Source organism: Tinamus guttatus, unplaced genomic scaffold (assembly GCF_059628265.1).
Source record: "Tinamus guttatus ecotype Peru unplaced genomic scaffold, ASM5962826v1 Tinamus_guttatus_pri_ptg000498l, whole genome shotgun sequence".
Lineage (NCBI taxonomy): Eukaryota > Metazoa > Chordata > Aves > Tinamiformes > Tinamidae > Tinamus > Tinamus guttatus.
This window is the reverse complement of record NW_028289032.1, coordinates 579,019-723,197: the sequence shown is the minus strand read 5'-3', so window position 1 is coordinate 723,197 and position 144,179 is coordinate 579,019. Positions and strand designations below refer to the sequence as shown.

General features: G+C 44.9%; 2 pseudogenes; one reads left to right on the top strand and one right to left on the bottom strand.

Moving 5' to 3' along the window:
- The first annotated feature begins 25,621 nt into the window (after nucleotides 1-25,621).
- Nucleotides 25,622-91,908, top strand: LOC148592859 (uncharacterized; annotated as a pseudogene).
- LOC148592860 (uncharacterized) lies at nucleotides 76,431-77,743 on the bottom strand (annotated as a pseudogene).
- Nucleotides 91,909-144,179: the final 52,271 nt, after the last annotated feature.

The window sequence follows — 144,179 nt, the reverse complement described above, 5'->3', positions numbered from 1 at the left end:
ACTCTGTAGCCAAGTAGTTAACTGCGAGACCTGTTTAATTGGATGTGGTAACCTGAACATACACACTAAATTTAACAGGTGCTCATAAGAAAAACAGATGCTATAAATATAAGAGCTGAATGGTATCCAGAAGAATTAGATTCTGGATCTATGTTCACAATTGTGAGAGAATTGCTCGAGAAAGGGGAACTTAGAGAAAAACAAGGGTCTAACAGAAGGTATGGCATTACAGAGGCTTGCTTGAGGTGAGAGACAGTTACCACTTCCAGGATGGTTGGTATGTGCGGAACCTACTTCTCCACGATTCCCTTGGCAACACAATCTGCTCTCCGAGCACACGCTGATAAGAATAAATGAGTGGAGCAGAACGGAGACACCATGGCCAAACTTTGTTGGCTTCCCTGCAGAGGGGGTAACTTGATGGTGCCATGCAGCTGATGAGTGAATGGAGGGTGGAGCGGAGTGAAGGCACCGCGGCCAAATGTTGCAGATAGTTAGGGAACGGCGGCCGGAAGATATCGTGCTGTACGGAAAGATAGGGCCCCTAATAGCCAATAGCGTTTAGTTTATGATGTAAGCAGACGGATGTGACGTTGTAAACCTAGCTATATAACACCTTGTTACCCATCAATAAACGCCATTTGCCGTCCACCACATTGGTGTCAACTAGCTGATGGCCCGAGTGGCTTGGGGGTGGTCGCCGTGCCGTCCCTGAACCAGGTCGCTGCGCCGTTTGAACTGCAACAGCCAAACTCTGTTGTACTCCCTGCAGAGGTAGCAGCCTGATCGTACCAGCAGCTGATGAGCCACATAGTATGATAAGATGTCAGGGCCAACAATGGTGGCAGATCGGTCCCTTCCGATGGACTTGGCTCAAACTTATCCTCCTTCTAATCTCGTTATAATACCAACACACAACCCCATCCCAGAAGTTACCCACTTCCAAGGAACGACCACTCCTCACTGAGCATGCTCTCTGGATTTTCGATTAACTCGGGGACTTTTTTAAATCAATGAATAACGAAAGTAAGTATGACTAGAGTCACTCAAGCTCCACCTAAATGTAAAAGAAAATATGTAAAAGGTGAACTAAGGATGGATATAGTAGGAAGTGGGGACGAGGGAAGAAGGAAGTAGAAAGAAGGAATAAGGAAAGAAGAAAGAGGGAAGATTCCATCATAACTTCCGAATCAGTCGACAGGCTGAACCCCTTTCCTCCCCTCGGGTCAGGACACTGCCTGAGGAGACTCCTCGAGCCTGAGCCCTCTCCTATCTTCTGGGTGAGGGATGATTGCGCATTTGTACACTAGGCACTAGCTAAGAACCCCATGCTGTAGTAGAGCATTTCCTGTACTGACATCTGAAACCTGTTCTCTAAATGTTGCATTTGAATAAATCCTGCTGTTTGTGAACCCAACCACTTGTTTTGAAGGCGATTGCGTGAAACAGGTGACAAACTGTTCGTGAACCCGATACTGCCAGAGTCGGACCTATAGCTGATATTCGTGAACTCGACTTGCTGTTTGGAAGGCGATCGAACCTACAGTTGACAGACTGTGAATCCGGTACTGCCAGAGTCAAGCTTATAGTTAATCACACTATTTGGGAACTCGATTAGCTCCTAGGAAGGCGATCAGACCTAGGGTCAACAGACTGTTTGTGAATCCGGTATTGCCAGAGTCAGGCTTATAGTTACCACAGTATTTGGTATCCCTATTAAGAGATGAGTCCAGTTGCCCCCAGTGCCTCTAACCTTTGAGGATTGGCTGGACCGCAAGGGGATTTAGCTCTTACCAAATTTGCCCCCCGCTTCAAACCGCAACAATAATAGAACCCCTGTTACATAAAGAAGATACAATTCATAGAATCATAGAATGCTTAGGGTTGGAAGGGACCTCTAGATATCATCTAGTCCAACTCCCCTGCACACGCAGGGTCACCTACAGCACATGGCACAGGACTGCATCCAAGCGGGTTTTGAAGATCTCCAGAGAAGGAGATTCCACAACCTCTCTGGGCAGCCTGTTCCAGGGCTCTGTCACCCTCACTGTTAAGAAAATTTTCCTTAAGTTCATGTGGAACTTTTGGTGCTTCAGTTTCCGGTCATTTCCTCTAGTCCTATCAGTGGCCACCACTGAAAAGAGACCAGCACCATCCTCTGCACTCCCTCCCTTGAGGTATTTATATACACTGATTAGATCCCCTCTCAGCCTTCTCTTCTCCAGGCTCAACAGGCCCAGCTCCCTCAGCCTCTCCTCATAGGGCAGATGTTCCAGGCCCCTGATCATCCTTGTGGCCCTGCGCTGGACTCTCTCCAGCAGCTCTACATCCCTCTTGTACTGTGGAGCCCAGAACTGGACACAATACTCCAGATGCAGCCTCACTAGGGCTGAGTAGAGGGGCAGAATCACCTCCCTCGACCTGCTGGAAACGCTCTTCTTAATCTACCCCAGGATCCCATTGGCCTTCTTGGCCACAAGAGCACACTGCTGCCTCATGGTCAACTTATCATCCACCATGACACCCAGGTCTTTCTCCGCAGAGCTGCTCTCCAGAAGGTCAGTCCCCAGCCTGTACTGGTGTCTGGGGTTATTCCTCCCCAGGTGCAGAACCTTGTACTTGGCCTTGTTGAATTGCATGAGGTTTTTCACCACCCGGTTGTCCAGTCTGTCCAGGTCCCTCTGGATGGCAGCACAGCCCTCTGGGGTATCGGCTACTCCTCCCAGTTTCGTGTCATCAGCAAACTTGCTGAGGGAGCACTCTGTGCCTTCATGCAGGTCATTGATGAATAAATTGAACAGGACTGGACCAAGGACTGACCCCTGGGGGACCCCGCTAGCTACAGGCCTCCAACTAGACTCTGCACCACTGATCACCACTCTCTGGGCCCTGCCATCCAGCCAGTTCCTAATCCACCTCACTGTCCACTCATCTATCCCACACTTCCGGAACTTGCCCAGGAGGATATTGTGAGGGACAGTGTCAAAAGCCTTGGTGAAGTTGAGATAGACGAGATCCACCACTTTCCCCTCGTCTATCCCGCCGGTCATTTCATCATAGAAGGCTATCAGGTTAGTCAAGCAAGATTTCCCCTTGGTGAATCCATGCTGACTACTCTTGAGCACCTTCTTGTCCTCCATGTGCCTGGAGACAACAGCCAGGATGAGCCATTCCATCACTTTTCTGGGGACAGAGGTGAGGCTCACTGGCCTGTAGTTGCCTGGGTCCTCCTTCTTGCCTTTTCTGAAGACTGGCGTGACATTGGCCTTCTTCCAGTCTTCCGGCACCTCCCCCGTTCTCCAGGATCTTTCAAAGATGATGGAGAGCGGCTTAGCTATGACCTCTGCCAGCTCACGCAGCACTCTGGGGTGCATCCTATCAGGGCCCATGGATTTGTGGGTATTGAGCTTCCTTAGGTGCTCTCTGACCCAATCTTCCTCTACCCAGGGCAAGTCTTCCTCTCCACCCGCTTCTTCTCTTGTCTCTAGGGCCTGGGGCTCTAATGGGCTGCCCTTGGTAAACACCGAAGCAAAGAAGGCATTGAGCAACTCTGCTTTTTCTGTGTTATTTGTAACCAGGGTGCCCATCCCGTCCGCCAGCGGACCCACGTTTTCCCTGATCTTCCTTTTGCTGTTAATGTATTTGAAGAAATTTGTTTTTTGTTATTTTTAACATCCCTTGCCAGATTGCGTTCCAACCGCACCTTAGCTTTCCTTGTGGCATCTCTGCATTCCCTGACTACGTTCCTGTATTTCTCCCAGGGGGCCTGTCCTTTTTTCCACATTCTGTATACCGCTGCCTTCTGCTTGAGCATTGCCACAAGCTCCTTGCTCATCCACGCAGGTCTCCTGCCCCCTCTGCCTGCCTTCCTACACACAGGGATGCACTGTTGCTGGGCGTGGAGGAAGTGCCACTTGAAAACTAACCAGCTCTCTTGGGCCCCTCTGCCTTCTAGAGCTCTAGCCCATGGCATTCTTCCGAGGAGGTCTCTGAAGAGACTAAAGTTGGCCCTCCTGAAGTCCATCGTTGCAAGGCTACTTACAGCCCTGCCTCCTCCTCGTTGAATCCTGAACTCCACCAACTCATGGTCACTGCAGCCGAGGCTACCCCCACCTTAACATCTCCTACTAGGTCCTCCCTATTTGATAGCACGAGGTCCAGTAGCCCACTTCTCCTCGTCGGCTCCTCCACAACCTGCGTCAAAAAGTTATCGTCGACGCTCTGCAGGAACCTCCAGGACTGCTTGTGCCTGGCTGTGTTGTCCTCCCAGTTGATGTCGGGGTAGTTGAAGTCCCCCATGAGAACCAGGGCCTGTGACCATGAGGCAATATCCAGCTGCCTATAGAAGGCCTCATCAACTTCCTCATCCTGGTCAGGTGGCCTGTAGCAGACACCCACCACAGTGTCTCCCACATTAGCCTGCCCTCTAATCCTCACCCACAAGCTCTCAACTCTCTCATCCTCCACTCCCAGGTTGAGCTCCATGCATTCCAGTTGCTCTCTCACATAAAAAGCAACTCCACCACCTCGCCTTCCCAGTCTGTCCTTCCTAAAGAGCACATAGCTCACATGACTGGAGCGCTGCCATGGAAGGCTATCCCACCACGTCTCTGTAATACCGATAAGATCATGACGCTGGGACCGCACACAGATCTCCAGTTCGTCCTGCTTATTGCCCATGCTTCGCGCATTGGTGTACAGGCATTTCAGGGAAGCAACAGAGGCCACAGGTTTCCCAGGAGGGGTGAAAGAGGACCCTCCGTGATCATTTCCTATCCTCACTTCCCCACTAGCATACTCCCACTGGACGCCATCTGACCTAGGCTGTGCGGTACTGCTTGCCGTGTCTGTGTGACACTCCCCTTCCCCCTTCCCACCTAGTTTAAAGCCCTCCTAACCAGGTTGGCCAGCCTTTTGGCAAAGAGACATGTGCCCCTCTTGCTGAGATGGGTCCCATCATTCCCCACTAGCTGGTGGTCATCAAACAGAGTCCCATGGTCATAGAAGCCAAAACCCTGTTGCCAAGCCCAGCGGTGCAGCCAGTTGTTCATCTGCCATATCCGCCTTCTCCTCCTTGAATCCATTCCCCTCGTTGACAGGATAGAGGAGAACACTACCTGGGCTCCCATACCTTTGACAGCCATCCCTAGGGCTCTGAAGTCTTGCTTGACATCCCTCATTTTCCCCATGGCATCATTAGCGCCCACATGAAACAATACTAGAGGATAATAGTCAGACTCCTGAAAAATCCTTGGGAGCCTTTCTGTAACATCCTTTATTTTGGCCCCTGGCAAGCAGCAAACTTCTCTGGATGAGGGGTCCGGTCTACATATCGGTGCCTCCATGCCCTGCAGCAGGGAGTCACCCACGACAATCACCCGCCGCTTCTTCTGGGTGCTCCTTTTCTCTTTAGGGGGAGCAGCCTTGCAGCTTGGACCAGACTGCCTCTCTGTAGACAGCCCCCTAGACGGGCCTTGGTTCAAGGCCTCCTCTATCTGATCCACATGTTCCAGGGCCTCGTACCTGTTGAATGTGGTTACAGGTGGAGGTGAGGTGGGCCGTGGAGGGGATCTTCTGCCACCTCGAGTGGGGACCCGTTTCCATTGTTGATTGTCCCTGGATACTGTTAATTCTGCCCCCTCTGCCCTAGGGCAAGAGGGCACTGGATTTTCTGACTGAATCAGGGGGTTCTCAGGGTGGCTTTCCTGGGAAGACTGCAAGATGCAGCTCCACCAGCCTATTTCTCTTTCACTTTCCCTGATGGCCCTCAGCCTTTCTACCTCCTCCTTCAGCTCCACCACCAGGCTGAGCAGGTCATCCACCTGCTCACACCTAAGGCAGACAGTGTTTTCGCCACTCCCTGGTAACATGGAGAGGCTCAGACATTCCCCACACCCAGAAACCTGGACCACTGCATGTTTCTGTGGCAGTTCAGTCTGGGCTGCCACAGTCTTCCTGGTGGAAGCTCTCTGCCGAGTGGAGACCATGGCTTTACCTGATCTCCCGCTGCTGAAAGAGTCCAGGGAAAAATTCTTTTCCACACCTGGGGGGAGACTCCCTGATCCCTGCCTGCACCAACTGCCACACCACACTCCTGATCACTCACGCTTCCTGGGGGCAGCTTTTGAATTCCCGCCTGCCCTGCCGGCTCCGCCCCCGCTGAGTCAGAGCCGCCTCTGGCCGGGAGCTCAGCACTGCCCGCACGGGGGTCGGCGCTGGGGCTACCTCTCGCTCTGTTGTTCGCCTCTAGACAAGGAGCTCCGGGACGATCGTCCGCTCCAGAGCCCTGCCCTTCGAGATCCAAGCATCTAAATCCAAAGAGTTCATCCTCTAAATGCCTAGTCTGATTCCTCAAGCATATATTGCACTAATGTGCTCTCTAACTGTGGTCTACATGTAGTCACAACTAATCTCACTTTTGCCAGGTTAAGTCAAGTGTCCACCGCAGTTCTCTGGCTAAGTGTTTTCTTGCTTAAGTTAAGCTAAATTGCGTAGTCATTAAAATGCCTTTTCAAGTGACACTGGGAAAAATATTCTTATAATTTATCTTCTGAAGTCTGTCAAATTAAATACTGAGGGAGACTCAGACATCTTTGACCTCGCCTTGTAAGATGGACTTGGCTTTGAAGGCCTTCAGATTTTCTGGAGTCATATTATTACTATAATCTTTTCAGTTAGAGTCCTGCTCTTTAAATACCCTGAAGAGTCATTTTATGCAAATTGGCAAAACAGACCACATATTGCACATATGCAAAAAAAAAAAGGATAACTCATTTTACATAGATATAACAGAAGTTCAAATAATGCTTTTCTTAACTCATATTTTAATTGCATGTACACAAAGCTTTGGAACAAGTCATTTTAGTTTATGGGGGGGGTTAAGTTTAAATATTGAGATATTAACCTTTTTTTTTTCTTTCAAATTCTTCATGATGGATTAAATTTATGGGACATAAGTGATTCTATTTCATATAGATTCCTCTCTAACTTGTTTGGTAATGTAGAAGAACAGGACACTTGCAATCTGCATGCTGTGGGAAACTGAGAAACCATGAGAAACTGTGGGAAGCTGTGGGAACGGTCAAAGTTAGGAGTGAGAAACTGTGAAAGTTAGGAATAACAGATTAGCAGATAGAGAAACCTAAAACACAGGCTGGACGCGCCGGTCTCTGGTTGGTTACCTGTTGGCCGGTAGCAGGATTGGACCCAGATAGCAATAGAGTCAAGGAATTGGCTGGAGGCAGGGGGAGGGAGCGCGTGGACAGCGTATGCTCACGTACTCGGAGATTATATAAGTTTGGTCTGATGCTCAATAAAAGGGCTTCTGGTCCTAAACCTTAAGCCCCTGCTCCTTTCAATGATTCCCACAGCATGCCACTGGCTGAAGCTGAAAACTCCCCTTTTACAGTTTTGCACAACGCTATATAATTATAATTTGTAAACCTATAAACTGTAAACTTACAGTTTATAAAAAAATAATATCCCTTTTCCAACTCCTTCCTTAAAAAGAATTTCAACAACTGTTTTCAAAATCATACCTACAGTCTCACTAGCTTAGCATTAATGCTAATTTGATAGTCATTCACAGATGGAGAAATACAAATAACTCTTCCCTTTGCCCAGTACCTGAAGGCAATCACTAAAGTTACAACAGTAGGTTCTAGTTTTCCAAGAGTAGCCAAATGGTTTGTTGTCAGGTAAGCATTCTCATTTCCTGTCCCTACAAGTAACATCACTAAAAAAACAAAAAGAAGCAAAGTAAAAAATCTTGGAGGTGTTATGAGAAGAGTGATAGGTCAGATGACATCTCACAAAACATCATAGCTTGAGTCTGTAAAGAAAGATTTAACAACCTCTCAGACTCCACATTCACATAAAAAGAAACAAAACTAGTTTTAGTTGTGATTAGATTGAAAACATATGCATGATTTCCTATAAAATTGTTTTAAAATACAATTCAAGTATTTTTTTCTAATAACTAAACATTAATACAATGAAGTTACAATACTTTCTTCATGAAGTTTCTTCATGAAATAAAAGCATCTTCCCATTCCACACTCATAATAAAAAGGTTTCTATAGTGTTTCTAGAGCACAAGAAGTTCTCAAATAGTGAAAGATCAAGATAGCAGAAAATAACCAGTAATATTTCTGTATCAGTAGCCATTTACAGAATGTTTCATGAATCTTAACCCATTAAATGGGTAAAATAAAATGCCATTATCCTGCTCTCACCATACTACAAACCTAAGCAAGCTGCTCTTGCTCTTAAAAAAATCCTTAATTATTTAATATGGTATCTACATTATCTAGAAGGAAAGAAAGGAAGTTTCTGCTTAAGCAATTATTTTAAGTGGAGGGGTAATGCTGGATATAGGGTGTATGCTAAAACCTTTTAAAGATATTTAATAAAAAGTAAAAACAAACTTATCCAAATGAAACCCACCTAGAAACCCCCCAAACACCAGTATTTAAATGTCACCTGCAGTTTAGAAAATATACATCGCTCCCAACACATTAAAGTCCCCCAACCCTGACCTGTGGGCAACCACCCGGCTCCTGCCTGGCCCTGCCCCCACTGTTGTGTCCGATGCCCTGGGGGCCTGGGATGCCCCCAGGACCCTGTTAACTAAAGGTGAGGGGAGGGGCCCTGGTGCCCAGGCCTTTCCTTGCCCTGCCCCACCAGCAGCCCTGACACTGGCACCGGGGGAGCTCCCATGGTACCCAGCTGGGATAGCAGGCATTTTTCAAAGGGACATCTCCCATACTGGTGTCAGTTTTGTTGCCTTGAGATTCTGCTTCCAGCAGCCTCCCATCGGCAACCCCTCTGTGTGCTTCCCAGGGCTCCCCATGCAGTTGGTAGTGCAAGACCTTCATTAATCTGCCCCGTTTAATCCCTCACGAGCTGTGAGTGTCTCTCTCTGATGATATCTGACCCTCTCTGGCTCACCTTGTGGTCACAGAAAATATGCCAAATGCATACATTCCCCCCCGCCCTCGTTCTTTCAGTGTTTTGTAAATTTAAACCTTTTCCAGGTTATGCTACGGGTGGCACTGCAAGCAAGAGCTCATAATAGCATTATGCAGTTTTCTATCAAGGAAAACCTCAGAAAGGAGGCAGGTGCTTTTGCGATGGAGCAGTTGTTCTGTAGGGGCATTTCACATTCACATGGCTGCACGCACTGAATTGTCCAGCTCTCTTGAATTCTCTGTAGCAGCTCCATGGAAATTTTCCAGTCACATGACTGCTTCTGTGAACACCTTGATTTTTATTCAGATTGAGAGTAAAACCCAACCTGAGGTTCAGGAGAGGAGGCCTGAAGTTCAGGAGAGGAGGATGGGACGATGTGGTCGCCTGAGCACCCAACGGCAGCAGGCACATAAGCACAAGGCACACAGAGGTCAAATTAAGGCTCTGCTTCTGCATGGGGGCTCCCCAGTTTCCCGGAAGGAGGAAGAGAACAATGGGGAGATTCCAGGCACCGCTGAGCATTGGTCCATGGTGAGGAGCAATGGAGGGAAGGGGAACCTATGCTCTTATACAGCTACTAAGCGCATGATCATCCCGTGTTACAATTCAATTGGTGCTAATAGCAGGTAAACAGCACGTAAGCATCATGTGGTACAATGTACGATAACAAGCGGAGTCTGTGTGCGTGGTGTACGTGACATGGCCATAAGCCAAGCATGGAATATAGCACAGTCAGGTCAGCGTGTCCCAGAACAGTCTGGCCAGTCCCCATTGCCTATCTCCTCGGTATTCTTCCGCATCCTATTCCTCTACAACTGCTTATCTCCTGAACATGTCTTTCTGTTAGTCCAGTGGATCTCCACTATATCTGTTCTGGGGAAAATATAATGAAGTGCTGCAAACTCCTTGTTAGAGGCATTAAAAAAGACAGCTATTCCATAACTCTATGAAAATCAGCAGCAATTAAAAAATGAACACATTCAAAACCCACAAATCATCACAAGGACTGTCATGAATAGCTTTCATGCTCCCAGACTGTGTTTTCAACAAATAAATGATTTTCTGCAGTTTTTTATAACTCAGTTGTGCATATGTCAGGCTTATGTGGTTGAATTATAAGCAACTTATGCATACAATATATCATCTCATATAGCTTTAATAAATAAAGCACACTATGATGTTGTATAGGAGGTGGGAATCTTTATGATCTATAGGGTCATAAAAATCTCCTGTGGGAAGCAGAATCCAGACCTTGAGAAAGAAGGTGTTTGCCCGCCTGGGCTGAGCGATAAGGAGCACAGAGGCGGCTGCTCAGCCAGGTTCACAGCCGATCTCCTCTAAAAAAACAGTTGAAGGCAGCTTGCTCAAGTGGGCTTGTAGCCAACTTAACCTCAGACGTCCTCTAAACTAGCTTTGGAGGTCAAACACCCGGGAAGGAGGAAGGAGAGGAGGAAGGCAGGACCCTAAGACTGAGGGCTGGGACCCCCTACTGGTATGCACGCCTGCACACCCAGGAGGGAAGGTTATGTGACTGAAGGTGGAGTTTGTCTGCCCCCTGGGCTGCCTCCTGGGTCGTACTGGCCATGCATGCCAGGATGGACCGGGCATAAAGAGAAAATAGACTGCCACACTGCTCCCACTGGATGCATAATTGGGTCATCATAGGCTTCCTTAATCAAATCAGTGTTGCAGTAAACGTTTATTTATTCAGTGCTCTTTAAAAGAGAAGCTGAATGGAATGAGAAAACTCTCACTTTGGGGGCAGGATTAAATAACCCTAGAGTATTCCTCCTCCCATGCCCTTTCAAGGTTTTTTGTTTCTAAATCTACTCAGCAAGAAAAATCGAATTGCTAGAAGCGAGATTAATGAAGGATATTGTCCTTAGAACAATAAGGCTTTATTGCAAGGCTGGTATGGGAGTCCTGCTTCAAAAAAACTACAAAACTCAGACATGTTTGAGCTCTTAATTGCCTACTTCTGATAAACTGGTAGTGAAAAAAAATAAAAGAAAAATCTCATTCAACCATGAATTAGCCTGGATCAAGTCAGTTTTCTAATCAGAGTTTAATGAGGATACTGCTGGCCTTAACATATTCAAAATGTTCAGAACTGTCCTGGCTTCCTGTTTATGCAGCTACTATTTTCTCTTTGCTGTCACTTCTGCACATAGGCCCTCATGAATCTTGAGAGAAGATTATGTTTGGGATGACCATGGTAGGGAGAGCAGGAGTGTTGCAGATAGTTAGGGTCCGGCGGCCGGAAGATATCGTGCTGTACGGAAAGATAGGGCCCCTAATAGCCAATAGTGTTTAGTTTATGATGTAAGCAGACGGATGTGATGTTGTAAACCTAGCTATATAACACCTTGTTACCCATCAATAAACGCCATTTGCCGTCCACCACATTGGTGTCAGTGAGCTGATGGTCCGAGCGGCTTGGGGGTGGTTGCCGTGCCGTCCCTGAACCAGGTTGCCGCGCCGTTTGAACAGCAACAAGTGGTGCCGAAACCCGGGAAGTCATCGCCTGGACGGGTGAACGGCGGCCGGAGCGAGTGGACCAGCCCGGCGGAGAGGACGCTACCAGAGGAACAAGGAGGATGGAAGCCCTCGTGAAGGTTGTATCGCAATTACATAAGTATTGGGGGATTGATTGTAAGCCAAAAGATTTTACTCTCGCTGTTACAAGGCTTTTAAAAATTAAGGTTATAGACCAGCCGGTGGATATTCTGAAGTCCCTGAAGCGTGTCCCTGAAGTGTGGGACAAATGTACTAAGGTGTTAGCCGAGGAGATGATGTCTTCGGGTTGTGGGAAAAACCTTAAGGCTTGGGGAAAAGTTGTACAAGCCTTGCAGAAAGCTAGAAAAGAGCAGGAGACCTGGGTGGCAATAAGGGACTGTTTGTTGGCCACCCCGAAAATGGGAGTCGGGGCAGCCGCACAGACTTTGCACCCCCCAGATGATGGCAATTCTGCTGAGCCTAAAGGTCTGCAAGAGGGTGATACATCCCCTCCATCCCCCAACCCCGTCCCGCTTACAGAGGAGCAGAAACAGCCGAAATCTGTTTGGAGCGAGCTAGCCAAGGAAGCTAGGAACATTGAAAAGAAGTCAGAGCATGGTGACGTCTGGGCCAGGCCACCACCCTATGCCCCTCAAAATGGCACCGAGCCGCAAGGGGTAGGGCGGGGCGAGGGTGCCCCTGGCGCGAGTGAGGCGCCGAGAACCAATGGGAGTGACCGGACAGGTGAGGGACGCGCGAGTGAGGCGCTGAGAACCAATGAGCCTGACCGGACAGCTGAGGGAGGCCCGAGTGAGGGGCGGAGAACTAATCAGAAAAGATGGAGTGAGGGGCCGAGAGGAAGCCCGAGTGAGGGGCGGAGAGCAAGCCCGAGTGAGGGGTGGAGAACTAATCAGAGAAGCCCGAGGGAGGGGCCGAGAACCGATCAGAGCGGTCATTTCAAAAACTTAAGGAAGGAGAAAAAGAAGGTAAACAGAACTAAGAGCCAAAATATTCCCATCCGAATTAAAGAAATACCGGCGGGGGCAGACATGATAAAGCATGTTGCAAAGGAAGAGCATCTGACCCCAATTCAGGTGGCTGTTACCTTCAAAATAAAGCTAATGAAAATTGTGAGTTTCTATTCACAGGACCAGATCATCAGACACCCCCATAACCCGTACGCCCTGGTGACAAGCGTCCCGCCCGAGCCTGTGAGTTCCACACCAACCGAATCCAGAACACAACAAAACAGCCTCTGCAAGAGGAGGCCGCGATGCCTTTGCGTTATCTTAATTTTGCAGCTTGTCACTATAGGACAGGTAGAGTCACACCACCCCTTTAAATGGGGTACTTGAACACATCGAACAATCTTGAGCAATTAGTACAAAAATAACTACAGGGCCACCAGTTTTCAGTGCCATGCCTTGCCAACTAGCACCCATTGAACCCTGTTCCAAACGCAGCTGGTACAAAAATTTGTTCACCGGTTCGCCGTGGTTAACCACCCTGATATCCACCTTGATAGGGCCGATCACAATGATCATGATGACGCTAAACTTTGGACCCTGTATATTGAATAAGCTCATGCCGTTTGTCAAGAATCGGCTAGAGAAGGTTAACATCATGTTAGTAGAACACCTACAACTGCTTTAAGAATATATCCACTCAGTATTACCCCCAAGTTATCCCAAGGTACACCCTATTCCTACACCCCGGTATTACCTGTCATCCCCTACCTTCTACGCGCCTTCTTCTTTGTGCCTTATGTTTTATGTCAAGTTTATGATATGTAATTTTAAGATTGGTATAACTATAAGAATAGAATAAGATAGTAATAAGAATAAGTAAGAATAAGATAGTTGTATTTTAGCTAGTTTTGTCATGCATAGGGAGGGGGGAAGTTGTTGCAGATAGTTAGGGAACGGCGGCCGGAAGATATCGTGCTGTACGGAAAGATAGGGCCCCTAATAGCCAATAGTGTTTAGTTTATGATGTAAGCAGACGGATGTGATGTTGTAAACCTAGCTATATAACACCTTGTTACCCATCAATAAACGCCATTTGCCGTCCACCACATTGGTGTCAGCGAGCTGATGGTCCGAGTGGCTTGGAGGTGGTCGCCGTGCCGTCCCTGAACCAGGTTGCCGCGCCGTTTGAACAGCAACACAGGAGAATATGTACCTCGGAAGGAGGCTGAGAGTTACTCGACTAATTAATTCCCATATAATCCAAATTGTTTACACCTCAGCTGCCAGAATAAATACTTTGATTTGCTCATTGTTAGTCAGACTCAGAGAGCTTGGGTATATAGCAGGGTTTCTAATATTGTATCACAGTCAGCCTTTATCTGCCCTCCCTCTCTGAGGAAAACACAGGGGAGCTCTATGCACCAGCCCTGGGGTTCAAGAATCATGGATCAAACCGCAACTACAGTGGCTGTTTGCTGCTTAAACAACCCCAGAAAAGGACCAGGATCCATACAAAAATAGTGACTATGCCAAAGATCTCAATGTGCAAAATCAATTTTTGTTGGCTATAGTGAAGTCTATAGACGTACCCCACTGTAACAGCTCTGGGGCTTTGTGCATTCAGGGCGGTTGAGGGTGCTGGCAGAAGTCGGCACTGGCAGGTATCATTTGATTCCCATTACCTATTGTCCTTCCCACTGCTCTAAGCTCGATACTATGAAAGTATCAAATAAAAAAAAAAAGTATCTGAACAAAGAACCAGAGCTCAGGGTTTGAATAATTTATGGAGTTGATTCAGCATCTGAGACTACAGAGGCTATAAAAATCTTTATGCATACCTTTATGGACATTCAAAACATTATATGACAACCACATTCTGACAGGCAGAGAGAAAACTATATATATATATATATAAAGAAGAAAGTATCTTCCACTGTTGGCCATCCCAATTAGGGCTGTATGGTTCAGTCAGAGACTGCTGATCAATAAAGAATCTACTGAGAGCAGTTAAGGTGGGGCAGCTACATGTCATCTTATATTCAATGCTTAGTTTATTCACAGTCTACCTCTCAAAGTCTAATGTCTCTAACACATGGATTATGATGTTTTGAACACTGTACACTGCAAAGCATGGGTTACCTGCAGCCTGATTCACCTTACCGTATTTTTTTGCAACACACAAATTTGTTGGAGCAGTTCTTGATTTGCAGCAATGCAAATGAGAGGAAAATCAATTGCAGGAGACCAGAAGTGGCTTTTTAATACTTTTTTTTTTTCCTGAGCATTGCAAAAAAAATGCATTTACCAAACTTCCTGTCTATCTTTGTAGCACAGCTCTTCAAGATGCCTGGGAAAATACGAATTTGCTGCCATGAATAAATCCTGTTGGCATTTTTGTTTAGATGGAATATTTTCATGGCTTTTGCTGGTGTGTAGCCTCACAAATCCAACACTGTTATTGCTTTTAGCATATGTAATAAGTTGAGGCAGGATATTATTTATTCAATGTTGGAATTATGTAGAAAACCCAAACTAAGGACAGCCTTTTCCAGGCTTACTCACATGTAGCATTCATGTCATCCATTATGTAGTTAGAAGATTTCAAGTGCATTTTTGTACTGGTATCACATACAGAGATCAGTCAAATTAAATCTCTCTGTTTTTTCCCTTAAAACTAAAGAAATAATATCAGTCTGGAAGCAAATTAGGATTTTATGGACTTAAAACACTAATATCTGGTGCTAAAGAAGACACTGTTCATATTGAATGTACGAAAAACATTTGAACAACTAAAACTTGCTCAGTAATTAACAATTGCCTTGGTTAAACAATTTTTATAGACATAAACATTTTCCATGAAAAGACACTTTTAATCAAAAGGCCATTCTGAAAAAAAAAAATCTTCAAATCAGTATCTTAATAGATTGTTCTATGAAGGTAGAGCTAGCACTTCTCATGGATAGTTCTTGTTAGGCATTATTGTCTCACAGAAAAAGGCAGACTACTGAAATGAGCATGGGTCAATATGACAGAAATAGAATCCAAATGGAATATAATGTAATATGACCCTATCACAAATAATATTCTGGAGAAATGAGGGAACTGAGAAAGGAAAAGGTGTAAGAGACTGTTTTGGATTGTGTTTGTCTCGACATTGTTGCCATACCATTTACGATTTCTTGACCTTGGCATCCTGTCCCCAGGAGGACTGTGATATCAGCTCAAGGTGTCTTATCTCCATACAATTTACAACTTCTTGGCCTTGGCGTCCTGCCTCTGGGAAGACTGTGATATCAGCTCGAGGTGTTTTATCTACTTCTTGGCCTTGGCATCCTGCCTCTGGGAAGATTGTGAGATCAGCTCGAGACCCAAACAATGCTCAGCAGTGCCTACGGTGTGGCGCTTGCACTCGAGTTGGGTGAAGAGGAGCACCAGAGCATGCAGCACGTATGAAAGTGGGCGGACTCTCCAAGAATGGGGACATAAAAGGACTGCGTATTCCCCCCCCCCTCGGATGTGCGGAACGTCATGTGCACTGAGGTGTGCGTGCAGCTTCTTTTCCCTGAACTCTCTTTCAAGAGATCATCACCTGCAATGAGGCACCAAGGCACCTGCACCTGCATCGAGGTGGAGCCAACAAAACCTAGCTGGACTGGTGGTGGTGGTAACTAATCTTGCTGCATCTCTCCTGCTTGCTTGCTTATCTTTCTTTTTCCCTTCTTCTTCTCTCTGTCCTATTGCAGTTATGAGAATAAAGCTTACAAGGTTTTATGGCATTTGACCCCATTTGTGTCTTAATCTTGCTCTTGGGATCATATTGAAACCTCCCCTGACACTGGATCGGGACATTTTTATTGGTGTCATGGACAGGATCCCTGGAGACAAGAGTGCCATGCTACCTTGTTGTGAAACTTTTATGTTAGTATAAGGTGTGGTCTCCTGGGAGCATATAGGGGAAACTTGGATGTTAAGGTGTGACCCTCTCAGGACGATAACCCCTTTGTAGAAAATGGCTGCTCAGCAGGCAGCCAATGCTTGTGGTTATGTGCCCTCAGGGGTTGAAGGAATTGAGAAATTATATGGTCTTTTAGAGGCGCACCGATCTCGCCCCTCACTCCAGGGACAAGATTGGGCAACGAAAGAACCATTGGTTTCAACCGCAGAGTGTGGTAGATAAGAGTATTGCAGAAGGAAGCAAAGGTTAAGAGGGGGAAGGGAAAAGTTATAATTTGTGCAGTGCTGGGAGCGAGTCGGGCAGCTGCGGTGCACCCACTTAGAAAGTATAGGGTTGACAATTCCCCCTGAGAAAATACAACCCCTTCAAGTGAGGTAAATTTTTTAGGGATCTGGTGGAAGGGAGGGATGACATGTATCCCACCGGATACTCTTTCCTCTCTCGACCACATCAAGATGCCAGAATCAGAGAGAGGTACAACATGCACTAGGGCTGCTTGTCTTCTGGAGGAAACATATTCCTGACTTTTCACTTATTGCCAGACCCCTGTTCGACTTATTGCGAAAAAGAGCTCAGTGGGAATGGACTCAGGTCCATGCCGAGGCTTTACAGCTGTTGGTATTTGAAGCGACTGCCTATCAGGCCCTTGGTCCCATTCACCCAACAGATCTGGTTCAAATTGAATGGGGGTTTGCCAAGATGGGACTGTCAATTCATTTGTGGCAAAAGGGTCCAGAGGGGCCTTTTTGGCCCAGTGGTTTTTATTCTCACAGCTTTAAAGACACTGAAAAAAGATATACAATTTGGGAGAAAGGTCTATTTGTAGTTAGTCTAGCTCTGAGGGAAGCTGAATGGACTATCTAGCAACAAGCTATAGTCCTCAGAGGTCCATTTAAAGTGACTAAAGCAGTTTTGGCAGGAACCCCACCCCCTGATGGGGTGTCTCAGAGAGCCTCCGTGCGAAAATGGTACACACAAATAGAACACTATTGTGAATTTTTTTCCGTATCTGAAGGAACCACAAAAGTGTTAAATATACAAGATGAGGTAGACTTGGATAGAGAAACACCCGGGTTGTTATCTGTAATACAAGTAGCTCTTCTGTTTTCTGAACAATTGCAGAATGTCTGGTTTATGGATGCCTCGTCGAAGCGAGAGGGAAAAATTTGGAAATACCGAGCTGTAGTGCTTCGGACAGATGCTTCGGGACAGATCATTATTGAAGGGGAAGGTAGTGCACAAGTAGGAGAACTAATCGCTGTGTGGAGCGTTTTCCAATATGAGGCTCAATCTGCTTCTGAGTATATCTATACTGACTCTTATGCTGTGTTTAAAGGCTGCACTGAGTGGCTTCCATTCCGGGAACGAAACGGATGGGAGGTCAATAGAATATCTGTATGGCAAAAGGAAAAATGGCAGAATATTCTTATCATTTCCAGACAAGGGAAATTTGCAGTAGCCTGGGTAGCATCTCATCAACGAGATGACACTGCAGTGAGCTAATGGAATGCCAAGGTGGATGAACTAGCCCGGCTGGCTCTCCTACAAAGCACCCAAATAGCAGAAAACTGGGAACATCTGCTGGAATGGCTACATGTAAAATGGAAACATTCAGGAGTTAAGGACCTATTTTGTGAGGTGCAAGCTCGAGGGTGGGTGGTTACTAGGGAGGAATGTAAAACTTGTGTATCTTCTTGTGAACAATGCCATGTCCATCTGGACAGACACCCTCTGGGAGGTGACCTCCTGCACTTGAGAGAGGGAAAAGGCCTGTGGGAGGCCTGACAGGTTGATTACATCGGCCCCTTTCGAAGGTCAGAGGGAAAGCACTATGTACTGGTAGGTGCAGAGATAGTATCTGGATTAGTGCAAGCTAAAGCATGCACTAAGGCAACAGGAGAAAACATGATAAAGGCTCTGAAAGAATGGTTTGGAATCTTCCCCAAACCGCAGTCAATTCAATCAGATAACGGCTCACATTTTACAGCCAAAGTGGTCTAGGAGTGGGCAGCCCAGGAGGAAATTTCATGGGCGTTTCATACTCCGTGTTACCCACAAGCGAATGGAATCGTGGAAAGAACAAATGCTCTATTGAAACGATTCCTCAAACCGCATGAGCCAGGATGGGCTGAGCGGGTGCGGGATGCGGTGACCAGCGTTAACAGCTGCTGGGGAATAAATGGATGTCCAAAGATCACAGCATTTTGTCCAAAAGCTGCAATGATCATACCAGCCCCACATGACCCTGATCACCCCAGAAATCCATCTCATTCCCCAGGACAACCTGTCTTGGTTGAACTCCCCACCGTGGGGGCGGTACCACTGGTGTTGGGCACCCCATTAAACAAATACACCTGGAAGGCAAAAAAACCTATGGGAAAATTCATAAGATTCACACTAAATGGATTGTTCCCTCTTTCTAACCCAAGAAGCGAGTTTGTCTTTTGTTTCATTTCAGGAGGAAGCAAGCGACCCAGACGAGCCCATGGAAGATGTGGAGCAGATGCCGATTTTAATATAATTTGGTTAAAATGCTTATGTTATTTTTAATTATACTATTTTGGGGATTTAGCTATAAGAGTGTAGTCAACACTCCCAAATTCCCCCAATCTATATGATCCATTTAAGGATAATGAATTTGTTTTGTCAGCAAGAGCTGTAAGCCAAACTTTTAATCTGAGTCACTGTTGGGTTTATGGAGGCCCTCTAGGGTTGTCAAGCTGGCCGTGGACCTCTACACCCCTCACTCCAGCACAAAGCATAAGCAATTATAGCGAAACTGATAGCACCACCTGGAATGATAGTGAAACATGGCCAACTCAGTTTCCTGCTGTGGGAAATTATTGCTTGAATCGTACCCAGAAGGGAGGGGTCAATGCGGAGGAAAGCAAATGTCAATGGACACTCACATATAATTTGGGGTACAGAGGGGTGAGGTTAATAACACAAAAGTGAGGGGAAAATGAGTGGCTTCCTGAAAAAATAGTTAAGCATTACGGGCCTGCTACTTGGAACCGCAGTGAACCAATATCAGGGGCAAGAGAACCGATTTACAATTTGAACCCCATAATCCGATTGCAAGCAATTTTGGAAATTATTACCAATAAACCTTCCCTTGCTATAGATCTTTTAATTCAACAATCTCAACAGATGTGCACTGCAATCATTCAACACCGCATGGTTTTGGATTGTTTACTAGCTGAAGAGGGAGGAGTATGTGGGAAAATAAATGCCTCCAATTGTTGCTTGGAAATAGACAATGTAGGCAAAGTAGTTCTTCAACTGACCACGGATATTAGGAAACTAATATTTCCTGGTTGACAACAGGTTAACCATAAGGCAGCAATGGGCCCTCATGGCCAAGAAGGCCAATGGGATCCTGGCCTGCATCAGGAGGAGTGTTGCCAGCAGGTCGAAGGAGGTGATCCTCCCGCTCTGCTCAGCTCTGGGGAGGCCACACCTGGAGTACTGAGTGCAGTTCTGGGCTCCCCAGGACAAGAAGGACATTGAGCTTCTAGAGAGGGTCCAGCGGAGAGCCACGAAGATGATTAAGGGACTGGAGCATCTATCGTATGAGGAAAGACTAAGTGAGCTGGGCCTGTTTAGTCTGGAGAAAAGAAGGCTGAGAGGAGATTTGATTAACATGTTCAAGTACCTGAGGGGTGATTGTAGGGAGGATGGGGCCAGGCTCTTCTCCGTGGTGGCTGGTGACAGGACAAGGGGTAACGGGTGTAAGTTGAAACACAGGCAGTTCCACCTCCATGCGAGGAAGAACTTCTTGACTGTGAGGGTGCCAGAGCCCTGGAACAGGCTGCCCAGAGAGGCTGTGGAGTCTCCTTCTCCTTATCTGGAGATCTTCAAAACCCACCTGGATGCCACCCTGTGTCACGTGCTCTAGGTATCCCTGCTGGAAAAGGGGGATTGGACTAGATGATCTCTGGAGGTCCCTTCCAACCTTAAGCATTCTGTGATTCTGTGAAACTAGCCCATGTTCCCGTTCAATCATGGAACGGTTGGAATGGTGATTTATGGTCTTGATTACTGGGAGCACCATGGGTAAAGCAGCTTTTATGTTATATGTTATGCGCATTTGCCGCCTTAATGTTTTTGCCATGCATCATCCCTTGTTTCATTCAATTAATCCAACATGCTGTATCTAATATGCAATTCATATCTACTGTCTCATCTGATGGTGTGAAGCAGATTCGTGTCGTTCGCCAATCAAAGCTGGCAGCTGTATCAATTGTTTAGTGAGGTATGTACAAAAGTGGGCGGACTCTTCAAGAATGGGGACATAAAAGGACTGCGTATTCCCTCCCCGGGTGTGTGGAACATTATCTGCACCGAGGTATGCATGCGGCTTCTTTTCCCTGAACTCTCCTTCAAGTGATCATCACCTGCAACGAGGCTCTTGCACCTGCACCGAGGCGGAGCCAATGAAACTTAGTTGGACTGGTGGTGGTGGTAACTATAATCTTGCTGCATTTCTCCTGTTTGCTTGCTTATCTTTCTTTTTCCCTTCTTCTTCTCTCTGTCCTATCGTGGTTATTGAGAATACAGCTTACGAGGTTGTATGGCATTTGACCCGCTTTGTGTCTTAATCTCGCTCTTGGGATCGTATCAAAACTTCCCCCAACAGTGGATTGGGACAAAAGGCAAGAAGAATTTATACTGCATTTGTTTACATCTGCATATATTTTATGCTGTGAAGAATAATAGTCTCGGAAATGCTGTGTAAAACTTGTATAAAACCTGGATGGGTCACTGTAAAGCTTTTTTCCTTGCTTTAAACTTTTGTCAGTTTTAATCAATGACATGCTGGAATCCCAGCAAATCTTAAATAGTGTGCATTAGTAAAGAAAAAAAAAGCTACAGCTACATTTTTGAAGTTTTCACATAGTTTATTTCTCAGTTTTGCTTCTTTTGTTTGCCAGCATGCACTCCTTATCTGAGAATTGAAATATAAAAACATTTAGTGACTGGATCTTGAAAGAAATTATTTTAATATAATCTGAATCTAAATGAGACCTTTTTAAAATATTACATGGCCCATGCACCATTTATAAGCAACAGCTTGCTTTCTAGCAAGCAAAATGATTACATTTGATAATGTAGCTTTGATGCAAAAAAAAAAAAAAAAAAAAAAAAGTCTAGGTAAAACCAACAAGTTATGAAGTATTTAGGTTTAAGAGTGCTGAAATGTTCCACCTCTCAGTTCAGGACAAAACCAAATGCTAAAATATCCCTGCACGAAGAAATTCCAATATTGGACCAAGTCTGATTCTCATAATGAACCATATGTAAAGTTGTTTGAGATGTTATGAATCTCCAAGTAACTTTGGTTCAGGTTTGAACTGTAGCTGTAGGTTCAAAACTGTTCTTATTTTATCCAAATTACAAATGGAAAACTTGCCAATAACTTTAAAAGCCCTTTCAAGATATAGAATCCTTTTGTTCCAGAGTGATTTGCCAGAATTGAAAATATATAATAAATCACTAGAAGCTTTAAGGAACAGACATAAAGTAAGATTTATAAGGCAAACTGTTCAGACAGTACAAGGTCATAACGAAACTCAATGCTTGTGTTATAGCTAAAAAGGATTAATAGTATTGGTAGAATGTAGTTCAAGATCTAAAATACTCTCATGCAAGTTCAGTTAAAGGATGTTCGGGCACAAACTTTTCTTTGAGTGTTGAAAAGGCTATACATTTCCCAGTTCAGGCTGGATTTATCTTTCTACAAATACTCCATTGGCCCACATACAGATACATGGGGATGGTGTAAAGGATGCAAAGCTGTCACTAGAGGCTCTGGACCTTACTGCTTATTTACCCCACTACCCATGAGTAACTCACTCTGGAGCCCAGGGGGGCTATCTTCACCTTCCTGCATAAGATCACTCAACTAGATAAGCAGTTAGTTTTGCTGATCATTGTGCTGATATTTTGACTCACATGAGGAAAGATAGGGAAGAGAATTCTAGGACTATGAGGACAGACAAACTGATTCACTTATTTGCTATTATGAAGTGTTTTATACGCTACAGCAGAAAGCACATCCATAACTCCATAGTGATTTTGTTGCTTGCTTTTCCGCTTTGCTGGACAGGCTTTGCTCTCCTCCATAGACAGATGCAGGCAGCTATTCTCAATATCAGTTCTAAAAGACAAACTTTGAAAGAAGTGCAAGGTGCCATCCTTGTACTCTGGACGTGAATTATGAAAAGATTTGTTCGAGGAAAAAAATAAAAAAACAAAGTAAGAAAAACTGGCAGCTGCCTTCTACACATAAGCTATGCAGTCAGCCACTTGGAATGAACTTAAATAGCTTCAGACTAGGTCATATAAGTGCATTCTCTTTTTCAAGTAGAATTAAGCAAAAGCAGATTTCTGTTTCTCTTTCCCTGCTTCCTTGACACCCCAATGCAGTGCTGCGTGTGTGAAGCCAGGCGCAGAATGAGGGTATGTGTAGGACATATGAAACTGGTTTTCCTTAGTGATAAACATGTGACTCTTCTCCTTAGAATTGTCACTATTTTAATAGCTCAGACATAAGTTGGGCACTATAAATGATCAAGGAAGTAATCAAAGGATGGTTCCCAAAATACATTCCATTTCCTAAAAATTACTTATGCACAGAATGCTTTAATTTATGGGGCCCTGTGCAGATGCTTATGAGTCTGCAAGGATGGGGCTTAAATATCCAGCCAAAACTGTCCAAGTTTGCAATGGCACCTATGGGGCAGAAGAAGGATATGGATGGCTTTTCGCAAATGTTTACCCTGGCTACAAGCTTTGGGGCTGGAAGGAGTTGTTCTGCTTGCTTAGTCCTGCCTCCTCACCAAGCCTGGGGCTGACCTCCCAAACAAGTTTGTGCCTTAGCCAGGCTCTATGGATCTAGAGAGCCCAGGTGTGTTTGTGGTTGCCAAGGCCTTCATTTCTCAATGAGTTCAGTGCCAAACATATTTGTGCAGCCTCCTCAGCCTTGGGAAAGCTAAGATAGGATCAAAGACCTCTGCCTGCCATGCCACTGCCTCAGGACTCAGGCTGCTGCTGGACTCTGCCCTCAAGTAGGAGGCAGCCATCCCTACCAAGAGTCTGACTTTGCAAATCTGACCTGGAAGTGTTCTCATTAATAAAGTAGCATTTGAGCATCCCAAAATACACCCTTGCCTGGGTGTCACAAGGAGTCTGTCTACCTTACACAGCAGGTAACTGGTTGTGGGGTAAAAAATGGGCCATTGAGTACTTCAGATCTTGAAGGGAATGGCTCCGGAGAAAAGGCTCACACCAGGCAACCTTTTCCAGAGGAGCTAAATCTGCGGCAAAAGCTGCAAAGCAAAGGCACAAATGCAGAGAGAATGAGGGACACCTAGCCCCAGGTGGCTCTAATGCAGCTTGGGCAGGGTCAGCAGGGAAGGTGGCCCAACCCCCACATATACAAGAATAGCCCCCCCCCCCCGCCCCCCTAGGGAGTAGGAGTGACCAGGAGCACAGTGAACAGAGCAGGCAAACAGGGTGTGGCATGTCAGTTGGGCTGCAGCCTGGCAGTTTATGCAGGTAAGGGTGTGTGTTGCCGTTGGAACGGCGTGGCGACCTGGTTCAGGAACAGCACGGCGACCACCCCCAGGCCGCTTGGGCCATCAGCTCGCTGACACCAATGTGGTGGATGGCAAATGGCGTTTATTGATGAGTAACAAGGTGTTATATAGCTAAGGTTTACAACGTCACATCCGTCTGCTTACATCATAAACTAAATGCTATTGGCTATTAGGGGCCCTATCTTTCCGTACAGTGCGATATCTTCCGGCTGCCAGACCCTAACTATCTGCAACATTTCCCCCCTCCCTATGCATAACAAAACTAGCTAAAATACAACTATCTTATTCTTACTTATTTTTTATCTAATTCTAATTACTTATTCTTATCTTACTCTTACTTATTGTTATTATTACCTTATTCTTATTACTTATTCTTATTATATTGCTCTTACTTATTATTATATTATTCTATTCTTATAGTTTATAACAATCTTAAAATTATGTATCATAAACTTGGCATTAAAAACATAAGGCACAAAGAAGAAGGCACGTAGAAGGTAGGGGATGACAGGCAATATCGGGGTGTAGGAATAGGATGTACCTCGGGATAACTTGGGGATAATACTGAGTGGATATATCTGTTCAAGTACCCATTTAAAGGACTGGTGTGACTCTACTTGTCCTATAGTGACAAGCTCCAGAATTAAGATCACGCAAAGGCATCGCGGCTCCTTCTTGTGGAGGCTGTTTTGTTGTGTTCTGGATTTGGTCAGCGTGGAACTCACAGGCTTAGGTGGGACGCTTGTCACCGGGGCGCACGGGTTACGGGGGCATCCGATGATCCGGTTCTGTGAACAGAAACTCACAATTTTCATTAGTTTTATTTTGAAGGTCTGGTTTAATAGACTTAAGCGGGCACCACTTGACTCTGCCATCTTTCCTGATAGCGGCATACGCTTGCCCTGTCAGAACTAGTTTCCACCCTTGTTCCCATTCTCCCAGCTCATTTCTAATCATAACTAACGGACCTTCTTCTAGTGCTCGAGTGGCCCAGTGTTTTTGGGTGGGACTTTTCGCTTCCTCCCCCCTGGGGAATTGATTCAGTGCTAGCAAGGCAGTTGCTAGTAGGCGTGTTTGGTCTCCCGGGGGAATGGCGTTGCTAAAGCCTTCTGTCTTTGCTAATACCTCTAATTTAAATTTCAGAGTTTGATTTGCTCGTTCTACTATGGCTTGTCCCATGCTATTATACGGGATGCCGTGTGTTAGGGTAATACCCCATCTCAGAGCAAATGCCTGGACTGATTTAGAGACAAAATTCAGACCGTTGTCCATTTTGGTCTGATTAGGGACGCCAAGCCACGCCATGGCTGTCAGCCAATGTTGGATGGTTGCTTTGGACTCAGTTTTAAGGTGTTGAGTGGCTACGATCACTCCACTATATGTGTCTACAGTCACCGCTAGCCACGCTCGAGGTTTCAACAACTGGCAGAGTGTAAAATCCGTTTGCCACACTTCTGCTTACATCATAAACTAAATGCTATTGGCTATTAGGGGCCCTATCTTTCCGTACAGCGCGATATCTTCCGGCCGCCGGACCCTAACTATCTGCAGCAGCTGTGCAGGCCTCTTCCCTCCTCAGGAGGAGGGCTCTCCCCACAGTCATTACCCTCTCAGAAGAATCAGCTGCAGCCATGGTCTCCACTCAGCAGAAAGCCAACACTAGAAAGACTGTGGCAACAGAGACCAAGCTGCCACACGTACATGCAGCGGTCCAGGTCTCCAGTTGCAGGGTGTGTCTGAGCCTCTCAGTGTTATCAGGGGATAGCAGAGACAACATCTGTGTGAGCTGTGAACAGGTTGATGAACTGTTCAGCCTGGTAGAACTGAAAGAGGAGGTAGAAAGGCTAAGGAGCACTAGAGAGAGCAAGAGAGAGAAAGATTGGTGAAGGCATGCCTTGCAAGCCTCTCAAGAAGTGTACCAGGGGAACACTCAAAACCACCTGAAGATCCCCTACCCTCTTTCCATAGGGTAAAAGGGACAGATTTAAGAGATGAGGAGGAATGGAAACAGGTCCCTGCTCAGGGTGGCAGGTGAATCCCCTCCTGGCCCACCGCGCCTCCCCAGGTGACCTTACACAATAGGTATGAGGCCCTGGAACTCGTGTGGAAGGCAAATGAGGACACTGACAAAGGTCCATCCAGAGGGTTGTCTAAAGGGAAGCAGTCAAGGAGTAGTACTCCTGACAAGGAGTAGTCAGCATGGTTTCAGCAAGGGGAACTCGTGTTTGACGAACCTGATAGCCTTCTATGATGAGGTGACTGGCTGGATGGACAATGGGAGAGCCATGGATGTTGTCTGCCTTAATTCAGCAAGGCTTTCTACACAGTCTCCCAAAACATCCTCATAGGAAAAATCCAGAAGTGTGGACTCGACGAGGGGACAGTGAAGTGGATTGAGAACTGGCTGGATGGCAGAGCCCAGAGGGTGGTGATAAATGGGGTTGAGTCTAGTTGGAGGCCTGTGGCCCGTGATGTCCCACAAAGGTCAATACCGGGCCTGGTGCTCTTCAACTTGTTCACCAATGACTTGGACGAGGGCACAGAGGGCACCCTCAGCAAGTATGCAGATGATACCAAACTGGGAGGAGTGGCCGACACTCCCGAGGGCATTCAGAGGGACCTGGACAGGCTGGAGAGTTGGGCAGAGAGGAACCTCATGAGGTTCAACAAGGACAAGTGCAGGGTCCTGCACCAGGGGAGGAGTAACCCCAGGCACCAGGACAGACTAGGGGTTGATCTGCTGGAAAGCAGCTCCGCGGAGAGGGATTTGGGAGCCCTGATTGACAACAGGTTACCCATGAGGCAGCAATGTGCCCTTGTGGCCAAGAAGGCCAAGGGGATCCTGGCCTGTGTCAGGAGGAGTGTTGCCAGGTCGAGGGAGGGGATCCTGCTCCTCTGCTCAGCTCTGGTGCGGCCGCACCTGGAGTATTGGGTGCAGTTCTGGGCTCCCCAGCACAAGAGGGACATGGAGCTTCTAGAGAGGGCTCAGCGTAGGGCCATGAAGATGATTAAGGGAAGGGAGCATCTATCGTATGAGGCCTGTTTAGCCTGGAGAAGAGAAGACTGAGAGGGGATGTGATCAACATGTTCAAGTACCTGAGGGGTGATTGTAGGGAGGATGGGGCCAGGCTCTTCTCCGTGGTGGCTGGTGACAGGACAATGGGTAACAGGTGCAAGTTGAAACATAGGAAGTTTGATCTCCATATGAGGAAGAACATCTTTACTGTGAGGGTGCCAGAGCTCTGGAACAGGCTGCCCAGAGAGGCTGTGGAGGCTCCTTCTCTGGAGATCTTCCAAACCCACCTGGATGCCACCCTGTGCCATGTGCTCTGGGTGTCCCTGCTGCAGCAGGGAGTTGGACTAGATGATCTCTAGAGGTCCCTTCCAACCTCAACCATGCTGTGATTCTGTGATTTGTAAGAATCGGGTTCATTAGTGCGCTTGTGTTCTTGCTGTTTGGTTAGCATATAGACAGGGGATTCAGAGTAACCCTTACCTTTTAAAGATGTTTAATAAAAAGTAAAAACAAACTTATCCAAATGAAACCCACCTAGAAACTCCCTCAAATCGCCATCCCCACCCCCCCAAAAAAAAACCCAAAAAACCCTCAACACCAACAAAAAAAGACAAAGGATTAAGCCATAGAGGAAATAAATTTATGAGAAACTCGGTTGAAGTACATCTTGTGTTTGCATTTTAGCTGGGATTTAACTGATGCTATTGAAATATATTATAAGTTGGGCCTACCTTTCCATCAGTTAAAGCCTGTCCCTCCTGAAGCCTAAAGAACTTTACTCACTTGATCAAAGTCAAGGTTTTATCTTTTTTTTGTTCTAGTGAAAAGATCTTTTCAGGATCAAAAGGAATAAAAGATCTTAAAGGACTAAGCTTAAATACCAGTGCTTCACTGTGCTAAAGGTGCTGATTGTACTTTTTGATTCTGAGAGACTTGTTGCTGTGCTCTTCACTTTTTCCTCTCCAGAGTACATCAAGCAAAAGGGAATCAGCAAATCAGTACCTGCATTTATCTTACCTGAAAAGTCTACCATCCTCTATGATTACCTAAAATAGGTCTAACTTCTTCAGATTTCCTTATCAGGTCTTATATCCCAGTCTCTTTTCTGCTTCATCCTTAAGGAGCTATTTTCAATAGATCTTTTGATTTTTGTATATTCTTTTATCTTTTGTATCATATGAGAGATAGGGAGCAATCCTCAAAACTGCAGAGAAACAGATTATCTTGAACCATTTTTTTCTAATATGCTTTTTTCCCTGCCAAATTATAAGGTAAAACAATCCAAGTCTCATTGGATTCTCACTAAAAGCAATAATCCAATCAGAAAAACCTAAAATGCTTCCTCAAAGTTGCTGAAAACATTGTGGTAGAACACTAAATCCAGTCATGAGATCAAAGCACTGTCAGAAGGTCACTATCAACCAGCAAAGGCACAAAATTTCAAACTACTAGAGAAAGACGTTAGCCACGTATTGGTGGGAGTAGGGTCAAGTACTTTACCACACAATTAGTCTTAAAGATACCAAGCAATAGGAGTGTAAGCCGCTAGGGCATCCAATGAAGTTCAAGATGTAGCACATTCCCTTTTTTACCATATACCACTGTCGTGCTAGCTTGTTAAAGGAGACAGTAAAATAATCCAGAGGGGCAACGACCACTGGGTTTTAGTTAGTTGATTTTATTCACCAGTGCAAGATCTTTGTGATAACAACATCCACTATTGCTACAGGGATGGACTTATCAATTAGTAAATAGTAATTAGCGCAACTAAGTGGAGTACACTGCTTGTCCCAGTAAAATGTTTCAGTGTTTCTTCACCCTGAGTGTATAACGGTCTGTCAAACTTGCAAGGAGTTATGTTGGGGTCAGCCTTGGCAGGTGACGGGGAGTGTCTCCTCGGCAGATGGGGGGCTGAGCAGAAGAGGTGGGAGCTGCAGCCTCGTGGCTCAGCTCATGACCAGGAAGCTCATTGGACGGCCTCAAGTGTGGTTGGCGTGGGATCATCTGGCTGATTGGTTGTATTGCTGGGCTTTGTGTGCTGCCTGGGCAGGGCGGGGGCTGCTCTGGGTCGGAAGCTCTATAAGTGGTGTTTAACCCTAAATAAAGGTCTTTGTTCACCATCTCCAGAGACCCCTGCTCCTCAATACCCCACAAATGGTGCCTGAACAGGGACACAGATAGGCGACAGGGAAGATCCCACGGTGGGGTAAGCTCGACAGGACGGGCGGGGGTGAACGTCTACATGGCCACAACCGTTAAACGGTAAGGAAGCTCTGAACCACTTGGGAGTGGGAGCCTCAGAAGCTCTAGCCACTGGGAAGTGGGAGCCTAGGTGTCGAGGACCATGGGAGGATCCATGACTAAGGAGCACGAAAGGGCGCTGCAGGTTCTGCAGCACATTTTAAATAAGTCTGGAAAAGGGAAGGACATTCAACCAGGGAACCTGATCCAGCTTTTAGAATGGGGTTTGGAAAATTGTAATGCATTAAGCGAGGCAACGGTGTCTGACCTCAGGGCCTGGGATAGTTTTGGAGTAGTGCTGTGGGACTGGGCGACTCGCGGGAACCTGACCGCGTCTTCCTTATTGAGACCATGGTGAATTGTCTATGAGGCTCTAAGGAAGTATGTAGGGACCTCAGCCACCGGGATGGAGGTGACGGCACCCCCGCCACCGCCCAGGGAGGGGAAACCTGTGCCTCTGCGACCCAAGGATTGCTATCCCTGGGTGGAGTGCCGGAGGGAGCCAGGTTTCTGCTCCCCCCCTCCTGATTATCTGAAGGGAGAGGTAGTAGCCGACCCTGTAGATCAAGGCTCAGCGGCATCCTGTTCCTCAGGAAAAGGGATGGAGAACCCCTGGGCCAGGGTGCGGTGGGAGGCACTTCATGCTGGGGATCTACATGTGGGCAAGGTTGCTTCTGTATTATTTGACATGAATACAGGTCCGCAGAACAGACCACTAGAGTATGATATAATTAAGGAAATACGGAAGGCAGTGTCCGAGTATGGGCTAAAGGCGCCGTATACTCAAGCGCTAATTCGGGGAATGTCAGAGAATAACCGGCTAGTCCCTCATGACTTTAAAATGCTGATACGGCTGATCCTTACCCCGGTACAGCAGACGGTCGCTCTTCAATAGGCATGCGAGGCAGCAAATATGAAGGCACTCGATAACATACATGATCAAACAATGCAGGGGCTGAGTGCGAAGATGTTACTGGGGGAGGGGCAGTATAATACAGCTCAAATACAAGCGCACTGCCCACCCGCTGTGCTGATCCAATCATGCAAAGTGTTCCTCGAGACTTTGGCGAATGTCCAAGATGAAAGGGACGCGAAAGTCCTCGAGCCCTTCTCTAAGGTGACTCAGGAGAAGGGGGAACCATACGTCAAATTCTTGGACCGGCTCAAAGTGTCGATGGACAAACAGGTGACTGGGGAAGGTCCCCAGCAATTGATATTTGAACAATTGGCTAAAAAGAATGCAAACAGGGCCTGTCAGGAGGTGATCCGAGGTATGCGGCAAAGAATCGGGGGGGCTCCAACCATCACCGATATGATTAAAGCCTGTCAGGAGATGGAGGATAACTCAGGCTGTTACCGAAAACTGGGAGAAAAAAAAAAAAAAAACTCTTAACACCAACGCAGTATTAAGAAGCAGGCATTCGCTTTATTGCAGCACTGGGTGCACGGGGGATAGCTCCACCTATTGTGCACACCCTAAGGTGTGCTTGCTAAAGCTTTTATTTCTCTATTATCTACATATGCATTAAACTCTAGGACTAATCATGCATATTCATTCTATTTCCCAGAACTAATTACAATCTACCCCACCCTCACGCGCATGCGCCCTCTGTCCCTTTGGTGGTCTCTGGTGGTCTTTTGAGACCTCCTGGTGGTCATCTCGCTGTGTCCACTTGATGACGATCCACAACTCACTTCCATATATGGCCCCATTCTGGCTCAGAGGCCCTGCTTTGGTCCTACCTGCCCAGTTCCAGAGAATTCTTTGAAGATACGGTGGTCCTTATCTTTGTCTTCAACCAGTCTTTGCTGTTTTTGTCCATATTCTCCCATGATGTCCTAGGAACATCTGCTGTTTTGTCTGTATTTTCCAGCGACAACAGCAAAAACGTGTCCTTGGGTGCATTCTCTTCTGGGGTTTCTCATAACAGTTCCCCGCTTTGAGACTTCCAAAGTAAGGTCTCTTTGGGAGTCTCACTTAGACTGCACAGTTCCAGTAATACCTTCTGTTCCTCCTGCAACACCAGCAAGAACAGCACACCATAATTGATGGACAACACTGAACTATTACACAAGCAATAATTATAAGAATTATTAAAATCAAAATAGTCTATAGAAAAAAGGCCAACTATCCATTGAGAAAAATCTCTCCTATTTCCCCTAAAAGTTTATTTAACCATGTTGTTTCCATATCCTTTCTAAGGTCTTGGGCCTGTCGGGCCACCTTTTGAATCTGATCAGCTTATTAAGGTCCTCAGTGACATTAGGAATATGAATGCAACAGTGATCTGAATTTAACTTCAGATACCCACAGACTCCATGTTCTTTAGCTACTAAAAGGTCTAGGGTGAGGCAGTTCTGAAGTGTCATCCTTGTATTCACCTGGATCTGCTTGTCAAGCTGTGAAAACCCTTTCTCCGTTGCTTTTGCTAATGTTTCTACCTGCCATGTAATATTTTCAAGCAGAAGTCTGTTTTCCAAAGCCATAACCCCAGGCATTAAAAGACTTTGTACACTCCAGCCAATTTTAACAGAAGTACTGGGTCCCTGCCAATCATCTTTTTCATTCTCAAAGGCTCTTTTAATTTTTCCCCAATATTGGGGCTTAATAGGTGTTCTTTTCCAAGTTGGGCATAATGTAAGCAATCCCAAAGTTACTGGGATACTTACATTAGTATATGACAGTTGCGTGGTCCATAGCCTAGCTCCAAGGACCCACACACTGTACCCAGGTGCTGGAATGCTGAAATTATCCCATCTTTGAATTTCATTCTTACAAATATGTTGCACTTTAAAAGCCTGCCTAATAGTAAAAGGCAGGCTCTCATTTTCACACTGAGATTGAGTGATATTACATGTAACCTCTTTAGTGTAATTCCATCCTGTTATGTTATTCAATTCTAGGAGATCTATCATACTTATTGGTATTATGCTCCAAGGCAGCGGATCTGCTGCTGAATGAGGTATAGGGAGGCAGGCTGTAACACTTGAAAGCCTGTTCATTCTTCCAAATCCTTTCACTATGCTCATTACCATATTATTCTCCCAATTTATCATTTCTGCTGTTTCTACTCCTCTCTTGTGTCTAGGTATGGGAGAGGAAGCCCTTTGAAGATGGCCAGAGCGATATGTGTAATGAGCATAATGCAGGGGATCTCCTGTATTATTCTGAATCCAATATATGTATTTAGTGCAAGTAGCTTCAATTCTTGGATACCTCACCTTGATGCTGGGCCATACACCATAATCCTTTTATCCCTCTAACGTGAATTTCTAAATGATAATGGTACTTATTGTCTATTCCTCCATCTAAATTAAAGGTAAGATTTCTCCATCCATTACGGCAGCAGTATTCCTCTGACTACCATATCTCAAACCCACTTTGTGCTCCCTTAAATTCTTTACTTATTATGATTATAGTAGCATGATTCCCACTGCTCACTTTTTCCCACATTGTTGTTGTGGATTTAAATTTAACAATCCCTTCAATCCAATTCTGTCCTCCCCCCAACCCCCATAATATAGTCAATATTATTAAACATAACAATATGGCAGTTCCCTTTTCTGGAGATCTCATAGCTTCCCTAGTTTTTTCAGTTTTTAACCCTTCGCAATATCATACGCAAGGGGTCCACAGTACGTTCGCATTGGTATCCTGGGGCCGTTTTTTCCTTGTGTAATGAACCCACGGCTCAATACCCTCTACCTTTACTGCAGTGTGGGCTGTCAAGAGTACTTGGAAAGGTCCTTTCCACTTCTCCTTCAGTGATTCTGAGCTCCAGGCTTTCACGTAGACGAAATCTCCTGGTTGATAAGGATGCACCGGAGTATCGAGAGCAAGGGGTCCCGTCAGGACAATGCGCCGACGAAGAGTTGCCAAAGTCTTTCCTAAAGAGATTAAGTACAACTGCAAGTCTGTCATACCCTTTACATGCATTTCTCCAGGGAGTTCTCGTGCCCGATAAGGCTTTCCATATAGTAATTCATATGGACTAATTTTATTTCTTGCATTAGGTTAGATCCTGATTCTCAAGAGGGCTAATGGTAAAGCCTGTGGCCACTTCAGTGAAGTTTCCTGACATATTTTACTAATTTGTAGTTTAAGAGTTTGATTCATCCTCTCCACCTTCCCCCTTGACTGAGGTCTCCAAGGAGTATGTAGATCCCATTTAATCCCGAGAACCTTCCCAAGTTGTTGTACTATATCAGCCACAAAATGAGGACCTCGGTGAGAGGATATCCCTATTGGAACATCAAACCTGGGTATGATTTCTTTCAATAACACCTTGATTACCTCTCATGCCTTGTTGGTGCGACAAGGAAAGGCTTCTGGCCATCCTGAAAAGGTGTCAATTATCACCAAGAGATACCTGTAACCACTTTGTCTTGGCAGCTCTGAGAAATCGATCTGCCAGTAGTCCCCAGGGGAATTACCCTGTTTAATAATTCCTGGAGGAGGCCTCTTTCTATTCATTGGGTTATTTCTGAGGCATAGGGGGCACTTTGCAGTAACAGACTTTACAATTCCTGTCATTTCCACACTGACAACTGAATTTACTAAACTAGAAACCATAGCCTCACTTCCCCAATGAGTTTCTTTGTGTTTCCTTTCCACAATCTCAGTCATTATTGGCTGAGGGACAATAATTTGTTTCGTTGGGGTCACTAACCATCCTTCATTATTCAATGTTGCATTTAGTGTAGCTGCTAATTTCTTATCTGCCTCACTATATTTAGGCCTTACCTCTGGGAGCTCAATCCTTTTTACCGGTACTAGAGCCAGGATGTCTTGTTCAGCAGCCTCCTTTGCGGCTTTATTAGCCAACCTGTTTCCCACGTGTACTGCTGTCTGGCCAAATTGATGTGCTTTACAATGCATTATGGCCACCTCTCTTGGTCGTTTTATGTCCTGTAGAAGCTGAAGGATTTCTTCCTTATGCTTGATGGGTGATCCTTGAGAAGATAACAGCCCTCTCTCTTTCCAGATGGCTCCGTGAGCGTGGACCACTCCGAACGCATATTTAGAATCAGTCCATATATTTACCTTTTGGTCTTTGGCTATTCTGAGAGCCTGGCTCAATGCCACCAACTCTGCCTTTTGTGCTGATGTATTGGCAGGGAGGGACTCTGCCTTTAACACTTGGGTAGTGGTAAATACTGTGTATCCAGCAATCCGTTTTCCACCTCGTACAAGACTGCTGCCATCTGTGAACAACTCCACATCAGGATTAGTTAATGGCTCATCCCTTAGATCCTGTCTGCTTGAATACACATGTTCAATAGTCTGCAGGCAATCATGATATAGAGGTTCAGAGTCCCCTAATTTGGAATTCAAAAACATTGCTGGGTTAATTGCTGTGGTAGTTTTAAGCTCCACATCATCCTGTTCTAATAGGACAACCTGATATTTCAGCATACGGCTGGGAGACAACCAATGTCCTCCTTTTTGTTCCAGAACAGATATTACCATATGCGGCACATAGACTGTGATCTTCTGTCCAATCGCCAGCTTTCTAGCTTCCTGAATCAAAAGGATGGTTGCAGCTACTGCCTGCAAACATCCTGGCCGTCCCTTACTCACATTGTCCAGCTCTTTGGAGAAGTATCCCACGGCCTTCCTCCATGCCCCCAATTTCTTGGGGGCTGTCCTTAAACCCTTGAGGCAGCACTGTCCAAGTGAGTTGCATTTTACGTCCGGTAGTGGGGCTCTCCCACTCAAAAGCAAATATTGCCTGACTGTTTCTGTCAAGGGGTATGCAGAAGAAGGCATCCTTTAGATCGAGCACAGTGAACCATCCATGGTTCTCCTTTAAATTTGCTAGTAAGGTATATGGGTTAGCCACTACTGGGTGGATATCTTGTTGTAGGGTACGGCGCTCGGAAGATCTCGCGATGTACGGGAAGAATAGGGAACTAAGGCATATGCCATATTAGGTAAAGAGCAACGCTTATTGGCTATATAGGCATGCTTCCGCCTTTGCTACCTTTATAAGATCCAGCCTGCGTATATTAAACGCCATTTGCAGCATCCTCATATTGGTGTCTGTGCTCTTTGGCCCAGGCACGGGTTGGACGTGCCTGGCCGCCTCGGCAGACGGAGTCGATTGCCAATGTCAGGCAACAAGTGGTGACCCCGACGTGATACTCCGAGGCGGCGGACCGCAGGCGGTCGAGGGATCCGCGGATCATGGAAGTGATAATCAAGGTCGTATTATCGTGTGCTCGTGAATGGGGATTTCTATGAAATCGAACGCAGTTAAGAGCTGCTGAGCGGCTCCTTGAAGAAGGGGCGGTTAACAGTGCCGGGGAAGTTTTATTCCCCCAGCACTGGCAGAGATGTACCACCGCGTTAACGGAATATGGTATGTCTAAAGGGAGTGCGAAAGATCTAAGGACATGGGGAGTGATACGGCAGGTCCTCCAGAGAGCAAGGGAGGAGAGGGAGACTTGGAGGGCAGCACGGGAGGCGCTCGGGAAGAGCGAAGCAGTGGGAGTGCAGACAGAGGCTGATGAACAGACCCTCTGCAAGCTTTCGATCTGGTGCAGAGAGAATGGGTTCCAAGCCGAGCCCCACCTAGTATTCAAACCCAATGTGAAAGTCAAAAGCAAAGTGGCCATCGGAGCCACGGCAGCCTTTGCAAGCACTTCAGGACCGGGACCGCCACGCCACTGAAAACCGCTGGTGTTTGGAGATCCATCGCTAACCCCCCCGCCCGTGCCTGCCTCTGTGCCTGCACCTGCGGCGCCTACACTGTCTGTGCCCCTGCTTCCGCTTGTTAGATCGCCTTGAAAAAAGGAGAAAGGGGGGCTGGGGAAGAGAAGACGAATGAGATCAAGGAAACTTATGTTGCTGAAGGCTTGATGAAAGCCAGGAGGGAGGTGCAGAGGAATTTGATCTGTCTTTAAAAGTGGGGGTTGAAGAACTGTAATGCTTTAAGTGAGGACGGAAACCGTTATTAGGGCTATTATTTCTATTTGCTATGTTCATCTCTATTATGTGTTGTGTCCTTTGTATATTGATGCCGACACGAGGTATGGTTGAAAGGCGGAAATTTGTATGATCTGTAGAGTCATAAAACTATTGTGCAAAATAGGATCCAAGACCCTGAGAAAGAAGATGTTTGCCTGCCCAGGCTGAGCGATAAGGAGTGCGGAGGCGGCTGCCCAGCCAGGCTCAGAGCCGACCTCCTCCAAAAGCAGCTGAAGGCGGCTGCTCGACCGGGCTTGTAGCCAACTTAACTGCAAACATCCTCTAAATTAGTTTGAAGGTCAAACACCCGAGAGGGAGGGAGATGAGAAAGGCAAGACCCTCAGACTGACGACTGGGACAATTTACTGACATGTGCACCTGCGCAGCCAGGAGGGAAGGTTATGTGACTGAAGGCAGAGTTTGTCCGCCCCCTGGTCTGCCTGCTGGCACGTACTGGCCCTACGTGGCAGGATGCACCGGGCATAAACAGACAGTGCAGAGAGAAAGGAGGGGTGAGACTCCTAACACTGAGACCCACGTTGTCTCTGCGGGGACGCCCGCTGAGTTGGGAGCCTGTCAGCAACCCTCTCATCTGCCAACTCAAGAGAATGTTCAGTCTCAGTGTCTTGCCGACAAGTATTACCTCACGAGTAATTAGGCATACTTTGCTTCTTTAACGTGCTTTCACCTGAATAGCCGTAGCCACTTTGTTCTGTGTGATTATTGCCGAATCCCAAACCCATTCGCAACCTAATTGGCAGCGAGGATGGGATTAGGCAATTGAAACAGTGGAACTCACTAGTGGAGCGCACAGCTACGTGAGGTCGTGCCACTGGATGGAAATTGTGTTTGCGCTGTTTGTATCTGTGGTTTTTAGATCTTTATTGTGTAATATATATATCAGCAGAGAGGGCTAAATAAGCACAACAAGAAAGTCCAGAATTTGAAAGTGGGAAAGTCAGGAATAACTCAGACTACGGCGTCCCCCCCCACCTCCCCCGCCCACCCACCCCACCGATGGAGGACTGGGAGCCGTACTCTGACTTGTATCCTTGGAAAGAGACTAGGGAAGTACTTCAGCATGGGAAACAAGAATGAAGCGACGGCCAAGCTCCAGTGCAACTGGCACGGAAGGACCTGCAACAGTCCTTACAAATTGTAAAAGCCTCAATGCTACTGGAGCAGGCGCCTCCTTAATATACAGAAATCCCAAGCAATTTCTGGGGAGGAAACCAAATTGAAGCTATGCAAACATAAATAGAAATGGAAATCGAGAACCTTTCAAAATGATTTGGACATCTTAATAATCGATTTAAAAGATTGTTTTTTCACCATACTATTACATCCTGAGGACCATGACATAGTGGAACATATGAACCAAACGCTGAAACGCCAGCTACGAAAAACGAAAAATTGGCAAGAGCAGAATATGTTTTAAAATTTTGAGATTGCCCCAGGATAGCCTAGTCCCTCTGATGGTCAAACACAGGGCTGGGCTAAAGGGAGGCCTGACAGAAGTAAAGTCGGGTCCGTGTAAGGTGATGCTGAGAGACTGGAACACGGGAAACTGGATGGGACCCTTGGGCTTAATAACCTGGGGAAAAGGGTATGCTTGTGTCGTTACAGATACTGGAACCAGATGGGTGCCAGCAAAAATGGGCGAGACCTTGGCTGGAAGCAAACTCGCATACATCAAACGTAGCAGGCAGGCAGCTGGTACCCTAGCTGTGGAAAGTGCGAGCCTGCAGAAGAACAACATGGGAGGAAGAAGTGTTACTGTTATTATTAGCTGTATATTGTGGCTTTTAGGAGGTAATATTACTTTTAACGCTATTATAGAAGCTGATGCTACTTTTAACACTAATGGATATGTTATGCTACTTAGGCGTATTGTTAATTATACCCAAATTAAGAGTTGTTGGCTTTGTGGGACAGCGGATCAATTGATGCACTGGTGTTAGGTATTCCTCAAAGCAACTGGACAGACCTGAATCCATATAGCCTACTCAATACATCATATCAGTGCACACAGGAGAATGTATGGGCGGGCACGCCAATAGCCATCATGCTGGAGGAGGCGCTGCAACAGCGCAGCACCACAGCCTCCATAGTCCATGTGAGAAGTCATGCCAGTATACAGGGATATTATCAGGAAGGCAACAATAAAGCTGATGCAGCAGCCAAGGGTGTATGGACAATAACACAAGCTCGTGCTATACACGAGCACCTCCACATAGGAGCGAGAGCCCTCGCAAAGCATTGCAACATTCCCCTTGCAGCAGCCAGGGATGTGGTAGCCACTTGCCCGTATTGCCAACGATCGACTCTATGGGGTGCTGGGGTGAATCCCCGTGGCCTAAAGGCAAATCAAATCTGGCAGTCAGACTTCACATTATGCCCTTTATTCAAACCACGACCCTGGTTAGCAGTTACAGTGGATACATGCAGTGGACTGATCATAGCCACACAACACCAGAGGGTTACTGCGCGTGCAGCTCACCAGCATTGGATAACGGCTATAGCATGGTTAGGCGTTCCGCGAATAATCAAAACAGATAACGGCTCCTGCTTCACAGCCCAATCTACGCAAGACTGGGCTGACAAATGGGGAATTCAACTGCAGCACGGAATTCCCCACAATAGCCAAGGACAGGCAATTGTAGAGAGAGCAAATCAAACCCTCAAACAAAAAATCAAGATCCTTGGGGAGGGGGAAGGTCATACCCAAAGAATTCCCAGTATGAAGCAACCAGAAATTTTGATGCGAGCGCTATATTCGCTGAATCATTTCATTCGTGGAAATGAGAACAAGGCACCAGTGGATAAGCATTGGGCGGTCGCAGCTATAGAGGATGGGCCCCCAGTTCTGGTCAGGTTCCCAGAGAAAGGGATATGGGAGTCTGGGTGGAACTTGGTAACCCAGGGAAGGGGCTACGCGGCCGTAAGACAGCAGGAGGTAGTGAAATGGGTACCCGCAAGGTGGATAAGACCGAACCTCAAAACTCATGGCAACTATGAGCTTACCCCTACAGGAACGGCTGGTGGGACGACCCCCACAACCCATACACCTCAGTGATGGAGGATTCGACTGGACCCCGACCTACTAAGAAAGCACCTTGTCCGGTTGAAAAGGAAATATTGGAGAATAGCAAAACAAACGATCGACATGGCAAGACGAGGAAAGGGTCTCTTTGCGTTATCCTGCTGATACAGGTTGTATGGAGTCGACCAGGAAACACAGAATCCTAGGCCCGACAATGGGCGAGGGCGAGAGGCGCATCCCATTATTGCCTCCCCACCGGGGTGAAAAAAGGGGAAAGTCCTGATCTCAACCTGTATTGAAAATGTTGCAGTTTGAAAGCCGTAGTGGTAATGGTGGTGGGGGGGGAAGGAGGTATCAAAAAAAAAAAAAAAAAAAAAAGTCCGATTGCCCCCCGCCAAACAAATAGTCGAGTTCACAAACAGTGTGATTTATTCAAGTGCAGCATTTACAAAGCAGGTTTCGGATGTTAGTACAGGAAATTCTCTACTAGAGCATGGGGTTTTTAGCTAGCTCTGATGTACAAATGTGCAATCATCACTCACCCCAGAAAATGGGAGAAGACGCCTAGTCTTGAGTCTCCTCAGGCAGCGTCCCGGCGCAAGGGGAGGGAAGGGGGCTCAGCCTCTCAACTGACCCAGGAGTTACAATGAATTCTTCCCTCCAGACTTTTCATCCTTAGTTCACCTTTTATACTTTTCTTTACATTCAGGTGGAGCTTGAGTGACTAAAGTCATACTTAACCTTGTTGTTGATTGGTGGAAAAGTTTCTCGCTTTCATTTAAAGGTACAGTCAACCGAAAATTTAAAGCGCATGCTCAGTGAGGGGTGGTCGTACCTCGGAGGCGGGTAACTTCTGAGATGGAGGTACGGTTTTCACATTATAATGAGCAAAGTTTAAGCAAAGTTCATCATTTGCCACTTTTGCTGGCTCAGCACCGGACTTGTTATCGTATATCTCTCATTAGACAGCCACTGTGCAGCTTATCAGCAGCCCAGCACAGGGAGTGCAACAGAGTTCGGCCGTGGAGCTTTCACCCCGCTCCATCCTCCGTTACTCCCTGTCGCAGCTGCGAGGAGGGCAGATTGCGTTGCCCAGGGAACCGTGGAGGAGCAGAGTCCGTGCATACCAACCATCCTGGAAGTGGCAACTGTGCAGCACCCCAAGCAGGCCTCTGTAATGCCAGAGCTGTGTGAGGCCCTAGTTTTCCTCTCAGTTCCTGCTTTCAAACAATTCTTCTACAAACGCTCCTTCCACACAATCCACTAACATGCTTTGCTTTTGTAAGTTTTGCGGCTCCGCTAACAGATAACGCTTTATGCAAATTAATGGCACAAAGAGCAGCAAATCTCACAATACTGCCTAGTGGGACAGTGTATGGGGAATCATGGTCACCATATGGGTCATATGTTAATGTGACATACCGCTCCCATCATGTGAATTTCACAGGGTACCTAGAGATAGTCACTCAGAAGGCTCAGAAATGGGAGAGAAAGATTACATCAGACCCCTCTGCCACCTATGAAAGTTATAATACAATAAATATAGGCAGAGGTGTGGGAAGATTTAGTTGCGGGGATGATGAAGGAAACAGGGAGTGGATTATACCCGAAGACTTGTTTAGACACTCAGGTACAAGATGGACGAACGGTACTATAATTCTCCCCACCTGAAACGTTTCCTGCTCTAGCGCGCTATGCTTGCTGGCTGCTGCATACCTACCACCAGACAAAATACCCCCAACCCTTGTAAAATTTTTGCCCCCATGTCACCTGGTGTCTTTTTACCGGGTAATATGAGCGAGGCACCATTCCTCGTCCTGGTGAATGCTAATATTACTTGCCTCGGCCCGATCTTAGGATCAACAGGGCTATACAAAATTCAAAGCTCGACCTGTCACTTGTTGCGGACGAATAAAGCAGTAAACACGTTGTCTCAACAGATAGCGGCAGGTTTTAGGGATGTCAACAAGATACTCAAAGCACATCACGAGGCCATCAACGTAATCTTCGAGATTCTCCAGGTGGGGGGAGGCCGGTCCAGAACATTCAAAAACCTAACATTTTGTTGCCTGACCACAAAAGACTACGAGAAGATCGGCAAGAGGTCGGAGGCCATTCAAAACGTAGGATCAGATCTGCTACAGGTGATAAGACGTAACCCAGGAAACTGGAGATGGCTTGAGAGCATAGGCAACAGTATCTGGACATGATTACTATCCTGGCTCAATTGGATTGATTGTGGAAGCTTGGGTTGATTATCATTATGGTATTGATTGGTGTCTTTTGCGGCATGTCTATTTTGTCATGTATAACCCACTATGTATTGCATCAGCTACGACGCTCACAGAAACAAGGCAGTCACAATGTACGCTATCAGCAGCTTGTTCAAAGTAGTGATATTTAGGATACTTAGATTAACATGGGGAGGGGGAGATGTAGGGTACGGCGCTCGGAAGATCTCGCGATGTACGGGAAGAATAGGGAACTAAGGCATATGCCATATTAGGTAAAGAGCAACGCTTATTGGCTATATAGGCATGCTTCCGCCTTTGCTACCTTTATAAGATCCAGCCTGCGTATATTAAACGCCATTTGCAGCATCCTCATATTGGTGTCTGTGCTCTTTGGCCCAGGCACGGGTTGGACGTGCCTGGCCGCCTCGGCAGACGGAGTCGATTGCCAATGTCAGGCAACATCTTGTACAATTTGATTTATTGCCCTTAAATCTTGAACTAATCTATACTGCCCATTAGGTTTTCTCACTGGTAATATCGGTGTATTATATTCTGATTCGCATTCTATTAACAACCCATACTTCAGAAACTTACTTACTGTACTTTCTAGGCCCTTCCTTGCTTCCAATTTGAGGAGATATTGTCTTGGTCTTGCCGGTTTAGTCCCTGGTTTTAGTGTAACCTTGACTGGGAATTCCGCCCATACCAGGGGAGTCACTGCATCCTCTACTTTGATTGGGATCTTTTCCTCCTGCTTGTCCTGTAACACAAAAGCACTCGCCTCCATGGCTTTTGATTCAGGTATCAATAACTGCACATCCCCATCTTTAAAGATTATTTTCACCTCTAATTTGCTTAATAAGTCCCTACCAATCAAAGGCTTAGGACAGTTGGGCATATATAGAAATTGGTGAGTCATCCATTGTTTCCCTAACTTGAATTTCAGAGGTTTGAAAAAAGGCCGTATTTCCTTGTTCCCTGCGGCACCAACAATGCTTACAGTATCAGAGCTAAAATTTCCTTTACAAGTATGAAGTACAGAATAGGTAGCTCCTGTATCAACCAAAAATTCTATTTCTTCATTCCCCAGTCTTAATGTAACCAGAGGTTCAGCTGGGGTTGAATCCCCCGGTCCCCCGTCAGTAATCTTCATCCAATGTCATCAATTTGACTGCCTTCAGAGCAGGGTCCGACTTTCCTGCTTGTGGACATTCGTTTATCCAGTGTCCCTTTTTCTTGCAGATTGCACACTGATCTGCTGCCAGGTGGGGCCCTTTAAAAGGAGGTGCTTTTCCCTGTCCTCTTCCATTCCTGGATTGCTTCTGTTAACGGCGCCCCCCCCCCCCCCCCCCCCCCGCCCCACACATCTTCCTCTTGGAAAACTTTGTACTTGTACAAAGTACATTGTACTTGAGCATTTGTACTTGAGCGAATGCAGCTGCTGAGACTGCAGCGTTATGCTTGTTCTCTACTTCTTCTCTGTTATTGTATACCTTATATGCAGTCCCTGTTAACTGAGATATTGACATTCCTAGCATACCATCCACTTTCTGAAGTATTTACTCTTTCCATTCCTTAAATCTGATACAGGCATTCCCCTCTGCTCCCACTGCCTATCACAGTGTTCTGCTGTGCTCGGGTCCTGCCTGCAAACTCCATCCTTCACTTCCTTCATCATCAAACCCACCTTTGCCTACAACTGGATTCCATCCTTTACTTCCTTTATCATCAATCCCTCCTTTCCCAAGAGACCAACAATTGCACATCCTCAGACCATCGTCCACTTACAAAGTCATTCAAACATTTTTCTCTACTACTGCAAGCCAACAAAGTTGACACCCCTTCTTTTTGTCCTCCATCATCATTAACACATTCAAATCAGCTTCAAATCAGATATCAGCAATTTACATTTCTTTCTCGTTTCATGATTATCTCTCAGAGAAAAAAACAACAAATCTACATTTCATCCCACTTATCCACTTTTCCTCCCTCCTGCAAAACAGCATGTTACAAAATTGTGTTACATCTTAAATTTCCATTCTTTGGCCTCTTTTCTCGATCTTCCAATGATCCACCAATGATTACAATACTCCACAAGTTGTTTTCCAAGTAAGGGGATCTCCCCCTACTATTTCCCAATGTTTTAAAATATATCCCAGAGGAGATGGTTTTCAAGATCCCTTCCTTCCGGGAACAAATATTACCCATTAGGTTGATGCGTTATGGGTCTGCCCCCCGCTTTCTCGTATAACAGTCACCAAATGCAAAGTTCAGACATGAGCAACCGACACGAGAATACCGATGCCGCTCTGAGTTTTAAAACATCACAATTAACCAATCACCGAATACGAGATCCAGACGAGGAAACCTGATACCGTTCCAAGTTTCAACACCACACTTATCCAGCAATATAGGCCTGATTTTAACCCTTTGATGGAGCTTTAACACATAGGATCCTGATTTCAACCTTTACCCTTTATGCTGCAGCTACCCTGAAGCCCTCCCTGCGAGGCTTTCGCTTCATCTGACGGGCGAGCTTTTCAGCCGACCCCTTCGACCAAACCTGTCCCTTCCCTTAGGTATGTACCTTTGCCCAACCCTGCAAAGCTTTCGCCTTGTCTTATGGGCAGGCAACCTTTTTAAGGATCCCTTTATAAAGAAAGATCCTTTATAAGGATCCTTTATAAAGAAAGGAATGCCTTTACCTTCCCAGGGGTCTTGCTCAGAGCTCTTTGGTCCGGGGATCGGAGGTTCTCCTCAAGAATCCCTTGGTGCCGGTGGGAGGTCCTGCGATCCCACGGATCCGTTGAGATTCAGAAGCAGTGTCCCATATGGGTCACCAGAAACTGTCACCGAAAACCAGGAGAAAAAAAAAAACTCTTAACACCAACGCAATATTAAGAAGCAGGCATTCACTTTATTGCAGCACTGGGTGCACGGGGGATAGCTCCACCTATTGTGCACACCCTAAGGTGTGGTTGCTAAAGCTTTTATTTCTCTATTATCTACATATGCATTAAATTCTTGGAATGATCATACATATTCATGCTATTTCCCAGAACTAGTTATAATACACCCCACCCTTGTGCGCCTGCACCCTCTGTCCCTTTGGTGGTCTCTGGTGGTTGTTTGAGACCCCCTGGTGGTCATCTCGCTGTGTCCACTTGATGACGATCCACAACTCACTTCCATATATGGCCCCATTCTGGCTCAGAGGCCCTGTTTTGGTCCTACTGCCCAGTTCCAGACAGTTCTTTGCAGATACAGCAGTCCTTATCTTTGTCTTCAACCGGTCTTTGCTGTTTTTGTCCATATTCTCCCATGATGTCCCAGGAACATCTGCTGTTTTGTCTGTATTTTCCGGCGACAACAGCGAAAACATGTCCTTGGGTGCATTCTCTTCTGGGGTTTCTCATAACAAGAGGGGCTGGGACTATCTTTGATGGGTGGCAGTTGTTGGTGCAGCTGCAGTTAGGCTGAGGGCTGGTGATGGTTGTGGTGGCAGGTGGGATGGCAATAGTTCGGGTAGTGGTTGGGGGGTGCGATGGATGTGCACCTGCTCCTGCCCAACCTGACTTTTCACAAGTAGCCTTAGCCCTGCCCTATTCTAGTGTTAATCACCAGCGACATTATCTGATCCTGGTGGTTGCCTTCCTGATCTTTTCCCCCATTCAGACAATAACCATCAATAACAGTCCCGATGGCTGCATTCTGATGGGGAGATAAGGGCTAATTGAGCATATACCAGCCAAAATTTGGCTGAAATGAAAGAATGCCTATGAGTCAATCATCTTATCCCATAAATATGGGACAGCCCGAGAGCCCTCCTTGCATGGCAGTGGGCTGCATGCCAGGATCTCCCCTTGAGCAGGGATGCCTCTCAAGGACACTCCTCAGGGTTAAGAGATCCTTGCCAAAACAGATCCATAGTTAGTGACTATAGCACGCTCTCTGAACTTATAAACTTTACTGAATTGTATATGTAACTGTGCACAGAATTCTTTAGTTAGAAACTGTTGATCGGGTCTGGGACTAGGATTGGATCCAGCCACACCCAGACTCCTCTCAGAAGGAGTTTGGAAAGCAAGAGGATCCAATCTGAACCCTGTGACTCAACGGGAGGGTGTCCTTGGTAATTCTGTCTGTATCTTGAACCTCAATGCAGTAAATAAGTGACCTTGCCATAGAATCTCGTTAAACCATTGTCACTATCAATAAAATCTATTCCTATTTCTTTCCCATGAGCGAAGTGCATTGTGTCACTCACTCCCACCACCACTTGTTCCCTGGCAGTTACTGAGAGCCATTGCCAGTGATTTGGCCCCTATTGACAGCATTCGCATGTCCTGAAAGACGTGTGGAAGAATGTGTGGAGTGACCTGGCACCACATCAAAGCTCCCCCACCCCCGGAATCTACTGCTAGGGATGTTGTGACCAACATGGTGTCGGGGATCCAAACCACCAGCATAGGCATTTCTCTGACAGCTCAGGCTCTGGGATCCCAAGCGCTACTGCTGGAGCAGTTGCGCCTGGCATGGGGATTGGGTTACCGAGAATCATTGCCAGTGATTTTGCCCCTACTGGCGGTATTGCCAGGTCCTGAAAGACATGTGGAAGCTTACATTGCAAGGGTGCCCAAGCAGTTCCTGAGAGCAGGTCTGGGGGGAAGGTGCCCGGTGCCTCATTAAAACCTCCTGATAACTACCAATGGGGATTTTGCAGCCAACATGGTGTTGGGGATCTCTAGATGAAAGATAGGATAATAATTTTAAAAGTTTTGAACCTGGCTAACCTTATACCCCATTCTGTAAAATGCACAGAATGCCTTTTAAATGTATATCTTTAAACTTTCATCATCCTCCCATAATAATTCTTGATTTTCATTTTACTTCTTCAGTCTAAAACTCTACAGTTCTTGATTATCTAACCTCCTTATGTCAAAACTTACTGAATGACTTCAGATTAGTGTTTTACTTTTGTTCCTTTGTTAAGCTATATGCTTCAGGTCAGTAAATGACAGTAAAAAAAAAAAAAAAAGACTTTTATCATAGAAAAGCTACCTAGCAGCAGAAATGGAGAAAATTGTATCAGAACACACTAAACATGTAGGAGAAAAGAGTATTCATCACTAGTAAATCCATAGCAGTAAGGAGTGCTGCATGAGCTCATCTTTGTCTTGGCACAGCTAGACTACTAGCTTGCTTTGGTGTTTATATGTTGAAGCTACTTGTGTTCGGTGCAGTTTTCAGTTAAGAGGAAGTTATTCTTTTTGTTTATTTCTTATCAACAGATAAGGAACAAAGCACGAAAAAGAAGAAAACTGCAACCACATGGCTGGCACATGATTAAGAAGCTTATTAGATAATCTTGACATAATTCTTTAGACTATTGGCTTATTTAGCAACTGTGCTTCATGTGCTATTTGCAAATAAGGAATTGTATCCGGTTTAGTACAGTATATAAGTTTTATCTGATACTTAATAAAATGTCTCTGGTTCATTATACCGGAGTCCATGCGCATCATACGCTGAAAATGGCACCCAGTGTGGGGCACAAATATTGAGAAGGCTCACGAAGTCCGAACCCAGCAGCGCAGCCCAGCCGAACCATAAACTGAGCATGAACTCGGGTGCGCGCCCATCGCCTAATTACAGGTGAGCGGCTTGGGAACCATGGGAGGCGGAATGTCTCAAAAGCAGAACCAGGAAGTCTCCGGAAAAGACTTAGTAATTCTGTTAGAATGGATCCGGGAAAAGGTGCCTGCCTTTCCGAAAGAAGGCACATTCCAGCGAGAGGTGTGGGAAGATCTCGGAAAGCGCCTTGAGGAGGCGATGGAAGATGGTGATGCAGCCGCAGTAAAACATGTAACCACCTGGAGGCAGATTATGCTTACCCTGAAGGTGGCGGGGGTCCCTCCAAATGATAAGACTGACCAGAAAGAAACACCACCACCGTCGGCACCACCGTATGAGGGGATGTCTGACCCCCCCCCGAGTGATGATCCATTTAACCTCAGCCCTTTGGACCTGGAGAAGGAACCTGATCTGCATCCATCAAACCTGGGTCATGGAGACGTAAGAGGGAATTGGGGGTCAGATCGTTGGGAAATGTTTAAGAGAGAGGCAGTGCGGTGGGGGGATTTAGAGATATTAATGGCCATGCCGGTTGTGTACCGGCCGAGCATGCTGCCACAGTGGGAACCGCTGCTGTATGAGGCTGTAAAAGAGTTGTGGGAAATGGCCATGGGTGTAGTGAGCACTCTGAAACTATATCAAAGTTGTACATATGTCTAAACCTTTTAAAATGAAAAGGCGCTCTAGTGTTCTCCTAACTCTGTGCACTTTGCTGTTAGTGTAACAAAGCATTAAAAAATGTTCCAAGCATTCTTTTAATTTGTAAGGTGGTGTTACTATATGGTTATTGGCTAGAAAATCCTGGGTTATAAACTGTACGTATCTACAGTTTGCAAAAACTAGACAGATTCTTGTGGTACATGCTTAGAGTTATGATGCCCTTAAGGTGAGCGATGTTTGCTTTGATACCAAGGAGGGCGTGTGCCATTTTGAGATCAATCTGCAGAGTAGTAATCAAACAAATTTTAACAGCAAAAGGAAGATCAGGGAAAACGTGGGTCTGCTGGAGGACGGGATGGGCACCGTGGTTACAAATAACACAGAAAAAGCAGAGTTGCTCAATGCCTTCTTTGCTTCGGTGTTTACCAAGGGCAGCCCTTTAGAGCCCCAGGCCCTAGAGACAAGAGAAGAAGCTGGTGGAGAGGAAGACTTGCCCTGGGTAGAGGAAGATTGGGTCAGAGAGCACCTAAGGAACCTCGATACCCACAAATCCATGGGCCCTGATGGGATGCACCCCAGAGTGCTGCGGGAGCTGGCAGATGCCATAGCTAAGCCGCTCTCCATCATCTTTGAAAGATCCTGGAGAACGGGGGAGGTGCCGGAAGACTGGAAGAAGGCCAATGTCACGCCAGTCTTCAAAAAAGGCAAGAAGGAGGACCCAGGCAACTACAGGCCAGTCAGCCTCACCTCCGTCCCCGGAAAAGTGATGGAACGGCTCATACTGGCCGTTGTCTCCAGGCACATGGAGGACAAGAAGGTGCTCAAGAGTAGTCAGCATGGATTCACCAAGGGGAAATCTTGCTTGACTAACCTGATAGCCTTCTATGATGAAATGACCGGCTGGATAGACGAGGGGAGAGCGGTGGATGTCGTCTATCTCGACTTCACCAAGACTTTTGACACCGTCCCTCACAACATCCTCCTGGGCAAGCTCCGGAAGTGTGGGATAGATGAGTGGACAGTGAGATGGATTAGGAACTGGCTGGATGGCAGGGCCCAGAGAGTGGTGATCAGCGGTGCAGAATCTAGCTGGAGGCCTGTGGCTAGTGGGGTCCCCCAGGGGTCAGTCCTTGGTCCAGTCCTGTTCAATTTATTCATCAATGACCTGGATGAAGGCACAGAGTGCTCCCTCAGCAAGTTTGCTGATGACACGAAACTGGGAGGAGTAGCCGATACCCCAGAGGGCTGTGCTGCCATCCAGAGGGACCTGGACAGACTGGACAACTGGGCGGTGAAAAACCTCATGCAATTCAACAAGGCCAAGTGCAAGGTCCTGCACCTGGGGAGGAATAACTCCAGACACCAGTACAGGCTGGGGACCGACCTTCTGGAGAGCAGCTCTGCAGAGAAAGACCTGGGTGTCATGGTGGATGATAAGTTGACCATGAGGCAGCAGTGTGCCCTCGTGGCCAAAAAGGCCAATGGAATCCTGGGCTGCATTAAGAAGAGCATCTCTAGCAGGTCGAGGGAGGTGATCCTGCCCCTCTACTCAGCCCTGGTGAGGCCGCATCTGGAGTACTGTGTCCAGTTCTGGGCTCCACAGTACAAGAGAGATGTGGAGCTGCTGGAGAGAGTCCAGCGCAGGGCTACAAGGATGATCAGGGGCCTGGAACATCTGCCCTATGAGGAGAGGCTGAGGGAGCTGGGCCTGTTCAGCCTGGAGAAGAGAAGGCTGAGAGGGGATCTAATCAGTGTATATAAATACCTCAAGGGAGGGAGTGCAGAGGACGGGGATGGTCTCTTTTCAGTGGTGGCCACTGATAGGACTAGAGGAAATGGCCGGAAACTGAAACATCAAAAATTCCATAGGAACTTAAGGAAAAATTTCTTAACAGTGAGGGTGACAGAGCACTGGAACAGGCTGCCCAGAGAGGTTGTGGAGTCTCCTTCTCTGGAGATCTTCAAAACCCACTTGGATGCAGTCCTGTGCCACGTGCTCTAGGTGTCCCTGCGTATGCAGGGGGGTTGGACTAGATGATCTCTAGAGGTCCCTTCCAACCCTAAGCATTCTATGATTCTATGATTCTATGAACTGCATTAGCTTATGTAGGGAAAGAATGTGTGTGTTTTAGAACAATGTGTAAATACATGCTAAGTAATGAAATTTATAACCAGACTGTGTTTAATACGTGTGCTTGCAATGTAGTTACGATTAGAGGCTGCGATTTTGTGTATAAGCCACCTGTGTTTACCAGTCAATTGTTAATTAGGAACTATACCCCATATCATGGCATACACCCAGCCCCAATCGGTATGGGTTTGTCACATGTAAAAGAGATGTTAGAGCATGCAAAGTTACAACAGCAGCTCAGCTGGCGTGCAGACACGCCGTATGGGTCGACCAGTGGCCCCTGCGTAAAGAGCGGCTGCAGCAGCTACAGCTGCTGGTGGAAGAGCAATTAGCAGTGGGACATTTACAACCAACTGATAGCCCCTGGCACACTCCTGTTTTTGTTATTCCAAAGAAAAATGGTAAATGGAGAATGCTCCATGACTTACAGGCAATTAACGCAGTTATAGAGCCTATGGGTGCCTTACAACCTGGATTGGATTACCCCCACCGGCTATGTTGCCAGCAGGATGGCCTTTGATTGTCATAGACTGGAAGGATTGTTTCTTTACTATACCATTACATCCCCAGGATGCCCCTCGATTCGCATTTTCTGTGCCTTCTCTTAACCATTGCGAGCCCATGCGCAGGTATCATTGGACTGTATTGCCACAAGGGATGGTTAATAGTCCCACAATTTGTCCGATGACAGTGGCAAGAATGTTGCAGGTGATTGGTCAGAGAAATCCAGACATTTTAATCTATCCTTATATGGATGGCATTTTAATTAGTGGATCGTCACTGAAAGCAGTCAAGCAAGTTTCTGAACAAATACAGTCTGCAGTAATTGTAGCTGGATTGCAAATTGCAAAAGAAAAAATACAGCAAGTAAGCCTCTGGAATTATTTAGGATGGAGGAAAAGAGATGGTGAAATTCAACCTCAGCGAGTAAAAATTGGAACTGGGCCAATAAGAACACTCAATGATTTACAAAGGCTATTAGGAGCCATAAATTGGATTCGGACAGTGATTGGTCTCACAAATGAGGAATTACGACCCCTCTTCTTGCAGTTTCAAGGGGATCCGGATTTAAACTCCCCACGGCAACTGATGGAGGAAAGTCAGCAGGCCTTAGCAGAGGTAGCACATGCAATTGAGAAAAGACAAAGTTATAGAATCCGGGAGGAACTAGAAATTGACATTATTATTATACCTAACAGTTACCAGCCGTTTGCTGCCTTGATGCCATGGGATGTATCGATGGCAGACCCACTTCGAGTACTGGAATGGATCTTTTTGCCTCATGGGCAATCAAAAAACAGTTATCACCATAGCAGAGCAGTATGCGCATTTAACCCAAAGAGGCAGAGCCCGCCTTCGAACGTTGAATGGTAGTGACCCGAGAGCCATTTACCTCCCTCCGACAAAGGAGAACCTGCAGTGGCTATTATCTGAACATTTGCCTATGCAAGTAGCTTTAGCAGATTTTGCAGTACAGATAGATAAACATTCACTATCCTCCACACAGGATGTGGTCCGAGCTTCCAAACATTCCCTTACTGTCAAGATCTCTTTGGGAACAGACTCCCATATCGGGTATTACTGTCTTTACAGATGGATCTGGCCGAACTAACAAGGCAGTTATTGCCTGGAAAATCTCAGCAGGTAAGGAATGGCAGACATAGGTGCAAATGGAGGTACTGGGTTCGACACCCGGTGTGCAGGGAGGTTGGACTAGATGACCTCTAGAGGTCCCTTCCAACCTTAAGCATTCTATGATTCTATGATTCTATGACACAGGTGGTGGAGCTAGTAGCTGTAATCATGGTGTTTCAAAAATTTGTAACGGTAAACCTTAACATTGTGACTGACTCTCTATATGTTGCAGGCATAGTAAAGCGCCTGGAGGAGGCTACACTCTGAGAAGTTGCCAACCCCCTGCTAATGGCCCGGCTGCAACACCTACGGACATTATTAAATCGACAAACTAATCCTTATTTTATCACTCACATACGGTCACATACCACTATGCCAGGACCGTTAGCCAAAGGAAACAGAAAAGTAGATCAATGTGCTATGGTAGCAGAAGTTGCGCCTGACTTATTTCAACAAGCCAGGCTGTCACATGATTTCTTTCACCAGAATGTGTGAGCTTTAATGAAGCAATTCCAATTAACTAAGAATCAGGCACATCAGATTGTTCAAGCATGTCCTAATTGTCCACGTGTAAGTGCAATGCCATCACAAGAAGGTGTTAATCCTCGAGGCCTTGTGGCTTGTGAACTATGGCAATCAGATGTAACTCACATAGGAGAATTTGGACGGCTGAAATACGTCCACGTTACTGTCGATACACATTCGGGATATTTAATGGCAACTGCACATACTGGGGAAAAATGTCGAGATGTTTGCAAGCATCGGTTAAAATGTTTTGCAGTTATAGGTGTCCCAAAAACGATAAAAACAGATAATGGGCCCGCGTATGCTGCTATACGGACCCAGGAGTTTATTAAGCAATGGGGCATTGAACACATCTTTGGCATTCCACATTCCCCTACGGGACAGGCGATTATTGAACGTGCTCATCAGACTTTGAAAGCTGAATTTCTCAGCATTTTGGTTAACGGTTAGATATCTTTCAACTGAGGCCCCGAGTGACAATAAAAGACCTAGTCACAGGTAAATGGGAAGGCCCTAAGGACCTAATAACCTGGTGTATTGGAGATGGAAATTTCTGTGATCTGTAGAGTCACAAAAATCCCCTGTGAGAAGCAGAGGCCAGACCTTGCTAAAGAAGATGTTTGCCTGTCTGGGCTGAGCGATAAGGAGCACGGAGGCAGCTGCTCAGCCCGGTTCACAGGCAGCCACCTCCGAAAACCTGTTGAAGGCGGCCGCTCGGCCAGGCTTGTAGCCAACTTAACCGCAGATGTCCTCCAAACTAGCTTTGGAGGCCAAACACCCGGAAATGAGGAAGAAGAGGAGGAAGGCAGGACCCTCGAATTGAGGGCTGGGACCCCCGACTGGCATGCGCGTCTACGCACCCAGAGGGGAGAGTTGCGCAACTAGAGGCGGAGTTTGTCCGCCCCCGGGCCTGCCTCCTGGGTCGGACTGACCCTATGTGCCAGGATGCACCGAGCATAGAGAGGACAGTGACAAGAGAGTGGGGGAAAGGAGAAACTCCTCACTCTGAGGCCTACGCTGTTTCCGCGGGAGCCGGTCAGCAACTCTCTCTCTCTGCTCTGCCAGCACGAGAGGATGTTTGGGTCCAGTATCCCGGTGGCAGGTATCACCTCGTGAGTAGTTATCCATACTTTGCTTCTTTTATGTGCGTTCACCTGAATAAAGGCTCAATCTAGTCACCTTGTTCTGGCGTGATTATTGCCGAATCCCGAGCCCATCTGGAACAGGGTCCAGGAGAATTGGCGAATATTCAAGCACCACTTTCTCCAAGCTCAGGATCAAGTGTCTTTGAATATTTCTCTTCTCACAGGACAAATTCTAGTCTTCCATTAATTCAAAGAACTATATCCATGGCAAGCCTAGCTTCCATTTAGGTACAATGTGACTCTATGTGATGTGGCGATAATACTCAACTTTGAACTGCTGCATTTCAAGATACATTCCAAGATACATTCCAAGTAACTTTGGGCAGTCTACTTCCTAACTTCAAAATTTCTTGTGTGTGCAGGCAGCCTTGGCTTGTTCTTTGAATGCAATGAACTTGGTGTGTTAATCTCTGAAAAACTAGTATGGAACACTTGGAAACTGCTTTTGTACCTAGAAAAAATTGCTAAACAAAATGTAAGCTCTTGTAAAGCTAAATTCAAACCTTTCCAAAACTGCACTCAGAGATACTAATAAACATATTCTAGACATTTCTCTAGCAATTTTTGCTTCATGTTAATTATACTTGAGGAAGTGGGTAACTTTCCCCCCTCGGACAAAGGAATAAAAAGAGCTGTTGACCAACTAACCCATATCCTTTGTTCATTGTTATCCCACAAGGAGTAGGAAATGGAAATAGCTGACAGTTTCCTTTCTGTGCATCTCACTTTGTTTCTCTGCAATGAAGGAATGCTTGGTGCAATAATTCTTATATTATATACTGACACACAACAACTGGTTCTCTGCTTATTATTATTATTACACACACACACACACACATATATTCTTTTCCCCCTCTAAACAGTCAAGTTCTTCATCTCCAGAGCTGGCAAACCTCCCTGCAGAAGACCTCAGCACAAACTCTAATGGTCCAAAGCCAGCTGAAATCAAGATAGATGATGATAGAGAAGACCTTTTTGCTGGTAACTGCTCTTTTCTTTTGAATGTGTCTAAATATATTACTTTCCCTTAGACATAAAGGGGTGTGCTTTTGTGGGGAGGCGGAGTAGCAGTAGCCTTTGCAAATCATTCTCATTGGGTTTAGCCATCAAGTGTACAAGGATATCGCTAGGGTAAGAAGGAAAATAGAAAGGCGAAAGCTCAGATGGAACTCAATCTGGCCACTGTTGTAATAGATAACACCAAATGTTTCTACAAATACATTAACAAGAAAGGGAGGGCCGAGGAGAACCTCCATCCTTTATTGGATGCGTCAGGGAACATTGTCACCAAGGATGAGGATCAGGCTGAGGTACTTAATGCCTTCTTTGCCGCAGTCTTTAACGCCCAGATCAGTTATCCTCAAGGTACTTGGCCCCCTGAGCTCGAAGACACCTATGGAGAGCAGAAGAAACCCCCCATAATCTAGGAGGAAACAGTCAGTGACCTGCTACTCCACTTGGACACCCACAAGGCTATGGGGCCAGATGGGATCCACCCGAGGGTCCTGAGGGAGCTGGCGGAAGTGCTCGCCAAACTGCTCTCCATCATCTACCAGCGGTCCTGGTCAACAGGGGAGGTCCCGGACAACTGGAGACTTGCCACTGTGACACCCATCTACAAGAAGGGTCGGATGGAGGAACCAAGGAACTACAGGCCTGTCAGCCTGGCCTCGGTATTGGGGAAAGTTATGGAGCAGATCATCTTGAGGGCGATCACACAGCATGTGTGTGACAACCAGGGGATCAGGCCCAGCCAACATGGGTTCCTGAAAGGCAGGTCCTGCCTGACCAACCTGATCTCTTTCTGTGACCAGGCGACCCGCCTAGTGGATGAGGGAAAGGCTGTGGACGTGGTCTACTTAGCCTTCAGAAAGGCCTTGGACACTGTCTCCCACTGCCTTCTCCTGGAGAAGCTGGCAGCTCACGGCTTAGACAGGTGGACTATTCGCTGGGTGAAGAACTGGCTGGATGGCCAGGCCCAGGGAGTGGTGGTGAATGGGGTTAAATCCAGCTAGCGACCAGTCATGAGTGGTGTTCCCCAGGGATCAGTGTTGGGGCCAGGCCTCTTTAATATCTTTATCGATGACCTGGATGAGGGGACTGAGTACCCCCTCAGCAAATTTGCAGACAACACCAAGGTGGGAGGAAGAGCAGATCTGCTCGAGGGTAGGAAGGCTCTGCAGAGGGATCTGGACAGGCTGGATTGATGGGCTGACACCAACTGTATGAGGTTCTACAAGGCCAAGTGCCGGGACCTGCACTTTGGTCACAACAGCCCCATGCAGCGCTACAGGCTTGGGGCAGAGTGGCTGGAGAGCTGCACGGCAGAAAAGGATGTGGGGGTGCTGGTCGAGAGCCGGCTGAACACGAGCCAGCAGTGTTCTCAGGTGGCCAACAAATAAATCTGAGAGTTGGAAGCTCTAAATCTGCTTCCAAAAACTAATTGGCAGTTTTATCACTTAATCGCTTTCTGGACTAGTGATTAACTTTAGCAGGAAGGCAAGTTACTAGCATTACAAATATTTATCTTCATTTTCAAGTTGGAAATGTTAGAGAATATCACTGTTTTTCAACTCTTTAGATCAGATATAGCAATATGAAGCAAGCAACAATTTGTAATTAATACTTCATGTAAGTTGACACACTAATTGGAGGCCAAAGGAAATTAGCATACTTAAAATATTTACATGTATATATATATATATATAAATATTACTTCTGGCCCAAATATAAACTTATGCCCTCTTCTCTCATGAACATATGTTCAGGTAAATTATCCATGCATGAATTCATGCACTGAATGCAAAAGTTTTCTGAGGAAAGACAGGCCTCAGAACAGTCAGAAGCTTCTGGGAAGAGCTGATAAAAATCACAGAATCACAGAATGGTTGAGGTTGGAAGGGACCTCTAGAGATCATCTAGCCCAATCCCCCTGCACAAGCAGGGACACCCAGAGCACGTGGCACAGGGTGGCATCCAGGCGGGTTTGGAAGATCTCCAGAGAAGGAGACTCCACGACCTCGCTGGGCAGCCTGTTCCAGGGCTCTGGCACCCTCACAGGAAAGAAGTTCTTCCTCATGTGGAGATGGAACTGCCTGGGTTTCAATTTGTACCCATTACCCTTTGTCCTGTCACTGGCCACCACCGAGAAGAGTTTGGCACCATTTACCCTTCATTCTTCCCTCGGGTACTTGTACATGTTGATCAGATTCCCCTCTCAGCCTTCTCTTCTCCAGACTCAACAGGCCCAGTTCGCTCAGTCTTTCCTCATACGATAGATGCTCCAGTCCGTTAATGATCTTCGTGGCCCTACGCTGGACCCTCTCTAGAAGCTCCACGTCCCTCTTGTCCTGGGGAGCCCAGAACTGCACCCAATACTCCAGGTGTGGCCTCCCCAGAGCTGAGTAGAGGGGCAGGATCCCCTCCCTCAACCTGCTGGAAACGCTCCTCCTGACGCAGCCAGGATCCCATTGACCTTCTTGGCCACGAGGGCACATTGCTGCCTCATGGTTAACCTGTTGTCAACCACGACTCCCAAATCCCTCTCTGTGGAGCTGCTTTCCAGCAGGTCAACCCCTAATCTGTACTGGTGCCTGGGGTTACTCCTACCCAGGTGCAGGACCCTGCACTTGTCCTTGTTGAACCTCATGAGGTTCCTCTCTGCCCAACTCTTCATCCTGTCTAGGTCTCTGTGGGCACATTGAGGAGCAGGGTCTCTGTGATGGTGAGCCAAAGACCTTTATTTAGGGTTAAACACAACTTACATAGTTTCTGATCCCGGAGCAGGCCCTGCCCTGCCCGGCAGCGCGCAGAGCCCAGCAACCCAACCAGCCAATCAGGCAGGTGATCATGCACCGACCACACGCGAGGCCGCCCAATGAGCTGCCTGGTCACGCGCTGGCCGTGTGGCTGCAGCTCCCACCTCTCCTGCTCATCTCCCCCATCTGCCGAGGAGACACTGTGTTCCGGATGGGCTCGGGATTCGGCAATAATCACGCCAGAATGAGGTGACTACATCAAGCATTTATTCAGGTGAAAGCACATAAAAGAAGCAAAGTATGGATAACTACTCACGAGGTGATACCTGCCGGAGGGATACTGGACCCAAACATCCTCTCGAGCTGGCAGAGCAGAGAGTTGCTGACCGGCTCCCGCGGAAACAGCGTAGACCTCAGAGTCAGGAGTTTCTCCTTTCCCCCACTCTCTTGTCACTGTCCTCTCTATGCTCGGTGCATCCTGGCACATAGGGTCAGTCCGACCCAGGAGGCAGGCCCGGGGGCGGACAAACTCCGCCTCTAGTTGCGCAACTCTCCCCTCTGGGTGCGTAGACGCGCATGCCAGTCGGGGGTCCCAGCCCTCAATTCGAGGGTCCTGCCTTCCTCCTCTTCTTCCTCATTTCCGGGTGTTTGGCCTCCAAAGCTAGTTTGGAGGACATCTGCGGTTAAGTTGGCTACAAGCCTGGCCGAGCGGCCGCCTTCAACAGGTTTTCGGAGGTGGCTGCCTGTGAACCGGGCTGAGCAGCTGCCTCCGTGCTCCTTATCGCTCAGCCCAGACAGGCAAACATCTTCTTTAGCAAGGTCTGGCCTCTGCTTCTCACAGGGGATTTTTGTGACTCTACAGATCACAGAAATTTCCATCTCCAATACATGCCACCCCGTGATCTGTAGAGATCATGAACAGTCATAAAGGTTCTCACCTCCTATACATACCACCCTGCGATCTGTAGAGGTCAATCTATCTTGCCCTTGACTATGGTATGAGGCTCTCAGACTTCAGCTGGTCATCAAGGTAGTGTCTCGCCTCATGCAGTAGCAAGCCGCTATTATGGCAACGCACAACAGATTCTCATTAAACATGGATAACATACACAAAATCACAGCCTCTAATAATAACTACATTGTGAGCACACGTATTAGAGTCATTGAACACAGTCTGATTATAACTTTCATTACTTAGCACACGTATTTACAAGTTGTTCTAGAACACACACATTCTTTCCCTACATAAGCTAACGTGGTTTTATTATTACTCTGTGGATTAATCCCAAAATGGCATATGCCCTCTTTGGTATAAAAGGAAATATTGCTCGCCTTAAGGGCATCATCTTTGGGCGTGGGGGTGGGTAGAGCACAGATAAACCTTCTCAATGGTGACATCCGCCAGGGTCAGTACATAGGTGATGACTGCGTGGAGATCCTGGTCATGGGTGAAGTTCACAGGTCTCCATCACGCTTGAAGCTGTTGCTCTTTCTCTGTAGTCGCGTCCCACACAATTTTTTCAGGTCTCAATGGGGAGGACTCTGTTGTCTCTGTCTCTCAATATACCTGCAACGACACTCTGCACCCATGTCTGGGCCTGGGTGCAACTAAGAACAAGGGACACATTATTTTGTTCAATTGCCAGTGCTTGCAGCACACCTAATGATCTCTACATGGGGTTGCTGGCCCTTCCGTGCCCCTCATACTGGAGCTTGGCTGTCGCTTCATTCTTGTATTCTATACTGGAGTTATGTCCCTAGTCTCTCTGCAAGGATACAAGTCAGAGTATGGCTCTCAATCCTCCTCCTCCCCCCAGAACATCTGGTCCATTTGTGGGGAAAGGCGGGGGCGGAGGAAAAGTGTTGCGGGGGGGGGCAGGTTTTGCCTTAATTTTCGAGAAGTCCTCCCCCGGGATCCCATTCAAGTATTCCTCTATGGTTTAATACCAACCCTTCCCTAGCAGGGAAGATACTAGAGTTCACTCCAGATTCATATGCTACAGTCAAGGTGGCTACCGCACGATTCACACGGGGTATCCCTCTCATCAGGGTAAGGGGCGTCCACTCTTTGGTCAACCCTCTATTGTCGAGCACCCTCATTGACTGAATCATCTGGACCTTCCCTGGTTGTAGCACCCCAGCAGCTTCAAGTGTCTGGGGTATGGCTTGATGGCAGTCAGTCACAAGTTTCCCCTTGACAGGCTGGTCACTTAAACCCCAAACAGGGATTACTTCCCCCTTGCACTTTTCTGGGTTCCCGTGCACTACTGTGGCCTCCTCTCCCGTGTCCACCAAGGCACGAACCATTTGTCTATTTTGTTCCAAGCAATAAATGGCATGTGTAACGAACGGTCGATCGTCTCGGTGAGCGATGTTACATTGGAACCCTTCGGACACTGGAGCTTGGCCACCCCCCTATTCTTGTTTCAGGCGTCCAAGCCCCTTCTGAGGGGGAGAAACTGTCTCCAGCTTCTCCTTCGGTCTGAATCTCAACACTGTCTGCTCTAAATCCTCCCACGGGTGCAACACCTGTGATCTATCAGCCTTGGACATTATTCCTGAGTGCTGCTTCGCAGCCTGGACCACACGGGCATTATATCGGCGTGCTAGCTGGCGTAATACTTCTGCTGGTTTCCCATCAATTTCCTGTCTATCAACGCCCTTCTTTAAAGGAAGACAGCAGAGCCGAGCTCGCTCCCCAGATTCCGACCCCGCGTTCCCACTCGGCCCTCTTTTCTCACTGTCGCCTTTTTCATCCACCTCTAACACCAATCCTGAAAGGTCCCCTATCTGTTGCAAGTTTTCAATTACGTTCTCAATAGGGTTTCCTTGTTCTGACATCAGAACTGGGATTAGATAGGGGCGCCACGCTCCTGGGCAGCCCTCCAACAACTTATTTCGTATCCTGGGTAACAACTGCTGTTGTAGATATAGCTCTGGACTTCCCAATTCTATAGCAATCTTCATGGCCTCTGCCTTAAGCATCTGGCATGCTTGTCTTGTAGTTACCCAGGAGGAGCTGGATGGGGGCCAATTGCTGTCATTAGTGTGGCGGTAAGCGAGACCCTCGGCTACCACAGCAATAAGACTCTTGACGCTTCCGTCCACTCTTCGCAGGGCGGACTGTACATACATGTCATTAGTTAACCCCCAAAACCTTGAGGCATCGACATTATCAATTATCACCGAATCAGCCCCTTCTTCCATTAATCTTACCAACCAGGACTGTGGTTTTTTCCCTGGGTTGTTGTTTATATTTTGCTAGCAGATTCTTAATATCTTCGGGGGCAAAATCAGTTAGTTCATCCTGTCGCAACCCTTGTCCTAGCCTTGGCAGCACAGCTTTCCTTTGTATTACCGGGGTGGCTCGCCTTTTTGGTTTGTCCTACAATGGGCCCTTCTCCTCTGGTGTGGGGACTTCCTCGTCTGATTCCCAAATATCCCCATCTCAAGTTTCTGGGTCCCTGTCAGGGTTGCTGATAATAGTCCGCACCTGGCTCCCCTTCTGCCCTGCTTTTCTCCCTCTCCTGTTCTTTACCACACGTATTGCGTAATGTGTCGCCAATTTAGCACATTTCTCCTCCAGGAGCTCCCTCTGATCATTGACCTCCAGCAGAGTCTGCCTCTGCACCACTTGGGTGGCTCAGACTGCCTATAACTGCTCTTGGAGGAGCTGATTCCTCTCCTGTTCCTCCTTTAACTGCCCTGCTAAAATCTTATATGCACACAGCAGAGCACCTCCCATCCGACCAGCGTGTTCCAGTCGGACCGAGTTCTTAGTACGGTCAGTCTCCCCAAACTGACCCCAATACTGTAAAACCGCCATGGGGTCCTTCTGCGTCCATGGTTCTGGAGATACCCAGGTGCAGGTCTCCCATTGGTTCCACAGAGTATTCCATGGTTCTGGCCCCCATTCAGGACACTCCCTCGGAGGCGCAGCCTCCCTGCAGTCGCCAGTGCTGCCTGCAGCTCTCCTGAAAAAGAACCACCGCATGTCGCACACACAATAAAGACCACAAACACAAATAGCACAAACATGATTTCTATCAAGTAGCACGACCTCACCTAGCTATGCACCCTACTAGTGAGTTCCACTATTTCAACAGCCAATAAAGACCACAGACACAAACAGCACGAACGCAATTTCTATCCAGTGGCACAACCTCACGTAGCTGTGCACTGCACTAGTGAGTTCCACTGTTTCAATAGCACAAACAATTTCTATCCAGTGGCATGACCTCACCTAGCTATGCACTCCACTAGCGAGTTCCACTGTTTAATTGCCGAATCCCATCCTCATCGCCAATTATGTTCCGGATGGGCTCGGGATTCGGCAATAATCACGCCAGAACAAGGTGACTACATCAAGCATTTATTCAGGTGAAAGCACCTAAAAGCAGCAAAGTATGGATAACTACTCATGAGGTGATACCTGCCGATCTGGACCTGAAGATCCTCTCGAGATGGCAGACCAGAGAGAGAGAGTTGCTGACCAGCTCCCAGGGAGACAGCGTAGGCCTCAAAGTCAGGAGTTTCTTCTCTCTCCACCCCGCTCTCTCCGCACTGTCCACTTTTATGCCCGGTGCATCCTGGCACATAGGGTCAGTACGACCCAGGAGGCAGGCCGAGGGGCGGACAAACTCCGCCTCTAGTTGTGGAGGAACATGTTAGAATATGGCATTAGAATTTCTTTAAAGAATATTTATTTATATTTCTGTAGAGAAAAAGAATTTTTACCTTTTTCTTTTCTGGTAAGACTTTATTTGGCCCAAAGATCTTTGATTTTTAGGAGGGCTTTAAACTAGGCAAGAAGGGGGAAGGGGAGTGGCACACTGACGCGGCAAGCATTACCGCACAGCCCAGGTCAGATGGCGTCCAGCGGGAGTATGGTAGTGGGGAAGTGAGGGTAGGAAATGATCACAGAGGGTCCTCTTTCACCCCTCCTGGGAAACCTGTGGCCTCTGTTGCTTCCCTGAAATGCCTGTATACCAATGCGCGAAGCATGGGGAATAAGCAGGATGAACTGGAGATCTGTGTGCGGTCCCAGCGTCATGATCTCATCGGAATCACAGAGACGTGGTGGGATAGCTCGCACGACTGGAGCGCTGCCATGGAAGGCTATGTGCTCTTTAGGAAGGACAGGCTGGGAAGGCGAGGTGGTGGAGTTGCTCTTTATGTGAGAGAGCAACTGGAATGCATGGAGCTCAACCTGGGAGTGGAGGATGAGCGAGTTGAGAGCTTGTGGGTAAGGATTAGAGGGCAGGCTAATGTGGGAGACACTGTGGTGGGTGTCTGCTACCGACCACCTGACCAGGACGAGGAGGTTGATGAGGCCTTCTATAGGCAGCTGGATGTTGCCTCACGGTCACAGGCCCTGGTTCTCATGGGGGACTTCAACTACCCCGACATCAACTGGGAGGACAACACAGCCAGGCATAAGCAGTCCTGGAGGTTCCTGCAGAGCGTCGACGATAACTTTTTGACGCAGGTTGTGGAGGAGCCGACGAGGAGAGGTGGGCTACTGGACCTCGTGCTATCAAATAGGGAGGGCCTAGTAGGAGATGTTAAGGTGGGGGGTAGCCTCGGCTGCAGTGACCATGAGTTGGTGGAGTTCAGGATCCAACGAGGAGGAGGCAGGGCTGTAAGTAGCCTTGCGACGATGGACTTCAGGAGGGCCAACTTTAGCCTCTTCAGAGACCTCCTCGGTAGAATCCCATGGGCTAGTGCTCTAGAAGGCAGGGGGGCCCAAGAGAGCTGGTTAGTTTTCAAGCGGCACTTCCTCCACGTCCAGCAACAGTGCATCCCTGTGTGTAGGAAGGGAGGCAGAGGGGGCAGGCGACCTGCGTGGATGAGCCGGGAGCTTGTGGCAATGCTCAAGCAGAAGGCAGCGGTATACAGAATGTGGAAAAAAGGACAGGCCCCCTGGGAGAAATACAGGAACATAGTCAGGGAGTGCAGAGATGCGACAAGGAAAGCTAAGGCACATCTGGAAGGCAAGCTGGCAAGGGACGTTAAAAATAACAAAAAAAAATTCTTCAAATACATTAACAGCAAAAGGAAGATCAGGGAGAACGTGGGTCCGCTGGAGGACGGGATGGGCACCTTGGTTACAAATAACACAGAAAAAGCAGAGTTGCTCAATGCCTTCTTTGCTTCGGTGTTTACCAAGGGCAGCCCTTTAGAGCCCCAGGCCCTAGAGGCAAGAGAAGAAGCGGGTGGAGAGGAAGACTTGCCCTGGGTAGAGGAAGATTGGGTCAGAGAGCACCTAAGGAACCTCGATACCCACAAATCCATGGGCCCTGATGGGATGCACCCCAGAGTGCTGCGGGAGCTGGCAGATGCCATAGCTAAGCCGCTCTCCATCATCTTTGAAAGATCCTGGAGAACGGGGGAGGTGCCGGAAGACTGGAAGAAGGCCAATGTCACGCCAGTCTTCAAAAAAGGCAAGAAGGAGGACCCAGGCAACTACAGGCCAGTCAGCCTCACCTCCGTCCCCGGAAAAGTGATGGAACGGCTCATACTGGCTGTTGTCTCCAGGCACATGGAGGACAAGAAGGTGCTCAAGAGTAGTCAGCATGGATTCACCAAGGGGAAATCTTGCCTGACTAACCTGATAGCCTTCTATGATGAAATGACCGGCTGGATAGACGAGGGGAGAGCGGTGGATGTCGTCTATCTCGACTTCACCAAGGCTTTTGACACCGTCCCTCACAACATCCTCCTGGGCAAGCTCCGGAAGTGTGGGATAGATGAGTGCACAGTGAGATGGATTAGGAACTGGCTGGATGGCAGGGCCCAGAGAGTGGTGATCAGCGGTGCAGAGTCTAGTTGGAGGCCTGTGGCTAGTGGGGTCCCCCAGGGGTCAGTCCTTGGTCCAGTCCTGTTCAATTTATTCATCAATGACCTGGATGAAGGGATGGAGTGCTCCCTCAGCAAGTTTGCTGATGATACCAAACTGGGAGGAGTAGCCGATACCCCAGAGGGCTGTGCTGCCATCCAGAGGGACCTGGACAGACTGGACAACTGGGCGGTGAAAAACCTCATGCAATTCAACAAGGCCAAGTGCAAGGTTCTGCACCTGGGGAGGAATAACCCCAGACACCAGTACAGGCTGGGGACCGAGCTTGTGGAGAGCAGCTCTGCGGAGAAAGACCTGGGTGTCATGGTGGACGACAAGTTGACCATGAGGCAGCAGTGTGCCCTCGTGGCCAAAAAGGCCAATGGGATCCTGGGGTGCATTAAGAAGAGCGTCTCCAGCAGGTCGAGGGAGGTGATCCTGCCCCTCTACTCAGCCCTGGTGAGGCCGCATCTGGAGTACTGTGTCCAGTTCTGGGCCCCACAATGCAAGAGGGATGTGGAGCTGCTGGAGAGAGTCCAGCGCAGGGCTACAAGGATGATCAGGGGCCTGGAACATCTGCCCTATGAGGAGAGGCTGAGGGAGCTGGGCCTGTTCAGCCTGGAGAAGAGAAGGCTGAGAGGGGATCTAATCAGTGTATATAAATACCTCAAGGGAGGGAGTGCAGAGGACGGTCATGGTCTCTTTTCAGTGGTGGCCACTGATAGGACTAGAGGAAATGGCCGGAAACTGAAACATCAAAAATTCCATAGGAACTTAAGGAAAAATTTCTTAACAGTGAGGGTGACAGAGCACTGGAACAGGCTGCCCAGAGAGGTTGTGGAGTCTCCTTCTCTGGAGATCTTCAAAACCCGCTTGGATGCAGTCCTGTGCCACGTGCTTTAGGTGTCCCTGTGTATGCAGGGGGGTTGGACTAGATGATCTCTAGAGGTCCCTTCCAACCCTAAGCATTCTATGATTCTATGATTCTATGATTCTATGATTCTATGATTCTATGATTTCCAGCACTTATGTTTCTGTTTGTCTGCTTTGCCTAAGTAAGGGGGGAAAAATCAAGAACCAATTACTTTAATACTGTTGCTCTTTGTACCGTATATTCTGGTATAAAATGAAAGAAAAATATATTGAGGAGGATAGATTGTTGTTTGTTTTTTTTTGTTTTATTTTGGTTTTGCCAAAATATTAAACTGTTTAACTTAAATGTTTGGCTAAAATATTAACGCACAAAGCCTGTTTCCATAAGTAGTTTGAGTTGCTTTTCCCGACCTATGTCAAAGCTTGAGAAAGCATCATAAACATTTAATTTGTAAATTAGATGCAAGCCTGAGTTACTTGAATGCAAATGGTGTACTTTTTTGCTAAAATATATCATAGAATCATGGAATCATAGAATCATAGAATGCTTAAGGTTGGAAGGGACCTCTAGAGGTCATCTAGTCCAACCCCCCTGCACACGCAGGGTCACCTAGAGCACGTGGCACAGGACTGCATCCAAGCGGGTTTTGAAGATCTCCAGAGAAGGAGACTCCACAACCTCTCTGGGCAGCCTGTTCCAGTGCTCTGTCACCCTCACTGTCAAGAAATTTTTCCTTAAGTTCCTGTGGAACTTTTGATGCTTCAGTTTGTGGCCATTACCTCTAGTTCTGTTGGTGGCCACCACTGAAAAGAGACCAGCACCATCCTCCTCACTCCCTCCCTTGAGGTACTTATAGACACTGATTAGATCCCCTCTCAGCCTTCTCTTCTCCAGGCTGAACAGGCCCAGCTCCCTCAGCCTCTCCTCATAGGGCAGATGTTCCAGGCCCCTGATCATCCTTGTAGCCCTGTGCTGGACTCTCTCCAGCAGCTCCACATCCCTCTTGTACTGGGGAGTCCAGAACTGGACACAATACTCCAGATGCAGCCTCACCAGGGCTGAGAAAGAAAATATTTGTGAAATATTTTGTGAAATATAACATCAAGATATTAAATGTAAAAAAAATAAAGTCAGATTAGGGGTTGAGGGGATAAATAAAGCATAGTAGAAATGAAGGGCTTGTAAAGGCTTGTAAAATGAACTTTATAACATTCTTTTTTATAACATGCTTTCACCTTAAGAATATAAAATTGTTTTAAAATATTATGTAAATTTTATTAAGGTCCTTTTAAATGTATGGTTCGCAAGTCACAGTGCAAATACTAAGGTTTTTATGGACATTACTTGAACTTTCAAATTGTGCAATAAACCGTGTCAGTAGTTTGCCTTGAAGAAATATGTGGCAGCATTTTTAAATGGATACAGCTGTTCAGTTTTAATTGTTCTTCCACAACATTTATTAATAATTGAAATCAAAGTTGGTATTAAAGCAGTTTTAAGTGCAGTGATGGAACAGAAAAGAGACTAAAAGTAGCACCATCTTTCAGAGAAGACTTGTCCAATACATACCTTTTATCTGCTTGGTGACTGAGTTTCTTCCTCTTTATTCCTGTTAAAGAAGCAAAACAATGTCATTAGGAGTAACACTAACAGAATCCCCCAAATCCCTGACTTTGTAGTTGCTTATGTACATGCATTAGTTTTATGAATCCATTGAATTAATAGAAGCTACATTCAGAAAAAGAAAATGTACAAAATCGTGAGAACATTGTATAATGATGTCCTTGAAGTTCTGTCTTTAAGTATATATTATATATATAGTTCATGTTAATATTTCAAGTTCAGCTTATTGTACTGGCACTTGCAAAGTAAATGTTTTTTCATCTGTAAACTGAGCAGATTTTGTGTGGGATTTGCCAATACATAGAAAGTTGACAATTTTCTGAGTAGAACTGCACTTTGAATATCCATTCCTTCCTTTACCTGGCAAACTCATGCTTATACCAGAAAAGTAATAACTGGAAGCAGGCATTTTCAATAATGTTTGCAGTTACCATAAGCTACTCTCAAAACTCAGTTATGTAATATCACAATGTATTTGACACATCATAATCTTTCAAATAAATCCTTGCGAGACTCAAGCTCCTATAATTCCATGTTGCTGCTACTTCATTTATAAAACAGATGTTTGTATAATGCTCACTGATGTTTAACAAATATGTTAAATCATTTTACTGATAGCTTTCTTAAAATGAAAGAATCTAAAATGAGTCAACTTCTGTTGTATCTAAAACTTATTAAAGGGACACTGTCAACTTAGTATTGTATATACTCTCTAGTATTTGGGGAAAAGCTGAATTCAAAGCTGTTCCAGCTGCTGCCCACAACACCTTCTACTGATTTTTGTCTGTTGCTGTTTGTCACTGAAAATGTTAATTCTGGCTACCCAGTGGTATATGTATTTAGTAAGCATATGTACAAATTGAACTTTAAAATTATATTTGCCAGTGTTTAATGAGTAATAACTCCATGTCCAGAAAAAATAACTAACTGTAATTGATAAGGTCCCTATTAAATATCACAGATTAGAATTTGTGGCTTGCATTAGTCTATGGAGTAATACATAATACAATTAGATTTACATTCTTCTGTTACTGATGGATTTAGTTACCTCAAACAGGGTACTTACTTAAACTGTCTTGATGCTTAAGTGATAAATGGATGTTTTGCTGATGTTGCAAAATGTTTATGGAAAAAGATGGTGCATGGAGCATACTTAGATTTTATGCCTGGTGTGGCTATAAAGTGAATGAGTATGTTCCATTTTGGAAGCCTCTGCTACCAGTTACAGGAACCAAACTGCTGTGATTTCCTACACAGGTACTGCTCCTTTCCTTTCAGCAGCAGTAAGTCTTGATTAGATACTGTTAGTATGTGTATGGCGAGTGGGGAAGCACTTCTGATGAGGAGGAAATGAGCTTGAGGACTGTATCTGTTCCCCAAGATAATTTTTCTTCCAATGTTTACTTTTAATTAAATAGCAATAGCACCTCTCGGGGCAGATTCAGCTTGATAAACATTTAATTTGTAAATTAAATGCAGAAAATAAAGTAGTGGGTTTAAAGTAATTGATCTTTCTGCTTTCCTTTTTATAGTTTAGCTTTTTAAAATGTGGGTTGGGGTAATGGTCTTTTGAAATTCAGCATGTTCCTTAGCTGTCACTTGTATTCAGTGCTTAGGGGTATCAAGCTTTTTGCTATCTTCCTCAGTAACTTGTTTTTAAGTCCTGCCTCGTTTCCTCCCAAAAGGACAATTTGTGAAAGCACGAACTGCCTAACTTTTCACACTTATGAAACAGCCCCAACTGCTGCCACCGCCATTAAAGGTAGCACCAACACGACTGCTGTATTAGTTCCGGTACTGATTGCTGCTGGAGCAGAACCCCATGCCTGTACAAGGGCCAGGCACATCCTGTTGCTGCCACTGCTCCTCCTTCCCCCTTCCCGGGGTGGTGCAACGCGTCTGTGCCCTGCCTCACCCTCTTCGGCGCGGGCAGCTTTGTTTCGCTCGGCCTTAGGGCGCCCCGCTACGTTTCGCTCCTGCTGTGTCCCTTTCTGTGCATGCAGCAAGTGCCGTCGCCATTCTGCGTCCCGAAGGAGGTGGTAAGGGCAGTTGCATCGCGCTGGAGTGAGACTCCTGCCTTCACCCCGCTGGGATCGGCCGTCACTCCACTGTGCTCTTTGCACTGTAGTGCTTCTCTGTACTGTTGCCATGGGGCTTGGTGGTGTGCTCCCATCTTTGCTAGGTGGAAGCCTTCTTTCTCTGCCTTCCCTTCCCTGGGGGGTGTGCAGCAGGGGGCATTGAGCCAGCTGGTTGGCCATCCTTTAGCAACAGGTGGTGGTTGCAGCCCTGAGGGGAGTCTGGGAGCTGCTCCGTGACTGGCTTTGGTCCTGAGGTGCGAGCATAGCCTTTGTGTTTGTGGAACCTGAGCTGGTGCCTGATGTGTGTGCGTGAGCGCAAGGCTGGGCCCCCTGAAGCTGAGTTTTAGATAGGAGGGACGAGCAGTGGTGGCAAGGGTGATACTTGCTTGGGAAACTCCCTGCTGCAGCTCGAATGTGGCCTCTGCCTGTACTGTGTCTCCAGTCTCCTAAAGCTGCACAAGTCCAGTCATTTAAAAGTATATTTTGAGAAAAAGCTTTGAGGTGGGAAGTATCTATAGAGCTGTTTGTATTGAGTGTTTTGTTATGCAACAGCATGTTTAAAAGTTTTAGTTTTTGAGGAAACACAACTGCTTATCTTTTTGTTGCTCTTGCCTAGACAAAGAGTCTCTGTGGTGCTTTCAAAAGTATTTCTGTCTGCCTTCTTCCAGAATTACTTTTGTATTTGAAAGCATTTATCTTTATCCAGACTTACTTAAAAACACATTTGTAGTTTGTAGTTCTGTACACTTTTATACATGCATGTTGTCAATTCAAATGGAACACATGCACATGCTGGTCAAGTAAAATGCAGCCTAAGTGACATTTTGGTCTGCACATGTGCTGTTTCAGATATGCTTCTTTGCAAAAAAAATTTGCATAACTGACTACTGCAAATATTCAGATTATAAACTGCTCAGTCAAAAACTGAGTAGTCTGATACTGTTGGATTAACAGTCGCCAGTCTCACTTATCAGCACTTGATCAGAAATCTGCTTTGAAGCTTTTCAAAAGTGCCTCTGAGAGCAGTCTCCCTGCTGAGAGTTGACTGGCGTTCGAGCTGCCGCAGGCCTAGGTTCGAGCAGGATGCGGGTTCAGTGGGGAATGACCTTCCCTCTTTTGAGCCTGATCACTGGTGGGCATCGCTGCAATGCTTCGACTTGTTCTTCCTCATTAGTAAACCTGAAGTATGTATGGCATGTCAGGTTGTAGGGTATTTAGAAAGATGCATGAGAAAACTGGCATTGAGTCTAGGTAAACTCCTGTTTTTGCCCACTTTTGCTGCCTCTTTCTTGGGGGAACAGCATCCATGGATGTTGTTTTAAAACTTGAAAAAGTCATTGATGCTTCCTACATGCTGTTTATAGTTCTTCCATTTAACACATTTTTCATGGGAATCTGTATTTCTCTGTGGTTTAAGATTCTCCTTATTTTTAACTTACAATGATTAATGAGCCTTTTAGTAAACTTTGGAGACAATGCAACTGTGAGCTATTATAGCTTGAGATTTAGTTTAATGCACTCTGTTCCTGCATATGCAATTTGTATTTTTACTTTTTGTTGCTGGGTACTATTTGTACCCAGTAATGTCATGTGTGCCTGGGCCTGTTTAGCCTGGAGAAAAGAAGGCTGAGAGGAGATTTGATTAACATGTTCAAGTACCTGAGGGGTAACTGCTAGAAAGCAGCTCCGCAGAGAGCGATTTGGGAGTCCTGGTTGACAAGAAGTTAACCATGAGTCAGCAATGTGCTCTTGTGGCCAAGAAGGCCAAAGGGATCCTGGCCTGTATGAGGAGGAGCATTGCCAGCAGGTTGAGGGAGGGGATCCTCCCCCTCTGCTCAGCTCTGGGGAGGCCGCACCTGGAGTGCAGTTCTGGGCTCCCCAGGACAAGAAGGACATTGAGCTTCTAGAGAGGGTCCAGCGGCGAGCCACCAAGATGATTAAGGGACTGGAGCATTTGTCATATGAGGAAAGACTAAGCGAGCAGGGCCTGTTTAGCCTGGAGAAGAGAAGGCTGAGAGGAGACTTGATTAACGTGCTCAAGTACCTGAGGGGTGATTGTAGGGAGGATGGGGCCAGGCTCTTCTCTGTGGTGGCTGGTGACAGAACGAGGGGTAACGGGTGTAAGTTGAAACACATCCTTGTAGCCCTGCGCTGGGCTCTCTCCAGCAGCTCCACATCCCTCTTGTATTGTGGGGCCCAGAACTGGACACAATACTCCAGATGTGGCCTCACCAGGGCTGAGTAGAGGGGCAGGATCAGCTCCCTCGACCTGCTGGAAACGCTCTTCTTAATGCACCCGAGGATCCCATTGGCCTTCTTGGCCACGAGGGCACACTGCTGCCTCATGGTGGATGACAAATTGACCATGACGCTAAGGTCCCTCTCTGCAGAGCTGCTCTCCAGAAGGTCGGTCCCCAGCCTGTACTGGTGTCTGGGGTTATTCCTCCCCAGGTGCAGGACCTTGCACTTGGCCTTGTTGAATTTCATGAGGTTTTTCACCGCCCAGTTGTCCAGTCCGTCCAGGTCCCTCTGGATGGCAGCGCAGCCCTCTGGGGTATCAGCTACTCCTCCCAGTTTGGTATCATCAGCAAACTTGCTGAGGGAGCACTCTGTACCTTCATCCAGGTCATTGATGAATAAATTGAACAAGCCTGGACCGAGGACTGACCCCTGGGGGACCCCGCTAGCTACAGGCCTCCAACTAGACTCTGCACCGCTGATCACAACCCTCTGGGCCCTGCCATCCAGCCAGTTCCTAATCCACCTCACTGTCCACTCATCTATCCCACACTTGTGGAGCTTGCCCAGGAGGATGTTGTGAGGGACGGTGTCAAAAGCCTTGGTGAAGTCGAGATAGACGACATCCACCGCTCTCCCCTCGTCTATCCAGCCGGTCATTTCATCATAGAAGGCTATCAAGTTAGTCAAGCATGATTTCCCCTTGATGAATCCATGCTGACTACTCTTGAGCACCTTCTTGTCCTCCATGTGCCTGGAGACAATGGCCAGTATGAGCCGTTCCATCACTTTTCCGGGGACGGAGGTGAGGCTGACTGGCCTGTAGTTGCCTGGGTCCTCCTTCTCGCCTTTTTTGAAGACTGGCGTGACATTGGCCTTCTTCCAGTCTTCCGGCACCTCCCCCGTTCTCCAGGATCTTTCAAAGATGATGGAGAGTGGCTTAGCTATGACATCCGCCAGCTCACGCAGCACTCTGGGGTGCCTCCCATCAGGGCCCATGGATTTGTGGGTATCGAGGTTCCTTAAGTGCTCTCTGACCCAATCTTCCTCTACCCAGGGCAAGTCTTCCTCTCTCCAGGCTTCCTCTCTTGTCCCTAGGGCCTGGGACTCTAAAGGGCTGCCCCTGGTAAACACTGAAGCAAAGAAGGCATTCAGCAACTCTGCTTTTTCTGTGTTATTCGTAACCAGGGTGCCCACTCCATTCACCAGCGGACCCATGTTTTCCCTGATCTTCCTTTTGCTGTTCATATATTTGAAGGCATAGAAGGCAACGGGGTTTTGGCTTCTATGACCATGGGACTCTGTTTGATGACCACCAACTAGTGGGGAATGATGGGAACCACCTCAGCAAGAGGGGCACACGTCTCTGCCAAAAGGCTGGTCAACCTGGTTAGGAGGGCTTTAAACTAGGCGAGTAGGGGGAAGGGGAGTGTCACACAGAGAGGGCAATCAGTACCACACAACCAAAGTCAGATGGCATTCAGCAGAAGTTTTTGTTCTGTTTAGCTGAAAATTTTCTCCTTAGAAAGAATCTACGGTATATTTGAATAAATGTCAATATATATTTCTGAGATGTATTCAAAATTTAAGGTTAAATTAGAAGCTGATATTAAACACATAGACAATAATGTATAATTATAACTGTCAACTTTGTAATTTTGATTGGGTTTGAGTGATTATTTTTTCATTAATCATTGAAATTGTCCTTTAAACTGTCCTTTAGCCCATTTTTTGCGGTTAGACTCTTCTCCGTGGTGGCCAGTGACAGGACAAGGGGTAATGGATACAAGTTGAAACACAGGCAGTTCTACCTTCATGTGAGGAAGAGCTTCTTTCCTGTGAGGTGCCAGAGCCCTGGAACAGGCTGCCCAGAGAGGTCATGGAGGCTCCTTCTCTGGAGATCTTCCAAACCTGCTTGGATGCGACTCTGTGCCACGTGCTCTGGGTGTCCCTGCTGGAGCAGGGGGGTTGGACTAGATGATCTCTAGAGGTCCCTTCTGACCTCAACTGTTCTAGGATTCCGTGAAACCAAAATGTCTCTTTTGTCTGTATTTCTCAATGGTAATACCTGGTATTTCCACAGTGGTCTTGAATTTAATAAGACAAGCCTTGCTGTCCAAGGTGAATGTGAGGTGGGATATCAAACAAATATATACTATTAAATTATGTGCATTAAAGCTATTGTTTAGTTTCTATTTTGATTTTGTTTGCAAACTCAAATGGTTGAAAAGTAAGTCTTGGATCTTAAACATACCTTAGAATGACTTCAGAGTTGTTACAGTGACTTCATAGTTATCTGCCTTGCAGATTATAAATCCCCCAATTGGCATTGGTAAAGTATTAAAATGCACATTGAGAATTAAGTATAGAAGATATCTGTACCAAAATCTGCATTATTTTCAAGGTTCTCGGTAGAGTTGCTCATTTATTAGGAAATATAATTTCATTTAGTGAACTTCAGTGTTAAATATGATTGGCTTAATCTAAGATCTCCTGTTTATTCCAAAAATAAGGTAGATATGTTGATTATTTTTAGTTTTTTAATATTGAGCTTTGAAGTTCAATTCCTAATGTAGAATTAACAAAACTTACAACTCTTATGACTTGCTCAAATTAGAATGACGTTGGCCATATTAAATATATGCCATACATGTTAAAACTTTTTTTTCGTTTTATGAAATAATGAAGAATACAACAGTATTATCCTAAAGAAATCAGGTTGTTGAAATAGTTTTTAATGATAGTTTAGATACATTTTTGAGCGTGAGTGATAGTTGTTAGTCATCTGGAGGTTTGTGTGAGCAATAGGCTGTGTTTTTTTTAATTCCACATCCATCGTGGAATATATAGCACGTTTAGCCTCTATGTCTAGAGGCCCTGAAATTCAGCACAAGCTGGTAGAAATGAATTGTTGTATGAATTCTGTGTTTACTCTCTGGATCAGTAGGGTGGTTTGTATCGTGCGGTGATTTTTTTAAGATAGTTCATTTTAAATGAATACTGACTGTTGTATCTATATTGTTATGCCAGATGCATAAGTGACGATAGCCTGGCAAAGCTTATCTTTGAATGCAAGATAGAGCAGATCTGTGGCCCATTATGTACTGGATTTCTACTTCTTGTCTGTTATTCCCTCCTAATTAGCAATGAAAATAAACTGTTGCTATTTTGTCCAGTTTCTTTAAAGAGTTGGGTTATAGAATTCATCCATATTATCTCTGAGTATGATAAATGGAAAAATATTGGACTCGTACCCATTTTTTCTTAAATAAAGGCTTTGTTATAATTTAATGTTTGCTTTAATATCACAACTTGATGGGTGCATGTCTAAGCAGTGTGCTCAATTTAAAGTGATCAGTTTTCCATGGCTCATGGTTTTGTATGTCTTTAGTGTCTTTATTTGATATCTATAAGTTAACTTTCTGCTAATCAAACATTGTTGTAGAAACAACATAGGTTTTCTTATTTGGTATTTTGTTTGAAAACATTCCTGGGGCTCAAATATTTTCATTTTTTTGTGTCCTAAATAGCTGAACTGAAACCATAACTGTAGTGCAGGTCCTCCATGCAGGGGAAAAAAAATGTGAAAGAATACATTAAGCTAGAAAAAGCTAGAAGGTTCTTCAGGAATGCACAGGAAAACAACATTTAAGCTGAGAAAGTATACTTGCATGTGACCGTTTTCAAACATACTTACTAGTACTGGATTTTCAAGCCCTCTGTCCTGTCCAACGTATGTGCATGACACAAGATTTAGTGCCTTCTCCACAGCCCCCCATTCAGTGCTGTAAAAGAAGTAAACTTTATAGCTAGAGTGTGTAAGAAAATTAAGTTGAGAACCATTTCTTTGTATAACACCTTTTTCAGAATTAGCTGTTAATAGGTAGTAAAGGACATCATTTAAAAAAAGTTTATTCTGATTTCATTCAGCATTATACAGTTAGCTGTTATTATGACTAGCTAAAGTATACTGCTTCTAGTGCCTCAGTGTCAGGGAAGGATGCTGAGAAGAACAGGAAAAGCCACCTGCTCAGCACATGGCTAAGAGGCTGGTGTCAGCAGTTGAATTTTGGGTTTTTTGACTATGGGGCAGTCTATAGAGCACTGGGCCTCCTGGCAAGAGACGCGGTTCACCTGTCTTGCAGTGTGAAAAGAATCCTAGCCCGGGAGTGGGTGAGGCTCATGGAGAGGGCTTTAAACTAGGCATGAAGGGAGAGGGGGATAAAACTGGGATCGCCGGGGATGAGCCTAGGGGCAGCATGCCAGTGTTGGGGGAGAGCTCAGTAGCCCAGCTGAAGTGCATGTACACCAATGCACACAGCATGGGCAACAAACAGGAGGAGCTAGAGGCCATGGTGTGTCAGGAAAACTATGGCATAGTTGCCATCACTGAATCGTGGTGGGACCACTGTCATGACTGGAGTGCTGCAGTGGATGGCTACAGGCCCTTCAGAAAGGACAGGCAAGGAAGGAAAGGAGGTGGGGTAGCGCTGCATGTTAGGGAGAGCTTCAGTTGCATGGAGTTCCAAGTGGGTGATGGAAAAGCCGAGTGCTTATGGGTCAGGATCAGGGGGAAGCCCAACAAGGCTGATACCCTGGTAGGAGTTTGCTATAGACCACCCACCCAGGATGAAGAGACGGATGAGACATTCTACAGGCAGCTGGCAGAAGTCTCACGATCGGCAGCCCTTGTTCTAGTGGGGGACTTGAACCTACCAGATGTTTGTTGGGACTGCCATACAGCAGAGAGGAAACAATCTCAGAGGTTCGTGGACTGCATGGAAGAACTTCCTGTCACAGATGGTAAGTGAGCCTACAAGGGGAAGAGCCCAGCTGGACCTGCTCTTTGCCAACAGAGAAGGACTGGCATGTGGTGGCCGGAGGCCAACTTGGGCATAGTAACCACAAAATGATACGGTTTTCAATTCTCAGTGAAGTCAGGAGGGGCGTCAGCAAAACCACTACTTTGGACATCCGGAGGGTAGACTTTGGACTGTTTAGGACATTGGTTGGGAGAGTCCCTTGGGAGACAGTCCTGAAGAGCAAAGGGGTCCAGGAAGGCTGGACTTTCCAGAAGAAGGAAATCTTAAAGGCGCAGGAGCAGGACGTCCCCATGTCCCGAAGGATGAGCCGGCGGGGAAGAACACTGACCCAACGGAATAGGGTCCTATCGTTGAGACTCTGTGGAAAAAAGAGAGTTTACCACCTCTGGAAGAGGGCAGGCAATGCAGGAAGAGTACGAGGATGTCACTAGGGTGTGTAGAGAGGAAAATAGAAAGGCGAAAGCTCACATGGAACTCAATCTGGCCACTGTTGTAATAGATAACAACAAATGTTTCTACAAATACATTAACAAGAAGAGGAGGGCCAAGGAGAACCTCCATCCTTTATTGGATGCGTCGGGGAACCTTATCACCAAGGATGAGGATCAGGCTGAGGTACTTAATGCCTTCTTTGCCGCAGTCTTTAACGCCCAGATCAGTTATCCTCAAGGTACTTAGGCCTATAGGTACTATAGGTATAGGTACTTCCAAGTACCTATAGGCCCAAGTACCTATAGGTACTGGGAAGACACCTATGGAGAGCAGAAGAAACCCCCCATAATCTAGGAGGAAACAGTCAGTGACCTGCTACTCCACTTGGACACCCACAAGGCTATGGGGCCAGATGGGATCCACCCGAGGGTCCTGAGGGAGCTGGCGGAAGTGCTTGCCACGCTGCTCTCCATCATCTATCAGCGGTCCTGGTCAACAGGGGAGATCCCAGACAACTGGAGACTTGCCACTGTGACACCCATCTACAAGAAGGGTCGGATGGAGCATCCAGGGAACTACAGGCTTGTCAGCCTGGCCTTGGTATTGGGGAAAGTTATGGAGCAGATCATCTTGAGGGTGATCACACAGCATGTGTGTGACAACCAGGGGATCAGGCCCAGCCAACATGGGTTCCTGAAAGGCAGGTCCTGCCTGACCAACCAGAGCTCCTAGTGGATGAGGAAAAGACTGTGGATGTGGTCTACTTAGCCTTCAGAAAGGCCTTGGACACTGTCTCCCACTGCTTTCTCCTGGAGAAGCTGACAGCTCACGGCTTAGACAGGTGGATTCTTCGCTGGGTGAAGAACTGGCTGGCTGGCCGGGTCCAGGGAGTGGTGGTGAATGGGGTTAAATCCAGCTAGCGACCAGTCACGAGTGGTGTTCCCCAGGGATCAGTGTTGGGGCCAGGCCTCTCTAATATCTTTATCGATGACCTGGATGAGGGGAGTGAGTGCCCTCTCAGCAAATTTGCAGACAACACCAAGGTGGGAGGAAGAGCAGATCTGCTCGAGGGTAGGAAGGCTCTGCAGAGGGATCTGGACAGGCTGGATTGATGGGCTGACACCAACTGCATACAGTTCCACAGGTTCCACAAGGCCAAGTGCCGGGACCTGCACTTTGGTCACAACAGCCCCATGCAGCGCTACAGGCTTGGGGCAGAGTGGCTGGAGAGCTGCATGGCAAAAAAGGATCTGGGGGTGCTGGTCGAGAGCCAGCTGAACATGAGCCAGCAGTGTGCCAAGGAGGCCAAGGGCCTCCTGGCTGGTATCAGGAACAGTGGAGCCATCGGGAGCATCAGCGCTGGTGAGAGTGCCCCTCGAATACTGTGTTCAGCTTTGGGCCCCTCAGTACGTGAAGGATGTGGAGCTGCTGGAGCATGCCCAAAGGAGGGCAACGAAGCTGGTGAAGGGGCTGGAGCACAGACCTTATGAGGAGCGGCTGAGGGAGCTAGGGTTATTTAGTGTGGAGAAGAGGAGGCTCAGGAGAGACCTTATCTGTCTCTACAACTACCTGACAGGAGGGTGAAGTGAGGCGGAGGGCGATCTCTTCTCCAGTATAACTACCAAAAATCGGATAAGAGGAAATGGCCTCAGGTTGTGCCAGGGGAGGTTCAGGTTAGACATTAGGAAAAATTTCTACATGCAAAGAGTGGTCAAGCATTGGGACAGGCTTCCCAGGGAAGTGGTGGAGTCATCATCCCTGGCAGTGTTCAAGAAACGTGTAGATGAGGCACTTGGGGACATGGTTTAGTAGGTATGGTAATGATGGATTTACCATTGCACTCGATCTTGAACATCGTTTCCAAGCACAATGATTCTATGATTCTACGTTTCTTGTGTGCGTTATCCTTCCATAGATCAGTTGTACAAAATTCTCCTTTCTTTTGCTGCTGTTCTTCATTAAGTCTCTTAATGGTGTTTGAGTAGTATAAAATGAAAGCAGCCCAAAATGACCCAATAGGAAGTAATTGGCATAAAAGGAACGTGGGTTTGGCTTTATACACTGTATCTTTTATTGACAGTGGAAGTGTGTGGCTAGTTCTGTGGTCCCAAGTAAAGAGGTTTACGGATGTTGTAGTAGTGTCTATTTTGAACCAATATAAACCAAGCTGAAAGCAGTTCGGTGCAGGAAAACTCAATGTTTGAAGTGTTAAACTTTTACCTAATGTGAGTGAAAGAATTTAGCTTCTGTATTTGAATAAATCTCTTTCACCTTGCAAATAAGAATACTTTTTTGTGTGTGTGTTTTGCATTAATTTAAGTGTGTGTGTGTGGGGGGGTCTTTAGCCACTGGTAATACTAGGCTATGGGTAAAATTTTACATAATATTTCTTATGTAATGCGCATTCATCTTTATGTGGTGTTTTAGCTTATCATGTTTTAAAAAAAGTTCTTATCAACAGAAACTTTTCTTATAGTAGACACCTGGTTTTAATATCTGTTTATTGAATGCATTTATTAAATGAAAGCTGCTCTAAAAGTTTTGTTTGCTGTGATTCATATCTGTTCTTATAATTGAGTGCTAAATCCAGATAAATTCTCCAAAATTACCAATAGCAACTGCATGTATTTATAGTACACTAAGCATAATATGCTTGAGCAATGTTCTCCTAAATTAATAATATACAGATTTTTAGAACTAAATCTTTTCGGTGTTTAAAACCTAAAATTGAGTTGTTTCTTAAAGTAATTCTCTTCCTTTAATGTATTATTATAGGGCTGAAGGTGGGGAAGATATCCAAATTATGCATTTTCATTCTTGTCTCATTTTAAATTGTTTTTCAGTGAGAATTTCACCTTGAAAAATGTTTAGCATAGATATAACTGGAACATCCTGTTTGCTGAACTACGCATTCCCAGTTTCATCTCAGTGTAGCCGTGGTGAGAATTTCCCTATTTACCGTTTAGGTATAAAATATAAGTCCAAAGACAGTATTATTTTGGCATATTTTTAATACCTGGAAATACAAAATGTTAACTTCAGGTCTTAAATTTTTGCTATTGGGGTCAGAAACAGAGCTCTGTGGTTGTTTAAGCTGTTTTCATAGCTGCTTTATTTTCATGAAGGAAGTACAAAGCAGCTAGTTTGTATTTTCTAATTTTCCATATTTTTATTATGTTTTAAATTCTCTTGTTTGAACGTGCCCTTATTTACACATTTGACCTCTAACTTGTGCAGTTTAAGAAGTTACAGGTGAGCAATGGCTGGTACTGAAAGAAAAAGTCTCTTCAAAGAATATCACTAGTTGCTTTGTTTTAAAATCCCTACTCGTATATTTTCAGGAAAAGCCTTAATGGCCTTAATCCTATGGAAACAATGAAAGTAAAATGAAGACAGTTACGTCATTTAACTGTGGCAGATAACCACCTCAGTGCCCCTAAGAGCAGTGGGACAGAGTTAGAATTTTTGGAAGGAGTTGGTTATAGGAGTGGGTTTTCCCCCATTTGAAATTACATACCCAGACCTGGAGTAGTATCCCTTTTTCAAAAGAACATATTTCTAGCTATTTCAAGAGAAGATGCAAATTCCATGAGGTTTAATACATTTAACACTTAACTATTACATTTCCAGGCTTTTTTTTAATCCCATGAGTTATAATCTGAGTTTTGACTTCTGATATCACATAACTGTTCAAAAGTTTGTAATTTTGTGGGGAAAAAAAATCTACATGTGATTACTGGAAACTTTAAATAGAAGAATATCATCTATTAAGATACTTTAAGAGATAGAAACAGTTAATTGCAGAATATTTTGGTTTTAGATCAATTGTTTTTCAATTTATATTCTGATAATGCATTCTCGGATCAGTTCTGCAGGTATTTAGAGGTATTACTTATTCTGGTGTTTTTTAATACATTCTCTGTTTATATGTAAAACACAGGTTAACTTGTCGAAACTCAGGCATTAACTCCCTAAGTATACTGGTGGCAGGTCCAAATTTATGCATTACAGTGTTTATAGGAAGGTCCCACTTCAGTGAATGCAACTCTCCTGACTTGAGAAAATCTTTTCCGTTGATCAGCCATGGGAAGTGAGAGCTTTCAGCCCCTTCATACTTGCTTGCATATATAGATTAAGAACCTGTTTTTTCAGAGCTAAAATTTGGGGAATTTGCAATCCTACTGATAAACTATTTAAATAGCCTAGATTGAAATTTTAACAGTAATTCAGAATAGCAATTAAAGCACCTCCTTATGCTAACTAAAGTAGTTGGCATAGGATAGTTGTAAGAAAGGATACTTTGTCAATAGCCATACAATTATGACATTTTTAGAGTTTTTGCATGTTAATGCATGTCTGCTTATACATGTTAATACCAGTGCAAGCTTTTCCATTCATAGACTAAAACCAACTCTTATGCTGTCGTCATCTTTCAAAATACCACCAGTAGAAGAGAGTCATTTTTCAAGCTTCTATCCTCAAAGAATAAGCTAAACTTCTGTTGTTTGAAGCCTATTAAGACTTTTTTTAATACAGACAAAATAGTAAAGTCTTTATGACTTTACTGAACACTGTTTTTGTAGGAAGATAAATTTAAAAGAAATGCAACTTAAAAAGTGATATTCATAACATCAAGTGAATGTGGATTAGAATCGAAGTAATGATGGGAAGTCTTGTTGGTTTCTCTGGCTGTGCATTTTTTTTTAATTGTATTTCTGGATATAAGATTCTACTGCTGCTTTTTTTTCAAATAATGTCAAAGACTGTCCATTCTGATTAATAGAAAATGTTTTCTAATGTTTTACCACTAACTGCCATGGGATACACACTAAATTATTTTTTGCTAATGTTAATGCAGTTGATCTGAAATCAGCTGATGCATTCCACCATTTTTGCTTTTAATTATTAAGATACTTTTGCAATGGAAGAAATGGAAAAATCCAAAGAAATTACAGGTTTCATATGTACAATTTATATAAACCTTGAAAAAATTCAAGTATACCTTTTGAACAAACACAAGCTTCTTTACATATTCCCATCTTTTAAATAAATGATTCCCACATTTTGTGTATTGAACTTGATTTTATGACAAGTGAAAGAGCAAAGAAATGGATCTAGTGTCTACTGAGTCTCCTAGTAACTTAGCCTCTAGGACCAATTCTTCTCCCTAATTATTTTTCATTAGATAAGAAATCCTTTCTTAGAAATCTTATTTTGCCCAGATCCTGTATAAATTCATATCAATTTTGTTTGACTGGTGATGGCTATGATTTAAGATGTGTTTTTTAAGAAGCCTGCTATTCATGTTCATCAGACTGAAGGGCTTGATCATGAGATGGGTTAGTCTTTTATCTCTTTCAGCTATTTTTTTTTATGGGGATCAGTTTCCACATCCAGTTCATCATAGAGCTAAACAAATCCTCATGCTGTCTGCAGAGGGTGGGAGGAGGAGGCAGCGGCAGCAGAGTTGGAACATGGCCCAGGGCAGGGAAGGGTGCAGCTGCCTCATTTGGAGGCAGTGCTTAAAGTATGCATACAAACAACTATCTTGGTCTGACTTTGTACTTAGGAATACGAATATGAATCCCATTTCACTAAAATTGATCCTGCTCAAATATGTCCACTTTTTCCTGTATGATTTCTTTCTGTGTGTCTTTCTGTGTTAAGGATGCTTCTCTGTTTCGTGGGAAGCATGACACAAACTCTTGCATTCTTTTGTGCCAAGATTTATTACTATAGTGCTATCAAGTAGAACAAATGCTAAAACTTTTCAAATTCTGGGCTTAGAATTATGAAATATATGATCAACCCAAGCCCACTTTTGATTCCCTGCTCCTGTTTTTTGAAATTTCTGGAGTATAGCTCAAATCCAGAATGAGAGAAGAGGATGAAAAGTTTAATGTTTTGTCTTTCAAAGACAGTATTTTCTGCAGAAAACTAAAGGAGAAGGACAGAAGGCATGATGGATGATGCAGAGGTTTTATTATTCTGAAATATGCTTTTCCTTTGTATTTGGAGTGCAAATCCAAAGGTGGAACCTGTGTTAGGAACCTACTGGACATCTGCACATATGGCTGTTGAATATGTTGTAAGGTTTGGCCTTGCCTAAACTCTAGAAGTAACATTCTTTTAGCCTGATATTTACCCTTTGTGTTACTATTTCTACTTTAGTAAGTAAGTCCATTGTCCAGCAATACACTAATTGTCATCTAATGTTCACTCATAGCATGTCTGCACTAGATTTTTAGAAAATTACTTACCTCGTTGGAGTATGATATTTGGTTATTTTCACGTGACCTACTTTTGAGGTAATCATTTCTGTTTCATTAACCTCGGTATCTTTGCTTATTTTCTTTAAAAAGTCTTCTATAACTTTGAATGCTACCATAAACTAACATGCCTGTAGATGCTCAGGTCACCTTTTTTTCTTTTTTTCTATCCTCTTTCTTTGTTTGACAGTTTGCTTAACAGGTGTATTTTATTTAGCCTTCCATTGGGGGGAGAAATTAACATCTGTTTCCAGGATTTTTTCAGAAAATGTTGTAGACTGGGTTCTGAAATTGTCTTAGGAAAGGTTCTGTTTATTTCTCTTTAACTCAGATTTTTTAAGTTTTTTTTTTTTTTTGAGCATTGATTATTTGACTACAGCTTGCCTTTGTTTTTTTAAATGTAAACTTGCCAATCGGAGAAAAGCTGCCCTTGAGTAATAGTCATGATCCATAAAGTGCATGCTGTCACAGGAAAGTGACTGATTTACTGTGGAATGCATGGCATTTGATCTAGGAATGTCTAAGTAACCTAGTAGCAAAATAGATGCATGTGAAGCAGTGTGCTAGATCCTGAGCTTTCATTAATATTAGCCTTTCTTAGGCTATCTCCTGTGCTCTAACTCCTCTTACGAATATCTACAGTATGCAGGAGTGTCAGCAATGGCAGTGTTATATTGCAGAACGTATATGAGAAGGGCCAAAATAACACCTGCCGTCCACACTTGTTTATTTTACAGGAATATATTGTGTTTTAGACAAATGTTTTGGTGTATAATCATTGCAATAAATCTCTAGCTGACAAACATATGAATGCAAAAATATTCTTACATTTATACTAGTAAAAGTGCAGATGCTTTAAAATAGGCTTTTTTAGCAGTTGTTTAAATGATTGTGGCTTTTTTTTTTCTTTTGCTTAGCTGTTTCTTCTCTTAATTGTATAGCTTTGCTTTGCAAGTGGCAAGTCAGTATGCACAAAGGATGCACTGGGATTTTAAAATATTTTAAATGTGAAAATGAATGAAAAGTAGACAGTACTTAATCTTGATCTGCTATCTCTTTATCGAAATATGTGAAAAAAGTTAAAATTATATTAATTCTTAAACTGGGTAGACTAATTTCTGATCTATTTGCTGCAGTTCTTATTTCTTGTTTCTCTGAAAGCTGTAATATCTAAGGTCACTTAAAAATATTGTTAGCTGTAACAGAGATACTTGAACAGATCGAGACAACTCACAGAAGCCAAGATGCTATGACTTGCTTCCCTACTACAATTGTATTTTATTATCTGCTGAACTAGAGTGTTGAAGGTCTTGTAGACACAGATGTCTGGTCTTGTTTAGGATTTTCTCTCACTTCTTTGAGATGATTGAAAATGTAGAAATCACAATAAAGAACATATTCTTTAGGGATTTGTAAAATCTGTTTCTTGAGCAAGGTAAGCTATTTTTTGATAAAAGTCTTTCCTTCTGTTCACTCCCCTGAGAGTAAAATAAGGTAAATCTTAATAGGTTTACTCTAAGTCACTATGTTACTCCTGAAAAATCTAAATATTCTGCAAAGTTCTGATAAAGACAGCACCTGTCTGTATAAGACATGTATTTTAATTCGCAAAGTGGGAATTAAATTTTAATTTCCAAAGCAGACCTGTCTGGAATTTATTGTCAATTATCTTTTAATTCCCCATGAACTCAAACCTCCCTTCTGAAGGCTCATTAAATAAAAGCTGTGATGAATAAAGCATCTGAACGGTCTTTTTACCAATTAGACTTTCCAATTATTTGCTCATTAGTTTATGGTTTTTGAGAAGAAATTTTGGAAATGTAAATCAAAGTTAGCATTTTCTAAATTACCATTAAGCTTGACTTTCTTTATTTTAAATTCTTCTTCAAAAATTCAGTACATTCCCAATCTCTTTAATCTATTGCTGTTTCTGTGGATAAGCTCTCTGACATCGCATTCTACTAAGAGCTTGAATGCTTATCATTCATTACATAATACGCTGTACTGCTTTGTATACAGCAGCAAATGTCTGTTTTAAAATCAAAACCAGATGTAATTATTTTCAATTAATCACAACATCTTTTCTTTTAAAAGGAAAAGTGTGCAACACGAACAATTTTAGTTTGAAAACTTGCTTGGTTGTGGGCTTTCACCAAATTAAGGTAACTGTTGTAATTAAATGCACATATATCGTATATTTATATCTTAAAAAAACAAGATCTGTAATCTGTTCAAATAATTTCTTCATGCATTGTGGATTTAGGAAATGAGGATGAAATACAGGTCATTTGGTATAATACATCTAGTACTACAGTGACTGTGGTGTAAAAGCAGAATAATAATGTCTTCTTTCACAAAGAAAATTAGAGTGTTTCTTTAATTAAAAAAGACAATAAATAAATAAACTCAATGGTATCCTAAATCTTTTCCTGGATTATGAAAACTTTTTTTAGGTTGCCTCAATTCAAAGAAAATGTAAGTGAAACAATGAAGAACTTTGTGAATCAGATCTGATCATACCAATCCCCTAGATAAGTTTATTGTGAAGGAATTGGGCATATTTACATAGATTCATATGTAAACAAACGAGCATGTGCCATCCTCCAAGTTGATAATATGTGAGCCAGGTTTGTGATACAAAAGTTTGAATTAACAAGCCTTTTGAGATCTGTCCTGAAATAGTACAGGCAGATTTTTCACAAGCTGTTTAGAGTTTTTTGTGATTAACATTTGTTCCTTATGAATGGAATGTTTTGTTCATATGGCTTATATATAGGAAGTTGAAAGATTTTAAACTGTTCAACAAGTTTTGGTATTTTAAAAATTAAGGCTCTGACAGGATTCTTGCATATTTAACTGTGACAGCTTGTGTTACCTTTGGCCTCTTGGAGAGTCTTTACCCCCGTTCTGCAGAAGTTTTGGTATAAAACATGAAAGGGTGGTAAACTGTAAATATACTGATATCTTGTCTACTCCATGTGACACCTCAGGATCTTTGTGCAAATCCAGCTTTATTAGTGGCTGACACTAATACCTGTGAAGAGGGACAGCTGTGGCACAATTGTATATCCTGCTGTTTATGCTAGAGGCACAGTACCTCCAGTAGAGGGACAGTAAACCAGCACAGCTCAGTGTATGAGGGTATAGTTTGAAATCTTTGGTCACAAGTGTGCTATCTGAAGCACAGTGATTCATGTTCAGAAGAAATCTGTTAGTTTGCATGCTGTCTAACAAGAAACTTCTCACAAGGAAGCTTCCTGAATGCATATTAGTCAGTGAAATTGTTTTGCTTGTCATCTTAGCAACTGAAGGTTTTGTTGGGGAATCTGTACAGGACAGAGGAGGATGGGCGGCCATCTACACACCTGTTCGAGGGATTCCAAAAGTTCTTTTGAGATTCTAGAAGAATTGTAGAAACTCGAGGAAGTACATCCAAGCAGAATATGTCCAGGTTCATTTATCAAGAATGGTTGTTGGAGCTTTTCAAAGTATTTGCAAGATAAATGTGCTGAGGTTGTGGAGATCCAGGGTACTTCATCCACATTTAGGAGAGAGAGGCAGGTACATTTGCAGCACAGTCCTGGGACAAGCTGAGTTAATATATAACATGATGATAGTTTGTGCAGTTTATGGACCAGTTCTCTTTAAAATTAAAGAACAGACAAGAACACAGTATTTTTGATAGCTTCCTTTTTTTTTTAACGTAAATGCATAAAAATAGTTCTTTTGAATGCCTTACAAATTAATATATTAATATAACTTTTTTGTTCTAATTTTGGATTTATTTTTACAGTTTAACAAGTAACTTCTATATTTTAGGGTCCATGACTATAATAAACTAAAAAACATCATGAAATGCCTCTTCATGAAGCATAACTTTGAAGCTAGTACTATAATGCATATTTCTGTTGAATTTCATAAGGAGCGTTATTTAAGAAAGGCAGACAGATTGATATTGGGCATGGATCCAGCAAATATTTTATAATTTTAATATATTAAAATAGTTGCACTGATATTTCGTAGTAGTTTGTATGTAAATCCTTTATGTAAATGTCATAATTCTTATGGATCAATATGACATTGTATCCTGTTATCTAGACATTAATTATACAAGCTAAAAATTTTAACCTTATGAGTTATTAAATGTATTTCCTAAGTTACAGATTAATGAAGTCATAAATGTTTTCCTGTTTATATTTTTCATTTTTATGTACTATATTATTTCTCATTAATGCTTGCTCAGATTCTGTTCTGTTTGGTGTGATTATCTATAAACCACTTCTGCCTCAGTTGGTTTCTGAGCTGCAGATTGTTGGGAGAGTGCTTGGTGGCAGTGTTACCATATATCTTGTGCTCTTCCTGCTCTTAGCCATTGTTGAAGGTAGAGTGCTGGGCCAAATAGACCTTTGTTCTGATCTGATGCAGTGGTTCTTAAGTGATTATTTAAAGCTATGCAAGCTTGCAGCATTTGCATTGAAATGTAATTCTTCTCAAAGGTGACCTTTAAAAACATGTTAAGCTCCCAGTGGTAAAAGCTGCTAGTTATTGCTAATTATATGTTTCCCTAGTTATCATTTTTCAGTCACCCAGCTAACCCCTTCCATTTGAAACTGAGGTTTCTAGTTCTATGAGCTGATATGTCCCAATGTGTTCTGAGGTTTAAACGTAGAGTAAGAAAGGGTGCCAATGAAAGACTTCCTCTTGGCAGTTCTTTCCCCGGTGTCAGACAGATGCCAACTTTGGATCCTTCACTATCATGGGAAGGGGAAAAAAAAAAGTCTGTATTATGTCCTTTTTTCTTCTTCTTTTTTTTTCTTTTCTTTTTTTTTTTTCTTTTCTTTTTTTTTTTTTCTTTTTCCTTCTCCCCAAAGGGTGAATCAGGTTTAGTCAGAAAGCTGGATACTCTGGGCTATCCTATCTCTCAAACTATAGCAAGAGATCTCTGCAAATCCTGGCAATTCCACAGATAATTTGTGAAGAAGGGAACTACTTGAGAAAATGTAAAGAAAAAATGTGTTCAGCCAAAGGTCCCTGAGGTCCTGAGTAACCTCAGTATTTAGCATTTTGATTATTGTAATAATAGTGGAGTCAACCCTGACACAATGTCATGCTACAAGTGAGCTTAGAATTTCATCCTCCATCAATGAGGATTGTTCTCAGAAACTGAGACCTTGGCTATTCAAGCATCAACACAAAAAAAATCTCAGAAAATATTTGGGTCTCCTTGGTGACACTTTCAAACAGTGCATACAGCATTCAGTACTACCAGTTCTAGATGATCCCTATTCATGTACATCAATCCCAGTCTATCAACATCCATTTGTTCCTTGATGTCAAGCTGTTCTACAGTATACATTATTTGTATTTGTGCCATCTCAAAATACTTCTTTTTGCACAGGGATAAGAAAGGATGTAACCATGCTCTTGATCTCCATCTACTACAGTACAGTGGCATCTCAAGTAGCATCCTCCCTGCTGCCTCAGTTAAGTCTCAGTTAAGCATACTCTTTCAGTGTCTGCTACTACCATGAAAGATCTGAGGGCCTTTCCCAAGTTCCTGAAGTATATAGTGACAAGTCTGCAGAATCTGATGGAGGTTCTGAGGGTTTCTCCTGGTATCCTGTTGCTACATCAATTGGAGTAGGCTTCTGAATGTCACCTTATTCTACTTATATCAAATACTTAGGAAGCACAAGTTTCATGCCACTTTCTTCCTTAATTTAGTGACTTCCTCTTTATCTGTCTTGAACTGATTTCCCTCATTACTGTTTAACTATGAAGAATAATAGCTTAACTTGGTGCTTGTAATAAAACTTGTATTTCTAAGCTACTCTTCAGACTAGCACAGTAAATTGATATTCTTTTTCTCTCGGTACTAACAGCTTATATTCAGAAGACTAAATGCTTAATTTGATTCTCAATGCTTAGAGGTGCTGGAGTCAACAGTAAGGGCTTATAGTGCTTCTGTTTTCTTTAGAGAAATTTCTTGATGGTAGAGCTCTTTATTTCCCTAAAACAAACACACTGTAATTAAAAAAAAAAATCTTCAATTTGCGAACTAGAGATTTATTTCACATTTGTTCCTTTATGAAGCCAAGGACTTGTAAGATAGTTGGGAGGTTTTCTGCACAGTCATTGAAAGAAGCTAAGACAGAATTTATTCTTTTCTAGAACCACAAACTTTGCCTCTGTTATTTAACATTACAACCAGTCATACCCATCCAGCTATTTGGAAAAGAAAGTGGTGCTGTTGCTGATGTGGACCTCATGTGTTTGCCTCACATTCAAATATGTTGCAGTGAGATAGAATTGATGTCAAGCTGTGAGCTTCTCATTTTTTTTTCCTCTTCCATGTTTGGACACAGATTGTAGATTTTCCATTTCACTTGGAACTGTATGATCTCGACCATCACTTTTAATGGTTGCAACATCCTGTCTAGTAGCTATTAGTGGAACATGTGATGGCATCAGCTGACATAACATCTCATGCCATGCTCCACATAAATTGTTGCAAAGTTGTCTATAATCCCTTGTAATACCTGTGATCACAACCCTGCCAAGGATTTTAAATTCCCTTTAAGGAGTGCAATGCAATACAGTGGGTTTTTTTTTTTGTTTGTTTGTTTTTTTTTGGGGGGGGGGTGGAAAATATCCACCCAGCTTCAGATAACATGTAGCTGTCTCCTCAGCTTGGGAGCATGCTAGGTTGCTTAAGGTACAACATTTCCATATGCCTCTGTGCAGGAGCTAAAAACTATGCATAGTCATGTCCTGTCTTTCTTTTCTTCATTGTATCAAAAACTTTCATGCTTCAATGTTGACAGTTAACAACTATTTAGATCTTTCTCCTGTGTAAAAGTCATTGACCTTTGAGCAGGTATCTTACAATAATTGGTTAAGGATCTGGACTGTGAGAGAGAGGTCAAGAAACCAGGTTGAAGGTAGAACATTGGAATCTATTATTTTTATTTTTTAGCTATTCTATTTCCCAGACAATTGGTTACCAGCATCACAATTGGATGCTTTCCTTCTCCCTCAGACTGAGGTCTCCCTTTTATCTATGCAAGTGATAAACTGTCTTCCTATCAGGCCTCAGTTATGTTCCTTAGCATTTTCTTTTCATCAGAAATACCGTTCCACAGGGTGCCTTAGTCAGGCAATGATATCTCTTATAAGGGAGGCTTTTAAGCCTACAGATGAATATTCTGCTGATCTTCCTGGGAAGCAAATTATGGTGAATATGAACATGCACTCCTTTGAAGGAGAAAGGGAGGCTGTTTAATAGTCACTGGAGGTGACTCTGATTGCATTTTCCATAGTCATGTTCATAGTTCTTTATCTTTCTGCCTCAAATCCCTTCTCACGAGAGACATCATTGCCTGATCTGGAGAGCAATATTATGCTGAAGTGTGGATGAAGCATGGCTGTTTTTGGAAGATTTCTGAACTGTGTATCAGGCTGTTGTCTAATACTGCTGTCCCATTTTATAATGGAGTGTTGTAGTTTATACAGACTATAATGATAGCACAGGCTTGAGGCAGGATGTTGAATATATTCACTGTGTCAACATTGAAAACAAACATTTTTCCATAAAAATAGCTGTCTTAATTTTCATAATGAAACTGCTCAGCAGCAACTTTATAATTGCTAAAATGTGTGTAAAAATAGAAATACATATTTAATTTTGGAGGAATACTGGATATCACAAATTCACTTCAACATGAGTCTTATAAGTGTCTTCTCACATGCTAACTGTTTTTTTCAGTCATTACCTAGCTTTTATCTTTCACATGATCACTACCCTTGTTTTTCGATGATGATTTATCAGAGACTTTGATCTCTGGTTCAGTGCAGAAAGAGATACTTTTTATTTGTTGAGGGTTGGCAGACTTGCTCAGGATACACGTGGTTTCATTTGTCTTATTTAGTCAAAATAACATTTATGTCTTGTTTGAATTTTGGTATAAAAGACCTGTGAATAATTAACTGCTATGTAAAGTTAATTTTAGAATGGGTATTTGTAATATCAGTGTCTACCATGTTTTTACTATACTGATACAGTGTGAAATCAGTTCTGTTAATTTATATCTTTAAGGAGGATTTTTGAATATCTACAGGAAATTGGAGAAGAAAATGCTACTAATGCACCTAGGGATGCCTGCACATAGCCCTGATGTCAGATGCCTGAACCCCTGCAGAGACTTGTCCAGTTTAGATGGCATTCACAACCGCCAGTGTGTTAAGGCAGGGTTTGCCTGAGCTTCAGTAGGAAATAGTGGTGTGCAGGAGGTCTCAGTGACTCTCTCAATGAGGCCGCTTACTCTGAAGAGAAAGTCACTGCCTGCTTCACTCCAGAATTTGTTGCCTGGGAGTTTCACTTCTGCAATGAAGTCTTTGGGTAGTGGTTGTTCAAAAAGAATATTGATAATTTTTTTTCTGATAATGATAAAGATGAAATGATGTGGAGGTGCTAATAGATAAATTCATACTAGAAATAGATTGTGTATTTCTTATACTGAGTTAGAGCTAAAAAATTTTCAAAACATCAAATTTTAGCCCATGTTGAGTATCTAAAAGCCAGATTGATTTTTGATTTCATTTAGGAGACATCTGGTGAAAAGCTATAACTGGTGTTTTTTTAGAGATCAGATAAGATGAATAATAAATCTCCGTGGTCTTAAAATACATTACAAAATATAATGCATTACAAAAGTAATCATTTAGGTTTTTTTCTGACCTTCATAGCCCAAACATTATTAAGTATGAGCTATTTCTGTATTCTCTTGTGCACATTGATCCATGTACCTCTATAGCTTTGCAAAGAACTTTTAGGCTGTATTTAAAACACATAAAAGAGATAACATTTATATGTAACACTTCTTGGAAGGTCAGTGCAGATCGATACCATATTTCATATCTCAAAGGAACTGGAAAACCAAATGGACAATTGATACCATGCAGTCTCTCTTTTTTTTTTTTTTTTTTTTTTTTTTTTTGTGCGTGTATTGTCAGTGGAGAGGCTACAGAGGAACCTTGTGGTCTGGGGTGATATGGTGTCATACTGACATTTACTGTACCTTGACTTTACCATACTAGCCAATAGATACGAGGCCCTGCAGGAGAAAGGGCACTCAGTAGATAGGGTAGGCAAGAATCCCTCTCCTCCAAAAATAGTAATACAATCAGAAAGACAAATCCCACGTATTGTGACCACAGGCATGGGGGAGAAAAGGTGGGTTATAGTCGTGGGGGATTCCTCAATTCAGGGTACAGAGGGTCCGATATGTAGGCGCAACCCTCCCCTAAGAGAGGTCTGCTGCCTTCCTGGGGCCCGGGTTAAGGATGTCGCCAGGAAACTTCCCAGCCTGGTTAGACCCACTGACTATTATCCATTGATGGGCCTACATGTGGGAGGAGGAGAAGCGGCAATGCGCAGCCTGAGGATGATCAAAAGGGACTTTAGGGAATTGGGGCAGACAATCAGGAACTCAAGCGTGCAGGTCACTTTCTTTTCCATTCTTCCCGGTGCTGGCAGCAACATAGAAAGAAACAGGAGGATACAGTCCATCAACACGTGGCTCCGTGGCTGGTGTCATTGCCATAACTTTGGATTCTTCAGCAACAGGAAGCCTTACATGGCACCAGGCATGATGGAATCTAATGGGATCCATCTTTCTCAAAGGGGGAAGAGGGTCCTGGGTCATGAGCTAGCAGGGCTCATCGAGAGGGCTTTAAACTAGATTCGAGGTGGGTGGGGAAGTATCATCGAGGAAGCAGGTTACGGGCTAGGTGATGGCCTGTCATGCCACTCGCAGCAGCCTAACTCCAGAGCCTGTGAAGGGCGCCCTAAGCCTGAAGAGGCTAGATGGGAAAATAAGAGAACTTCTGAAGGCCCACTCAGGCAAGGTGCAGCTGCCCCAGCTAGAATGGGAAGCACATTGGGAGCCCAACTTCAATGACTCTATATAAATTCACGCAGCATGGGGATTAAACCAGGGGAACTGGAGATGCGTGTGCGATTGCAGGGCCATGATCTCATCGCAATTACTGAGACATGGTGGGATGTCGGTGATTGCGGCTGGTCTGCCGGTGGGCTCGGGGGCTGGCGCCCCCGGAGGCGGCCATGACCTCTGCGGGGCGGAGCGCATGCCCGGAGCCCTGCGCAGACCGCCCCCTCTCTCCAGGCGGGTACACAAGATGGCAGCAGGCAGCCAGTAGCTGTGGCCCGCCTGGATGGCAGCGGCGGAAGAGCCTGCAGCACCGGCCGGGCCTCCCCCCACGGCAGCCCGGCGGTACCAGCGGCAGAGGCAGGGGCTGGCCAGGGGCAGGGGCTGGCCAGGGCAGCAACCATCTACTGCATGACCGAGGCAGAGTTGGTGGACGTGGCACTGGGGGTTCTGGCCGAGGTCAGAAGCTGCAGCGCGAGGAAGCGCAGGAGAAGACCTGCAGCGCAGCCAGCATGGAGGAGCGCAGCAACTGCGACAGTGGGACAGCTCTCATGACTGGAACGTGGCCATGGATGGCTTTAGGCTCTTCAGGAAGGACAGGCCAGGAAGGCGAGGTGGTGGAGTTGCTCTTTACAGAATCACAGAATGGTTAAGGTTGGAAGGGACCTTTAGAGATCATCTAGTCCAACCCCCCCCCTGCTCCAGCAAGGACACCCAGAGCACATGGCACATGATGGCATCCAGGCGGCTTTGGAAGATCTACAGAGAAGGAGACTCCACAGCCTCTCTGGGCAGCCTGTTCCAGAGCTCTGGCACACTCACAGTAAAAAAAGTTCTTCCTCACATGGAGGTGGAACTTCCCGCGTTTCAACTTACACCCATTACCCCTTGTCCTGTCACCGGCCACCACGGAGAAGAGTCTGGCCCCATTCTCCCTACAATCACCCCTCAGGTACTTGAGCACGTTAATCAAGTCTCCTCTCAGCCTTCTCTTCTCCAGGCTAAACAGGCCCTGCTCGCTTAGTCTTTCCTCATATGACAAATGCTCCAGTCCCTTAATCATCTTGGTGGCTCGCCGCTGGACCCTCTCTAGAAGCTCAATGTCCTTCTTGTCCTGGGGAGCCCAGAACTGCACCCAATACTCCAGGTGCGGCCTCCCCAGAGCTGAGCAGAGGGGGAGGATCACCTCCCTCAACCTGCTGGCAATGCTCCTCCTCATACAGGCCAGGATCCCTTTGGCCTTCTTGGCCAGGAGGGCACATTGCTGACTCATGGGTAACTTCTTGTCAACCAGGACTCCCAAATCGCTCTCTGCGGAGCTGCTTTCTAGCAGTTACCCCTCAGGTACTTGAACATGTTAATCAAATCTCCTCTCAGCCTTCTTTTCTCCAGGCTAAACAGGCCCTGCTCGCTTAGTCTTTCCTCATTATTTGCAGGAATATTAAGAGAAATATCTCTTAATAAGGTCTGTCTCAGTTCTTAAAGTAAAAGCACTTTTGTACCTATAATGCCAAGCGGTGGATAATTCAAAGTGTTTCCAAGCTATTTTTGAAACAAGCTACTTACCTAACAGCTGCCGATCTCAAATGTGTGTTAGAACTGGGACTGTGAAAAGCTGACACATAGCAAAGCAAAAACCCATGTAAGTTCAGAAGTTGCCCCTTCAGGGAACAAGTCATCCTGGCACTTGGTGAGTGGGGCTGCATTGCCTGAGCTATGGGCACAGCCAAGGAGAATGTGTCAAATGGGACCAAGGAAGCATATGAACCCTGCCTCCCTCATCACTTCTGCCTGTAGCAGTGATGTTTTAGATGATGTGATGGCAAAAGGATGCAAGAGATATGTCAGGGAGAGAAAATGTCTTTCCTTGCAGCAGTTTGTCCTTGTTGTCAAGCCAGCACAAATTCTGAAGGGAGAGGCCTAACTAAAGGTAGTGCTGCCCTTGGCAACCTTGCCTCCCTGATCTCTGTGCAGCAGCAGCACACCCGCAAGATGCATGCATACACAGCACATGCAACCAGGATACATGTGTGCAGCAGCAGCTGAGGGGCAGGCAGTGAGATGCAGCTGGGAGACACCTGGTAGGTTGGCCTCTGTCCCCCTGGGATGGGGCAGTGCCACTGGAGGCAGCAGCCCAGTGCTGGGCCTTTTCAGCATGCCCTAGGGAGACACAAAAGTACATCTACTAACAGAAACTAATAGTGAAAGGCTAGAAAAGACAAATTTCTCCCATTTTATTAAATCTGTGCATCTTGAAACTTTGTGCAGTTATGGGCTTCTTGTCTGAAAATTTGTAATGATCCTGGAGAAAGATACAGAGAAGGACTAATGTGACAAGTCAGGCAAATTTATATGTTGTCTTTGAGGTTTACTCAATCGGTAACTTGTACAGAAAGAGGAGAGTTTACTACAGAGTAGAGATTATACTACAGTTAATTCCCTGATGGTGTGTCAAGGCTTTTGAATTTAACCGTTTGCCTTTTTTTTTTTTCCCCCAAACATTTGTCTAAAGACTTATGCTATTTTTCTGAGGTATTACAAATGCTTTGTTGTTATTCTGATAGGGTTCCATGTTTGAAACTTCCGGAGATGTATGCAGAACACATCTAATGCATTTATTTCTGCTTGGAAAACCTTGGATCAAAATATAGCAGTCTTTCATCTCATTCCCTTTCAAAACATCAATTTGAGAAAAACTCAAGTATTCGAGAATTATGAAATTATGAAATACAGTTAGTGACAAATGTGTCACAATGTCATTGTTTGGCAACTGAAGTTTATATAATAGGATGTGTGACCGCTTTAGGTCAGTGTTGTGTGGAAAATCTTGCTGTCAAGAACTGAATGTCCAAAAAGGAGACAGAGGAGTCCTAAAACTTTATTCAAATAAAGGGAGAGTTCGCCAGGCATATCCCTGTGGGGTCTCTCCAATTGCTGGGGGACGCAGCCCCCCTTTTATCCTAATTTCCCGACCGAGGGACGCCCTCTCCTTTTCCCAATTGGCCAAGGGACTCAGAAGTTACAGCCTTCCCGGCCCGCCTACACGGAACTCCCTGCCTCCTGCCATCTGTTCTCACCTAAGGTCCCCTGACTCCTTTGTCCCCCTTGCTGAAGAATGTGGGGGAATTCCCTTATTTCCCTCCTTTGTAAAGGCCCCCACCCCTTGGCAGATGTTCTTTTGTCCCACTCGCTCATGGCTCAGCTCAGTCTCCCCCCTCCCTTTGTCCTGCTCTTCAGCCAGACTGTGGGGAAATCCCCTTATTGGTGAATACACAAACTTGAGCATTCCGCTCAGTGTCCAATGTCCTTATCCTATTGGAAATTTGTTTTGAAGTGAGGTATTAAGGTAGGTGCTACCTCCCTCATTTTCATGCTTGTAATCCACTCCTCTTCAAGAGTACCAGAAGTTGAAAATGGCTCTACAAATAACTCTTGAAACAGGTACAGATGTTGGGGTTAGGGGGAAGAGAAGGTTTGGTGGTAAACTTCCTTTTATGCTATCATGATTGCTAAATTGCTAAATATTAAGCAATTCCTAGGTTATATGCATGCAAGCGTGGTATCTTTCTTGAGCAGTGAAAACAGCTGTGTACTTGCTTGCGGGCGCATTGAGGAGCAGGGTCCTTGCGAGGGTGAGCCACAGAACTTTATTTAGGGTTAAATGCCACTTATAGAGCTTCCACAGGGAGCAGCCTCCGCCCTGCCCGGCAGCATGTGGAGCCCAGCAACCCAACCAGCCAATCAGGCAGGTGATCCCGCTCCGACCGCGCGCGAGGCCGCCCAATGAGCTGCCTGGTCACGCGCTGGCTGAGTGGCTGCAGCTCCCGCCTCTCCTGCTCAGGGCCCTGTCTGCTGAGGAGACACTTGAGCGGAATGCTCAAGTTTATGTATTCATCAGTAAGGGGATTTCTCCACAGTTTGGCTGAAGAGCAGGACAAAGGGAGGGGAGACTGAGTGGAGCCATGAGCGAGTGGGACAAAAAGAGCCATCTGCAAGGAGATGGGGGCCTTTACAAAGGAGGGAAATAGGGGAATTCCCCCACATTCTTCAGCAAGGGGGACAAAGGAGTCAGGGGACCTTAGGTGAGAACAGATGGCAGGAGGCAGGAGTTCGGTGTAGGCAGGCTGGGAAGGCTGTAACTTCTGAGTACCTTGGCCAATGGGGAAAAGGAGAGGGCGTCCCTCGGTCGGGAAATTAGGATAAAAGGGGGGCTGCGTCCCCCAGCAATTGGAGAGACCCCACAGGGATATGCCCGGTGGACTCTCCCTTTATTCGAATAAAGTTTTAGGACTCCTCTGTCTCCTTTTTGGACATTCAGTTCTTGACAGCGAGATTTTCCGCACAATTGGGGGCTCGTCCGGGATCCTTCCACCTTCTGGGAACGGCAGACGGCGATGAGAGTCAACAGTGCGCCTCACCAAAGCTTTTGATGATTGACTCCCTTCGACGGCAGCCTGCACCGGACGACTGATTGGGTTCCCGAGACTGTCCGGAGACAGACGAGAAGCGGATCAGGGGGATCCGCAGGTAGGACCGGGAGGGGGTCCTCAAGGGGTGTGACGGAAGGGACTAGGTCTGATGGAAGGGACTAGGTCTGAAGGAAAAGACCTCCAGGTAGCGCTAAGTCTGACGGAAAGGACTAGGTCTGACAGAAAGGACCTCCGGGTAGCGCTAAAGTCCGACGGAAAGGACCAGGTTTGACGGAAAGGACCATTGAAATCTCACTGGTGAGTACTATCGGACAGTGGGGAACAAAAGGGGTGACGACCCCGATATGGACATCCAGGGAGGGCAGCAAAGAGAAGCCAAAAGAGGATACTGGGAAAAGGAATGATGACCTCGACTTATCCCCATATAGTCCCTTGGGGAGACTTTTGAGGGTTTGGGATAACTTGTGCATTCCCCCAGAAATAACCAAGGAACTAATGATAAAATATTGTTTTGTTTGGCCAGAATATAAGTTACCAGGGGGATTTAGGTGGCCCCCTGTAGGGTCGGATGACAATCCTAGTCTTTGTCAGGTTTTGTGCCAGTATCTCAGTGATACTGAGAAGGGTCTCATCGAGAAGGAATGTGCGTCAATATGGTTAAGGGCAACATGTAGAGGAATCTATATAACAAAAGAGAGAGGCAATCTGCTGAGGGGTTGGAGTTGATGGCTGGATTGGGAATGTCAATTGATATTGTGGGGGATGATAAAGAAGTTAGCACTACTGTAACTTTGTGCAAAGTGTCTGATAAAGCTAGGCTGAAGTGAACTCAGAAGTGTGGGCAGTTCCAGGAAAAATGATAAAACAGCAATTGACATGGACAGTCCTCCTGCAAGGATACACCAAGGCACCGGTCCTATTTGGACAAGCCTTGCAGAAAATACTGAAGGAATTTATCCCCGCCCAGGAGCCAGGTTATTGCAGTATTGTCGCAGTCGTGGCGGCCAAAAACACAAACAACTGGGGTAGATGCAACGCAAACTATGCTTTATTGTTTTTTAGGTACATTATTTATACCCAGCTCTCCTCGTCGTGGCTGCTGCTTATTGGTGAGGGCTACAAAGGACAGTAGCTAGTAACAGATTTATGATTGGATGATCCAAGGGGTATTCCAAGGACTGTGAGAGGGTTCAATGTGCCCAGTCACAAGCTGTTCTGACACCAATTCTTGCAGGGCTTGCAACTTTTCCTCTGCTAGGGGCCACTGATCCACCCACACAGGCCTGTCAGTTAACCAGGTTAAAGCAAGTGTGGGTCGATGAACACCCTGCAACACAGTGGCCCCCGTCAAAAAATCCGTCGTAATCCTAACGCCCCATTGTCCTAAACAATCTCTTCCCCACAAGTTCAGGGGTGCAGAGGTTATGTATGGTTTGATCGTTGCTATTTGCCCTTCAGGATTGGTGATCAGCACAGGTACAAGAGACATGGCCCCTTGAGTGGATCCCCCCAGCCCTACTACACCCATCCCAGTGTTCACAATGGGCCAAGATGACGGCCAGGAATGTTGAGAGAAAATAGTTACATCAGCCCCAGTGTCCAACAAACCCATAATCTTCAACACTGATGGTGAATAGCCTTTGTTGGAGACGGTACACGTCATTTGTGGCCTCTGTGCTGATACAGTTTGCGACCAGAAAACTTGAGGTGGACCTGTAGAACCGAAGCCTCCTTCTAGTCATTCATCCATGCCTGCTGATCCACGGGTTTTCTCTGTGAGATGGTCGCAGAGGGATAAGCCATCGGAGGTGCTCTCATGCATGGAATCGCTGTGTGAGGTACTTGTGTCCCCGCGCGCCTCCTCGCGCTTGCTTCCTCGTTTCCCGTCAAAGAATAGCCATTAATATGGAATTTAGATCGACAGTGTCTGGCAAAATGCCCTATCTGACCACATCAATTACAAGTATTGTCCGCAGGCTTGGCAAAATGCCTTGCCGCTTTGCCTTTTCGCTTAGCAGCTGCATTCTGAAACGGGCAAGCAGCCTTGATATGCCCCTCCTGACCGCACCCGAAGCACTTGGGATTGGGACGAAGAGCTGCAGCTAGAGCAGTCATTTTATGTGTTATTGTTCCCACTCTTGAGCAAGCTGTTACCATATCAGGAATAGTTGGATTCCCTGGCATTGCTTCAATTATTTTCTGACAATCGTCGTTAGCATTATCTTTAGCTAGCTGAGTGCACAGTCTCTCTCTCAAATCATCATCCTCTACTTGTTTTTCTAATGATGTAGCAATCCGTTCAACAAATTGTAAGAATGGCTCTTTAACCCCTTGCTTGATTGTTGTATATCTAGGACGGGGCGAGGCCAGCTCCATAGTTCGTGTCAGAGCTGACATACCTAAACGTTGTGCCTGTGCAAGAATACTAGGGTACCATTGAGCCTGAAGATCAGGGTTAGCAAAAAGACCCGTTCCCATCAAAGCGTCAACCCCAACTCCCTGCCGCGGATCTCCTTGCGGCAATCGCATGTTGTCTAGTGCAGCCCGCTCAGCTAATCTCCTCCAGTGTGCCATAAACACTTGATTCTCTACAGGCTGGAACAGAATCTGAGCAAGATGAGTTATATCATACGGGGCTAAAAGATCCGCATTAATAATTCGAATCAGCCGCATTACCTCTGAAGAGTTAATACCATATTTTGATGTACATGTCTGCAGGTCTTGCACTACTTTCCAGGCAATCGTGCTATGTTCATCCCTTCTTCCAGAGTCGGGGGCCACCTTAAACACAGGAAAAGCTTCCAAACCACAGCCGACAACTTGAGTGGAGGCCTCTGAGGGGTAACCGATCTCATCTAACAAATCCCATTGCCCCATTTCGGCTGCCTATTTTTCTAACCTGATCCCAGAATTTGCCAGGCTGCCGCGGCAACACAGTCACCGTGACGGGCGGGAGAGTCCAGGGTTCAGCTGCTAATCTCAAGGTCCGACATTGAGAACTCCCTATAGTCTCTTTCACAGAAGGACGAACAGCAGAAACCGCCTCCTCCTCCTCATCCGAGGAGTCATGGGGGAGGGGGGGTGGGAAACGTTTTTTACTGCGGATTTCTTCATCATTTTCTTTCTCCCCCTCTCCAGGAGGAGCAGAGGGAAGCACAGGTTTATTTAAAGCCTTCCACTCGGCCAACTGTTGCGCAGGTGTCTTATAGAGGGGGGGCAAAAACTCACTGGGAGACTTCCCCCGTCGCCGCATCTTAACCAGCTCATCAGGCCAGGGGTACTTACGACTCAAGTTGGTTTCATGTTTCAATGACCCAGAGGCGCCCGTGGAGCACTGCAAAGCGTCCATTTGCTCCGTCACAGACTCTATAGGAGAAGGATGCTTCTCCTGGTCCTCTCTGTCTTCCCCCAATAGAGGGGTACTTTCCAGCATCACAGGAATGCTCTCCTGGTTGTGCTCCGCTGCCCAATCCTCCAAAGTGTCCTGCAGCAGTCGCCAAGTAGTAGGTAAACCCTCTACCTCTTTAGAGCCTCTAGAAAGGTCATCCCACAGCTTATCACCGACCTTCTGCCAAGCGCTCACACTAAATGCAACAGCTGAAGTGGCTTCAAACCTCTGTCCTCGGCACCAGAGCAACAGGCGGCGTAACTCATAGTCAGTAACTTTAATACCTCTCTGAGTAAGTAAGGTCTTCCATGTAGATAAAACTAGGGCTTCCTGCTTTGTCAGGTTTTGCCCCATATCTGTGTATTTCCGCTCTCTGCAGCGCACCTTCGAGAGGTGACAGTCCCGCTCGCACCTTCGAGAGGTGTCAGTCCCGTTTGCACCTTCAAGAGGTGACAGTCCCGTTCGCACCTTCAAGAGGTGACAGTCCCACTCGCACCTTCAAGAGGTGTCAATCCCGTTCCCGGCGGCTCACCTTCACAAGGAGTCAAATCACAGGTCCAGACCACGCAGCTTCCCTGCTGCTCTCAAGTTCCGCCGGGCTCCACCACCACCGCCAGTCGCCAGGCGGTCCACTTATTATTATCACGTCGGGGTCACCAGTTGTCGCAGTCGTGGCGGCCAAAAACACAAACAACTGGGGTAGATGCAATGCAAACTATGCTTTATTCTTTTTTAGGTACATTATTTATACCCAGCTCTCCTCGTCATGGCTGCTGCTTATTGGTGAGGGCTACAAAGGACAGTAGCTAGTAACAGATTTATGATTGGATGATTCTTAGCTTGGCCAGTTTCTGCTCCGTGGCCAAACCTCCTTAAACTTGTTAATAACTGTCTGCTGTCTTGGTGTGAACTCCCTATCTCATAGATACATTCTAATCTTCTCAAGGTTAACATTCTCTGCTAAGGGAGCCAGGGATTTCACAGACCAGCTGCAATCCCTGACACAGTATGACTTGCCCCTATCAGGTGAACAAGAGAGGGTGGTGAAGGCAACTGCTGTGAAGTTACTCAATTTCTTGGCCCAAAAAGGGTTTAGGGTGTCGGGGGAAATATATATATATATATATATATATATATATGTATATTATATATATATTTGGAGCATATTTTGGCTGGAGGTTTAACCCAAAACAGCCCCAATGTTGTGGTATGGACATGAGAAGGAGAACAGAGCTTTAGAAAATTAGAAGATAAATTGACCAAGTCTTTGGCTTTAGCTCTTCGGGACACAGAGAAAGAATTTGAATTATATGTGGATGTCAAACAGAGCCATGGCAAGGGAATTTTAGTGCAAAAGCATTGAGGCATGCGAATACCAATAGCTTATTTTTCCAAAATGTTAGACCCAGTGGCTAAGGAGTGGCCTTATTGTCTGCAGAATTGCGCAGGTACAGCCCTAATGGTAACTGAGGTCTGAAAACTGACCACAGGGGGATCCCATGTTGTCAAGGTCCCATACCTGGTTGGGGCATTGCTACCTGAAGGGGCTTCTGAATGGATGACGAGATTTAAAATTAAGAAGCGGGGGAGGGTTTAACCCAGCTTCTTGCCTGACTGGCCCCAAGGGAGAAGCACGGAGGGTGGCGGATCTCCAGACTTGACCTAGGGAAGATTTGAGAGATATTTCTTGGCCAGATGGGGACAATGTGTTTATTGATGGATCTTCAAGAGTAATAGAAGGGAAACGGGCTACAGGATATGCTATCATTAAGGGGAGGAAGCTGCTAGGAGGCGGAAAGCTGCCGTCTGCCTGGTCAGCCCAAACCGCAGAATTGTATTAACGATCTGATTGCTCGCCTGTTGGAGGTGATGAACTTCCCCAAGAAGGTCTCACTAATTCATATCAGGGGACATCAGACAGGACACTCAGAGCAGGAGGTAGGCAATCGATTGGCTGATGAAGAAGCTCAAAAAGCAGCACTCCTACCAGAAGTATCTAAGATCCTCCCTCTCCTACCGATAGTCCAGCCATTACCAGAAAAGATGTCTTTTCCACCAGAAGAATTAAGTATCTTCTGGTAATAGTATGTCAGTTGACGGGATGGCCTGAGGCATTTCCAACTGCCTCAGCAACAACTGGATCTGTAATTAAGGTGTTCTTAGAACAAATAATTCCAAGATATGGGTTGGTAGAGGCAATAGATTCAGAGGCACTCATTTTACAGGAAAGGTCCTTCAAGGTGTCATGACTGCCCTAGGGATTCAATGGGACTTGCATACCCCTTGGCATCCTCAGAGTTCTGGTAGAGTGGAAAGGATGAATGGGAACATTAAAAAGCATCTTTTGAAATTGGTGTTAGAAACTAAGATGCCATGGACACGACTTCTACCATTAGCTTTAGCAAGAATAAGAGCAAAACCAAGGGGAGACATTCAACTGTCCCCCTTTGAAATAATGTTTGGGATTCCCTATCCTGCTAACACCCAACCTGGCAAGGAGGTGGAGATAAGTGATATATATTTAAAGCAATATGTGGCCAGAATACATTCTCTTGTGAAGTCTCTCCGACAGGTGTCGACGCGGGGGTCTCGGACACCACAGACACGATCAATGTGATCAAGCAGTGCCAGTTTATTCAGGGTTCCAATTGCGCTTATATGCAAGACTTCCCCGTACACGCGAGCGCTTCTTTACAACGATTGGTTAAGACCCCGTGTCTACGCATCTAACTATACAGTGTGATAGGCTAACTAGCAGTGTCCACGTGTCCTTACATTTAACGACCGTCTCCCTCTACCTGTTTGTCTCAACTCTTTGACTCCTTATCTGATTGTCGGCCAAATTCCTTATATTTTATTCAACAGTCTTTTCATCCTTTTCAGCTGGGTCCGGCACCCTGGTGCCCCTCTGGCGCCCATCTGCCCTTTTATCTAGGTCTGACACCTATCTGCCCTTTTATCTAGGTTTGGCGCCTGCCTGGCTTGCTCACAGCATGACCACTGGCCTTCAGAAATCCCACAACTCCCCCTTCTTGTTTTTGAGCAAGCCAGAATTCTTGATGGTTCACCCAAAATATGTCTTTGATCGCCTTGTCCACCGTCTGTCTCAGACACTTAATCAGGCAGGGAACGACAACCAAAATCCACAAGAAAATTAGCAGAATCATCAAACCCGTTTTGATCAGTGATTGTAGCCAGCCAAACCTTCTTTACAGTATTCTCAATCATCTTGGATACACATTTCAATAAGCAAGGCACGACTAGTAGAATGCAATATAGAATCAACAACACCATCCCAACATTTCTAATTAATGAGAGAAATCATCCCGAAATTCCTCATCCACGTAATAAATTGTAATTAACAATCCGCCTAAGAAGCATAACATACCCATTAGCACTAAAAGCAGCATTAACCCCTATAATAGCGTTAAAAGCAATACTACCTCCTAAAAGCTACAATATACAACTAATAACAACGGTAACACTTCTTCCTCCCATGTTGTTGTTCTGCAGGCTCACATTTTCCACAGCTAGGGTACCAGTTGCTTGCCTGCTACGTCTGATCTATGCGAGTTTGCTTCCAGCCAAGGTCTCACCCATTTTGCTGGCACCCATCTGGTTCCAGTATTTGTAATGACACAAGCATACCCTTTCCCCCAGGTTATCAAGTCCAAAGGTCCCGTCCATTTTCCCGTGTTCCAGTCTCTCAACATCACCTTACACGGACCCGACTTTACTTCTGTCAGGACTCCCTTTAGTCCAGCCCCATGTTTGACCATCGGAGGGACTAGGCTGTCCTGGGGTAATCCCCAAAATTTAAAACATATACTGCTTTTGCCAATCTCTCTGCAGGCATAATTCCCAATTCTCCCCCTTTTTGTTTTTGTAGCTGGCATTTCAGCGTTTGGTTCATACGTTCCACTATGTCATGGTCCTCAGGATGCAATAGTATGGTGAAAAATCAGTCTTTTAAATCGATTATTAAGATGTCCCAATCATTTTGGAAGGTTCTCTATTTCCATTTCTATTTATGTTTGCATAGCTTCAATTTGGTTTCTTCCTCAGAAATTGCTTGGGATTTCCATATATTAAGGAGGCCTCCGCTCCAGTAGCAATTGAGGCTTTTACAATTTGTAAGGACTGTTGCAGGTCCTTCCGTGTCAGTCACACTGGAGCTTGGCCGTCGCTTCATTCCTGTTTCCTATGCTGAAGTATTTCCCTAGTCTCTTTCCAAGGATACAAGTCAGAGTACGGCTCCCAGTCCTCCACTGGTGGGGGGGACGCCATAGTCTGAGTTATTCCTGGCTTTCCCGCTTTCAAATTCTGCACTTTCTTGTTGTGCTTAGTCAGCCCTCTCTGCTGATATATATTACACAATAAAGATCTAAAGACCACACACACAAACAGCACAAACACAGTTTCTATCCAGTGGCACGACCTCACGTAGCTGTGTACTGCACTAGTGAGTTCCACTGTTTCAATTGCCAAAGCCCATCCTCGTTGCCAATTAGGTTGCGAATGGGCTTGGGATTTGGCAATAATCACACAAAAGAAGGTGGCTACAGCGAGCCTCTATTCAGGTGAAAGCACATTAAAGAAGCAAAGTATGAATAATTACTCTTGAGGTAATACTTGCCAGCAGGATACTGAGACTGAACATTCTCTTGAGTTGGCAGATTAAAGGGTTGCTGACAGGCTCCTAACTTGGCGGGCGTCCCCGCGGAGACAACGTAGGCTTCGGTGTTAGGAGTCTCACCCCCCGCCTCTCTGCACTGTCTGTTTATGCCCAGTGCATCCTGCCATGTAGGGCCAGTACGTGCCAGCAGGCAGACCGAGGGGCGGACAAACTCCACCTTCAGTCACATAACTTTCCCTCCTGGGTGCGCAGGTGCGCATACCAGTAAGTGGTCTCAGCTGTCAGTCTGGCATAATTCCCAATGACAGGAAGCCCAGCTCGCACAGACCCTCCCCTTGGATTTTGCAGTCCATGATATCCAACCAGGGGATTGGGTCTTGGTCAAAGAATGGAAAGATGCACCACTGCTAGCAAAGTGGCGTGGACCTTATCAGGTATTACTAACCACAGACACATCAATCAAGACATCTGAGCACGGATGGACTCATCATACCAGAGTTAAGATTTCCAAGACTCCAGAAGTCTGGACTTCTCAGTTGAAGGAAGAGGATGGAAAGCCCTGGCTAACTCTCCGTAGATCTGTACCGCTGGCTGGGAGTGGGTCTGGAAAATAAACGCTGGGTTGCTGGGTCCGTGGGAGTCCAGGAGGATATGAAGACTACCCATGGGTACTAGACCTACTGAATGCAGGTTGTTAGTGAATAACCTATGCAGAGTCCGTTATGCTTCTAGAGATGGGCATAGGGGTTTGTAAAAACAAATATTGTCCAAAGGAGCAAAAAAAAAAAAAAAAAAAAAAAGAGGAGGGATTGAGCGGAATGCTCAAGTTTATGTATTCATCAGTAAGGGGATTTCTCCACAGTTTGGCTGAAGAGCAGGACAAAGGGAGGGGAGACTGAGTGGAGCCATGAGCCCAGAAGGACAAAAAGAGCCATCTGCAAGGAGATGGGGGCCTTTACAAAGGAGGGAAATAGGGGAATTCCCCCACATTCTTCAGCAAGGGGGACAAAGGAGTCAGGGGACCTTAGGTGAGAACAGATGGCAGGAGGCAGGAGTTCGGTGTAGGCAGGCTGGGAAGGCTGTAACTTCTGAGTACCTTGGCCAATGGGGAAAAGGAGAGGGCGTCCCTCGGTCGGGAAATTAGGATAAAAGGGGGGCTGCGTCCCCCAGCAATTGGAGAGACCCCACAGGGATATGCCCGGTGGACTCTCCCTTTATTCGAATAAAGTTTTAGGACTCCTCTGTCTCCTTTTTGGACATTCAGTTCTTGACAGCGAGATTTTCCGCACGCACTGGTCTCAGGCTGACCCCAACACTTGCTACTTTTTCAGCTCTCTAGTCCTATATGGGACAGTTTAGTGCAAAGCTTTACTCATATAGCACCCTTAATTTATGGAAAATAAAATGTCTGTGGCATGGCTAATTGGCATAGCATAAAGAAATGACAATTGCAGTTATGAGTACCAACTCTCTTATTGCACTTGTGCATTTTTTTCTTTTATCACAGCTGAGAGTGAGGCTAGAAAACGCAGATTTCCTCTACCACAATTGAAGTGCTGTCATGTGGCTTCAGATAGTTCAGTATAGTTGTAGCCAGCGAGAGACATGCAGTTGGCTTATAAAGACAAAATATGATTGGTGCCTATAGCAGGGAGTTAAATTTGGACATGTACCTTATTTTTATTTTTTAGAAGTTTGCAGACAACTTTGACTATGTTAACCAAAGAAGAGCAAATTTGTTCTTGCTTCCATGGCAGCTGCTACCTCTTTAAAGATTCTTCCTGATCATTTTCATGTAGTAGGGCCGCTTCCATTTTTCTGTAAACCAAAACATTATTGTCTGTTTTGATATTTAATATTAAGTTTCAGTGTCATCTTGGCAGGCATCACAGGACTCTTTTGGACCTTCTATAATTTTCATTTTAAAAATGATAAAAGCTATAGTAAGATTGGATGCCTATTTCTTTATTAAGAAAATGCATATGTACACAGAGGTGAATAAGTGTGCTCTGAGAAACAAAACATGAGCGAGATTTTAAGCTTAGCAGGGGAGGTACTTCCACAGCTACCCTTACTTCAAGAATCCCCTATATATTGCCATGGTAAGCTAAGGCCTGGCTACTATCTGTTCATTGTGCGGTGTTCTGGAATTAGTGTTAGATAGGGACTTCTTACAACAGTTTTTTTTTTTTAATTATTATTATTTAAGGAAAGAGTGTGTGTGTGTGTTTCTTTTTAAGTGTGTAAAAGACTAAAAGACAACATTTTGCTTTACCCTCCTTGTTCTATCCAGCATCATAGTTTCTAAACTTTTAACTACTGAAAGTTAGCGTGTAACACAATTTTTGTGTGTTCCAATTTTCTTATGAGTATTTTGATTTTTGCTCTGAAATAGTGTCTGCCCAAATGGGAGAACATATGGTGGATTTTAAACCCTTCATTTTAGTCAGTTATTCCTTCTCCCCCCTCTCCTCGCCACCCCCTCCCCCAAGAAAATCTGTGCTATGTAATTTATTTTTGCGTACAGACTCTGGTTTTAGAGTTTTGCCATTCTTTGTTTTGTCCTTCTCATACCATAGCTCATTCGGAGTTTACTATTAAAAGGCTTTGCTGGTGGTGTGGTGTGTGTTGTTTTTTGTTGTGGTTGTTGTTGTTTGTTTTGTTTTTGTTGTTTTAAAAAAAGCTTCCAGGCTTACCGCAGTGTTGTTCCTTGCCTGTGCAAGGGAATCATCCGCTGAGCGTCTGTTTAATCTTTACCTTATTATGTTACTTTTACTGGAGTTTGAAGGCTGTTCATCAGGTGGAGACTCTGAGGATGATAATGCCGTCGCACCTTGTGAAGGAACGGACTCCAGTATAATGAACCAAAGACCCTTTATAAAGCATCAGATACAACTTATATATCGTACTGTCCCGGATACAATCCTTATTTGCCTAAAAGCATGAAAAGCACAGTTACTAAATGAACCAATAGTCTAAAGGATTACGTCGAGACTATCCAATCAGCATCTTGATCACGCGCCAGCTGTGCGGTTGCAGTTTTCTTCTTTTTCTTGCTGTGTTCCTTATCTGTTGATAAGACATTCTGCACTGCTGTCCTTGAGGTTAATTATCTACTAACAAGGCATCCCGTACTACTGTCCTTGAAGCGGGCCTCCACAATGCCCCGATAAGCTTTTGTTATTTAAGTCACATTTATTTCAAGACTGATAAATTACCTACCTAAACTGTCTTCAGGTTGCTTGGAGTCCTTTCAGCTGACAGATATGTTTTTAAGATGTGTAACAACTAAAATAAAAATATTTAATAAAAAAAGTGTCTAAAGTCTGAATTGCAACCCTGTACACAAAAGGAACAGAGCTGGCTAAGGAGATGCAATCTGGACTCTATAGAGAAGAAACAAATCAGAATAATCAGATTTTTCTCATCTGTCTTCAGTCTGGGGGATTTTAGGAAACTAAAATCACAAAACATCCTGAGATTTAACTACAAGGCTCATTGTCTCTCCTTGCTGTCATCTATAATAGGAGAAAGATGTGTATTGTGTAAGTCCTATTTATGGAAAGCTCTTGATAGATTACATTCTGGACATTTTATTCCCATACAAACACTGCCTTTAATCAAGGAACCCCAAAGGCTATTACAGTTAACTTTGGCTATGTGGTTTTTTGGTTGTTTGTGGTTTGTTTGTTTGTGAGTGGTTTCATTCTGCTATTTTTTTTCTGGAGTGGGTTTTGTTTTTTGTTTGTTTTTTCTTGCTAGCTTGAAAACACAAATTCTTTAGCTCGTCTGGTGTTGTAGTTATTTTTCTTTTGTGATATAATTTACATTAATATTCCCTTTCAGTCTCTGTGCTTTGAAGGACACAACTGCTATACTTTGCCACCCTGTGCTAGGTAGTAAGGCCTGTGGAAGACAGCTAGCTGTCAGGGATTGCAGCTGGTCTGTGAAATCCCTGGCTCCCTTAGCAGAGAATGTTAACCTTGAAAAGATTAGAATGTATCTATGAGATAGGGAGTTCACACGAAGACAGCAGACAGTTATTAACAAGTTTAAGGAGGTTTGGCCACGGAGCAGAAACTGGCCAAGCTAAGAATCATCCAATCATAAATCTGTTACTAGCTACTGTCCTTTGTAGCCCTCACCAATAAGCAGCAGCCACGACGAGGAGAGCTGGGTATAAATAAGGTACCTAAAAAACAATAAAGCGTAGTTTGCGTTGCATCTACCCCAGTTGTTTGTGTTTTTGGCCGCCATGACTGCGACACCTAGCTTCTTGAAGAGTGTCTCCAAGAGACCTCTCTCCAAGAGACCTATGGAGTCTGTTTATTGCAGATAAAAATATTTCAGCATCACCAAGAGGCTTCAACTGAAATGAGATATGACTTTCTTACGCACAGCACAGACACAAGTACATTGTAAAAGGCCACCCCTATCCTGAATAAAAGCACTCAAAGCAAGACAAAAGTTACTCATGGTCTGAAATATTATTTACCTTGATTTCCAAAGCAAACTTGCCCTGGTTCAAGAATTCATACCACCTTTCCTGACTCCATGCCTTTTACCTATGAAAACATCTTTCTTACCCACAATGTAAGCTTTATGCTACTTATACTTTAATGGATCTGGCTGAATTTTACAGTCAGAAGTGTGCGAAGTTTTGTGAATGCACACTAAATTTGTGACTGGAGCTTTGCTGCTTTCTGATTTCATCTTGAAATACACTTATTTCCCCTTGCCTTAGACTCCAGTAATGCAGTCACTAATTGGTTGTTGTGTTACTTGCCCAAAGACTCTGCAGCCCCTTCAGGGGTGTGTGCTTAACCCTGTTAGCTGGGACCAACCAGGAGGAATCCTGCTCCTATGGAGCAGCTGATTGCATGCCCGTCCTGGCAGTGCAGTCGGTGCTTCTCTTGAGAGCTCACGCCTCTGCTTCTGTGACTAACACCATTTCCATGGAGGCTTTGTTCTGCTCGCTGTACTAAAAATATAATAAAGCAATAAATAGGAAAAGATATTTCCTACCTGATCTGGGATTTTACTGAAGACTGCCAATCAGAAAATAGGCTTCCAAATAATTCCCATTGCTTTTGTACTGAAGGCATATGTCCTGTTCATAACATCTGCTGTGTGAGTAGTTAGGGGCATGCTGTAAAACATGACCATTCTCTTGCTGTGTTGTGAAACTATCTTGTATAATACAAAATTTAAAAATGATATTTTTATTAATATATGTGGGGGTCTATAACACAAAGGAATCTCTCCCCCCCCCCCCGCCAAGAATCAGAGACCAGTTGCTGTTTTCAGAGTAGATAGCACCGTGTTGAACATGGTAAAGGAAAAAGTAAAAGTTTTTTAGCTTAAGCTACCTAAAAGAAGGCTGCTGCTTTTCATCCTTCGAGCATTTATTTAGTCATCCTGTATTAATCAGTACAATTGCAGATGTTACAGAACTAATTCTAAATAGCATGTAGTGTTGAAATGTATAGTTTAAGTTAAAAAAAAATTAAAATAAATTTTACTGCAGGATATCAGAGCCCAATCTGTTGGTCACTGCAATCAGACACTGTTCTATGCTGAGGATTTTTTTTGGTCTCGTCCGCTTGTTTTCTCCTACCACGTTGGCAAGCCGTAACTAGTAAAACTCCACCCTCTCTACAGACCGCAACTGCTGGCAAGGATAAGGAGAGTTTCTCTTAAGGTGCTGTTTTTCCAGACAGTTGCTTGTATGCAATTCAGAAGGGGGCACGCAGCTGGGTCCTTCTCACGCAGCTGAGCTGTGATCATTTACTGTTTCTCGAGTGAAATGTGTGGAGCAGCTAGAAGTGCTTCAACAAAAATACAGTTTTCATTGGCAGTTTTTTTTTGGGGGGGGAGGGGGGGGTTGTGTTTTGTGCTAGTCAGGGAGGTGGATAGTAGGGAGTGTATTGGGGAAGAAGAGGGTAATTTCCTAAAAGTGTGTATGTACAACAAAAGCCCCTTTATACAGAAGAGAAAAGGGCAATAGTGGGGTTATAAATTGGATTTCTTAGAACAGAATAGATATTTCATGGTTATGAATAGCCCCCTAGGGAGACTCAACCTTACAGAGCTTCAGTATGGCACAGAAAAAAATAGATTAGCAAGTAGCAGGGAAAGCCAAGCATTTTGCATTTGGTGAAAACAAGATATTTTCAGAATATTTCAGATGGCTTTCCCCTCAAGTTCTTACAGCTTTCCCAACTTGAAGAATGACATTACTATAGGTATGTATCTATTGGCAGAAAAGAGTATATTGTTGATCTTAAAAACAACTTAAAACTTAAAAACAAAGCACAATAGCCTGTGTTTTGATAAGAGTTATAAAGATGCTCCCTGTCTGTTTCTTTTTCCTCTCTTATTGAATGAACGGATAAGCCAAAATGCAGCTTTTTCTCCCAAGAGAATTCTGTAGGACTGATTTATTGAAAAGCAGAATTGAAAAAAATATTTCTCTATAGAAACTCTTTGAAAAAGAAAATGACTAAGAGTATGGCAACATGAACATTCTCCCACAGTTGTATGGCGGGAGAGATCAGCATGCATACCATAGCATGACAGGTCCTCTGGTTTATATACAGGAAGTTCCAGACAATTTTATAAAGTTGGCTATATTTGAAAAGTAAATTTATTTCTTTAAAGAAATCTCTTACCTTCTTAGCTGACTCAGATTCTCAGAATTAACTGAAAAGACCTTTGCCTTTCTGTGCAAATTATTTTGTTTCTTCTGATATAATTTGGGATGCTGGTGTTAGTCCGTAATCTCAATAATCACCCGCACACTCAACCTGGTGGATTGAAAAGCAAACTTTTAGTAGCCAGCCAGCAGCGGATCTCTTACAGTTTGCCTGAGATCCACACCATCTTGGGAAAAGTTCGTGTTTTTATAGACAGCTGCAACTCCTTCATACATTATTTGCAGTTACCAGTTCTTCACGGCTGATATCTTATCTCATGGTTGCAGCAAGAGCAGGGTGACTCAGCATAAGTAGCAAGCTATGTTCACAGAAGCAAATAGCGAAATTACGTACCTAATCACCTCAACCTTATTAACCTCTTACATGGCCTCACTTTGCACAGGGTCCTAGACTGGGATCTTCATGCCAAAAAATGCATTTGGAGCAGGTGGCTGAGAGAGAAAAGATGGGCTAACTTTTTGGTTTGCTTATTTTTTAGCTGGGAAAAATAACTAGTTTTTGCTGCACTGTGATTTTAATAGATTTGAGGGGGAAATAAAAACAGTCACCATTATGGGAAGATGATCTACAGGTATCACTGAGAAAGTTTTTCTGTAAATGCATTCGTGATTATATGCTCACATTTGTAGAGTTATAATTTATAAAATGCATAGAAAAGGAGATTTAGTATATATGAAGAAAGATGGGGATTAACAGGTGAATATCTAGAACTGCAGCTTTATGCTACTTTAACTAGTCTGGTTCGACATTGAAAGAAGGATCATTGATCTAAATGGCTTAGAGAATGTGGCAGAAATTAAGTATTCAGAATTTTTCAATTAATCAGATTAGCTTCATCAAGAATAGGGCTGTGCGCTTTTTGCATAAGGAAAATAGCTGCTTCACATATTCAAACTGGATTTTGAGGCTCAGGCTTTTAATATTGAGGACAGACAATGTCTTCCGCAGTTTACCAAAGTTGGTGGTTGATTTTTTTTCCTTTTAGTGCAAGAGTGATCATCCCTCTAAATAGGTGTTCTGATTCAGCTGCAAATGATGAGGATCATCCAGGGAATTACTAGGTAGAGCTTAATGACTAGTCATACAGGGGGCAGAGGGTACATTTAGATGATTTGTAAAATATTTATTTTGCTAAATATCATACATCTCAAGCCCAAAGGTAGTGATGGAAATACAGTAGTTAATCTGCAATGTCCTGAAGAGTGAAAGCAGGAAAAAAAAAACTACAGGGAAATTATTATTGGAATGTTGTTTGTAAGATGAAAAACAAAGGCAGAATATTTCCATTTTGCTTAAAACAGCTGCTGAGGTGGTTGATACCTGCACCATTGGGCAGGGGCCAGTGAAGGGATATATGAAACATTCTGAAATGTAGCTGCAACTTCCAGGCTTCATTCTAGGACCACATGATAGAAGATCAACTGGAATAGGAAGGAAGATTGAGGGTGATTGTCAGAATACACATGATGCACCCTCAATTATCTGTTACTGAAGTGAACAATACTCCATTTTAAGCTATTTATAGAAGTGAATTGCAGTATTTAGAGAATATTAGAATGTCTGTAAAAGTGGATTTAATAGGTTAATATGGATTTTCATATTAAATCTGCAAAACAAGATCAAAGCCCACAAGTTTTACTGCTATAAAAATAAATTATACTCATTGTTATAATGAAACCTAAAAGTACAGCTCAGTTTTGAATTATGAACTCCCCGAGATTTTTCTCCCTTTTTTATATATATTTAACTGAACAAATATCTATTCTTTTACTCCAGGTCTAATTTCATTTATCAGTAGAAATTGGGAGTAAAACACATTGTTAGAAGTTAATCTGACCTAACTGTATTTTGTGCTAATTGTTGGATATGGGGTATGCAGTAATGTATCTCGGCTTTTCAGCTTCTGTCTTTAATTTCTGCATGGTCCATATTAGAGTGCTGATGTCAACCATGTTGTTATTATTTCTCTCAGTCAAATAACTGCTGAGTAACTTTTAAATAATCTTTATATTCATCTGTATACCACAATGCTGTTACTTATGTATGCTATTACTATATGAACAGTGATAATGTAGATACATGGCATCAGTCTGCATTACATATATAGATTCCGACATCTGCCATTCTATAAATAAACCCGGCACATTTTCCTGTAGTTACGCTTGTACTGGGTGAAACAAAGAGCATGGCGAAATCAAGAAACAGGCTGTAAGATAATACTACATGGTGTACTTGGAATCTTGTGTTGTCATGTACCAAGGAAAGCATACTAAAAATTCAGAAGCTGAGAGCGCCTGTTGAATCCTTTTAATATTTAAAATCCCATATTTCATGGGAGAGACCTCTGCATTTCTAACAGTGCTCAGAGCTTTATATAAACACAACTAACGTGGGTTTTTTTTTTTTTTTGGGGGGGGGGTTAATTTAAATGAGATTATTAAGGAAGAGATCACCTGTGTTTTTTTTTTTTTTTTCTCCTTTTAGAACTCAGAATAGATGCACAAATGTTAAAAAAATCATGGAGTACTGTTTTAAGAAGTAAATATCACAGAATCCCAGAATGGTTGAGGTTGGAAGGGACCTCTAGAGATCATCTAGTCCAACCTCCTGCTCCAGCAGCAGGGACACCTAGAGCACGTGGCACAGGGTGGCATCCAGGCAGGTTTGGAAGGGTTTGGCCCCATTCTCCCTACATTCTCCCCTCAGGTACTTGTACATGTTGATCAGATCCCCTCTCAATCTTCTCTTCCCCAGGCTAAACAGGCCCAGCTCGCTTAGTCTTTCCTCATACGATAGATGCTCCAGTCCCTTAATTATCTTCATTGCTCTACGCTGGACCCTCTCTAGAAGTTCCCTGTCCCTCCTATACTGGGGAGCCCAGAACTGCACCCAATACTCCACCTTCGGAAGAAGGGGCAGGCAACTCGGGAAGAGTACAAGGATGTCGCTAGGGTATGTAGAGAGGAAATTAGAGAGGAGAAAGCTCGGATGGAACTCAATCTAGCCACTGTTGTAATAGATAACAACAAATGTTTCTACAAATACATTAACAAGAAAGGGAGGGCCGAGGAGAACCTCCATCCTTTATTGGATGCGTCAGGGAACATTGTCACCAAGGATGAGAATAAGGCTGAGGTACTTAATGCGTTCTTTGCTGCAGTCTTTAATGCCCAGATCAGTTATCCTCAAGGTACTTGGCCCCCTGAGCTGGAAGACACCTATGGAGAGCAGAAGAACCCCCCCATAATCTAGGAGGAAACAGTCAGTGACCTGCTACTCCACTTGGACACCCACAAGGCTATGGGGCCAGATGGGATCCACCCGAGGGTCCTGAGGGAGCTGGCGGAAGTGCTCGCCAAGCTGCTCTCCATCATCTACCAGCGGTCCTGGTCAACAGGGGAGGTCCCAGGCAACTGGAGACTTGCCACTGTGACACCCATCTACAAGAAGGGTCGGATGGAGGATCCAAGGAACTCCAGTGTCAGCGATTGCAGCTGGTCTGTGAGATCCCTGACTCCCTTAGCAGAGAATGTTAACCTTGAGAAGATTAGAATGTATCTGTGAGATACGGAGTTCACACCAAGACAGCAGACAGTTGTTAACAAGTTTAAGGAGGTTTGGCCACGGAGCAGAAACTGGCCAAGCTAAGAATCATCCAATCATAAATCTGTTACTAGCTACTGTCCTTTGTAGTCCTCACCAATAAGCAGCAGCCACGACGAGGAGAGCTCAGTATAAATAATGTACTTGGAAAACAATAAAGCGTAGTTTGCGTTGCATCTACCCTAGTTGTTTGTGTTTTTGGCCGTCACAACTGCGACACTCCAGGCCTGTCAGCCTGGCCTCGGTATTGGGGAAAGTTATGGAGCAGATCATCTTGAGGGCGATCACACAGCATGTGTGTGACAACCAGGGGATCAGGCCCAGCCAACATGGGTTCCTGAAAGGCAGGTCCTGCCTGACCAACCTGATCTCCTTCTGTGACCAGGCGACCTGCCTAATGGATGAGGGAAAGGCTGTGGATGTGGTCTACTTAGCCTTCAGTAAGGCCTTGGACACTGTCTCCCACCGCCTTCTCCTGGAGAAGCTGGCAGCTCACGGCTTAGACAGGTGGACTCTTCGCTGGGAGAAGAACTGGCTGGATGGCTGGGCCCAGGGAGTGGTGGTGAATGGGGTTAAATCCAGCTGGCGACCGGTCACGAGCAGTGTTCCCCAGGGTCAGTGTTGGGGCCGGTCCTCTTTAATATCTTTATCACTATGTGAAGGACGTGGAGATGCTGGAGCATGTCCAAAGAAGGGCAACTAAGCTGCTGAAGGGACTGGAGCACAGACCTCAGAGCACAAACTGGAGCGGCCGAGGGACCTGGGATTATTTAGTCTGGATAAGAAGAGGCTCAAGGTGACCTTATCGCTCTCTACAACTACCTGAAAGGAGGTTGTAGCGAGGCAGGGCTTGATCTCTTCTCCAGAATAACTCCCGCTAGTACAAGAGGAAATGGCCTCAAGCTGTGCCAGAGGAGGTTCAGGTTAGACATTAGGAACAATTTCTACATGGAAAGAGCGGTCAAGCATTGGGACAGCCTGCCCGGGGAAGTGGTGGAGTCACCATCCCTGGCAGTGTTCAAGAAATGTGTGGATGAGGCACTTCTTAGGGACATGGCAGGCATGATGTTGAAGGGCTTGCAGTTGGACTTGATCTTGAAGGTATAATCCAACCTGTTGCCGTTCTAACAGCGCAGCCACCCGGTTCAAGACCACCCCCAAGCCATTCGGTCCATTAACTAGTTGACACCAATGCGATGGACGACAAAATGACCTTTATTGTTGGGTAACAAGGTATTATATAGCCAAGGTTTACAACGTCACATCCGTCTGCTTACATCATAAACTAACACTATTGGCTATTAGGGGCTCTATCTTTCCGTACAGCACGACATCTTCCGGCCGCCGGACCTAACTACCTGCAACATTTCCCCCCCCCCCCCATGCATAACAAAATTAGCTAAAATATAACTATCTTATTCTTACTTATTTTCTTATCTAATTCTAATTTTAATTACTTGTTCTTATTTTATTCTTACTTACTGTTATTATTACTACCTTATTTTTACTATACTATTCTTATTATTATATTATTCTATCCTTATAACAATGTTAAAATTATGTATCATAACTTTGGCATTAAAAAGCATAAGGCACAAAGAAGAAGGTATGGTGGATATCCACTGAGTGGATATATCTGTTCAAATATCTATTTGAAGGACTGGTGTGACTTTACTTGTCTTATAACTTCCGGAATTAAGATGACGCAAAGACATCGCAGACCCCTCTTGCGGAGGGTGTTTTGTTGTTTTCTGGATTCAGTCAGCGTGGAACTCACAGTCTCCGGTGGGATGTATGTCACTGGGGCGCACGGGTTACTTGGGGCGCCCGATGATCTGGTTCTGTGAACAGAAACTCACAATTTTCATTAGTTTTATTTTGAAGGTCTGGTTTAATAGACTTAAGCGGACACCACTTGACTCTGCCATCTTTCCTGACGGCGGCATACCCTCGCCCTGTTAGAACTAGTTTCCACCCTTGTTCCCATTCTCCCAGTTCATTTCTAATCATAACTGGTGGGCCTTCTTCTAGTGCTCGAGTGGCCCAGTGTTTTTGGGTGGGACTTTTCACTTCCTCCCCCCTGGGAAATTGATTTAGTGCTAACAAGGCAGTCGCTAGTAGACGTGTTTGGTCTCCTGTGGGAATGGCGTTGCTAAAGCCCTCTGCATTTGCTAATACCTCTAATTTAGACTTCAGAGTTTGGTTTGCTCGTTCTACTATGGCTTGTCCTGTGCTATTATATGGGATGCCATGTGTTAGGGTAATACCCCATCTCAGGGCAAATGCTTGGACTGATTTAGATACAAAATTTGGACCGTTGTCTGTTTTGATCTGATTAGGAACACCAAGCCACGCCATGGCTGTTAGCCAATGTTGAATGGTTGCTTTGGAGTCAGTTTTAAGGTGTTGAGTGGCTACGATCACTCCACTATATGTGTCTACAGTCACCGCTAGCCACGCTCGAGGTTTCAACAACTGGCAGAGTGTAAAATCTGTTTGCCACACTTCGGAAGGTTTAAGACCTCTGGGGTTTACCCCGCTAGACCACAGTGGTGCTTTCTGACAGTGGGGGCACGTAGCTATTATATGTTTCGCGTCAGTGATTGAAATCTCGCATCTTTTTGCCAACGCTTTGGCTCCGATATGGAGAGACTCATGTAGCTGTCGAGCGTCTCTTAGCGTCCATAGTCTTTTTGCAGCGGCGTCTGCTTTATTATTACCGATTTGGAAAAATCCTTTAATTGGGCTGTGGCTATTGACGTGGATGACTGATATGGTGCCCTTTCGAGAAAAAAGTGCTTCTTCCAGCATTAGGGCCGTCGTGGATGTTGACACGCCAGGCCCCAACATGGCCAAGCAAAGCTTGGCCACAAACATTGAATCAGTTACTATGTTGAGGTGTTCTGTTGGGAATAGCCCACACGCTAATACGACGGCCATCGCTTCTAACTGTTGGGCTGAAAGCGTGCGATCGATCACTTTAATGCAATGCCATTCTCCTCCCGATTGCCATACTGCCGCTGCTGTTGAAGTCGCTGAGGATGCGTCTGTAAAGACCGTTGGTCCTTGTTGGGGCCGGTCCATGATTTTCTGTGGGAGGTCCATGTTGACAATTGTCAGCATCTGGGTCCAGGGAGGTTTTGCGGCGTACCGGATTTCTCCACCAAATCCGACGAGAGCTACAGCCAGATATTCTGACATCGCTACTGATTGCGTTGGGAGCTGTTTGTGGAAGGGCAGGTATATCCTGGTAGGTTCGATGCCTAGGTGTCTTAAGGCGAGTTTTCTGCCTTTCATGATGAGATTGCCAAGACACTCGACTCCCGGAGAAAATGCACGTGACGGTTTTCCTAGGACTATCCATTGTATTGGCTGAGCTTTTTCAGGAGGGCCCTGCGCTAGTGCTCCTACCCCTCCTCCTTCCGTAAAGTGTACGTATAGATCAAGTGGTAAATTTGGGTTCCACCTGGCAAGCGTGCTGGATGATACTTGCTGTTCAATGAAGTCGAGAGAATCCATTGCCTCTGCTGTTAAAGTTTTTTGTTCCCATGGGCTCTTTCCTTTTAAAAGATCGTGCAGGGGGGTCATGATTTCAGGAGGGATTAGGACAATATTGCGGAGCCACTGTAAAGATCCGACTAACTGCTGCATATCATGGAGTGTTTTAATGTTTCGATGGATTTTTATTTTGGGGGGGGTTATATAAGAACTTGTGATCCCTACTCCCAAAAAACTTACACATGGTCCCTTTTTGATTTTCGCACTTGCAATTTCGAATCCGTTCGTTTTCAGGGTTTCTGAAACTACTAACACCAATTGGTCCACTTGACTTCCTGATGGTGCAGCGATTAAAATATCGTCCATGTATTGAATAATAGTCACAGTCGGATTATTGCGTCGGACTGGTGCCAATGCCCGATCCACCGTAATCTGACAGATAGTGGGTGAATTGATCATTCCTTGAGGCAACACTTTCCACTGGAAACGTAGGTTGGGGCGCTGACTGTTTGGAAACACAATAGAAAAGGCAAACCGCTCCCTGTCTTCCTCATGCAGAGGTATTGAGAAGAAACAGTCTTTGATATCAAGGACAGCACAGGGTTGTCCTTCCGGTATCATAGAGTTCATAGGCAATAACGTTTGAACAGGACCCATGGGTTGGATTCTCTTGTTGACTTCGCGTAGATCATGGAGGAGACGGAACTCTTTGCCATTTCGTTTGTGTATTACAAAAACTGGGGTGTTCCACGGGCTGGTGGAGGGTTCTATATGACCTCGCTGTAATTCGCGGTCGATTATCTCTAGAAGATTATCTCTAGATTATCTCTACCTGCAACACCAACCATAATGATTCTATGATTTCTATCTTTCAATGTCAAACTGAAACATAGATTTCCCCTCTTTCTACACAAAGAACACTGGCTGACCTTTCATTATTAATCTGTATAGTTATAACTATTGATGCTGAATTCAGGAGATAATGAAAATATCTCCAAATTAGTTCATACATTGCGCATCTGTTCCTCTGCATTGTTTTTGCAGAAAGAGACCTGTGGTGAAAGTTTCAATCCCAAGCTCCCCAAATTCAGTCAGCTATAAATTGCAGGGGCACATGTTCTCTACTTTTTATTGTTACCCAAACACCAGAAATCAGCAACAAAACCAAATTGTGGCAGGGAATCAAATGAAGAAGGAAAAAAATAAATCCTGGTCAGTAGTCATTGCAGAGATGTATCCACAAAAAATAAAAAGCACACATACAATGATGAGGATGGAATAATGGGCCATAAGAGCACAACAGCAGGCACTTTAATATTTAAATGAGCAAGACTTGATCCTAAAAAACTCTTAGACAAAGCTAAAGAGATCAAAGACCTGCCTGAGAAAGAAGCGTCTGCAAAGAAAAGTTCGGGACTACTTACAGGAGGGAATATTTTGATCATCAATGAGGGCACAGAGGGCACCCTCAGCAAGTTTGCAGATGATACCAAACTGGGTGGAGCGGCCAACACTCCCGAGGGCTGCGCAGCCATTCAGAGGGACCTAGACAGGATGGAGAGTTGGGCAGAGAGGAACCTCATGAGATTCAACAAGGGCAATTGCAGGGTCCTGCACCTGAGGAGGAGTAACCCCAGGCACCAGTACAGACTAGGGGTTGACCTGCTGGAAAGCAGCTCCGCGGAGAGAGAGGTGGGAGTCCTGTTTGACACCAAGTTAACCATGAGGCAGCAATGTGCCCTCGTGGCCGGGAAGGCCAATGGGCTCCTGGCTGCATCAGGAGGAGCATTGCCAGCAGGTTGAGGGAGGGGATCCTGCTTCTCTGCTCAGCTCTGGTGAGGCCGCACCTGGAGTATTGGGTGCAGTTCTGGGCTCCCCAGGACAAGAGGGACGTGGAACTTCTAGAGAGGGTCCAGCATAGAGCCACAAAGATCATTAAGGCACTAGAGCATCTATCATATGAGGAAAGACTGAGCGAACTGGGCCTGTTTAGTCTGGAGAAGAGAAGGCTGGGAGGAGATTTGATCAATATGTATAAGTACCTGAGGGGAGAATGTAAAGAGGATGGTGCCAAACTCTTCTCGGTGGTGGCCAGTGACAGGACAAGGGGTAATGGGTACAAATTGAAACCCAGGCAGTTCCATCTCCATGTGAGGAAGAACTTCTTTCCTGTGAGGGTGCCAGAGCCCTGGAACAGGCTGCCCAGAGAAGTTGTGGCATCTCCTACTCTGGAGATCTTCCAAACCCGCCTGGATGCCACCCTGTGCCACGTGCTCTGGGTGTCCTTGCTTGTGCAGGGGGATTGGACAAGATGATCTCTAGAGGTCCCTTCCAATCTAAACCATTCTGGGATTCTGTGATATGGAAAGAGGTAAAAAGCTTTTTTTTTTTTCTTATTAAAGCTGTAGTGTTATTTTAAAAAATGCATAAACTTGAGGAAAAGGGCCGTTAAGAAGGCTTTTTATGTTCGAGAGTGAAAGCTGTCAGAGCTGTCTGCTTTACCATGTCTCGTACAAGCTTCATGAGCTTTTGAAAAGCTATTGCCTGAAGAAACACTCACAATTGCAAAGACTAACTAATTTTCTGACATGGCCATTTGGGGACCGCTGCATTTTTGGAGTAACTAACTTTTACATTCCAAGGATTTTATTTGTGCTTTTAAAAAGTTACATTTAACATGCCTTTAAAGAAAGAAAGCTCTAAAACACTTCAGTACAGATGAGAATCAAAGTACCAAGTCCTTTGAAGACTTGAGCCAGGGCCCTAGAAGGAAAGGGGGTCTAGGAGAGTTGGCGAATATTCAAGCACCACTTCCTCCAAGCTCAGGATCAGTGCATTCCTATAAGAAAGAAGTCGAGCAAGGCGGGCAGGAGACCTGTGTGGATGGGCAAGGAGCTGTTGGGTAAATTCAATGAGAAAAAGAGCACGTATATAATGTGGAAGGACCAGGCCACATGGGAAGACTATAGGAACATTGTCAGAGAATGCAGGGATGCAACGAGGAAGGCCAAGGCCCGTCTGGAATTAGAGTTAGCGAGAGATGTCGAGGTAACAGGAAAGGCTTCTATAAATACATCAGCAGCAAGAGGAAGACTAGGGAAAATGTTAGTCTGCTGCTGAGTGGGGAGGGTGCCTTGGTGGCAGAGGATGCAGAGAAGGCAGAGTTACTAAATGCCTTCTTTGTCTCAGTCTTTACTGCTGAGGCCAGTCCCCATGAACTACAGCGCCCGGAGACAAGAGAGAGAACCAGGAGAGAGGAGGACTTTCCGCTGGTCGAGGAGGATTGGGTTAGGGATTACTTGGGCAAACTGGACACCCATAAATCTATGGGCCCGGATGGTATGCACCCGTGGGTGCTGAGGGAACTGGTGGGGGTTATTGCTCAGCCGCTCTCCATCATCTTCGAGAGGTCATGGAGGGTGGGGGAGGAGCCAGGGGACTGGAAGAAACCAACGCCACTCCAGTCTTCAAAAAGGGCAAGAGGGAGGAGCTGGGAAACTACAGGCCGGTCAGCCTCACCTCCGTCCCTGGAAATGTAATGGAGCAGCTCATCTCTAGGTATGTGAAGGAAAAGGTGATCAGGAGTAGTCGGCATGGATTCAGCAAGGGGAAGTCGTGCTTGACGAACCTGATAGCCTTCTACGATGAGGTGACCGGCTGGATGGACGATGGGAGCGCCGTGGATGTTGTCTGCCTTGACTTCAGCAAGGCTTTTGACACTATCTCCCATAACATCTTCATGGGGAAGGTCATGAAGTGTGAACATGGACAGTGGAGTGAATTGAGAACTGGCTGGATGGCAGAGCCCAGAGGGTGGTGATAAATGGGGCCGAGTCTGGTTGGAGGCCTGTGGCCAGTGGTGTCCCCCAGAGGTCAGTACTGGGCCTGGTGCTCTTCAACTTGTTCATCAGTGACTTGGACGAGGGCACAGAGGGCACCCTCAGCAAGTTTGCAGATGACACTAAACTGGGTGGAGTGGCCGACACTCCAGAGGGCTGTGCTGCCATTCAGAGGGACCTGGACAGGATGGAGAGTTGGGCAGAGAGGAACCTCATGAGATTCAACAAGGGCAAGTGCAGGGTCCTGCACGTGGGGAGGAATAACCCCAGGCACCAGTACAGACTAGGGGTTGACCTGCTGGAAAGCAGCTCTGCAGAGAGCGATTTGGGAGTCCTGGTTGACAAGAAGTTACCCATGAGTCAACAATGTGCCAAGAAGGCCAAGGCCAATGGGATCCTGGCCTGCATCAGGAAGAGTGTCTCCCGCAGGTTGAGGGAATGGCTGTGATGCTCATTCTTCCTGGCATGAAAGCCAGTACACTTCCCTACTTATTGTAGCAAATGCCTATTGCCAAATTTCCTATTTCTCAACTACATTTAAACTAAAATAGATGTATTTGAAAAAATAAACAATTAGATGATTTCAAGACCCCAAACCAAGGCAGAATGCTTTTGATCCCCCCCAACAAGGTAACAATCAGTGGTACAATCAATAGTACATACAGTCAAGTTTGTGTATTCAATTTAATATATATTGATAAAACTGTTATTGAGTATTTTTAGGCTTGTAATAAAGACACACCTGAAGGAAAAACAGCCAGTAAAAACTTCCAGTGAACCACGTTAAATTCTATGGACAACTTGAGAGTTGATTTTTCTCATGCAGGTTCAATTTCTGGTGTATGTATTCATAATACTTTAATATAACAGCCTTGGCTGAAGAGGAAATTTGACTGTGAAGCCATTAATGAAACATTGCAATGAGAGACTGAGCTCTAATTTTAATGATTGACATACCACATACTAACGGTCACTAGTACCTAGAGAGTAAGCTTGCCCAGTGTAGAGTACAAAATCCAAAAAGGAAAGGAAATTTCGGGAGAGGCTACAAAGAATACAAACAGAGGATTAGGAGAAAATATCTAGCACCAACTGAACACTTTGTGCATGATTTAAAAGACCGTATCACAGAGTTTTGAGAAATGTGGCAAAACGTGGTAACTGAGATCTTCAAAACCCGCTTGGACGCAGTCCTGTACCACATGCTCTAGGTGACCCTGCGTGTGCAGGGGGATTGAACTAGATGACCTCCTCTAGAGGTCCCTTCCAACCTTAAGCATTCTATGATTCTCTGCCTTCCTGGGTGGATACGTGTGTTTGTATAAACTATGAGGTAAAGCTAAAGCTGCAAGTCTGTGCACATGCTAGGGATCTCATGTTCAGTCACACTTGTGGAGTGAGAGAGTGAGCATAATTCCCTCAGAGGGAGGCAAATGGAAACCGTGGGATCAACAATACTCATTTCCAAGTATTTGTGACCATGAGTCGTGCCATTCCAAAACTATGAGAGCACCTGAAAATCAAGAGATTAGAAAATTACTGAATTTTGATATCTTCTTGCACTCTCCATTTTCTGGGTCTTTACAGGGCTACAATTGTTTTCAAGGATAAAGGCTAGAAATATTAAAAAAATAAATAAATACACTGACTTCATGTATATAAATACATGACTTTGGTAAGGTAAAGATCAAACCATGATAAACCGCAAGAGCTAGCAGCAGGGAAGGGACAACTCCCTTAGTACATAACAAGCAGAAATTGACTCATAAACCTGTGGTACTAGCAGAGCTGTTACAATTATAACAGCGAATTATTTACAAAAAGAAAAGATTTTTAAAATGAGTGGTAGAACATAGACTATACATTATTCAGATATAAATAAACAACACATTTTTCTAACTGCCACCATGGTTCGTAGCTTCTTGTTGATCACTATCTGATGGAATGAGTCACATTTTTCATTATTTTTTTAGTCCCCAGACTAAACAGGCCCTGCTCGCTTAGTCTTTCCTCATACTATGGATGCTCCAGTCCCTTAATGATCTTCGTGGCCCTACGCTGGGCCCTCTTGTCCTGGGGATACTCTAGGTGCGGCCTCCCCGGAGCTGAGCAGAGAAGCAGGATCCCCTCCCTCAACCTGTGGGAGACACTCTTCCTGATGCAGGCCAGGATCCCATTGGCCTTGGCCTTCTTGGCACATTGTTGACTCATGGGTAACTTCTTGTCAACCAGGACTCCCAAATCGCTCTCTGCAGAGCTGCTTTCCAGCAGGTCAACCCCTAGTCTGTACTGGTGCCTGGGGTTATTCCTCCCCACGTGCAGGACCCTGCACTTGCCCTTGTTGAATCTCATGAGGTTCCTCTCTGCCCAACTCTCCATCCTGTCCAGGTCCCTCTGAATGGCAGCACAGCCCTCTGGAGTGTCGGCCACTCCACCCAGTTTAGTGTCATCTGCAAACTTGCTGAGGGTGCCCTCTGTGCCCTCATTGATGATCAAAATATTCCCTCCTGTAAGTAGTCCCGAACTTTTCTTTGCAGACGCTTCTTTCTCAGGCAGGTCTTTGATCTCTTTAGCTTTGTCTAAGAGTTTTTTAGGATCAAGTCTTGCTCATTTAAATATTAAAGTGTCTGCTGTTGTGCTCTTATGGCCCATTATTCCATCCTCATCATTGTATGTGTGCTTTTTATCTTTTGTGGATACATCTCTGCAATGACTACTGACCAGGATTTATTTTTTTCCTTCTTCATTTGATTCCCTGCCACAATTTGGTTTTGTTGCTGATTTCTGGTGTTTGGGTAACAATAAAAAGTAGAGAACATGTGCCCCTGCAATTTATAGCTGACTGAATTTGGGGAGCTTGGGATTGAAACTTTCACCACAGGTCTCTTTCTGCAAAAACAATGCAGAGGAACAGATGCGCAATGTATGAACTAATTTGGAGATATTTTCATTATCTCCTGAATTCAGCATCAATAGTTATAACTATACAGATTAATAATGAAAGGTCAGCCAGTGTTCTTTGTGTAGAAAGAGGGGAAATCTATGTTTCAGTTTGACATTGAAAGATAGAAATCATAGAATCATTATGGTTGGATTATACCTTCAAGATCAAGTCCAACTGCAAGCCCTTCAACATCATGCCTGCCATGTCCCTAAGAAGTGCCTCATCCACACATTTCTTGAACACTGCCAGGGATGGTGACTCCACCACTTCCCCGGGCAGGCTGTCCCAATGCTTGACCGCTCTTTCCATGTAGAAATTGTTCCTAATGTCTAACCTGAACCTCCTCTGGCACAGCTTGAGGCCATTTCCTCTTGTACTAGCGGGAGTTATTCTGGAGAAGAGATCAAGCCCTGCCTCGCTACAACCTCCTTTCAGGTAGTTGTAGAGAGCGATAAGGTCACCTTGAGCCTCTTCTTATCCAGACTAAATAATCCCAGGTCCCTCGGCCGCTCCAGTTTGTGCTCTGAGGTCTGTGCTCCAGTCCCTTCAGCAGCTTAGTTGCCCTTCTTTGGACATGCTCCAGCATCTCCACGTCCTTCACATAGTGATAAAGATATTAAAGAGGACCGGCCCCAACACTGACCCTGGGGAACACTGCTCGTGACCGGTCGCCAGCTGGATTTAACCCCATTCACCACCACTCCCTGGGCCTGGCCATCCAGCCAGTTCTTCACCCAGCGAAGAGTCCACCTGTCTAAGCCGTGAGCTGCCAGCTTCTCCAGGAGAAGGCAGTGGGAGACAGTGTCCAAGGCCTTTCTGAAGGCTAAGTAGACCACGTCCACAGCCTTTCCCTCATCCACTAGGCGGGTCACCTGGTCGCAGAAGGAGATCAGGTTGGTCAGGCAGGACCTGCCTTTCAGGAACCCATGTTGGCTGGGCCTGATCCCCTGGTTGTCACACACATGCTGTGTGATCGCCCTCAAGATGATCTGCTCCATAACTTTCCCCAATACTGAGGCCAGGCTGACAGGCCTGGAGCTCCCTGGATCCTCCATCCGACCCTTCTTGTAGATGGGTGTCACAGTGGCAAGTCTCCAGTTGCCTGGGACCTCCCCTGTTGACCAGGACCGCTGGTAGATGATGGAGAGCAGTTTGGCGAGCACTTCCGCCAGCTCCCTCAGGACCCTCGGGTGGATCCCATCTGGCCCCATAGCCTTGTGGGTGTCCAAGTGGAGTAGCAGGTCACTGACTGTTTCCTCCTAGATTATGGGGGGTTTCTTCTGCTCTCCATAGGTGTCTTCCAGCTCAGGGGGCCAAGTACCTTGAGGATAACTGATCTGGGCATTAAAGACTGCAGCAAAGAACGCATTAAGTACCTCAGCCTTATTCTCATCCTTGGTGACAATGTTCCCTGACGCATCCAATAAAGGATGGAGGTTCTCCTCGGCCCTCCCTTTCTTGTTAATGTATTTGTAGAAACATTTGTTGTTATCTATTACAACAGTGGCTAGATTGAGTTCCATCCGAGCTTTCTCCTCTCTAATTTCCTCTCTACATACCCTAGCGACATCCTTGTACTCTTCCCGAGTTGCCTGCCCCTTCTTCCGAAGGTGGAGTATTGGGTGCAGTTCTGGGCTCCCCAGTATAGGAGGGACAGGGAACTTCTAGAGAGGGTCCAGCGTAGAGCAATGAAGATAATTAAGGGACTGGAGCATCTATCGTATGAGGAAAGACTAAGCGAGCTGGGCCTGTTTAGCCTGGGGAAGAGAAGATTGAGAGGGGATCTGATCAACATGTACAAGTACCTGAGGGGAGAATGTAGGGAGAATGGGGCCAAACCCTTCCAAACCTGCCTGGATGCCACCCTGTGCCACGTGCTCTAGGTGTCCCTGCTGCTGGAGCAGGAGGTTGGACTAGATGATCTCTAGAGGTCCCTTCCAACCTCAACCATTCTGGGATTCTGTGATATTTACTTCTTAAAACAGTACTCCATGATTTTTTTAACATTTGTGCATCTATTCTGAGTTCTAAAAGGAGAAAAAAAAAAAAAAAACACAGGTGATCTCTTCCTTAATAATCTCATTTAAATTAACCCCCCCCCCAAAAAAAAAAAAAAACCCACGTTAGTTGTGTTTATATAAAGCTCTGAGCACTGTTAGAAATGCAGAGGTCTCTCCCATGAAATATGGGATTTTAAATATTAAAAGGATTCAACAGGCGCTCTCAGCTTCTGAATTTTTAGTATGCTTTCCTTGGTACATGACAACACAAGATTCCAAGTACACCATGTAGTATTATCTTACAGCCTGTTTCTTGATTTCGCCATGCTCTTTGTTTCACCCAGTACAAGCGTAACTACAGGAAAATGTGCCGGGTTTATTTATAGAATGGCAGATGTCGGAATCTATATATGTAATGCAGACTGATGCCATGTATCTACATTATCACTGTTCATATAGTAATAGCATACATAAGTAACAGCATTGTGGTATACAGATGAATATAAAGATTATTTAAAAGTTACTCAGCAGTTATTTGACTGAGAGAAATAATAACAACATGGTTGACATCAGCACTCTAATATGGACCATGCAGAAATTAAAGACAGAAGCTGAAAAGCCGAGATACATTACTGCATACCCCATATCCAACAATTAGCACAAAATACAGTTAGGTCAGATTAACTTCTAACAATGTGTTTTACTCCCAATTTCTACTGATAAATGAAATTAGACCTGGAGTAAAAGAATAGATATTTGTTCAGTTAAATATATATAAAAAAGAGAGAAAAATCTCGGGGAGTTCATAATTCAAAACTGAGCTGTACTTTTAGGTTTCATTATAACAATGAGTATAATTTATTTTTATAGCAGTAAAACTTGTGGGCTTTGATCTTGTTTTGCAGATTTAATATGAAAATCCATATTAACCTATTAAATCCACTTTTACAGACATTCTAATATTCTCTAAATACTGCAATTCACTTCTATAAATAGCTTAAAATGGAGTATTGTTCACTTCAGTAACAGATAATTGAGGGTGCATCATGTGTATTCTGACAATCACCCTCAATCTTCCTTCCTATTCCAGTTGATCTTCTATCATGTGGTCCTAGAATGAAGCCTGGAAGTTGCAGCTACATTTCAGAATGTTTCATATATCCCTTCACTGGCCCCTGCCCAATGGTGCAGGTATCAACCACCTCAGCAGCTGTTTTAAGCAAAATGGAAATATTCTGCCTTTGTTTTTCATCTTACAAACAACATTCCAATAATAATTTCCCTGTAGTTTTTTTTTTCCTGCTTTCACTCTTCAGGACATTGCAGATTAACTACTGTATTTCCATCACTACCTTTGGGCTTGAGATGTATGATATTTAGCAAAATAAATATTTTACAAATCATCTAAATGTACCCTCTGCCCCCTGTATGACTAGTCATTAAGCTCTACCTAGTAATTCCCTGGATGATCCTCATCATTTGCAGCTGAATCAGAACACCTATTTAGAGGGATGATCACTCTTGCACTAAAAGGAAAAAAAATCAACCACCAACTTTGGTAAACTGCGGAAGACATTGTCTGTCCTCAATATTAAAAGCCTGAGCCTCAAAATCCAGTTTGAATATGTGAAGCAGCTATTTTCCTTATGCAAAAAGCGCACAGCCCTATTCTTGATGAAGCTAATCTGATTAATTGAAAAATTCTGAATACTTAATTTCTGCCACATTCTCTAAGCCATTTAGATCAATGATCCTTCTTTCAATGTCGAACCAGACTAGTTAAAGTAGCATAAAGCTGCAGTTCTAGATATTCACCTGTTAATCCCCATCTTTCTTCATATATACTAAATCTCCTTTTCTATGCATTTTATAAATTATAACTCTACAAATGTGAGCATATAATCACGAATGCATTTACAGAAAAACTTTCTCAGTGATACCTGTAGATCATCTTCCCATAATGGTGACTGTTTTTATTTCCCCCTCAAATCTATTAAAATCACAGTGCAGCAAAAACTAGTTATTTTTCCCAGCTAAAAAATAAGCAAACCAAAAAGTTAGCCCATCTTTTCTCTCTCAGCCACCTGCTCCAAATGCATTTTTTGGCATGAAGATCCCAGTCTAGGACCCTGTGCAAAGTGAGGCCATGTAAGAGGTTAATAAGGTTGAGGTGATTAGGTACGTAATTTCGCTATTTGCTTCTGTGAACATAGCTTGCTACTTATGCTGAGTCACCCTGCTCTTGCTGCAACCATGAGATAAGATATCAGCCGTGAAGAACTGGTAACTGCAAATAATGTATGAAGGAGTTGCAGCTGTCTATAAAAACACGAACTTTTCCCAAGATGGTGTGGATCTCAGGCAAACTGTAAGAGATCCGCTGCTGGCTGGCTACTAAAAGTTTGCTTTTCAATCCACCAGGTTGAGTGTGCGGGTGATTATTGAGATTACGGACTAACACCAGCATCCCAAATTATATCAGAAGAAACAAAATAATTTGCACAGAAAGGCAAAGGTCTTTTCAGTTAATTCTGAGAATCTGAGTCAGCTAAGAAGGTAAGAGATTTCTTTAAAGAAATAAATTTACTTTTCAAATATAGCCAACTTTATAAAATTGTCTGGAACTTCCTGTATATAAACCAGAGGACCTGTCATGCTATGGTATGCATGCTGATCTCTCCCGCCATACAACTGTGGGAGAATGTTCATGTTGCCATACTCTTATTCATTTTCTTTTTCAAAGAGTTTCTATAGAGAAATATTTTTTTCAATTCTGCTTTTCAATAAATCAGTCCTACAGAATTCTCTTGGGAGAAAAAGCTGCATTTTGGCTTATCCGTTCATTCAATAAGAGAGGAAAAAGAAACAGACAGGGAGCATCTTTATAACTCTTATCAAAACACAGGCTATTGTGCTTTGTTTTTAAGTTTTAAGTTGTTTTTAAGATCAACAATATACTCTTTTCTGCCAATAGATACATACCTATAGTAATGTCATTCTTCAAGTTGGGAAAGCTGTAAGAACTTGAGGGGAAAGCCATCTGAAATATTCTGAAAATATCTTGTTTTCACCAAATGCAAAATGCTTGGCTTTCCCTGCTACTTGCTAATCTATTTTTTTCTGTGCCATACTGAAGCTCTGTAAGGTTGAGTCTCCCTAGGGGGCTATTCATAACCATGAAATATCTATTCTGTTCTAAGAAATCCAATTTATAACCCCACTATTGCCCTTTTCTCTTCTGTATAAAGGGGCTTTTGTTGTACATACACACTTTTAGGAAATTACCCTCTTCTTCCCCAATACACTCCCTACTATCCACCTCCCTGACTAGCACAAAACACAACCCCCCCCTCCCCCCCCAAAAAAAAACTGCCAATGAAAACTGTATTTTTGTTGAAGCACTTCTAGCTGCTCCACACATTTCACTCGAGAAACAGTAAATGATCACAGCTCAGCTGCGTGAGAAGGACCCAGCTGCGTGCCCCCTTCTGAATTGCATACAAGCAACTGTCTGGAAAAACAGCACCTTAAGAGAAACTCTCCTTATCCTTGCCAGCAGTTGCGGTCTGTAGAGAGGGTGGAGTTTTACTAGTTACGGCTTGCCAACGTGGTAGGAGAAAACAAGCGGACGAGACCAAAAAAAATCCTCAGCATAGAACAGTGTCTGATTGCAGTGACCAACAGATTGGGCTCTGATATCCTGCAGTAAAATTTATTTTAATTTTTTTTTAACTTAAACTATACATTTCAACACTACATGCTATTTAGAATTAGTTCTGTAACATCTGCAATTGTACTGATTAATACAGGATGACTAAATAAATGCTCGAAGGATGAAAAGCAGCAGCCTTCTTTTAGGTAGCTTAAGCTAAAAAACTTTTACTTTTTCCTTTACCATGTTCAACACGGTGCTATCTACTCTGAAAACAGCAACTGGTCTCTGATTCTTGGCGGGGGGGGGGGAGAGATTCCTTTGTGTTATAGACCCCCACATATATTAATAAAAATATCATTTTTAAATTTTGTATTATACAAGATAGTTTCACAACACAGCAAGAGAATGGTCATGTTTTACAGCATGCCCCTAACTACTCACACAGCAGATGTTATGAACAGGACATATGCCTTCAGTACAAAAGCAATGGGAATTATTTGGAAGCCTATTTTCTGATTGGCAGTCTTCAGTAAAATCCCAGATCAGGTAGGAAATATCTTTTCCTATTTATTGCTTTATTATATTTTTAGTACAGCGAGCAGAACAAAGCCTCCATGGAAATGGTGTTAGTCACAGAAGCAGAGGCGTGAGCTCTCAAGAGAAGCACCGACTGCACTGCCAGGACGGGCATGCAATCAGCTGCTCCATAGGAGCAGGATTCCTCCTGGTTGGTCCCAGCTAACAGGGTTAAGCACACACCCCTGAAGGGGCTGCAGAGTCTTTGGGCAAGTAACACAACAACCAATTAGTGACTGCATTACTGGAGTCTAAGGCAAGGGGAAATAAGTGTATTTCAAGATGAAATCAGAAAGCAGCAAAGCTCCAGTCACAAATTTAGTGTGCATTCACAAAACTTCGCACACTTCTGACTGTAAAATTCAGCCAGATCCATTAAAGTATAAGTAGCATAAAGCTTACATTGTGGGTAAGAAAGATGTTTTCATAGGTAAAAGGCATGGAGTCAGGAAAGGTGGTATGAATTCTTGAACCAGGGCAAGTTTGCTTTGGAAATCAAGGTAAATAATATTTCAGACCATGAGTAACTTTTGTCTTGCTTTGAGTGCTTTTATTCAGGATAGGGGTGGCCTTTTACAATGTACTTGTGTCTGTGCTGTGCGTAAGAAAGTCATATCTCATTTCAGTTGAAGCCTCTTGGTGATGCTGAAATATTTTTATCTGCAATAAACAGACTCCATAGGTCTCTTGGAGAGAGGTCTCTTGGAGACACTCTTCAAGAAGCTAGGTGTCGCAGTCATGGCGGCCAAAAACACAAACAACTGGGGTAGATGCAACGCAAACTACGCTTTATTGTTTTTTAGGTACCTTATTTATACCCAGCTCTCCTCGTCGTGGCTGCTGCTTATTGGTGAGGGCTACAAAGGACAGTAGCTAGTAACAGATTTATGATTGGATGATTCTTAGCTTGGCCAGTTTCTGCTCCGTGGCCAAACCTCCTTAAACTTGTTAATAACTGTCTGCTGTCTTGGTGTGAACTCCCTATCTCATAGATACATTCTAATCTTTTCAAGGTTAACATTCTCTGCTAAGGGAGCCAGGGATTTCACAGACCAGCTGCAATCCCTGACAATTCCCCCTTTTTGTATTTGTGCTACAAAAATGGCACTAATGGTTTACTGCAGGGCCCTTTGCAGCAGACCGATCAAACAAGGTACCATTAATAACAAAATTACAATAATTACCAAAATCAGCAAACCTGTTTTCACTAGAGATGGTAACCACCCAGACAAACCCCAGTTGCCAAACAACTTGTTTAACTACTTCCATCCATCATCCACTTGCAACTTGTATACTCCGTCAGTTAGAGCAACTGTAGTCTTTACCCTCACCCTGAGTCTGGATCTCTGATCTCATTGATCCATTGTCAGCATATTAGGCAGCAGTTGAAGCCCTTGTATTCGGCTCGCGCAGATACCCGCCACCAATCGGCTTCTCTGTTGGAACTCCCACCAGACACGTAGAAAAGGGATTTCGAGGATCGCTGGTAGCCAGGCATACGGTGCTTTGATTGATTGATGGTGTTGGCTAAGGTTACCCAGATGTTGCTGCCAGTTGTTCAGGGAGGGGCTGGACACCAATCTCCTCCTCCATAACCTCCGAGGATGAGGAGGGCAGCAACTGCAACGCAGGTCACACACACCGTGCTAGAACCCATCACGGTCCACTTTCTGTGGAGACACAAGCATATCCCCTTCCCCAAGTTATGAGCTCATGTGGCCCAGACCATTGGCCAGTAACCAGATCACGAACTTGCACCGGTACCCGCTGTGGTACCTTTTCTTTTGTAGTCAAAGAGGAAAAATGCGAAAAAATGGGTGATAGAGTTGTTAGGGAAGAAAGTTAAGCACATATACAGCTTTATCTAGTCTTGCCTGTGGGGACTCCCCCTGCCTTCCCCCTTTTTGTTTTTGCACGAGGCGCTTCAGAGTGCCATGTAAACATTCAACAATGGCTTGGCCTGTAGGGGAATGGGGAATCCCAGTCATGTGGTGAACACCCCATTGATTTAGAAAACTCTGCACCTGCTGGCTCAGAATGGTTTATAGGTAATACAGTAAAAGCAAATTTTTCCCTATCCTCGGGTGCTAATGGAATGGTAAAGAAACAGTCCTTCAGGTCTATTACCACAATATCCCAGTCCATAGGGATCATTGAGGGTGCAGGAAGGCCAGGCTGTAAAGCTCCCATGGTGGCCATGGCAGCATTTACCTGTCGTAGGGCATGTAAAGGTCGCCATTTGCCAGATTTCTTCTTAATTACAAATACAGGGGTATTCCAAGGACTGTGAGAGGGTTCAATGTGCCCAGTCACAAGCTGTTCTGACACCAATTCTTGCAGGGCTTGCAACTTTTCCTCTGCTAGGGGCCACTGATCCACCCACACAGGCCTGTCAGTTAACCAGGTTAAAGCAAGTGTGGGTCGATGAACACCCTGCAACACAGTGGCCCCCATCAAAAATCCGTCGTAATCCTAACCCCTCATAGTGCTAAACAATCTCTTCCCCACAAGTTCAGGGGTGCAGAGGTTATGTATGGTTTGATCGTTGCTATTTGCCCTTCAGGATTGGTGATCAGCACAGGTACAAGAGACATGGCCTGTCGAGGGTCACTCTTGCGCCAAGTGCCAGGGCCCTCCCCACAAGCCAGAGCAAACAACACCTCCACACAAAGTGAGGTCAACTCCACCCTGCTGTTGTCTGTAGCAGGGCTTTATACCGGTGCAGGTGGGCATGCGCTGAGGAGCAGCACTCATTGGCTACAGGCTCCCAGCTGATTGGTTCTCCTCCAGGTGTTCGGTTGCTAGGCGTCGGTCCAGTTCCCCACAAACTCCACTTTCCTATATATTCTTACTAAGGCCCCAACATCTCCCCCTCTTTTTTCCAAAAAACAAAAATTAGCAATAAACATTGCAACATTTACAAAAAACAAATTAACATGGCTGTAATCCTCAGCATTTCCCCTCTTTTTACAAAAAACAAAAATTGGCAATACCATGCATCAAAATATTATGAACAAAAACAAAGTAACTTAGTTGCAAGCACAAATATAATCATTCTGGTCACGCTTATGATAGTGTTTCATTTTTAAATTCCCAAGACAAAAGAAAATGGTCCCAAAGGAATACACAATTTCATTTTGCTTACAACCACAGAAATTCTTCTTGGAAAGGTAATTGTGCTCTTCATTTCAGCAACAGGAGAAGGAAAAAATCTTGCCCTTTGGAGCTGGGGAGGATGGGGGTCCAAGTTAGTATGGTCAGACTGGATATGCTATCATTTTTAGTTTTCAACCGCTGGAAAGTTCTTCCAGTCACAGAGTCCGCTGCTCTTTTCAGTTTCAGATCTTGAGGAAGCTGTCCCACGATCCTGTTGCCACTGCCATTCCATCATCAGTCACACCTAAACAACTGACACAGTTATCATGACCAGCAAGGACACCTGCTCTATCGGCTTTCAGTGTATCCCAGACATTGCAGTTGAAGTCGTCATAACCAGCTAGGAAGAGACGTAGCTGTCCCAGATTATAAGCTTGCCATCCTGGGAGGCACTGACTAGAAGCCTGGAATCAGTCCCCCAGTGCATTGCGTAAATTTTAGCCAAGTGTCCCCAGAGCGTTCTTCTAGTACGCATTTGAATTCTCCCCACGGGGTCAATGTTGGCTGTGATCTGAGCCAAGGTGGCGTTAGCACATGCTTTCCTAGCATCCCTGATTTGGTTTTTCAGTTGCTCGGCCTCCTGGCGTAACTGGTCAAGCTCACTCATTTTCCCGTGCTAAAGTTGCACTTCACTGCCACCTCTGAGAGGACCACAAATCTGCCCTTCCGTCCGCTGCTCATTAACAGGCCCGGTTCGTCCGCCCGCCCTGGCCTGCTCCCAGCGACACTGCAGCTTGGGGGGCGGGAGAAGGAGAAGAGGGTGGTGGTTGGGGGGGGGGGGGGGGGGGGGGGAGGGGGTCGCTGGCTCTCAGCTCCTCCCCAGGGGACCAGTGCACATCAATTCTAATATGTGCACGTCAGTCTCTAATCACTGTGGATGTTGCCACAGAGAGGTCGACTCCTGCACTTCCTCGGGTTGCGGCGGAGAGTTCGTGGAGGCAGCTGTCATCTGGGGATACTTGTTCGCCGCGTCCCTCACAACGCGGCGGCTCCCGTTTCCCTGTATTGGCGTGCCGTTTTTGCGGAACCGTGATCGACACTCCGCTGCCTTATGCCCGAACCTTTGACATCTCGTACAGGTCCCATTAAATCCTCTCGGGCCCATATCCTCCATCCTGAATCTGTTGGGACACTTCCTCCTCATGTGTCCTAATCGACCACATAGGAAACATGTCCCATGGAATCTCTTGTCTTCCCTTCTAGACATTCTTTCTCCTTTAATTGCTGCGGCCAAAGCCGCACCATGTATTTTTGCTTTTTGTTCTTCCTCCATCAATGGCGCTCGGGCACAGGTCTCTATCATTTGGACAATTGAAGCTCCTGGTGGCAAAGTAGCTAACAGTTGCTTGCAAGTTTGGTTTGCGTTCTGAACTGCTAGATCTTTTGCCAATATTGCTTTCATTTCCGCAGGCACATTAGGTGCCATATCCAAGGCTTCCTTCAGTCGATCAACAAAGTTGAAAAAAGACTCATTCGGCTTTTGTGTTATTTTTGTGTATGGCAACTGTGGCGTTCCTATTTGTGGTAGTGCAAGAAAAGTGGCTAGCGCTGCATTTTTTGATTGCTGTAGTATCCTGGGGTGGAGCGCTGCCTGGGCCTCGGTTGCTCGGTAACGCCCATTGCCCATCAGTTGATCAAGGGTGGCAACCCTTAATGGGTCATCCATACTGCGATTTAGGTTCTCCAACTGTTTTTCCTCTAATCTTTCCTGCCATTTTGCTAACCAAAGCATGTAAGCGGTAGAGGAAAGCAAGAGCTCCATTATCGCTCTGCTATCCGCAGGTACCATATGGGAATATTTAAACAGGGCAGAGACCTGATTTCTCACCAACTTATTGTCGTGCCCATACTGCATTACTGTTTTTTGTATGCCTTGAATCAGTTTCCAATCGAGAGGTTCCCACCTGGGGCCCTGGGCTCCCGTTACTACAGGAGCTGCTAGTGGTGTTAATACAAATTCTCCTTGTAACTGAGCATTCTCTATGAGCCCTTTATACCGTGCTCCCGCATTAAATGTTGGATTAACAGGTGGCATTTCCTCATCATTACTTCCACCTGCAGTGGAAGTGGCTGGGAGCTCTGGCAACAATCCTTCTTCAGCTGGGTCACTTCCTCCAGCTGCTTTCTTTTGAATCTTAGGAGCATCTTTTCATGCCTCCCACTGCTCTAATTGTTTGTCTACATTTTCCAACCCTTCCACTATAGCCCTATGAGCAGCCTTATAGGCTGCCTTCACATCTCTGGCCTTGGACCCACCGTCTAGTCGCCGCATTTGTTCTAATAATTCTGTCATTCTCTCTGTCTGTCCCCGAAGTTCTTGTCACATTTTTTGAACCACGGCATTATCATCGTCCGACCCATCTGGGATCGGTACTTTAACTGGGTCCACTTCCATTTTGGGCGCTGTGGGGGTTGGTCGCTTTTCCCCCTCCCATTCGGGCGCTGTGGGAGGTGGTCGCTTTTCCCATTCAGGTGCTGTGGGGGGTGGTCGCTCCTCCCCCTCCCACGGGGGGAGATACTCATCCACTCCCCCCCATACTTCTTGTTCAGCCAAAGTTACCGGACATGCCTGTTTAGGTGAGGTTACCTTTCTCTTATTATCTATTTTCTTACACTGAATTGGCTCAGTATTGTTGGTACATTCAGAACTTTCAGACCAGTTTTCCTTTTCTTCTCCATGGAGCGCTTCCCAAAACGCAATAGCAACTAACCGCTCAAACATAGGCCATATTAGACGAAATGTCTTGGTGAGGCGCCACGCTTCCTCCGAGCCTAATTGTACACCGTCCCATAGTTCTCTTCCTACTCGCTCCCATGATTCAAATTTATATGCTTGGGAAGCTTCTTCTATGATTTTTCTCTTCTTACAAAATAGCAATAAATCAGTTAGCTCGGTTTTCGAGACCTCAATCTTAGTTTTTTGAGCAAGCCTTACAAAGCGTTCAACAGTATCATGTTCCATTGCTGTTGCAGCAACTTCCACTCTAGATGCGCCAATTCCCATTCTGACTCACCAGGTCGTGGTCACAATCCGCTTTTCTCCAGTAAGATCCCTCGCGTTCTCGCACGATCACGTCGCCCACGATCACGATCACGTCGGGGTCACCAGATGTCGAGGGTCACTCTTGCGCCAAGTGCCAGGGCCCTCCCCACAAGCCAGAGCAAACAACACCTCCACACAAAGTGAGGTCAACTCCACCCTGCTGTTGTCTGTAGCAGGGCTTTATACCGGTGCAGGTGGGCATGCGCTGAGGAGCAGCACTCATTGGCTACAGGCTCCCAGCTGATTGGTTCTCCTCCAGGTGTTCGGTTGCTAGGCGTCGGTCCAGTTCCCCACAAACTCCACTTTCCTATATATTCTTACTAAGGCCCCAACAATGGCCCCTTGAGTGGATCCCCCCAGCCCTACTACACCCATCCCAGTGTTCACAATGGGCCAAGATGACGGCCAGGAATGTTGAGAGAAAATAGTTACATCAGCCCCAGTGTCCAACAAACCCATAATCTTCAACACTGATGGTGAATAGCCTTTGTTGGAGACGGTACACGTCATTTGTGGCCTCTGTGCTGATACAGTTTGCGACCAGAAAACTTGAGGTGGACCTGTAGAACCAAAGCCTCCTTCTCGTCGTTCCTTAAGTTCTGTGTGAGGAACACAACTCAAAAAAGGCACAAGTTGAGCAACACGGGTACCTTTGGGAATGGTTACTGGGGGATAGGGAGTAGACATCATAGCACAAATTTGCCCAGTATAATCCGAATCAATAACACCTACATGAACAATTAATCTACTCAAAATACTGCTAGACCGTCCAATTAATAATGCACTGAGTCCTTGACCTATAGGCCCCTTTGCATCCAGAGGCACTTTAACAATATCCGTAGTTGACAGTGTTACTGTGTCGGCAGTGGATACATCCATGCCTGCTGATCCACGGGTTTTCCCTGCGAGACGGTCGCAGAGGGATAAGCCATCGGAGATGCTCCCATGCATGGAATCGCTGTGTGAGGCACTTGTGTCCCTGCGCGCCTCCCCGTGCTTGTTTCCTCGTTTCCCGTCAAAGAATAGCCATTAATATGGAATTTAGATCGACAGTGTCTGGCAAAATGCCCTATCCTGCCGCATCGATTACAAGTATTGTCCACAGGCTTGGCAAAATGCCCTATCCTACTGCATTGATTACAAGTATTGTCCACTGGCCTGGCAAAATATCAGGAATACCATATCAGGAATAGTTGAGTTCCCTGGCATTGCTTCAATTATTTTCTGACAATCTTCATTAGCATTATCTTTAGCTAGCTGAGTGCACAGTCTCTCTCTCAAATCATCATCCTCTACTTGTTTTTCTAATGATGTAGCAATTCATTCAACAAATTGTAAGAATGGCTCTTTAACCCCTTGCTTGAATGTTGTATATTTAGGACGGGGCGAGGCCAACTCCATGGTTTGTATCAGAGCTGACATACCTAAACGTTGTGCCTGTTCAAGAATGCTAAGGTCCCACTGAGCTTGAAGATCAGGGTTAGCAAAAAGACCCGTTCCCATCAAAGCGTCAACCCCAACTCCCTGCCGCGGATCTCCTTGCGGCAATCTCATGTTGTCTAGTGCAGCCCGCTCAGCTAATCTCCTCCAGTGTGCCATAAACACTTGATTCTCTACAGGCTGGAACAGAATCTGAGCAAGATGGGATATATCATACGGGGCTAAAAGATCCGCATTAATAATTCGGATCAGCCGCAATACCTCTGAAGAGTTAATACCATATTTTGATGTACATGTCTGCAGGTCTTGCACTACTTTCCAGGCAATCGTGCTATGTTCATCCCTTCTTCCAGAGTTGGGGGCCGCCTTAAACACAGGAAAAGCTTCCAAACCACAGCCGACAACTTGAGTGGAGGCCTCTGAGGGGTAACCGATCTCATCTAACAAATCCCATTGCCCCATTTCGGCTGCCTTTTTTCTAACCTGATCCCAGAATTTGCCAGGCTGCCGCGGCAACACAGTCACCGTGACGGGCGGGAGAGTCCAGGGTTCAGCTGCTAATCTCAAGGTCTGACATTGAGAACTCCCTATAGCCTCTTTCACAGAAGGACGAACAGCAGAAACCGCCTCCTCATCCAAGGAGTCTTGGGGGAGGAGGGGATGGAAACGGTTTTTACTGCGGATTTCTTCATCATTTTCTTTCTCCCCCTCCCCAGGAGGGGCAGAGGGAAGCACAGGTTTATTCAAAGCCTCCCACTCAGCCAACTGCTGCGCAGGTGTCTTATAGAGAGGGGGCAAAAACTCATTGGGAGACTCCGCCCGCGCCCCCCCCCCGCCCCCCGCCGCATCTTAACCAGCTCATCAGGCGAGGGATACTTATGACTCGAGTTGGTTTCATGTTTCAACGACCCAGAGGCGCCCGTGGAGCACTGCAAATCGTCCATTTGCTCCGTAACAGACTCTATGGGAGAAGGGCACTTCTCCTGGTCCTCTCTGTCTTCCCCCAATAGAGGGGTGCTTTCCGGCATCACTGGAATGCTCTCCTGGTTGTGCTCCGCTTTCCAATCCTCCAATGTCTCCTGCAGCAGTCGCCAAGTAGTAGGTAAACCTTCTACCTCTTTAGAGCCTCTAGAAAGGGCATCCCACAGCTTATCACCAATCTTCTGCCAAGCGCTCACACTAAATGCAATAGCTGAAGTGGCTTCAATCCCCTTTCCTCTGCACCAGAGCAACAGGTGGCGTAACGCATAGTCAGTAATTTTAATGCCTCTCTGAGCAAGTAAGGTCTTCCATGTAGATAAAACTAGGGCTTCCTGCTTTGTCAGGTTTTGCCCCATGTCTGTGTATTTCCGCTCTCTGTGGCGCACCTTCAAGAGGTGTCAGTCCCATTCGCACCTTCGAGAAGTGTCAATCCCGTTCCTGGCCACTCACCTTCACAAGGAGTCAAATCACAGTTCTGGACCAGGCAGCTTCCCTGCTGCTCTCAAGTTCCGCCGGGCTCCGCCACCACCGCCAGTCGCCAGGCGGTCCACTTCTTATTATCACATCGGGGTCACCAGTTGTCGCAGTCGTGGCGGCCAAAAACACAAACAACTGGGGTAGATGCAACGCAAACTACGCTTTATTGTTTTCCAAGTACATTATTTATACCGAGCTTTCATTGTCATGGCTGCTGCTTATTGGTGAGGACTACAAAGGACAGTAGCTAGTAACAGAGTTATGATTGGACGATTCTTAGCTTGGCCAGTTTCTGCTCTGTGGCCAAACCTCCTTAAACTTGTTAATAACTTTCTGCTGTCTCCGTGTAAACTCCATATCTCATAGATACACTCTAATCTTTTCAAGGTTAGCGTTCTCTGCTAAGGAAGCCAGGGATTTTACAGACCAGCTGCAATCTCTGACATTCAAGATTCACCTTTCCTTTAGCAAACCAAATTGCAACTAGTAGCACATATGTAGCGTTTTGGTAATTTACTTTAGCCACTTAATTGTATATCAAGACAGCAAGTGTACTTTTTAAAAATATTATGGCAACAATTCAAATTCTCACATCTGAGTGGAGTCTTCACAACTAATTTCTCACATTTGTGAGAATGTATTAGCACCAGCAGATGGCACCAAGTCCCCAGGCTTCATAAAGCAGGTACATATATCAGTTAGTAACTCATTTTCAACACTGGGAATGCTTACAAATCTAATTGCTTCTCTCCTCCTACATCAAAAATCTACTGAACACAAATGCACCATGTAATAATTTGAATCACTACCTACTACTCTTCTACTACATGGCATGCTGAGCAATTTGCAGAGATCATATATGAACTTGATGACAGATCAGGTTTCTCAAGTTCGAATAGAAATTTAAGTATTAATTTCTCACCATTTCAAAATAAGCAAATAAATGAAAATCCTGGTAGCAGAGAAGATCTACAAACTAATACACCACTTGTTGCTGTTTTGTGGGTATTTGCCTCACTGTTACATGACTAAAATACTATTTGAAACCGATAAGCAATTGATCCTCACAGAGGATATTAAATGGTCTAAAATTAATAGCAGAAATGAACATCATATTCTATTACAACATTTTTTTTCCAAGGAAAGTCACTTGTCTTCTAGCTCGCTTACAACAATGGTTCTTTTTTCTCTTCCTACGAAAAACTCAAGAGTTATCCACTGGTGAAGGCTTCAGAGGTGAGGGACAAAATATGTAAGGACATCTCTCTAAACATGATGATAGAAGAAAGATAATGGCAGGGCTAAAGGACAGCTTACAAAATACTTTTATATTACCTTTTAAGAGTATGAAGAAAAAAAAAAGATGGAGTCACATGAAGAACAGTTTTTCCAGGAAGTTATTTCTCAAGAGGCCAAGGACACAGAGTAAGTATAATCTATACAAGATTTATCTTAATATGGTATTGCATTGAGAGTTTACAAATATTTATCCACCTTTTGTCTCTGGCAACTACAATATGCTCATGAAGTGTGGGAATGCCAAAGCAGAGTAAGCTGTTGTCAAACAGACATACACTCCAGCTGCAGAAGGAAAGAGAAACAAGCACACATATCCAAGTGGTCTTCTTCTACTTGTCCTTAGGTCTAAAGTAGCGTAGATGAAATTTTAGTAATGTCGCCTTAATATGGACACATTTATTCCAATTAAAACATCATATTATCAATTTTGGAAATAAGAACAGCCTAATAATATATTAAAATATTATTCAGTCAAAGAAAGTGCAGCACATAGACTTTTGTCTTTGTCCCTCTTTTTCCAAATCCAGGCAAGTCTACCAAATCAGGCATTGGGGGATCATCCAAAGGCTTTAGCTCACCCACAATGTCTTTCACCCTTTTTACGAATAAAGGTTAAATGGAGGAAGAATGCAGGTTCTCAAAGTTAATTATATGCCATTGTAATATGGCACTTAAGAGTCTTCATTTATTTTTACAACTGAAATACTAGATGCCTTTACTACTAGTAAAGTCGTCATAAAACTGGCTAAGTATTCCAATTAGGTAGCACCGAACGCACATTACTATTGAGATAAGCCAGTGTCACCAATTTTTCTCTTAGAGGTCTGCCTGCATGTCTTACAGAAGCATGCTAGTCCAATCTTCTGAATACTTTTCCTCCTCATTTTTATCCATTCAGCTTTCTTCACTTCTTGAAAGTTAAGAAGTCGTCCAAAAACAAAGATGTGACAGAGCCTGATTTTCTTTATAATGAACATGAGGTATAAGAGTTTAAGTCATCTGGCTCTGTTATTTAAGGACTTGGCAACATGTCTGTTCCAACTACTTCTTCATTTGTCTAATACAATAGCAAACAAAATTCACCTCCATGTAACAGAAAAATTTAAAAACTAGTATTACAATTTCATTTTTCATCCAGAAAGAGATTCAACAGAATTGTATCTAGAAAGTACCCCTTACTGTTTCCTAAAGGTATGTTTTTACATTTTGTTTTGTAAAAATCTGAATAAATGGCTATGTTTGATTAAATAGTTGCTAAAACACATAGCCCTTCCAGTTTTTTTAAGGAAAATATCAAGGTTGGAGGTTATGTTTTCCATTAAAAATATGCATAACAATGATTACCAGAATGGACCAGACTTTTTAGGAGAAATAGAAAAATTGCAAAACCTAAGAAACATTTAAAATAAAATTTTTCTTGTTCTCAAGTATAAATACTGTCAATTTTTTTTGCTATCCTGTCAACTGTATAAATACTGCCGTAATTTTCTTCTTACATTGTTAAAAAAACTAGCTAACTGATATTTCCTTCTGAATACTGTTTATTTTCTACATTAAGATAGACTTTTAATTTAAAAAAAAAATCATTAATGCATTTTAATGCATCTTTAACAATTCATTCATTTGTGGCTGATGCATTTGAGTTCCATAGCTAAGGCAATCCTGAACAAAAATCCTATGCAAGTCATAGAAGCACAATTTGGAAATCCCTACCTAATTATACTGTGCTGGTTCGGAAATCAAAAACAACTGAATCTCCAAAAGTTAGTTAGTATGGGTTGGGTTCCTCCAATCCTTTTCCTCTTTGAAATAGACCAGTGTTTTTCAGTTTTCAGACAGTGAACTGGAGACCATGGCTATTTCTAGAAGGTGCCTGAAAAAATCAATTAATATCACAGATATTTGGGGCAGAAATTTATGTTCACTGCAAAACACTTTACACACATACACAAAGCAAGATGGTAAAGAAACAAGAAAACATTGAGGATGGCCAATAAACTCCTCCTGTAATTAAACACTCCAATGCATATGCAAGTAGTCAAATTGTTCAATATTCATGAGTTGAGAGAACATAGCTCATCATCTAAACCCAGCTGAAACAGATCTCAATCTTCATTGCTGTGTCCTCTGCAGAACAGATCAAGATGACTTTTAGTAGTCACTTAGCGTGGAAGAATTGTTTGTGGAAGAATTGTTTGAAAGCAGGAACTGAGAGGAAAACTAGGGCCCAACCAAAGTTTTGGCATTACAGAGGCCTGCTTGGGGTGATACACAGTTGCCACTTCCAGGATGGTTGGTACACACGGACTCTGCTCCTCCACGGTTCCCTAGGCAGCACAATCTGCCCTCCTCGCAGCTGCAAAGGGGAGTAACGGAGGATGGAGCGGAGTGAAG